This window comes from Perca flavescens, chromosome 18 (genome assembly GCF_004354835.1).
Source record: "Perca flavescens isolate YP-PL-M2 chromosome 18, PFLA_1.0, whole genome shotgun sequence".
NCBI classification, from domain to species: domain Eukaryota; kingdom Metazoa; phylum Chordata; class Actinopteri; order Perciformes; family Percidae; genus Perca; species Perca flavescens.
In genome coordinates, this window is record NC_041348.1 from 4,786,968 (window position 1) to 4,928,695 (window position 141,728).

Genomic DNA, 141,728 nt, shown 5'->3' on the forward strand with positions numbered 1-141,728 from the left:
TTCTCTTTGAGGGATGGTCCATGGAAAGCCATTTTAGTGGCAGAAGAAGTGGCAGCAAAAACTGTCCTGTCCTGTTAGTAGTATCCTGAGGAGTGTCCCGGGACACCCAGACACTGTCCTGTGACTCGACATGACTGTCCCGGGACAATGTACAGGACAATGTCTAACTGTCCCAGGACAGTCATGGAGTCACAGGACAGTGTCTGACCGTCTGGGGACCGTGTCTGACTGTCACTCCTCAGGACACTACTAACAGGACAGGACAGTTTTTGCTGCCACTGCTGCTGCATTCTTTTATATGCAGTTCTTGAGTTCCACAAGTAACAAGTGCATTGTGGCGCATTGGCTCCCCCTAGTGATGTCATTTAGCCGGGGGAAATGTTGAATGGATTGGGTAGAAGGGAAGCCTATGTATTTATATTTTGACTTTCTTGAACCACGTCTTCATTGATTGGACAGTGTTCAGTCTTATTGATTCATGTTACTGAATAGTTGCCATGACCATTAGTTTAAGCATTAACATGTTGGACCATTCATCCAGCTATTTGACTGTTCTTTTCTTTCACTTTACTTTTTTACTGAATTGCACGGTTGCAGTGTTGGATGTTGATTGTCCTAATGCAGGGACTTGTTTGGTTGAGTTTTTAATATACAAAATTGATGGAACTTTAATGCATGAATAGTGTATATCACATATCAATCTTTGGTACTTGGAGATTTAGAGCCCATTTGTTTTGCTCAAAGGATCCAGATTAATCTGCAACCAAAGCTTTTAGGCAAAGGCACTCTGATCTTCCAAATCAAACGCCATAAGCCCTTCCACACTCTCGGACATGGCGGTGTTGGGAGATTTGTATTCGTTATTATTACAGTACTCCTTCAGTAGGACGGATAACAACTGAAATCGAAAGAGACAAGCTGATTCTTGTTGCTTGGGACACATTGCAGAACAGCCTGTGTGGCAGCACTCGAGCATGTGATGAAACCGTCAAGGCCATGCAGCTTATCTTTTGTGGGTTTATTGGTTATGCAAGTCAGAAGCCTAGTTCTGTATTGTTTTGGCAAGAATCAGCTTGTGTTCAAAGAAAACTTTTGCGACACAAAATAGTGGGGATAATAAATCATGCCGATGCTGCTGTCTACGAATGTTGCGTGACTCAACAGAAGGTTATGCATACTTTGTGATAGTGATGTTTCTCACAGTCCCCAGTTTTCCTTGCTTTCATCCTGTCTGTGTAGGGGAAGGTGATGGTGAAACAACTGAGGCAACACTTTCCTCATCATCCCTTCAAAAGTGTTTCTTTGAACCAAAACATGTACTTGAGCAATGCATTTGACATTCATTCATTTCAAGACATTAAAGAGTTACACCGATCAGATGAAGAATTCATGTTACAGCTTGGCATTCACAAGCACCCACATATCTGTCCTAGATATGGGACTCATTTGTCAGTTTACTAAGTAATGTAAAAAACCACACACATGCAAGGCTAATTCACCCGTGCATGTGTGTGTGACAGAGAGAAAGACCCTTCTTTGGCCATTTGTAACTCATTTTGTATTTTGATATGCATTTTATACTGCATCATGAGTCCATGCGTCTTCCATACATTAAAAAAAGACCTATTAAAAATGATATGATCTATATAATATGTGTGTGTGATTAAATTGAGTCTACCATACATTTGCTATTCTGAATGACATTTTTCAGCCTATGTGAATGTATCCTAATAAGGCCACAGCAGCAACAAATTTACAGTGGAGGAAATAGTCAAGCGGACAGTTTTGATAGACACCTTCATTAGCTGCAGTGTAAAAGAATCTTATGACAAGTTGAAAGGAAGAGCTCATATCTAATGACCCACTGTTTACTGCTTACACTGTTTACTGGCTATATTAACCCATATGCACAACCGCTCCCTCCCTTCTTCCCCCAGCATGGACTGAGGTCTGACTTAATAGTTGAACAATGGCTGTAACCCTATTACTTCAAACCTCTAACATTGACTGTTGATCCACTGTCTATCCTACTGTCTACTTTATTCCCTTATAATGCCCGTATTTAATGCTCAATGCTTATAATGCTCATATTTAATGCTGTATTTTTTTTTAAACTTTATCCATGCACTGCTATAGTTTTTATATTACTGTTTTTTATATTAATGTCTACATTATTCTCTTATATTGTCCATATTTAATGCTGGTCTCTAGACTTTATCCTTGCACTATTGGACCTATTTGCACTACCACCATGACACACACTCTCATAGAGCACCTTACCATGCATGCTGAATCACAGGGTCAGTCCCTGCCCTGTCACTGCAAGCGTCTCATGCTTCTACATCCCTTAGTACAGTCATGTGGATTTTTTAAATTTATTTTTAAATTTAATTTAGTATTTTTTATTTTATTGTCCATGCTATTCATGTGGATTTGCTTTCTATCATCCTGTTTGTGATGTATGTGTATGTACCGGGATCATGAATTTCCCCTTGGGGATCAATAAAGTATCTATCTATCTATTGATCGATTGATCGGATCGTGGTGTTAAGAAGCTTTAATCTGCTACTGGTAAATGAAAATAAGATCTGGACAGGGAGTTGTCTAGTCAATATACTGATCTGCTAGCTATCAGGATAGGCCAAGCTTCCATGTACTGTATCAAGACCTTGGTGGCATAAATGTTTTTCTGTCAGCATGGGCTTTGGAGGATTGGGAATTTAATTGTGTCATTATTATCTTACACATTCAGTAGGCTATTGTATGGTTATTTAGAGACAGGCCTACAACTGTTTCTTTTCATGACTTTAATATATCTATGAACAATACTATTGTTATGTTTTGTATATCATCTTTGAATGCAGCATTATCGGAACAGAGTAGATTGTAAGAAAAAAGAAGAAGTGAAATGTAATGTGTGCATTTTCTTGTAAGAGACATGGACGAGGGTAACGTTAAAACAAGACAGTTCCGGGTCAAGGTTACAATCAGGGGGGGGAAAAAAACGTTCAGTTTTTTTACGGCATGCGCGTGGTGTTGAGCTAAGCTAGTTGAGGTTAGCTATTGACTAACCGTCACTAACGTCGGTTTGCTGTTTTTGAGTTTGTTGAAATTGTGTCTCATCGGTGACAACAGTGTACATTAGAACAACACCACTAGAACTTCCCCAGCATTGGCTAGCTGACGTTACGGTTGAATGTGAAAAGTTTAGGCGGTTGGGATAACGTCAGCCCCGCCTAGGCTGTGTGTATATTAACGCGGTAAACCTGTGCTACTGCCATTGCCGGGAGTGTAAGAAAAATCGGCAAGATATACTGAAATAAAACGGGTGAGTTTTTTTTTGTGCCAACTCCTATCGAGTTAACGCTATTTGGAGCTAAATGACTCGTCGTGCTAATCAAAGTTAGTTAGTACTCCTTCACTGTATCGAATGACGGACTTGAAAGAGTCCTTGCTAGCTAGCATAGTTAAGCCCTTGCAACTCAACCCATCTACCTATTACCGATTCAAAGATTGCGGTGCTGAAGTAGCTAGCTAGCTATTCTAATGGAAGATGTCAACGTTAGTTAGCTGTCGTCTAGCTAGCTAAAAGTAACGTCAGCCCACTTACGTTAACCTTGAACAAAACCCATACCCTTGTTGTGACAGTGTTCATTTAGTTAACTGTGTTTTGAATTGTTGCTGTATTGTTCTGGGTTTTTTTTTACCGTCGATTAACTTTAAAAGTTCAAACCAAAATTTGTAGTTGTGCTAGCTGTGTGACTTTTCACTTATTGTAAGGCTTTGTCGTAGCTAAATTGGTGTCATCTATCGCTAGCTATTTAACACTTGTGTTGACTTAGGGTCAAATTGACCCGTTTTAGATTTTTGTTTTATATCAAAAAATATGGGACATAGAAATAAGCGCTGAAAATGTGTAGAAGAAAATTTTTATAATTTAAAACGTTGGAAAAAGCAAAAACAAACTGTGAAGAAATGCGTCAAAAACGTCGGAAAAAAAGGTTGAGGGGAAGACAACACAAGGGTTAACGTATAACGTAGTTAACACTAACATTACCTCTGGCTGGTCTTTAGAGACACCAGACCACATTGATGTCAACATCACACCCCACCGCCTATTCAATTAGCGTAGTTAAGGCTTGGTCTATCAAGTCTCTAATATTCCTCCAACTAACGTTAATGTTACTTGTTTTCAACAAATGAAAAGGTCAAAGTGCAACTTATTTTTTATTTTTTTTGAAAATCGCTAATTTTCTCTCTATATATAAAACATATGGTCCTTTTCTAATTTAGCCAAAGGATATCCTCCGGAGATATATATATATATATATATTTTTTTTTTTTTTTTTCATGAGAGTCTCAACTATATAATAAGATTTTAGAAGTGTATGTTAATGTTAAGCTTTTCAGAATACACATTTTAACCTATGTTCTTTTTGGGGAACAGTGTGACTTGCTTCTTCAGGGCTCCAGACTGCGACCAAATGGTCGCATTTTGCGGCCAAAATTTGAGAGTGTGCGACTGGATGTAAAATTCAGTCGCACACTCTCAAATTTTGGCCATGTGCGACCAACAAATTTGCCCCTGTTTTTTACACGTTAAATGTTGAAATGTAGGTACCTTAGCGCGTAAGCGCAAGCTCCTCTCTGAAAATTGACAGAGCGGTGCTCCTACACAAACACACACACTCGCACACACACGCAGAGGTGCGATCGGCGCAAACTACGTCGGCTGTTTTGTTGAAGTCCCAGTGAGTGATGCCGATTTAAAGTGGTTTCAAGTATGGTTACAGTTTTTAAAAACTTCACGCAGACAGCGTTTGCTGCTATATGATATTAAAAACAGTCACGGTGCTGTTGACGTTACACTTCCTCTGAGACAAGCAGCAGGCTCAACAGTGTGCAACTGTGCCCTGGTGACTAACAGGCTGTGGTTGTAAGGCAAGGCAACTTTATTTCTACAGCACCTTTCAGCAACAAGGCAACTCAAAGTGCTTTACATGAAACATTAAAGAGCAATTGAAAACGGTCATGATGAAAATACAACAGGCTAAACAAGTTACAGTGAGTAAGAAATGAATAATTATTCAATTTAATAGGTTGTAGGGATGGGTTTTGGAGGAGAGAGGGAAGGGTTTTATTTGTTTAATTTCTTTAGAGTGTAACATTCTAATAAAATAACATAATGTTCTAAGTACATAGGATAAATAGGTTTGGAATTATTTTTACAACTGAAATAATTGTTTTGTAATTACAGAGGGAAAGTACCGAAAAAATTTACCATAATTTCAGGTATCTGTACCAATATTGGTTCAGATGCGAAAGGTACCCAACCCTAAGGGTAGTAGCCTAAACAATGCATGTTTAATTTTAAGGTGAATTCATTCTAGTTGTAGACCAGAGTTGGTATATTTTTTAAATATTTTGTCTACTGTCATGACTGCAATGGGGCCTTCTATGTTGCATCTTCAAAAGTGACACTGAATTTGAAACAGCACATTGTAATTTCTGCATCTATTATCAACGTATTTATTAGTAATACAGTGGAAATTAGTAGAAATGTGAATATTTGGTTAGCATGTTGATTTAAGGTGTGTGCCCCTAAATTTTCTGGTTGCACCCCTAAAATTTTCAGTAGGGGGCCACTGTGCTCCTAATGAAAAAAGTTAGTTTGGAGCCCTGTTCTTCTCATTTCAACCATTTCACACTCCAGGAAACAGCACTGACTGAGAGGGGCAGAAAAGATGTTAAATTATTAAGCAAGAGTCAGACATAGATTATTTGTCATGTAGGCCAATATTGGTTCCTCATGGCCGTTACCGATTATTATTTAATGAAACCGATATTTTGAGCCGATATGCATTTACAGTGAAAATGAAAATCTTTAAAGGTCCCATATGGTGAAAATGGGTTTTTATGGGATTCTGTGTGTCATATAGGCTCGGGGGTGTAAAGTAAAAGCTGTGAAAATGTGAAATCGCTCACTGCCCCCACAGAATTAGACCGCCTCCCAGCTAAACGGGCCAGTTAGAATTTCATGTATTTGCTACGTAGAAACCGGGTAACCAATGGGTGTCGTGTTCCAAAATCGACTTAGACCCGCCCCCTTTTCTAACGTTCGCTTCGTGCTGCTGAGAAGAATCCGAGAAGATGCGGGAGTCATGTCTTCCCAGAAAACTGGCCATGAGAAATTCATCATTCCAGGGTGGGAGTATCAAATACATCACTGCACTGCCTTCCAAAAGAAAAAGATGTCGCTGACAGGTGGATGGATTTTATTTTTGGAGACTTGCCTCTACCTGTGCAGAGTCAGGCTTTTCAGCTAGCTACTGTATGTAGCTACTGTATGAAGCTAGCTACTGAACTGCACATTTCTCACCGCAGTTTGTACTGAATCAGGGGCTATATGATGTCGTTTCAAAACTGTTGATGAAAGGATCCATTCCCACTATTCAGGACCCTCTCCCAAGCATTGAAACGGTGAGTAAAAAACAATTCCATAACGTAGATTACTAACGAAGTTGATCATTTCGTTTTTCCTAATGGTTGGTTAGCTGGCTGGTTAGCTAGCTGGCTGTGGCACCGCTAGCAAACATACGGTTTATCCCTGTGTGTGTGGGGGGGTGGGGGGGTGGTGACTGTGCACATTATAACTATATAACCTAGTTGGCTACTGAACTAACTAAAGTTAGTACTGTAGCTAAGTTAACTGTATAGTAACGTTTGCTACAGCAAACAACAGTGATGTCGCCTACTGTTATAGTTTGTAATATTGTTAATCTCGGGTCAAGAGGAAACTAGAGAAAGTCTGTGACTGATTGTCTGAGTGCATCACATCGTCTTTTAGCAAGATGGCGGAGCGCGTATCGGTGCTCACCGTATCGGTGTTGGTGCTCTAGCTGGGTTCAAGTCTTTTTTGCTCCACCCTGCTGAGACAGGACGCGCCGCGGCTCGCCATTTGCAGCGTGTGATATACAGTATTTTCTTGGCGGGGGAATCTGGCAAGAAAGTACACTAATAATGTTATAAACTATATAAATAAATGATTACCTTATTGATATACATGACCGATTCTGTGCAATGCTTCCCCTGCTTGCCAACCCTTTTGATTTTTCTTTCTCTCTCCCTTCTGTCTTCTTTGACAGACAGATGAGGTTACACAGTATATATTGCAATATGTTATAAGCTCTACATGTGATTAACCTAGGTAGTTACTTATTATTTATTATATTCACATATGTTTTTTTCTTGTGTTCTATTGCTGCTGGTCTCTGAGTTACCACACTTTTTGTTGTATGACTACAATGAAAAATGAAATGTCTTATGACTTGCAATACTATCACACTGTCTCCTTCCCATTTCCTAACATATCTGAATTTATTCTTAGGGAGCCATTACACCTGTTTCCCAGGCCAGTACCTCTGCCTGACTGACCCCCTTCCTAAAAGATCTGTTGGAACCCAACTATCCAAGGACACTACTAAGACTTTCGTCAGAAGCAGAGGTTTGTGAAATTGAATTTTTGTAAATGTTAGTTTACCTGTTGTTGTATTTTATTTACAATTGTATTTATAAGCTGATAAGTCGAAAGTTATCATTTGAATGATTACTGGCAATAGTTATTCCCAAATTATATATCTATGGACCTTACAGTATATTCCCATTGCAGTTGAAAGAGGGGGAAAAAAAAGAGGAAACAAATATGGGAACCTTATCAGTGAGACAGTACATAATGTGGGCAGACATAACATTGATCTTAGAGACTGTATACATATATATTGTCCTATGCACTACATGATATGTATTTATGGATCATGATAGTATTTTATGTTTGTTATTACTGCTATTTCAAATGAGCCACAGTCTACATATTATCTGACCAGATTATTTAAAAAACTACAAAAATAAGTTTTGATATGTGCCATTTCCTCAGGTAGCTTAGCACAGTGTGTAGACTTCTCTTTCTTTGTACAATGTATTGGAGTAATAAAATACACACCCATTACATAATTTGCATTGTTGTTGTTGCAGACTCTATCTCTCAGCATTCCACTTCAATGAGAATACCAACCGGCCACAGTCAACAAGTGCTCTGGGAGATCCTGCCTTTAAACTTGCCTTCCCTAAAGCGAAGAAAGGGGGATACAGCCTCAAATGAGGGAAAATTTAGCTGACATTCTGTAAGTAAATTATCACAACAACATGCAACATTAATTCAATTTTATTTTATTGATAGTGTCAAATCATAACAGAAGCTTTCTCAGGGCACTTCATGTAGAGCAGGTACAATCACACACATCTGCCAGAGCCGCATATTTTACAACAGAAGAGCAAACTATAATTCTACATAAATATGAAGAACACAGACACTATTTTACAGGCAAAACACAATACAGTTGCTGCTTCCTAAAACAGGAGGACAGCTGGCAAAAAAAAAAGCAGACGCTGTAAACACGCAAATCACAACGCTTAATATCACTTCTCAATCAGTCAGGACCAAGATCTGACCATAATTACACTGTGCTTTCCATAAACTGCTTTAGACTATTATTTTAGTTGCAACCCCAACAGTGGTAAGATATCGTGAGAGCAAATAAATTATATAACATAATTCAAACCGCAACGCGCGGCTCAAGAAGCCGACAAATAGCCCTGTACGTAATTACCTCCGCTGAAAATCTATATCTTTCATAACAAGTGATCCACAGTCGTGATACACAAAACCCTGGGTTGAACCTGAAGTTACTTCATTAATGCCAAATCTTGCGTCGTATTGCTATTGTTTTTATTAGTCATATTTATATTATCTAGTGATGCACCGATGTGAAAATTGTGGCCGATACCGATAACCGATATTAATATTGCTGTTATGGCCGATACCGATATTTACCGATGTCGATATCTCTGTATAGAACACATTTTTTATGATAAACAAATAAGGAACTATTTTTTAAAAGGCATTTTTTTTACTTTTGTGATTTATTTTCAGAAATCACTGATATTAAGCACCTTTACCTGTGTGCAAAATATGACTGTCATCAGATTTTCAGAAGAAAAAATAACTATTTATATAAAAATACATTTTTAAAAGGATACAAGTGTGTCCTGAATTCACACTATGAATAAGCCAACCCTGAGTATTCACAATAAACATCTAACTCACTTGAGACCAAGTCACTGTATTCTGTGAACATTGTTCAACAGTTCAAAACTTTAAAGTACAGTAGTAGGCCTTAAATGGCCAAAGCCAAAAGTATTGAAAGAGGTAAAATGTGAAAATGGAGCCAGAACAAACTGGACTGAACAGACACAGGCTTTTGCAGTCTGAACTGGAAGTACAGTAACTGCCAAGTACTTTAGGGTTAGGCCTAACCCTCAAAATTATAGAAATTGGTGCCTTCTAGGCTGAGATAAGCCAGAAAATGTGTTTTTTGCTCATATGGATGAAAGACATCAAATCCCAGAATGCACTTGCTTCGCTGCTTAGACTCTACTCCCAAGCCACATCCACCTACAGACCCACAGTGAGGCAGCATTCAACTCAACCCAAATGTGTTTTATTGTCATTTCAACCATATACACGAAACAACATTTCACCGTGGCTGTAATGGTTACACATTTAAAATATATAAAAACGACATCCGAAACAGGTGTTTACAGTCAACCAAGCGCTAATGCTAGTATGCATTAGCTGAACTTTACGTGCGTGTGCAATAGCTAAATGTAGCAGATTATAAACACAGTTGTAAATTTGCGTGAAATGTAGAATGGTCGGCATTTACTAGTCACAAACTTCCCCAGCAGTTAGCATTTAGTTGGATACAAGCAGCTAATTAAAGCCAGTGTTAATACAGCCCATCTCCACTCTTACCCGGCAACATGTTTCCACAACAAGAAAAACACAGTAGTCTCTGAAGTCGCGATGGGAGTTTCGTTTAAGTTGGATGTACTCCAGTTTGTTGTCTAATGAGCAGACACTTGCAACCAGGATTGATGGAACAGGTGGCTGGCTAGCGTTAGTTTTCCACCTAGCTAGGTTAGCTATACTCCAGCCCCCGTTTGCGTTTCACCGCTGAAAATGTCCCCCCATGATCGCGACTGCTGCCCACTTCGGCCGCCGCCGCTGCCCACTTCGGCCGCCGCCGCTGCCCACTTCAGCCGCCGCCGCTGCCCGCTGGTCAAACTAACCTGTACGGCGGGCCGCAGCAACCGAACAGCAACCTCTTATTCCCGAACATTCATCTCTCCCCCGCCCACCGAGAGCCGGTGGTCTACTAAAGTTTCCAGTGTCCCACTTCGCCGCAGATTCCGTCTGCAAAAACCAACATCCCCGCCCACACTTTTTCTTCTTCTTCTGATTTCAGCAGTATAGACGCTGTTAAGCGTATTACTGCCCTCCACAGGTCAGATTTAAATCTAAATTCTCATCTAAGCCTACACACGTCAAATACACAGGAATGATTCACATCGGCCCTATTCATCGGCCCTGTTTTGACATCAGAACGATACCGATGTGTAAAAAAATGACCATATCGGCCGATATTATATCGGCGGCCGATATATCGTGCACCACTAATATTATCTCTTCCTTTCTTGTTGATGAAAGTTTCTCTCTGCAAAATAATTAATTCATATATTACACTTAAAATGATTTTACATTTTACATTTATTTCTGTAAAAATACAGAGTTCAGGTCAGGATCACTCGTTCATCACGTACTGGCGATAACTTCTACTGTCTACATTAGCTACTGATGCCCAGTGTATTGTAAAGCCTAGAGCGCCCTCTGCTGACATGCTGAGCTTAGCAGGAACAACCTCACCCATTCAAACACGTGTACTCAAATGACCCTGTGACGAGAAAGAGATACAGAGAAGTAATAAAATAGTTTATTTATGTTTTGAGTCCTTGGGTTCTAATCAGTTCAATTATTAAAACGGGGGCTATTATTTGTCTGTCTTGTACAACACACCGGGTCACACATACATTTAGTAAATTGCTATTAAACATTACATGTTAATAAATAAATAAATTAAAACATAATTATTTCATTCCACAGGCAATTTGTTGTTCCTGACCCAGCACCTTTTACTGAAGAGCTGCAGAAGATCACCATTCCAGAGGATCTTAGTGCTGAGCCAGTCAGAGCTCAGGCTGTTGGAACTGTTATCAGACTATTTTTACTACAGTTCATATCCCTACTGAACAGTAGGTTCTGTCCGAGGTTTCACTATCACACCAAATGCTTGCTCTTGGGGGAATTGTTGGGTCTCTTTAAATAAAACTGAATTGAACATTTGTATGCTTCTGTTGCCAATTGTTTCTCTGCTGTGGCCCTCACACGTCTTGGTGTTGTAAAACAGGAATTCAACTTCGGGCAGCATCTACTCACAATGTCCACATGTGCACCTGTAGTAACATGAAACATCAACTGAAGCATGAAACAGGAAAAGTACATCAATTGGTTTAATTCAATGAAAACAATTTGAATGCATTTGTAAACAAAAATTCACTATAATACTTGATCTGGGTGTTTTCAAATATTTAGTACTGACTGGAGAATGTATATGAACATTATGTTTGAACATTACATATGAACGACATTGCGAAGACCGAGGTAAGAACATTAATATCTGTAGTAATTTACTTCATATTTGTAAATTCTGGTACATTTTATGAAACTACAAATAAGGTCGTACTATATCGTCTACCGGCAGTCCCAGGGGACCTTCATGCTGCTGACACCGCTGCCTTTTCCAGGCAACGGGTGCACAGAGAGCCGGGGATAACAGTAGGTGGGCGTGTCAGGTAACGTTATGTGCTGTGCACCGGACCATAAACACAGACACCTCACCGACAGTATGATAATAACATGAAAAACCATCATTCACTCTAAGTGGTTTCTGTGACTTTCAAAGGTTTAAAAACCCAAAAGACCAAAATACACAGCCACCATACAACATTAGCCTTAACCCCGAATAGCCACATCACTGAAGACACACTTGTCTTAACGATAGCTGACTATGTCTAAAGCGTTACATACTAAAATAAAAACCCAATCAATTTACCACTCTGAAACGTCCTGCTGACCTTTTCTAAAAGAAAATAATTGGTCCTCTTCGCCTGAATCCTCTGAACTTGAGTATTCAGACTCTAACTGGTAAGGTCTTGCAGATTCCGCTGCCATGTTTATAGTAGGATTCTGATTCCAGGCCGCATTCTATGTTTATCTGTGCTTAGCCAACCAGAGTGTTCTGCTCTTTAGTTGTGGGCTGAACATTCCATCCAGCAGGGAATCCAAGCATGTGTGGGAGGGGAGAAAAAGGGCTCTCAGAAAAGTTTGGGAAAATCAACCAAACTCTTTTTTTGGGGTAACGCTATTAAATTAGTGTTTAATAGACACATGTACACACAGGTACAAATATAAGTTTACGTGTCACCATATGGGACCTTTAAGTCAAAATTAAGATTTTGAAATGTTACAAACTCCAACACAAAACTTTTAAGATACACAGTAAAAGATGGTCAGTGTTGTGGGCGGGACTAGGCCTGTAACAATTCAAAATTTTGTTGGACAATTAATTGTCTAAAAACAAATTGTGATTAACAAAATCATTATCTTTTAGTGAAATAATACATTTTTATTTATTACTTTTTCAAACAAATTAAAGTTTAAATGAATGCATCTTTTGTTATAGATCATGGTTATGTGACCCAGATACGCAGGTTCACAGCCTACGAAGTAAACCATCCCTCTTTATTATCATAAAACATTCTTTTTGCTTATATGAAAAAAAAAATTGAAAATGGAACATTTATTCCCGTCAATAAAAAACAAAGCATTAATCATAAACAAAGAACAGAGCGTGCACTTATTTAATTACAATTTGGCACATCTAAACAAAATCAACAATTGCCATCATCATACCCCTTGGGAAAGTTAGCAAAACAAGTTCTGTACAGATTAGAAAAATAAAAGCACAAATCCCCATGGAACTACGATAGTATAATGTTAGTGAATGACGGCCATTTCCGCTACAGCGCCATTTATGGTAACACCACTAATTAAACAAAGCACCATAGTACATTAACCCTCGTGTTGAAAAATTTAACAATTTAAAACACTGGAACTGCGGAGCATTCTCTGGTAGGAATACATAGTATCATAGGCTAGCTAACGTTACTGTTAGGTGATGCTACACCGGTATTGCAAACGCATTTGATGGATCCAAACAATAGTGTGACCAATCTCATAAAAAAATGCTTTAATTGCGATTATACAAAATAACCGTGATTATGTTTTAAAAAAAAAAAAAAAAAAAAAGACCCAGTGTTGAGTGAAACCGAAGCAGAGGGACAGACACAGAGCTGTAGCGGAGTAGCACACTTTTTAATTAACTTTTTTTTTTTTTTTAAGAGAATTTTTGGGGGGCATTTTAGGCCTTTATTATAAGAGAGAGAGAGCGCAATACCTAATATATTACATTTCTTAAAAGTGAATTTATTCCTATAATTTACTTTTTGTGGAAAAGATTAAGATTGCTGCAGTGTGTTGGCTTCTGGCTGAACTTTGTTTTATACTATTGCATGTCTTCATCATTGCTTCTCAGTATTTAATTGCATGCAATTAACCAATGTGTGTGTCAATGAGTTTCTGTTTTTTTAAATGTGCTTTGGGCCTGTTTTCAGATTTCCCACTGCATCTGCTCTCAGCAAGATCTGGGAAGGCTCTGTCATCGTCCGTGAACCTCAAAATACAACAGACACAGTGAGTATTTTGTGAATTTGCATTGGCCAACAATTTTAGTTTTTGCATCTTATGAGCTTAATTCTCATCGAGTTACAGTAAGGGAGTCGCGGAAACACGTACGATTATGACAATGTCACACAGCTCTGTTACACTTATGTTACGTTGATCAGCTGTTTCTGAAGAGCGAGAGAAAATGGTGCACAACAATCGGCTTTTCTTCCGAATGGATAATCAACTAATCTGTTCTTTTAGATCAAATTGTGGTCACCACCACGTATTTCCTTGTCTTTGTTTTTGTCTTTGGTTGTTGTGTTTGGTGTAGTTTCATCGTTCGTACAACTCTGTGATTTACTTTTGTCGGGTGCCCTTCGTGAAATGGATGTTAAGGTAGACACACTGTACAGAGTTTTCGTTTTAATTACATTTTGAACTGATGCCAAACTTTGGACACTTTGTCGTTTTCTCCATCCTGTCTCTCCTCTTAGCCCCTCACTATTTACACTCTTTCTTCATTTTGTAATGTGCAGCGTCAGTCGTCATGGCATGTGTCGTCAGCCATATGTGAGCAATACGTTGGTAACATTGATTATACGAAGCTTCGAGGAAAATGAAGGGCTCATTGATCTCTCCCTGATCCGATTTTATACCACACCCCCCATAACTCACTAAATGATTAATGAACCCATTTTAGGAAAAGTAATCGACTGAGAGATAAAGGGGTTTATAATAACAGTTGCATGCATTTAAAATTTCTAGTACTAAAATAGCTATCGTGAGAAGAGCTGAACAATAAATTGATTAAACAATAGTCAATTCTTAATAATTGTTATAGCAAAAATATTAAACCTTTCTTTCTGACACTTATCAAATGTGTTGCTTTTTTTCCTATGTGATGGTAAACTAAATATCTTTTAGAATGTTGCTTAGATAAAACAATGAATTGTCATAATTTTGTATTCATGAAATTGTAGTTTTATTGATCAAATGATTTTATTGTGGGGAAATTAGCAGATTAATAAGGAAAATGGTTTGCATCCCTAATTGTTAGTTTGTTTTTTAAAATGCAGTTGAACAATAATTCTAGTAGTGAGTGGCTATGTTGTGTTCAATGTGCGTGTTTTATTTTTATGTATGTGTGTGTGTATGTTTTCCAGATAACATTCAGTGCTCAAACGTCTGTGTTGATGAGAGGTGACAAATCATGGGAAGCTGGAATTCATGAAACTGCCAAAATGTCTTCAGTCCAAGGACTCCCTACACATGGGTCAGATGTAACAATTCTCATAACCAGGTTTCACTTGCATCCCCATTGTGCGCTTGTGGAGTTTTGGGGAACATTTTGCCAGGAGAGGACCTCAGATTATGAGTGCCTTGCCAAAGACATTCAATTGCCTGGAAACACATTTCAAGAGTTTGAAGGAAATCCTGGTGATCAGTGCTTGGTTCAGATTGATGGTACTTGGTACAGGTCACGCATAGTCTCAACAAATGGCTCGAAATACAGTGTGTTCCTTATCGACAAAGGAAAGACATGTAGCACCACAACAAGTAAGCTTGCCTGGGGCAAGAAGAAGCACTTCCACCTGCCACCCGAAGTGGAATTTTGTGTGCTAGCTAATGTGTTGCCAGTCTCGCCTGAGAACAGATGGTCTCCTATGGCTCTCGAATTTCTGAAATCTCTCTCCGGGAAGTCTGTGAAGGCACATGTGCAAGATGTACTGGTGGCGCACAGAACAATTCTCCTGCACATCCCTTGCATATCTAAACAAATGTATGAGATGGGAATTGCCAAGAAGCTGTCTCCAGATGTGTTTCATGACTTTGTTCTTAGGTCGCTGCATTCCAACAGTGGGGCTGAAGTGGCTCTAGAGACTTGGATCTCTGCTGGAGCAGGTGAGCGACTTCACAAGAAAGAGGTCTTCATGTACCCTGAGCTGCCAACAGGAACTGTGGAGACCGTCATAGTCACAGAAGTGACAAATCCGCAGCGGATCTTTTGTCAGTTGAAGGTCTTTTCGCTGGAGTTGAAGAAACTCTCAGGGCTAATCACACAGTGCTGTGAGGGCAGAATAAACAATTGCATTGTAAGTCCCGAAATGATTGGGTCTCCGTGTGCTGCAAGAGGAAGTGATGGCAGGTGGTACCGCTCTGTTCTACAGCAGGTATTCCCAACCAACAATGTGGTGGAAGTGTTGCACGTTGACTATGGAACAAAAGCACTTGTTCAAGTGGAGAGTGTAAGACCACTGGCTGCAGAGTTCTTCAGGATGCCCGTTGTGACTTACGTCTGTTCCCTCCATGGAATCCTTGACAAAGGGGTTGGATGGACTACCAGTCAGATTGACCATCTCAGGGCCCTTCTCCTGCAAAAGACAGTGATTGCCAAATTTGAATACCAAAGCATCTTTGAGGGCGTTCACTATGTCACTCTTTATGGGGATGAAAACACAAACATTAACCGCTTGTTTGGTTCCAAGGAGAGCTGTTTACTGGAGAGTAAAAAAACACATGGAGATTATGCCATCTGTAACACTGCATACAGCCAACAGCGTTCGGCTCAGCTGGAGAGTGAAAAAACACTTGGAGATTATGCCATCCATCGCACTGCATACAGCCATCAGCATCCAGCTCAGCAAGAAGGAAATCAAAGAAAGGTGCTAACTCCTGGAAAGGATGCAGAGGAAAAAGAAGGGAAAGGCATAGTAGGAAAGTTGCCAGCTGAAGACCTTGCTCTCAGTTCGTCGCATGTGGCAGTTGTTCCGCACGTATCTGACCCATCACAATTTTGGATCCAAACACAGAACTATGCAAATGAGTTGGATCAACTGATGGAGAGCATGTACCATCTATACAAAGATTCAGTTACTACAAATCTGGTGAGAAATCCAACTGTTGGGCTCTACTGTGCTGCCAAGGCAGCCGATGGGGAGTTCTATAGAGCAACTGTGGTTGAAGTTGGTGAGACAAAAGTCAAGATGTTCTTTGTTGATTATGGAAACACTGAAGTGGTTGACAGGAATGACGTCAAGACCCTCTTTGATGAGTTCAAAAAGCTGCCATGTCTTGCACTGAAATGCACCCTGGCTGGTGTCAGGCCGAAAGATGGCAGATGGAGTCAAAGTGCCTGCGAGTTTTTCATCAAAGCAGTTACAGATAAAGAACTAACTGTACACGTGATGGCAAAAGACAACAAAGGCTATGTTGTCCAACTAACAGACCCTCAAGCTCAGGGAGAAAAAGATCTTAGTACACTGATGTGTAGTTCTAGCCTTGCTGAAAGTGCTGAAACACAGATACAACCCATAGCTCAAATGACCACGCAACCTGCTATTCCACCACAACTCCCAGATGCCAGGCTATTAGGTGTACACGGGAACAAAATAATGCCTTTACAAGCCCTAAACACCGTTGGCCCTGCCAGTACTGAACAAATTCCCATATACAAGCAGCACATGTTTCCCATTGGAAGTGTCCTTGATGTCTGTGTGTCCTACGTCAAAAGCCCAAATGACTTCTGGTGCCAACTAGTACAAAATGCAGGGCGCTTGAAATTGCTCATGCAAGACCTACAGGCTCATTATGCAGGCACTGAGTTTCATCCCCTTTTGGAAAACACTTGTGTTGCTCGCCACCCTGCCAATGGTATGTGGTACAGGGCCCTTGTAATTCAGAAACATAAAACGCCTGATGCGGATGTGTTGTTTGTTGACTACGGCCAGACGGAGACAGTCGCCATCTCTGACCTGAGGAGGATCAGCCCACAATTCCTCGCTCTGCATGCCCAGTCTCTTCGTTGCAGTCTCTTAAACCCTGTTGACCCCACGTCTGCCATAAATGAGTGGAATGAAGAAGCAATGGCCAAGTTCCAGAGCTTTGTGGAAACAGCGGCATCCAACTTAGTGAGTTTAAAGTGCACCATATATGCTATCATGTACAGTGAGCAGAAGATTGTTTTCAACATTGTGGATCTAGAAACTCCCTTCGAGAGTATCTGCACCACTATGGCCAATCTATTCAAAAGTGCACCTCCCAAGAAAGCTGCTGGGCCATCTTTCCGTCTGGACACATACTATTTCTCAACACACAACGTCAAAGTTGGAACTGAGGAACCGGTCACAGTGACATGTGTGAACAGTGTTAGTCAGTTCTACTGCCAGCTCGAGAGGAATGCTGATGTGATAAAAGATCTAAATAGCAAAGTGAGAAATCTCTGTCATCAGCTTGAAAATGTAAAGCTCCCTACAGTCTTTGGCACTTTGTGCTTTGCAAAGTACACTGATGGGAAGTGGTACAGGGGACAGATCAAGGCCACAAAGCCAGCGATTCTGGTTCACTTTGTGGATTATGGTGACACCCTTGAGGTGCAAAAATCTGACTTGCTTCCAGTTCCCAGAGAAGCTAATGATATCATGTCTGTGCCTGTGCAAGCAGTTGTGTGTAGTCTCTCGGATGTCCCTGCCCATGTTCCCAGGGAGGCGAACAGCTGGTTTGAGACAAGTTCTACAGAATGTACATTTCGAGCACTAATAGTGGCCCGAGAACCTGATGGGAAACTGCTGGTTGAACTGTATCAGGGAAACACTCAGGTTAATTCAAAGATCAAAAAGTTGTTTGGGATCGAGATGCACACAGAAGACAAGGTTGTCCACCATGGTTGGAGAGCACTTGAGGCTCCAGCAAATCGTACACAACAGACTCCAAAAGTTGTCCCACAGCAAACTAAAGAAATGGAAGATCACACTCACACTATCAAAAGAAACGTCTCCGCCCCAAAAGCAGCACGTCAAATGAGGAATTCCGACATGAATCTGAAGTCAGCCCCAAAGCCTTTACGCAACGCTCCGTTGGAGCTGTACAGACCTCCACACCAAAGGCAGTCATGTAGAGCGACACCAATTAATACAGGAAATGGTTCTGAGCCGACCGGTGCCTTTATCACACCAGGAAAAGAGAGTCTTTTTACAGAAACGAAACCGCTCAAGTCTAAATCACCTGGCACAGAATCCCAGAATGAAAGCAATGCTGAAAAATTCCCTAAACTTGCAGACTTGCCATCAAAATCTATCACATCAGATATGGAAGCAGAGGTTTATGTCTCGCACTGCAACAGCCCTTTGAGTTTTTATGTGCAACTTGTCAGAGAGGAGGATGAAATATTCTCCCTTGTGGAAACTCTAAATGATCCCGAATCCACCCCACAAACAAACGACATCAAAGACTTGCGACCCGGTGACCTTGTTCAAGCGGAGTTTGCAGATGATTCCTCGTGGTATCGAGCAGTTGTCAAAGAGATCCACAACAAAACGATGGTTCTCGTCGAGTTTGTGGATTTCGGAAATACGGCAGAGATGCCAATTTCAAAGATAGGCCGACTCCAAAAAACTTTCTTGCAACTTCCCATGTACAGCACACACTGTATGCTGAGCGAGGCTGCAGGTCTTGGAAAAGAGGAATTCCTTGACTCAGAAGTGGTGTCAGCTTTCAAAGAAGACCTCGGCAATGGGGGAGAAAAGGTGCTCAAATGCCAGTTTATCAGGCAGTCAGGATCTGTGTGGGAAGTCAGTCTTGAAGACTGTGGTGAGACTGTCAAGTGTAAGGCACCTACTAAATGCTCAACTAATGGTTTTGAAACTGCCCCAGAAAAATTTGAACAAGTTGAGGAAAAACCTGGCCAGAACTCTGACACCAGGAATGTGCCAGAGAACTCAGAGAAATTGTTGCATAACCCTTGCTCTGTGTGTTACCACCAACAAGAGTTTTTGGAGGGACAGAAGTTGGACGTCTACATCACAGCTATAAATGATGATCAGACCTTTTGGTGTCAGCCTGCGGACTCTGAAGAGCTTGATAAGATAACTTCAAGTGTCTCAGAAGTGGGAGATGCAGTCGATCACAAACCTATTGACCCAGGCTCGCTCTCTCCCGGCAGGCCATGCGTTGCTCTCTTTTCAGACGACAATTTTTGGTACCGCGCAGAGGTCATCGACAAAGATGGAGATGAGCTGTCTGTTCTCTTTGTAGACTATGGAAACAAGTCCCAAGTAAGCGTTACAAATGTGAGAGAAATGCCCCCTAGCCTGATGGAAAGTCCTCAACAGGCATTTTTGTGCGAGCTTGAAGGCTTTGATGCGTCCCATGGATCCTGGGACAGTGGAGCGGTAGAGGAGTTGTCAGCGCTCACAGCAGACAAAGCTTTACAGCTGACTGTCACCAGAGTAACAAGAGCAGAAGGAAACATCAAATGCCTTGTGCTGATGGAATGTGAGGGCCAGGTTCTAAATGAAGCACTGAAAACCTGGTGGAAGAACTCCACGGAAAACGAACCTGGTGCAGATGGACCAACCACTTTGTACGAAACGCCACGGCAGCGTGACTCAACAGTGGAAGAGACTGCACCACCCGAGGATCACCTCGAGTGTCCCGAAGGCCAAGACATGGATACCACTGATGCTTGCATTCACCCTCAGAGAGACCACAGTGAAGAGCGGAGCACTGCCGAGTTTGCGGACACCCACACAGGTGTTTTGCCATGTGATAGTGGCATAGATGAAGCCATGTTTCCTCCACTTACTAAAAAAGGTGACCAAAGTGTTTTGATCTCGGGCTGTGACAAGAGTGCAGTGGAAACGGAAAGAGGCACCGAAGAGGAGGGCTTTTCACTGATGGACATTATAGGGCCAGATGACTTGAGTTCTCCATTCGATGAGTCTCTGCTTGGGGAGGTTAATACCTACAGCATGGAAAGCAGCTTTGACGTCCTACATTTTTCTGGTAAGCAACACATTAATTCCTCCTTTTACCTTTTTTGTTTATGATTTAAATAATCAGCTAAAAGTAAATAAGTAAATGGATAAATAAGTATGTTAATATGGGAAGTAACCTTGTAAATCAATTGGGTCAACTCACCACTGATGGTCACCTGTTGTCAAGCTGTGGTCAGGGATTGTGTGAAGTTAATAATTTTAAACAAAATTCTTTTTTTTTTCTTTGCCTTTCCAGATCCGACTGAGGAAAGAGATGACAGCGAGGTTACCATAGCAAGGGATAAATATTTTACCAGTACAACAGCGAAAATGGTAAATTGTGTTGACAATGACTTTTGCAAATAGTACGTTGGTGTGAAGGTATACTTGAGTACATATGGGTAAACAGACTTGTGATGCGGCGATGCGTTCTTCCAAAGGTTTCCCGTGAAGCTCTTCGTCGCAGAGAGAGCATTGATCTGCCTGAGACCCATGATAACATTTCTGACGACTTGAATCAGGTACATGCAGTTGTATGTATTGCTACACACAAATGTAGCAATACATAAAAGGACACTTTGCCCAAGAAATAAATAAGCCTACTTCTTTTTTTCTTTTCCGGTGTACGTCGTTTTTGAATTTCTTGGTTTTACTTGTGTGTTTATTCATCTTGCAGAATCAGACTGAATTGGTGCTGCCCTCCTGTGTGCTTACTGCGTTGGGTGAGGCATTCCATATTCTAACCATGCACATTGTAGGCTTAGGCTTTTAAACTATCTGTGTTTTTTAAGGCAAGCTATCACATTAGCATACAACACACTGTAGCTTTAGGTAATTAAAAAGAAAAGCCATAAAATTGGAGTGAATCTTTTCTTTAAAGGCAATAGGTAAAAAAGTAGTTAAATAAGTAGTCACACTCAACAAAGGGTATGGTATTGAAGGTGAAAATACATTTAAATGGCTAAAATAAGTGTGTGTTATACCTTGTGTTCTTAAATTACTGTATTTTGTGATTATCTTCATAGATGCTCCTACAGAGCAGGAAATTGACAGTGGAGATGATGTCCCAAAGGAAGAGCTGCCATGTGTTACCACACATGCTGAGGTAATGTTATGGAAATACAGTATTTTGCATGGTGGTTCTTCCTTTTACTTTTTGTTCTTCTTGTGCAGAGTAAATAACCATAGTCTGTAAAGATGACTAGTTAGAGTACCAGTGTACTGTATGACCGTTTTACAAGACTTGAATCCAAATAATTCTAAAATCAAACTGCAAAAATTTTTTAAATAAATTCTGACATATTGACAAATGTCTTTATGGCTGCTCAGGGTGACGGGGTTGAAGAGGTCCCATGTTCTGTTGAAGTAGTAGTCCCGTGTTCTGTTGAAGAAGAGGTCCCGTGTGCTGTTCAAGAAGCGGTTACCTGTTCTATTGAAATAGTAGTCCCGTGTTCTGTTGAAGAAGAGGTCCTGTGTTCTCTTGAAGAAGAGGTCCCGTGTGCAGTTGAAGATGTGATCCTGTGTGCAGTTGAAGTAGATATCTCGTGTGATGTTGAAGAAGCGGTGACCTGTTCTGTTGAAGCAGTGACTTCTTCTGTTGAAGGAGAGGTCCTGTGTACAGTTGAAGGAAAGGTCTTGTGTACAGTTGAAGAAGCGGTGACCTGTGATGTTGAAGAAGTGGTGACCTGTGCTGTTGAAGAAGCGGTGACCTGTGATGTTGAAGAAGCGGTGACCTGTGCTGTTGAAGAAGCGGTGACCTGTGCTGTTGAAGAAGCGGTGACCTGTGATGTTGAAGAAGCGGTGACCTGTGATGTTGAAGAAGCGGTGACCTGTGCTGTTGAAGAAGCGGTGACCTGGGCTGTTGAAGAAGAGGTGCCGTGCTCTGTTGAAGAACAGGTGCCGTGCTCTGTTGAAGAGGCCTGTTTGACAGACATCTGCACAGGTATCAGATTTCAGTGGCTTCTGAATGAACAGCATAACAATGTGCCAGGCATGCAATGTGGTAACCATTTATAGTAGTTGGCAGTGGATGCAGCATCATTTCTTTGCATGCGCTATGTTATCACTGATTTGGCCTCTCCACCCCCCCCCCACCCCTTTGCACTGCAGATCCAAATGAGCCAAGTGGTGATGACAAAGTCACCCGTGCCAGATATCTCGGCAGTACAACAGTAAAGGAAATGGTAATTGGCTTCAAAACGTCATCTGCATTGCATTCATACTGGCTTTCAGGCTTTGTGGTGTAGTTGCAGCAACCAACTGTACCAAAACACAAAAGTGGACTGCTATTTAATGTGACTACAAAGGACTTTTTAACCAGTTATGAAACAAGCTAAATTTAAAACTCAGGCACTGTACTAATCAGTTGTACCTAATGTGAAAACGCCCTATGAATCTAATCACAGGGGAAACCACAAATGATCATATAAAAGACAGCATTCACGTAACTGTGGCCACCATGAACATTAAAGGCTGGTTGATTAAACAGCCCAAAAAACAATGTGTGGGAGAATACCAGTTTCATCTTCTGGTTTTCCACTTCTTCAATTACGGGAAGGCTGGGCCACTTAATGCGTAAAATCTGGTAGTATTGCGTTGCATTCATTGTAACTTGAGAAAAAAGACGCAGAAAAGGACTGGAATGAATTTGTGTATGAAAACTCCATTTTAGTTAAAGAAGAGAGACTGAGTACGACATGATTCTGTTGCACTGACAGAGGTGGTGCTGTGGAAATATACAGTACATAATACTGAATTTATCAAGACAAAAGAAAGCATGTGAACTGGGAAATAAAAGCCTCTGATACTGTTAATTCGATTGTCTGAAATTGTGTTTCTTTACATAAAAAAAAATGCAATTTCTTAAATTGTAGGTCCAGAACGAATCGTCGCCGCTTCCTTGTAGGGTGCTTCTTCATGAACCAATAATTGGTGAGTCATTTCTAACACAACATGCATAACACACCATAAAGATGGTCAATAACAACTACTGCAGGCTTTGGTTACAAGGTTAATATGCCAAAATATTACAATTTGTTACAATTTGAAATTATTATAAAAGTGAGGGTGTCTTATCCATTTACCACTGGACATTTACACAGACCAGGGATGGAAATGGTGTGGCAGTGGTGGGTAAATTTGCCCAACCTACAAGCCACGGTGGCGGGTAAATAGAAGTTTCACTCGGACACTTTTAGAGGAGACACACCGTCATTGATTAGCTCACCACGAGACCAGCTCGACAATTTCTGTTCGTTGTGTAGTCAGCACGCGTCAGATGTCAGACAGGATACCCTAAAGTTGCAGACCTCAAGCTCGCGGCTGCCCGTGATGTGGCCATGTCGCGGGGTTCGGCAGGAGGCAGCTATTCAGCCGCCTCCTGACTGAACCTGGCGTGAGGCTCAAACATGACAAGCCATGGCTGATTCTCCAATGTTTGTAGTCATCTAAAGTGCGCTGCTCCTTTACTGGTCAACCTGAGGTAGATGCTATAATGTAGTCACCGAACAAGTCTCAACCCAGCGTGAGCAAGGTCGGCGGGGCCAGGCCAGATCCAGAATTGCTCAATCGCGGCGAAAGGGTAGATGTGCTTCCAGCCCATTTCAGACTTTTATTTTACTTTTTATGTGGATAAACCATGTGAAAAAAATATTGATCACAACAGAGTAGTTTACATACTTTAAAATGTGTCTTGAGTGGGACTTTAAGTTGTAATGCCACTGCCCAATGGCAAACTTTCCTGCGCATTAACAGTGTTTGTTTTTTTCAATCCTCCGTGTCCTCCTTGGCTTTTAGCAACTGCGTGGAGGAGGGGGTGGGCGGCGCACGGTCATGGAAGGCTTGTATCATGTGGACGCGCCGACAATTTTGTTGTCATTACTTAGTATTCCTCATGGGGAATCTCACTATAGCTTTAAGACTTTAGCTTATGAAATAAACATGCTTGAGTATTGTAGAGCTTGTAGTATTTTTCACATGCAGTTACCCACTTGCCGGTTAAAAACAAAAAAAGTGTCTGGTTAAAAAAAGTTAAGTGATTGTTAGAATTTTGGAATCCACCAGCCACAGTGGCAAAAGTTAACTTCCATCCTTGACACAGACCACTGGTTACAAACCATTAGCTCCAAAGCTTCTCATTAGCCTGGTCTATGGAACGGTCCGCGATTGGGCTTCTCTGTCCCGACAGGTCGCAGTTTATCTTGTTGTGTTTTTGCATGAAGTACTGTACAGTGTGATGATGTGCAGTACACATGGAGTCGGTTTGTGATTGTCTTCACAGAAGCTCCCTCAGAGAAAGAAATGGGAGACTTTGCCCTACAGGATGAGGCGATACATAACCAGGTAAGATACAACCCAATTTCTGTCAAATCGAAATAATATTGGGCTATTGGGGTTGGGTACCATTCACTTATTTATTTTTTTCTTCCGGTACGGTACCGGTACATGGAATTTGGTTCAGGTACCTTTTTTCAGTTGTAAAAATAATTCCAAACCTATTTATCCTGTTTACTTAGAACAAGTTGGAGAGGACAGATGAGCTTGGGGTACTGAAATTTGCCAGTGTTTGATTTAAAGTGATTCGGTCCTCGGTAGTACCGACGTAATTTGGTCGGTACCTAAAAAAAATAAAAAAAAATGTAAAAAAAAGTACAGTTTGGTAGGGCTGGGTACCGAACGTCGATACTTTCATGGTAAGCGCAAGCTTATCTGTCCTCTCTGCATATTACACAGAGCGGAGCTCCGACCGACACACACACACACACGGAGAGGTGCGGACGGAGTAAACTGTCTTCAGTTTTGTTGAAGTCACAGAGAGTCACGGTTGATTTCAATTGTGGTTACAGTTTTTTAAAACTTCACGCAGACAGCGTTTGCTGCGATATATTAATGGCGAGCCGAAAGCGTTCGCGGTGCTGTTGACGTTCCACTTCCTCTTAGACAAGCAGCCACAACGGTGGTTTCTCTGCCCTGATGACTGACTGACAGGCTGAGCGTGCAAGGCACTTTTATTAATGTTACTCTGAGTGAGCAGTTTTACCAGAATTTTTTAATTTTGATAACTGTTTTGATTCACAATTAAGGTGGAAAATAAAAGCTTTGTGTTTAATGTATTTTTGTTGATGTTGAAATAGATTTTAAAACATATGGTATGAATCTGTATCAAAACTGAGGTATCGAAATTGGCACTGGATCGAAAGATTGTGAACGATACCCAGCCCTACAGTTCGGTACCCAACCCTATTGCATATCAACCTGAATGCTGTCTGATTTACTTTGAAGATTTCTTTTACTCAGCGGTCTCTGTTATTGGCAATATGTTGTATTCTAGAATAACTCTGAGACTGAAGACGAGGCCTCATCTCTTCATGAAGATAGCTCATCTTGTCACGAGGATGAACTTTTTGGTTTGTTGCTATCGTCTTTAATTGTTTGTCAGATTCCTCTTGGATCCATCTGCGTTCTTTAGAGTATATTTAACCTTTGGCTAACAGTTGATTGACAACATTGCTACAGGATATTTGATTCACCTGCCTCTGTGTTTGCAGCTCTGCCATCTCACACGGAGCCACAAGCCTACACAGTTCCCTGTCCAGATTTGGTAATGGAGATCAACCAACGCAATTCTAAAATGACACGCTAAAACGTCACGTCACTGACAAAGGAATGCTGTCTTTATCGCTTTTCAGAGTCACCTGGTTGAAGAGGTAACCTGTCTTGTCGGAGAGATCTGTCTGACGGACGTCTGCAGAGGTATCTGATCCGATGAACAACAAAATGTGCCAGCAATGCATTGGGATTACATTCATTTCCAAATAAACATTTAATTAATGTCAAAATAAGTCTACTCCCATTGTTTGGTTGTTGTAAAATGTTAACACTGGTTTGCACAAAGACATGCACGTTTGGCAGTACATTTAATTCCATTATTTTTCTGCAGAAACGGACCATCTTCTGCTGGGTTGTAAGCCTCATACTGATTTTGCTTAATTTCAGACTCACGGCATGAAGGCAAAAGGGAGGCGAGCGAGCAGCTGGTGCCTACACCCCCTGATGAAAATGAGGTAACTGTTTGCTTTCAGAGAAAAATATGATGCCTTTCGGTGGTTGAATTACTTTGACTATAAGACCAGAGTTGATGTCCAAATGTGTGTTGATACTTGCCTTATAGACAGAGAGCGTCTGGAGGTAAAAGGTGTGTATGTGTCATGGGTTTTATGTAGCTGTAGACTCACTGACGTTACGTAGTGTAAAATAGGCACTGCAAACTACATTTGTTATTTCAGTAATTGCTTTGCAGCTACCGGTGTTTCCTTTAGGATATTTTTTATTTTATTTTTTTTAGCAGTGGGGGCAGGTCCGAACACCGCCGGTCAGACCGATTGTTAGTTTGGGTGGTGTCATTTTCTTTAGTCTGTGGCCCTAACAGGTGAATTAGGTCTCCAATTCACATGCATTTTAGATGAATGACATGACAGTATATCAGGTTCTTCCTTGCTCCCGTTTGCTCAGCGCTGTTAAATTTGAATGTTTTCTACCTGGGAGTTATTGTAAAAAAAAAAAAAAAAAAAAAAAACATTTGATTGTGTCTGTATGCGCATGACTATGCTGGTTATGTGGGTTATTCAGGTTTTTGGAGTATTCTGGTTATGTGTTGCGCATGTAAACACCAATCGTGGTTTAAGAAACCTGGGTATGGGTTGAGTCCCAGATTCCGTATTAAAATGCTGTTCAATAGGCTAAAACAGTATGAGATTATTTTAGTATGTCCGAAACCTTAGTATGAAAACAATAGAAAGTGAATTGCATACTTATTACCGTGATAAAATGTAGCAGTATACAAACACTGGACACTACACACTGTAAATATCGTGCAATGCGCTAGTAAAGACATTCATAACAAATGGACAGCGGCCAAGGCAGCTCTTAAACTGAGATTTTTGTCCCATGCGGCCGTTGAAATAGTTGCCAACCTTTTCCAGTAATTTCGGCTGTATCTGGCGATGCCTGTAGAGGACAGTTTGGCCCGGGCTACCATGGTTACACATCTCCCACCAGCGAGGAGCCTCTCGGGCAGTGGCGTGATTACAGCTCAGTGTGTCCAAAAAGATGCACACTACTGTTTATTCACACAGACGTAAGTTGAACACTAGTGTACATATTGAGTATGCAGTGCATAGTATATGATTTCAGACACAGCCAAGGGCCTTATCCTGGTTTTTAAGAGACCCGGATATGCTACCTAGAATCAGTGTTGCCAACTCTTTTCCAATGGAAGTAGCTAGCACTAGTTCCAAAAGTCGCCATATGACGTCATACACTTCTTTGCACATTGGAGACGTTGATGCGTATTATTTCCATAAAGCCTTAATGGCTGTGACGGCTGACTGCCTGCGGCCCACAGCGCAAGAGGCGAGGGAGAGAGACCCTGTGCTGTTGGCAGAAGAGCTGCTTTCCCCCTAATGGTCTGAAGTTGCTTTTTAGACATACAGTCTCTAAGAGGGTCTGAAAAGTTGCCAAATCTATCGAGGGAAGTTGCCAAGTTGGCAACACTGCTTAGAATAGCGATAGAAACCAGGATACTGTGGCGTGTTATCCAGGCCTCTGAACATTCTTTGTCAGTACAGAACACGGTGTCTGAGCTGGTGCACACAGATGCCCACAGGAACCTCAAAAACACACTTATTGTCTAAGTTCTGAATTTCTTGATGGTTTTTCAGGATTTCAGCAAAGGTGTGCTTGAGGAAGAAATGTCCCCTTCTGCTGATGACAGTTTTGGTAAGTGATTCTCTTAATTTCTCTTTATCATATCAGTTTAGGTGGACATTTAACTCTTTGGAGGAAAAGTAACAAATTAAGCATTAAGTAGTAGTGGGGATACATTAAAAAGGGACAGTTAACCCCAACCTCAAAAATTCATATTTTTCCTCTTTACCTGTATTGCTATTTATTCATCAATCTAATCTTGTCTTGCTGCGAGTTGCCCAGTGTTGGAGATATCGGCTGTAGAGATGTTGGCCTTCTCTACGATTTTATAATGGAACCAGGTGGCACTTAGCTTGTGGTGCTCAAAGCGCCAAAAAATACAACTTGATACAGCAATGTCTCTTTCCAGAAATCACGACCTGAGGCGCGTGACAGCGCGAGATGTAAACATTAATGGCGTCCAATTTAGGGCCCGCGGGCCAAGTTTGGCCCGTGTTCCCTTTGTTTTGGCCCCCCCATGGCATGACATGCTCATGCTTATTCTCCTCTTATTTTGAAAGTGCTGTAAAATCCTAACTGTAATGACTACGGAACTTTGTTTTGTGCAGCTAAAAAGTACTTCATCTGAGTTTTACAGCAATGTAAAGCACAGTGCTGGTAAACTTCCTTATTAAATAACGCATGCAAATTTTCTCTACGAAAAATTACAAAAGAGGGTATTTCTTCTCTGTTCCGCTCCCCCTCGTGTGCTGTGAGCCGTGCTAACGTCACTTGTTTTGAGTCAGCCAGTCAAGATGGAGAAATCGAGGCAGTGGCCCGCTGATAAAAGAACATTTAGTAAGTCAGCTGGAGCCCTAATGTTGAAAAACGAGGTCAGGGCTCATGTCTCCCACTACTGCAAGTGATAACTGTAAACGTTCTGTAATATTGGAGATAGATGCTGATTAAAGAGCGGTGTTATTTTCTAAAATTTAATTTCAGATTTTTTTATGTTAATTTTCTGTAATATATAATACATTTTCTCATAAAATCATAAAACCTTTTTGGCCCATGGCCTTTAATCCAGATCCATTTTTGGCCCTTCATATGAAAGAATTTGGGCACCCCTGCTATAAACTGATCTCCAGCAGCTAGCCCGAGCCTCTCGTCCATGAGCATGCTTCCTTCTGTGCGCTGATACTATTGGCTGGTGTAGTTTGGTAAGAAAAAACATATATATAGTAGTTCTACATGACTGTTACCAACCAGGTCTGTGGTAACCCAGGTCATGATTTCTGGAAAGAGACCCAAGCTAAGTGCTATGTCGTTCCATTATATTGGAGAGAAGGCAGACATCTCTGCAGCCTATATCGCCAACACTGGGCCACTCTTGACATTTATCGGTCTAGAGTGCTTTGCCCAATCTGTGATTTGTGTTGCATTTGATACCAAATAACTTTTATTTTTTCCCTCCCCCTTATAGAGGCCCAGCTGTCACAGATAACTCACCTCTCTCTGATAATCAATGATGACTCTGCTGATATTGTGCTAGTTGAGCAGCAGCCAGAGGATTAACCACCCTCGGATACCTTCATTTGCCTTTATCGGCAACATTCTATCAACTGCATATGCCTTAAGTTAGGTTCAAGTTAAGTTTTTTTTGTTAGTTTTTTCCTTTGCTGCGTATGTTCTGTAAGTGCTCAATGGCTATTTTGATTTGTTAAGATTGACCAGGCAGTTCATCGTTGTCCTTCGGCCCAGTGGCTCATTTCATTGTTCCTGTTGGAAAAACAACCTTGTGGTTAAAAGTGGCTTTGTACAGTAATGGCTGTAATACCTCCGAGTTTGTCAGTGTCCACGTGCTTAGCCAGTGTTACTTTATCTGTTGTGATAAACTGCCACAGCATTCTTTTGGAAATTATTGAATATTTTGTTTAAAAAGCTATAAATGGCAGATTTGAATGGTTGTCTGGTGAAATGCAGTTTTGTGTGGATACATGCATGCCTTTAAGAAATATTTATGTTTGCACAATAAATATTCTAGATTTATGGACATGAGTCCTGTTTTTTTTCTTCTTCTTTTGGTGCAGCTAAATACTGTGTAAAGTTGCATCTAGGTGTTTATTTTGGTAAGAAATAGCACGATCATTACCAATAACTAGTTTTAGTCAGCTGGTATTTCTACAACAAAAAATCCAATTATGATGGTATTTAATGAACATTCCATTTACACTTGTCAACATTTTAACATGTTAAATGTTGCTTCAATCACAACTTGCATTGTTTGCAGAATTTTGAAAATCCACATTTCCACACTTTGAAACCATCCCAGTGTCTTATGACGAGGATGTGTCAGGTTTGGTTTGAGGTCTGGTACCTGTGGCCCCAATGACCGTAATGTACTCGGTCCTGCTGAAGGAGGTATTATTTTGTCAGATTTCAGTAGTTGGAACAGGACTAGTGTGTTAAGTTGGCTTTGTTTCATTGAAGACTGTTTGAAAAACGCTTACTGTGCTCCACGGCTGCAACTCAAGCGCCTGGCCGCGGCTACGGAAACCAAAACTTGCGCATGTTAAATTTGGAACCCATGATCAGATTTGCAACCAAATCTTCCAAACGATTCCACTGGAAATTTTTGAAACCATTCCAAATAGGAATCTTTTCTTGATGCCTGACCCTACTGCCTGGTGGCTGTTTGGGGGCGAAAAGTGTATGGTTTGTTGAATGTCCCCTGAATGAAGAGATTTGGTACGCAGCAAACTTTTTCAATAGAGCTTAACAGTGTAGTTCTGGATGTAAAAATCCCATTCATTTTTGCCATAAGAATTTTGATTATTAGCCATAATGTCTAAACCATCCAAAGTAGATTTACCATCAGTTACGAGGTTGTGAAATGGTTTATAACCCCTCTAGAAGCCACAAGTCCGTATATCATGTACTACACTACCCACAAGCCTAAGCGTAACAGCAACATCCGGTTGGTGAAACTCGCCGTTAACATGGGAATGTTTACAGTACCTGCAGCGGCTAGTGAACTGCTACCACTGAAGTTGATTGTGTATCTACATCAATTTCTTTTTTTTTTTTTTTTGCCGAATCAAATGTCTTAAGGTCACTATCTTGTAGTTGGTTGGCTTGGGTCCAGGCTTAAAGCCTTTTTATAGAAGCATTTTCTGAAACGTCAATGGAGCAATCGAATGGGGGAAGATCACTCCCGGAACCAGAGCCGGGAGTGCAAATAAGTGGGCGGTCCCCGTGGAACTATTTATGGCTGCAGAAGGTTTCAGCGCACAATGCCGTTTTGCCGACACTGAACAGTTCTTTATCAAGCCCATAGTATTGTAGACGTTAACAATGAGTAAGCAAACCAGGAAGATTAAGCCACTTAATTGTAAATAAATTGGCAAAAAAATTTTTTTGTATACAAACCAGATTTATTGGAATTTCTGTAATGGCAGATATTTCAGACAGTAGGTGTAGAAAAGTAGTGGAGGTCCGACGCTGACCCAGGGCGAGCAGTACTGCGAGTTTACGGCACATTTTGCCATGATGCAACCTTTTAGTGTTTAAGCTTTTAATGATACTGGTTTACTTGTGTAGCCGCTCTCTGTTGAATCAATCAATAATTCATATTTGTATCCTATTCAATCACATTTCATTTTCACTGGTTGGATACGTTTCTCATTATAGGTCTTGTTCCATAATCAAACTGTAATCATTGTGTAGCTCGTCTCTGTCGGAAGGTCACAACAGCCTCGGAGACATACAGTATTTGTCTGAAGTAACATGATGTTCATATACACATAGGTGAAAAATGATGCAGCAATTTCTCAAAGAAATTGCTAGTAAGTAAAGAACAGCGAACAGAAGCGTTCAGCGACATTCAGGCCTCGTGATCTGTCAAGGAAAACAAATCTTTCCTGCTGATGACGTAGAGATGATCTTCTCTAGTTATTGCTACTCCAAAAATGTTATCCTTAGTCCGTTTTTGAAATGCCAAGTAGGCCCGGCTTGACATTTTAGGGAGCGTTGCGCTGACTCCCACGCAGGAGGCAGTCCCGGCTGCATTGTGCAGGGACATGACGCGTTCAGATGGCGGACTGCAGCAAAGTGACGTTAGTTCCCTGAATGAGGTGATCGTCTTGGCCGTCAATCAGAGGGTCCCACTGGTTAAAGTTCATCTCTAGACCTGTAAAGTCAGAGAATTACAAAAAAATTGTGCATTTCTTCTTTAAACCCTCCTGTTGTCCTCGGGTCAAATTTGACCCATTATCAAAAATGTGGGTTTCTTTAGACAAATTGTCCAAAAAAGAAAAATAACATGGATGGTTCGATACTTTCAATTAATTTGGGTATTTTATTAGATTGTATATCAGTTGGAAGAAAAAAATTGATAGGTTGAAAAAAGTGATAAAAATGCTTCAAAAACGTTGGGAAAAAAAAACAACACTTTTTTTAAATCGACAGACATCAGAAAAAGTGACAAATTTGGAGAAAAAAAAAGTGGCAAAAGTCAGAAAAAAATACACCTCGGAAAAAGAGACAAAAAAAACGTGGGGAAAAAAAGCTTAAAAATGTCAACAAAAAAAATGTCACAATAGTGTCAAGACGACCAAAACATTGGTGGGGGGAAGGGGGGGAAAGAAGTTTTAATTTTGACCCAGAACGACAAAAAGCTGCATGGTCGACAGGAAGACAACACGAGGGTTAACGAATGATAACAGCCTTATGATAAACCTGGATGATAACAGAAATGAGTGGCAGCAAATAGGGAGCGCCTTCTCGTTCTTACCAAGATGGCGTTGCAGGAAAGCTAGTGTTGCTTTGTTGCAGAGGTCTATGGCGAGCTCCGGGTCGATCTCTCCCTTCAGCTTCATCAGCTTGCCGATCCAGTTGCCCGTGAGGAAGGTGAAGTCTGGGAAACTCTGGTGGACTGTGCCTCTGATGAATGGAAACATCACCACCAAGTCAGGAAACCTATTATTATTATTACTATCCAAATCAACCCGACCCGACTTCATCTCTGTCAAACTGAAGTTATTGTGCTGGGACCTAAACACCTCAGAACTTCATTATCTAAAGATATAGCTACTCTGGATGGTGTTGTCCTGGCCTCCAGCACTACTGTCAGAAATTTAGGAGTTATTTTTGATCAGGATATATCCTTTAATGCCAATCTAAAACAAACCTCAAGAACAGCCTTTTTTCATCTTTGTAACATTGCCAAAATTAGGAATATCCTGTCTCAAAACGACGCTGAAAAACTAGTCCATGCATTTGTTACTTCTAGGCTGGACTATTGTAACTCCCTACTGTCAGGTTGCTCAAATAAGTCCCTTAAGACTCTCCAGCTGATCCAGAATGCTGCAGCGCGTGTTCTCACAAGAACTAAGAAAAGAGATCATATTTCTCCTGTATTAGCTTCTCTGCACTGGCTTCCTGTTGAATCCAGGATTGAGTTTAAAATCCTTCTATTGACCTACAAAGCTCTAAATGGTCTAGCACCATCATATCTAGAAGAGCTCCTAATACCCTATTGTCCCACTAGAGCACTGCGCTCCCAGAATGCAGAGTTACTGGTGGTACCTAGAGTCTCTAAAAGTAGAATGGGAGCAGGAGCCTTCAGTTATCAGGCTCCTCTCCTATGGAACCAGCTCCCGATCTGGGTTCGGGGGGCAGAAACTGTAATCGCTTTCAAGAATGAACTTAAAACTCTTCTATTTGATAAAGCTTATAGTTAGGGAGAGAGGAGTTGCAGTGTTCACCTAACTGGCCCACCTGCTTCTCTTCATAATTGTTAGATTAATAATACATAACAAAGTAGAGGGAGACAGGCCAGCCAAGCCCGATCCGGCAGGGGGACAGTTCTAAGCCCGAAAAAGCTACCTCTCCTTATGACCTGTCTCTCTCAGTTACGCTGTTATAGTTCTAGACTGCCGGGGGACTTCCTTCCTCTGACACACTGAGCTGCTCTCTCCTCTCCCTTTCTATTTCTATTTTCTATTTTCTATTTACTATTTACTTTTACTATTACTATTTGTGTGTATCCAGTCCCAGAAATGCTTGTTACTAATCCTAGCTTCTGGGGAGTTTACTCCCCGGAGTCCTTATGTTTTTTCCCCCAGCGTATTTCCTTGGAGAACGTTGGCACCAAGATCCTGGTTCCAGCTGTCGCCGTGGTCCTGCTGCACTCCCTGCCGAGCTCAGCGGTGCCCTGCAATGTCATGCTGCTTCCTGCTGAACCCTGCAGCTCCCCGCTACATCCAGTCACTGTTCCACTATTAATGTGACTATTATCGCCACTGTTCATCACACCCCCAACCGGCCCGTCAGACACCGCCTACCAAGAGCCTGGGTCTGTCCGAGGTTTCTTCCCAAGAGGGAGTTTTTCCTCGCCACTGTCGCACTGCTTGCTCTTGAGGGAATTACTGTAATTGTTGGAATTGTTGGGGCTTTGTAAATTATAGAGTGTGGTCTAGACCTACTCTATCTGTAAAGTGTCTCGAGATAACTCTTGTTATGATTTGATACTATAAATAAAATTGAATTGAAATTGAATTGAAATTGAATCTCTGTCCGGTCTACCTGATGGTGATCATTTTCCTCTGGATGACGGCTGAATCCAGCTTCTTCATGCGGCTGATGTTCCCCGCCCACTGAAACTTCTCTGAGTTGATGAAGAAGATGGGCTGTTTGACCCGGGGAAAGATCTCGTCGTCTAGAGGGTTCATCCAGGCGTCCAGCGCTACGCCGCACCTGATTCAAGACAGTTTTTTTTTTTTTTTTTTTGCAAAAATACTGTAAATTTATCATTTGACACTACAGAACACATTTTTTCAATTTTGAGGTTTTGGGGCTTATTTTGCTTCCATAACATGTCTTCTTTCAGACTAGTGGATAAAACTTAACATTTAGGTGTATATTTTACTTCACTTTGTTTATTTGCGCCTGTAGTTTTCTCCCAAATACACCAAAAGTTAGCATTAGATATTATAATTAGGGATTGGACAATGCCTCATTTGCATATTTAAACATTCAAATTTCAGCAAACTTGTAATACAAGAAAATAAATGCCTTAATGTCAGTAATCAACTGGGTAAGTTTCATGGTATCTGTCAGGTAAAACCTATTCACCTGTAATGTCTTCAAAATGTCCGAATTTTACCATCCGTATATTTAAAGGCCGTTTTTGTCAAAATGAGTTTTTCCTCGGACTCTGCGACCAGAACTCTCCGCTTCAGTAGCACATACAACAAAATGTCGCAGTTTCATTCCTTTCTTTATTCTGAAGGTTTTTACAAATATATATCGTTTACTGTATAGACTGATTTATGTAACATTTTATACCTAAAACCTGCCCAACGCGGCTGTTGATTTTCTAAGGAGTGATACAAAGTGATATCCAAAACTCCCACGGTAAAAACCTTTTAACTAATACGGAGACAAAATGAAACAAGAATTTTGAGCCTGGCTTTATCCAATGTTCAGATTTCTGATCTGCAGAGGAGCACATACAGTATTTAACAAGAGAATGTCCAATTTGCATATTTAAACAAACTTTCTGAAAACTTCATGTAAGTAATCAACTTGGGGAAGTTTCATGGTGATATCTGTGAATTAAAATATTTTCCCAGCTGAAGAGTCTCCCCATAAAGCTTTTTGATAATGAACGGCCGTTACATTCAAGCTGTTGCCACCAAAAGCTAATTAAGGCTATCAGCTCCACACGACTCGCTCTGGATTTCTCAGCATGGCTACGTTCAGAAGATTGTGGCGTGCGCTGACTTTCCCGCGCAGAAACTCGAGTGAAGATAATGACCTCTTCTTAAGAGTCCTTTTTTTTTTTTTTTTTTTTTTCCTCCGTGTCCTCCTTGGCTACTGGCAACTGTGTGGAGGAGGGATCACGGAGGGCTTGTATCATGTGGACGCGCCGACAGTCTGGTTGTTATTACTTCCCTCATGGGGGACGGCAGAAACTATGCGCTGTAGCTTTAAGAGAACAATGCTGTATCATATTCCTGCTTCTCTCATCGAGATCTGGATGTACATCATCGTAAATCCACATACTTGAATTTAACCTCTTTGCACAGAGCTTCAATCACGGTTGCTCCGCCGAAGGAATGCCCCATCACCGCTATCCGACACAGATCCATGGAGTTCTGTTGGCCAGGAGAAGAGAGGAAATGGATCAGTGATCGAAAAAAAAAAAATTTGTTTACCTTCAAATGTTAACCTGATCAGTGTCGGGTTCTGCCCACTGGACACAGGTGGGGGATTTTCTATATTTTCCTTGTCACCAAAACCCCACTGCTCAAATGATCAAACTGGCATTAAAAAGTCCTGGGCTGAGTCCAAATGTCTGGGTTTGTTTTGGGTAGTTTAAATTTATAAAAATAAAAACGTGTTTTGTGTGCAGAAATCTTAAATTTGTAAAGTAACTAAATGTGTCAGATGAATGTAGCGGAGTAAAAAAAGTACAATATTTCCCTCTGAAATGTAGCGGAGTAGAAGTAGAAAGTGGCATGAGAAGAAAAGACTTGAAGTACCTCAAATTTCAAAACTCAGAATTGTTTTCTCTTTGCAAACCATATTCTATGTACTGTTTATTAAAGTCATCTTGTTGCAAGAAAACCCCTATCTGCTCTTTTTATGTATTAGAGAAGGAAGTTACTTTGAGATAGATTACAGAAGTGCTGATGGACCACCGTGATAGTGAACATGTCCGAGTACGTATGACTGAAGGAAGCACTACAGTATCTTACTCTAGTAGTACTTCTGTCCCAAACCAATAACAGCGTGACTTTAAAATTACCCCTGGAATTGACTATAATACTTGGATCTAAGTCCAAATATATTAGTATGTACTCAGGATACCTAAAAAGTTACTTAATTGCAGTTCGAAAAATGTACTTGCTTTTTTAACTTCTGGACCATTTCATCATTCAAATGTGTCATGAATGAAAAGGGTTCTTAAGCCTGACACACACCAGCCCGATAATCGTTTGGCGAGGTCAGTGACTCGAGTCTGTTCGGTGTGTCCCGTGCCGTCTGGTTGGTGTGTAACGGTTATTAGTTTGACCTAAAGTCGGCGGTGTTCTACACCTGAAAGAATTCGATTACAATGATTTGAATTGAAGTTGTTCCCATTTGTTTCCCAGGTTTCCTTTGCCCTGTGAATTCCGTGGAGACTTGCAAAGGGCTACGCTAAACAAAATGACCCAACATCAACAGTGATGTGTATCTACTGTGATCTAGAACACATAAATACTCCTGTATTCCCTTTTGTTTCTGACATGCTCCAACCTGTATTATCTCTAGCTTGCTGTCTTATTCAAAATTCTATATTGTCACTGTTTTGTCACTTAATTGTGTGTGCTGCTGCCTTGTTGGATGCTTTTCATTCAAAAAAAAAAAAAATATATATATATATATATATGCGCATACAGTACAGGCCAAAAGTTTGGACACACCTTCTCATTCAATGAGTTTCCTTTTATTTTCATGACTATTTACATTGTAGATTCTCACTGAAGGCATCAAAACTATGAATGAACACATATGGAATTATGTACTTAACAAAAAAAGTGTGAAATAACTGAAAACATGTCTTATATTTTAGATTCTTCAAAGTAGCCACCCTTTACTTTCTTATTAATAAGGGAAAACATTCCACTAATTAACCCTGACAAGGCACACCTGTGAAGGTAAAACCATTTCAGGTGACTACCTCATGAAGCTCATTGAGAGAACACCAAGGGTTTGCAGAGTTATCAAAAAAGCAAAGGGTGGCTACTTTGAAGAATCTAAAATATAAGACATGTTTTCAGTTATTTCACACTTTTTTGTTAATTCCATAATTCCATATGTGTTCATTCACAGTTTTGATGCCTTCAGTGAGAATCTACAACGTAAATAGTCATGAAAATAAAAAGGAAACACATTGAATGAGAAGGTGTGTCCAAACTTTTGGCCTGTACTGTATATATATATATACACACAAAAAAAAACAACCTTGTGTGATCTCTGTGAAGCTAGGCCGAGGTTCATGTACAGGTTACACTACCTCCAACGTCGTCCAGTCAAACTGCGTTTGCAAAACATTTTGCACCGGTGTCCCTGAGTTGATTTCGGTGAGTCTATCCAGAGCCAGAATGCATTCGTCGGCTCTCTTCTTCACCTGGGAATGACACAAGCGAGTCCCACGGGTTAGGAGAGACGAGGCGAAAAGGAAACGCTAAATATTGCCACGTTGTCACATAAATCCAAGCCTTTTAAAAAAACAAAGTCAATTTAATGGAGTGCATTATTTAAAACAAATTAAGGGACAGCATAAGATGTCCACTCAAGTCTCATGTAAACAACATGCATGTCAATCTCTCCTGGTTGAAAGTTGAGGAGAGACCATCAGCAACCTCATCTCTCATGATCTCATGATGTGGCGTACGTATGACACGCCAATTCGTATGCCATCACTGGCGTGTTGTCAAGACGTACTCGCTTTTTAGCGTGTTTTTCAACGCCGTTTGGCCTCCACTGACTTCCATTACCTTCCGACTGCGTGTGAATTGACGCCGTAGCGAGTAGTATGAGAGGGCGAAAATCCGCGTAGGGAGGTTGGTCGGCGTGGAGAATGGGTCAAACACAGGACTTTCACCCTGGAGACCGGGGATCGCATCACGTCACGTTCCCTAAACTCAACCATCGCTTTCTCCTCGCGATAACGCGCCAAGTGGCGTGTATGTTTACGTCAGCTGTATACAGTGTAGACACGCGCGGATAGCTCAAAATGCGTACAGGTAACGCGCCACTCTGCTTAAGAAAGTGGGCGTGTATGTTTACGCGAAGTCATGAGGTCATGTTGCAGCATCTCTGCTGACTTTTGTTAAAAACGTTAATCAATTGAAAATTCCTAATTGTTTGAATAGTCGACTTACATTTAGCTCTAACGCCCATAAATACCCCCACCAGACACGCCACCAGAGGGCTTTTCAAGGTTCCTAGATCTCGGACACAATCAATGCAACGTACAGTACTGTATCGAGGTACGGCTGCGTGGAACTCCCTTAACATCAATAATAAATCAAGCTTTAAAAAACAAGTAAAGCAACATCTAAGGGCCCTACGCCTATAACCATATTTTGTAACTACTTTTGTACTTTTTATGTACAGGAATATTCACATGTATACGAAGATGTAAGATTAAGATATAAGAGTATATGAAGAGGAATATGTAGTTATGTTTGCAAGAAAGAATAATGCTAGTTATACTGCTCTTATTTTCAAATCGTGTGGCTGTTTTGTCTGAAAATGTCTCATCTGTGGTCATGTTTTATGGTTTGTGTGGACCCCAGGAAGAGTAGCTGATGTTCTGCATCAGCTAATGGGGATCCTAATGAAATCAAATCAAATAAAAACGAGGAACATTCAAATGAATTCAAATGATCTCATCAAAGTTCAGAGAATACGCTGACGGAAAACAAGGATGTGGTTTCATGTGAACAATCTGTGTCATGCGGCATATCGGTTACTGGCGGTTACGTGTGATTCCAGCTGAACCCACATTTGTCCAAAAGAGGAATAAAGTCTCCACCTCTATCTGTCATAGTCAGAGACTGCTGACTCATGTTATGTTGAGAAACGGGGCAAATGGAGTTCAGCTCCCGAAGCAACAGCGCACAATCCAAACGTAAATTCCTCTTACCTGTTCGTTTCGGAGGGGGAACTCTCTCTCTCCGTGCTTCAGACCCCTGTAGTACATCCACTCTCTTACCAAGTTGTCTTCCTGAGCCGAGCCAGATGTTTTAGGCACATTCTTCTTGTTTGCCTTCTCTGACTCGGTCTTGTCACGGAAATAATACGTGGCTGAGGCCGACTGGTCTCTGCGTTAAAAAAAAGAAACGCACAATGCTGCAAAATTAGAAAGAAGAAGAAAAAAATAAAGCATTGTCTTATAATATCGTAAACTGTCTGGTTCCCGCATCTCAACTTGCTGTTTTTCTTTGTCAGATTGTGAACTGAAATTGAATTTCTTAATGTTTTAGACTGTTAGTCGAACAACAAAAAAAGCAAATTGGAAAAAAATTTCAATGCAACTAGATGAAAATAACTGATAGTTGCAGCGCTTGAGAGGAATAGAACTTCCTTTATGTTACTAGGTAAATATTTGGGTTTTTAACACAGGCTAACAATGTGGTGAAATTTCCAGAAACACGTTGTTGGTATGATGAGACAAGAAGGAAACTTCAGGTCCCAGGTCAGGGGCTGAGAACATCTACTGGGCCATACTCACTAAAGTCACTACACCGCTCCTGTGTTCAAGTAGGGATTTAAGTCGGTCTTATCTAGCATCTGTGTTTGTGGAGCCTATACTAGTTCTCTCTTTGCCAGACCTTCCACCACAGCACTTCGGAGGAGGGTCTATTATATCAAGGCTACCCAATTTAGGGCCCGCGGGCCAAGTTTGGCCCGTGCTCCCTTTGTTTTGGCCCCCCCATGGCATGACATGCTCATGCTTATTCTCCTCTTATTTTGAAAGTGCTGTAAAATCCTAACTGTAATGACTACGGAACTTTGTTTTGTGCAGCTAAAAAGTACTTCATCTGCGTTTTACAGCAATGTAAAGCACAGTGCTGGTAAACTTCCTTATTAAATAACGCATGTAAGTTTAATCTACGAAAAATTACAAAAGAGAGGATATTTCTTCACTGTCCTGCTCCCCCTCGTGTGCTGTGAGCCGTGCTAACGTCACTGGTTTTGAGTCAGCCAGTCAAGATGGAGAAATCGAGGCAGTGGCCCGCTGATAAAAGAACATTTAGTAAGTCAGCTGGAGCCCTAATGTTGAAAGACTTTGGAAAAACAAGGTCAGGGCTCATGTCAACATTTACTTTTTGGCCCATGGTCTTTCATCCAGATCTATTTTTTGCCCTTCATATGAAAGAATTTGGGCACCTCTGGTCTATATAGTCCACACAGCATTCCGGAATGGGAGGAAAAACGTGCTGTGGTTTATTGGCATTTCTTTAAACCAATCACAATCGTCATAGGCGGTGCTAAGCGCCGGATGGAGCAACGGCGCCGCCGCAAAATAGCCTCGGGAAGGAACTTGTTTTGTTCAAAAGTAGTTTTAGTCGTGCGAGAGAAAACTCAGATTGGACAGATAGTCTACCCTGCAGAGATCTGAGGAGCAGTTAACCATAGTCCTCACAAATCCACCAGAGGTTAGAACGCCAACACAAAGACAAAAAGACATGCATCTGGCGGAATTTCCTGCGGCGCCGGAGCAATCCCGGGAAGTGGAACGTCGCGGATATAGACTACTAGTTCTCCATCTCTCACACAAACGTAAACGCCAACCCCGGCTTGAACTTGTGTTTGTCCTCGTTCACACTCGCTGCCAAAGCGAATGCCCTTTTTCCCCGCTGGAGCTCAATTAACATGACGTTGGAATAGAATTCAAATTCTTTCAGACCGGTTTGTTTAGTCCGTTTCCACAGAACAAACCACGGCAATGTGACGGCGTGAGACCAAAGCACAGCTGGCTGAGCGGCTGGTCTGACCTCTGACCATCCCTGCTGTCTCATGTCACAGCTGTGTGGACTCGGTCACAACACTAGCATGTGCCTTTTTTTCCTGTGGCTTTAGCCTGTAACCAGGGATACCACTTCCACCCACACGAGTGACGGACTAGCTGTGGCCATTATGCTCATCTTCGTAAGGTCCCCTTGTGTCTGCACTGAAAAGAAATGTGATGACCTGGTTCGTACCATTGTCTGCACACCCTTTCCACTCCTACTCCACGGATCAACAGACAGCCGCTCGCAGAAGAGACCTCTGTTATTATTGTCTGACTGGCTAACGGTCAACTGGAATCTCCTCACAGCTTCGGGCAAAAATGTCATCTTAACAGTAAAGCTATATATTTCTCTCACTATGCGTGGTCACAGAGAAGGTCATTATGAAGAACTGGATTGCTTTATATACACGTACGCACAAGGAATGGAACACCGAAGCAACTGAAATGATTAAGTTAGAAAAGATAGGTTTGAAACTGCTAGAGAATGAGATGGAATATGCTGAAACACGGGCACCGGTGGACACATTCTTAAAGTCAGTAGAAGAGGGGAAAAAAAGTGGAAAATTGGGAAACTGCAAACACGATTCTAACAGATTTTTATGATGGGTGACAGGGGTTTGGTTTTGAACTGTAATTTGGTTAAGCGTTTGATTTAATATGATGTACATACTGTACAGGTATGTGATCTATGTTGAAATAATACAAATAGGGCTGGGCAATATGGAGAAAATCAAATATCACAATATTTTTGACCAAATAAGTCAACATTGCGACCATATTGTAGTGTTTTTGACAAATAATCATAAGTAATGTGTATATATAATGTCTATAAGTGGGTAAAAGGCAAATAATAGAACAGCTAGAACAGTCTGGTAAGTTCAGAAAATCACATCACTTTACTGTAATGCAGCCCTTACAACCAGGAAAAGAAGACTGGTGTCCTATTTCGATACACAAAATCTATTACGATATCTAGTTTCATATCACAATATCGATATAATATGGATATATTGCCCAGCTCTAAATAAATAAATAAAAAAGGTTAAAAAAAGAAAATTAGAACTCAAATGTTCTGTGTGCATGTTGTCAGCCTACAGTTGGAGTATATGTCCAACAACCCTCATTTGGGTGCTACAAAAAGCTTCCTGTTTTAATTAAATAAATCCTGACATCAACATGAAGATTCAGCTGAAAGCCAACGGTAATAAATAATAATAAAAGAAATCTTGTACAAATACCTGTGTTCCACGGACGCCACAATGAAGCCCTGCGAGGCCAATTCTGCACATATGGCTGAATACAAAGTCCTAGGAAACACCAAGGAGATACAATTAAATGACAGCTTCATAGTATCTGATAAGTGAGCAGAACATCCAATTCATACAGTTAGTACTGTAGCAGTGTTAGAAGGGATTGTGTATACCTAAAAGCTCCAAGGCCATGGGAGAAGATGACTACGGGACATTTGACATTTGATTTAAACGGAGCATCCAAGGAGGCTGGAATCTTGAAGGACCCTGGAACAAACAAATGACAAAATAAAAGCTTTTAAAAGCACCATGTTTTTTTTTCAAGATTATTTTTTTGGACTTTTTCCGCCTTTATTTTGATAGGACAGCTAGGTGAGAAAGGGGAGAGAGAGTGGGGAAGACATACAGGAAATTGTCACAGGTCGGATTCGAACCCCGGACCGCTGTGTCGAGGCATTAACCTCTCAGTATATGTGCGCCTTCTTTACCACTGAGCCAACCCGGCCACAAAAAACACAATGTTTTTGTACAATTTTAGTCCGTTTACTAGGCGTTATGGAAACTTGAAATGACTGATGACCATTTCCCAAAGCATGCTGTCGTGTTATAGATTCAGGCAACTGCTGGTTCCCATAGATTTCTACAGTTTGAACAGAGTTAGGTCCTTTAGAATTGTAGTGGGCTCCACTTCTGCTTTCATTGTTGTCAAAGTGATTCTTCTACAACTAATCGATTAATCGCGAATATAATCGACCAATTAATCAACGATGAAAAAAATTGTTAGTTAAAGCCTTATTTAAAAAATAAAATGTTAAAGATTATTTTCAGGGCTTTTTCGCCTTTATTTGATAGGACAGCTAGAGGAGAGAGAGGGGGAAAGTCATGCAGGAAATCAACACAGGTCGGATTCGAACCCCGGACCTATGCGTCAAGGCATAAACCTCTCGGTATATGTGCGCCTGCTCTACCCACTGAGCCAACCCGGCTACTTACAGCCTCATTTCTAAGATGATTTAAACAATGTATAGAAATAAGGGGGAAGCCAACGTCTGTTTGGAAGGAGAGGAAACCAAGTACAAAAACACGCAACAACAAAAAACATGCAGTATGGTAGAGAAAAGAGGTGTAAAACACATGTAAAATGTTCTGCACATTATGAATTGGAGTCAAATTACCAAAGAGGTGGTTGAAAATCTTTTCACCGACAGTCCTGTTGATGTTCATGAAGTCCGTGAGACCGTTAAAATACTCCTTGCACGGTACCCAGTCTGGTCGTTGTGCTTTTTCAGTCGTTTGACAAGGATAGTAAAGCCGGAAGAAGCTGCCCTGTTAACCAGACACACAGAAGAGAGAGAAAAAGTTGAATTAGCTGATAATAATAATAATAAAAACTGTCTATTGTCTGTATGTCCTAAATATCCTGTTCACAAAACATGTGCGATTATATGTTTTTGTCTCTTTCTCATGCTGAACTTTGAAACACTTCTGATCATCCCTGAACTGCTGCGAGAGTGACTAATGAATGTTGTAATGGAACTGTTGATCATCTTCTTATTGCTGCTGACTAAACAGTTTTAGAGCGGCTAGATTAACTGTTAGCCTTTGTCCATTTTACATTGTTGTTTTTTAATGTACGGTGGCTTTAAACTGTGCTGAAATTCAGTAGCATTCTTGATAAAGCATATTTCTCATGTTCACAATGAGAACTTTTTTTTTTTTTGGTTCTTTCTTGCTGATATTCTGGGTTATTTCATGGATTGTATAGGAAAGCCTTTTTCGGTTGTTAATTGTGTGAGTAACATAATGTGCAATGGACTGGTTTAAACATGTATCATGTTTTGGTCAATTACACATTCACACAAATTGTCAACCGTTTTTCGTTATAATGTAACCAAAATAAACTATGAATTTAAGTAATTCTATTTAGTTATTATACCCCATTTTAAATGTGTCTCTTCTTTTTCTAATGTCTCACTTTATTTTAGTTAGGGAAAGGCCTCTATTACATACAGTCATTCCCATTCAAAGCATAGAAAATTCATCATTCATCTATCTAAATCAAAAGTTACACATTTACACGTACAGACCAAGTTAAACACATGCTCTGTGGTTAGATGTCTGCTTGTGCTTTAACTAGGGCTGAACGATTTGGGGGAAAAATCGGATATATCAGAAATAATAAAGTTATAATAATAAAAATAATTCCAATAAGAAATATCCGTATTTTCCTGTAAACTGAAATGTCTGATATGCCTCAGTTCAATATCAGCATCTACATATTGCACCTTCTACGATCATGTTAAATAAAGTAAAACAAAAAATAAAATCCACTGAAAATAGGACATTTTAGCAAACGATCTGTGATATGTAACATTATTCCAGCATTTAGCTCATGAAAAAAAACAGTAAATATAATAATAAAAAGAGGAATAAAAAATAAACTAAATGTTACACCAAAACATTCAACTAAATATTGCACATTTGATGAATCGCGCTCTGTCCGATCACGATTTCGATTTGAAAACGATTCATGGTTGAGCCTTAGCTTTTACCTGTGCAGTGTGGTCCATCATGAAGTCGGTGCAGCCCACAGCATTAGGGCCCTTGGCTGGAGGGATCCCAAGATGATTACTGCAGGAGTTCCCCATGGCGAAGAAACCGAGCGTGTACCTCCTCAGGTCTGTCAAATATAATATATATATACGCTTGTTCGATCAAATGAAACAATCATCCTTGACAGGAAGCAGTGGCAATAACCTATCAATGTGCACAGTCATGACAGGGATAACATGACCTGGCAAAAAAAAAAAAAAAAAAAAACAGCCAATCAGACTATTTTTGTACAGCTAAATGCTGAATAGAGCTCCAATTTCAACACATCAATTGATTGAACAGTATCAAAATGCTATTTTCACCTTCCCTCCCACATTATAAGTGAGTTTTACTTTTGTTAATGTATGAGAAATTATAGTGTATTGTTGTCAACTAACAAGTATGCTGTTATCTTCAGTTCTTTTGAATGATTATTGAGTGTTAACTCCATGTTTGATTAGAACACATCCCAGATTTTCGGTATTACGTGTCATATAACTTGTTCACATGCTGGGTCTAGTTAATGGCGTAAGGTTAACAGAGTAGTGATTAGGCTAGAAACTTGAACATTACGGACTCCGGGCGTTTATAATCGCATCTGATGTGCCGAAGTTCGCTTCTTTAACACCATACGTAAACAGCTTGTTTTCAACTAGCTAGCTATAGCTGTTAAATAATTGTGTATTTACGCTATAAAAATGTGGCGTTTCAGCCCCTACCTGCCCTTGCCCAAGTACTCTTGACGAAGGTTAATAACTGTACAAATCCTCCATGAGACAACATCGACCTCAGTTCAAAAGCGGAATATTCTGTTAAACCGACGTTAGTTGTTTTCCACAAAAACCCAATGTAACTATTTCACAAAAGATGAGACCTACCGGAGATACGGAAGTTGTTAGGTACCAATGTTACTACATCAGTTTCGCAACATTACCACGTAACATAATTTGAATTTCTTAGATAAATACACCGGTATGTGTCACTTGGGAGTGGTTTGAGTTAGGTGTGTAGGTGACAGTGTTGGTGTGCCGAACCGCTATTAGCATGGGAAGGGCTAAACCAGAGTAGTCAATAGAAATTGTTTGGTCACTTCGCTGCACCACAACTGGCTGTCTACAAACAACTTCCTACGTAAACTTAATACAGGTTTATTTAACCTATATACCAAATAGTAAAGGACTGGCTACCAAGCTCATATTATCAGTATAGTCACAGTATTGGCGTTGTTATTACTGTCGTCCAAAGTCCCTCATAAAACTGGGTTCACTTTGTCTACATATGGCTCTAGTTAGGGCCAAGGAATGTGATTGATAGCCATGCACTCTATGGGCACGTGCATTTGTTGACAACAATTGTCGACGCTTTGGCAAATATTTTTGTGAGGCACAGTGCTCCTTTCAGGGCAGTTAGAAGCAAACCAAAACGTCACTATTTGGCGCATTTGGCCTACCTGCATCAGCTGTGCTGTTGTTTAAGAAACACTCCGCCACTGTAGAGGGCAGTAGTGGTCAACAGTCATAGAAACAAAGCCAGCGGAGTCGCGAAAAACATTAGAGCAGGATGCAGTTTTAGCGGAGTCGACTAAATATAACTTATTTATCAGGGTTAAACATGAAATTGGTGAGTTAACAGACTGTCAGCATAATTACTGTAACCAAGTCAACCCCGGCTGACGATAACAATACGTTACTAAATCGTTTCAGGATACCTCGGATAACGTTACTCTGTTAGCTTAGCAGCTAATAGCCCGGTCTGGTCCTGTCTCATCCACTGTTGTTAATTAGGCAGCTAACAGATATGCCATGCTATTTGAACTATTGAATGTGTGTGCAGTGCCCAGTGATAGCATTTTGTTCTTGCAATGAGACAACGTTACAGCTGCGTGCGTGACCTACAAACTACAGACTCTGCCTGTTCAATGTGATGCCCTGTTTATCCAGCTTCTGCTCTGTATCTGTCATGTATTGTGTTGTAGTCACAATAATGTTGTTTCCACGTGTGTCTCTCATTTCTTTCCTCCCTTATCTCAGTATTGTCTGTCTGGTCATCCCACATTGCCTTGCAATGTCCTCAAGTTTAAATCCACCACTATCATGTTGGACTGTGGGCTGGACACCACCTCTGTCCTCAACTTCCTGCCCCTTCCTCTCGTGCACAGGTAAGTCACTGGCATCAGCGGTAGAGGCTCCATGTATTTATTTATTCATTCATTCATTCATTCATTCATTCATTTATGGGTGGTGGATTTGTTCTAAATCATGATGATATTTTTTCTTCTTTTGTTCATTTTCCCAGCCCGAGACTCTCCAAGTTACCTAGTTGGGTCTCTAAGGATGGAACAATAAACTTGGAGAAGGTATAAGAAGCTGTTTCTGTTGCATTTGATTCTCAGTATTTCACCTGTATCTGAACTTCAACTTGTGCTTGATTGTTACTTTGCGTGATAACTTAAAATTGTTTCTGTTTATTAGGTGTATATGCATTAAGATTGGTCTGTGATGAAGGGCTACAAAAGTAAACAAACCACTTCTTTCCATCTTTCCAGGAGCTGAAGGAGTGTGCAGGAAGAGTGTTTGTGGATTCACAGCCAGAGTTCTGTCTCCCTGAGGTAGTAAACTCAGCTGCCACACATACAATATATCCTCTTACTTAAGACATCAAATGGAATGCTTCAAATGAATGATTATGCTGCAGGAAATTATAATGCTAACATGTCAAGGACAGGGAACCAAGAGATTAGCCTGCCCATTTTAGTTGTGTTCATCAGTAGGTTTCATTTTGACTGTATGACTACACCAATGTACCAGCTCAAACTTTCCATTCACCTTTCCTGACTGTGCTATTGCCACAGTTGTTGTTATTAAGCTATTTTCCCATTTATATTAACTACAGAGAGAACTGCTGGATCTGTCTACCATTGATGTCATCCTGATCTCCAACTACCACTGTATGATGGCCCTACCATACATCACTGAACACACAGGCTTCACTGGGACAGTGTATGCTACAGAACCCACCCTGCAGATTGGCAGGTAAGGGGATACAAGGAACTTCAACTTCCTCATATTGTTTTCATTTAAATTCATAGGAAATATGCATGTTATTTTAAAAGTCTTTTTCATTTTTATCGTGGTTTTGTAAAAAAAAAATAGATAGCCATAGGTCTTAAAGGTCCAGTGTGTAACGTGTTTAGTTGTTCATTATCAAAATCTGTGTTGCCCGTTCACAAACGTGTCCTTTTTCATGAATATTTACCACCACCATCAATTCCAAGTATTCCTTTTGGCTTGAAATTTTACATTTGCGTTTGCATGAACTGGGGTAGACGCTCCATATTCATGCGCCATCTTGAAATACGTTAGCCAGTAAGGGACATACGGGACATACTGCTCCGCCTTTCGCGTTTCCGCTGTCACATTATAAACTCCCAGGTGCTGCTAATGCTACTAATGGATATCGTAGCTTCCCGGCCCCGGCAAGTTTGAAGAAGGAAACATGGAGGACCACAAGTATTCAAAATCCAAATTTCAGAAACAGGAGTCTTCTTCTTCGCCTAGAAAAAGAAAGGATATTGAAAATAGCAAGAGAATGGCGTCATCAGAAAAAAGCGTGAAGGCTACCGTAGATGTAATACGTACTTTGAACTACACACAATTTAATTTTGTTTTTATTTACATTTTTTTTATTATTTTGAAAGATTATGTGTCATGGCATGGCTTCTGTTGTATTGGAAACCAAAAAACATTGGCTGTGGTTTCTGATGCTGATTCTAGCTGTTATTCTCCTCAGACTGTTGATGGAGGAACTGGTAAAGTTCATGGAGAGAGTTCCCAAAGCTCAGTCTGCCACCTGCTGGAAAAATAAGGAAATACAAAGGTAGGACAACCGTTGAAAAACAAAACTGAGAACATACATAAAGAATAGTATCTGTGGGTAGTCATTTATTAATATTTATTTCAAAATGTATGTTTTTTGAAATACATTTCAATTTCCTATTATAAAATATATTTTTTTATTTTAAAATCAAACACTTTGATGTACTAAACACCATCTCGTACAGGCTTTTACCTGTAATTTGTCTGTTTTTCCTGTCTCTCTATTCATCTTTTCCTGCTTTGGTTTTAATTAGTTACATTTCAACAGATTCATTTAACATATCGTTTGTATGTCATGTGATGATATTAGGATGCTCCCTGGGCCGCTGAAGGATGCAGTAGATGTGTGGACGTGGAAACGAAGCTACAGCATGCAGGAGGTCAACTCGGCCCTCAGCAAAGTGCAGCTTGTGGGTTACTCGCAGAAAGTGGTAAGAACCTCTTTTCTCTTACAATGACTGCACAGTGTAGATATAATACATAGATACATTCCTCTTATTTTTTTATCAACACTACAGGGGAAAGATAGGGGTGAGAAAAAAGGGGGGTGACAATTTTTAGAATCTATTTTTTTTTTCTTTCTCTAGAATCACAATTTTACCAATGATTCTCCTAAATATTTTCTGTTATATACCGCCGACAGCGACTACATTATATCTGTTTCCAGCTAAACAGACCGAGAGCATAAAATGCAGAAAATCCATGTTATGTACTTCTTTACAAATTAAATAAATGTCTGACTGACATGTGGTGTGCAGTCTCTTTAGAAAACAATTAGTTTTTAGAAGTACCTCATGATATATTTTCTTTAGAAGTGTATTTATTTAACTCTTGCTTTTGTTAAAGAAGGACCGCAAGAAAAATTGCAACTCTCAATACCATCAATTCTAGAATCGCGAAAATCGCAATCCAAATCGAATCAGCACTCATGTATCGTGAAAGAATTGAATCAGGACAAAACCATGTTGTCCCAGCCATTAGAAAATATTGTGGTTTATATTTTAATAGAGTGTTTATGTTTTGTCTCATGCAGGATCCTTTCTCACGCTGTGAGTGCAGGATTATTATTCTGCTTCTACATTCTACTAAAATACCTGTGTCTGTCCTTTCTGTTTTTCTGTGTTCTCTTACTTCTTTTTGTCTCAAGGAGCTGTTTGGAGCTGTACAGGTCTCCCCGCTAAGCTCTGGTTATTCATTAGGTAGCTCCAACTGGGTCATCCAGTCTCATCATGAGAAAGTCGCCTATGTGTCGGGTTCGTCCCTCCTCACCACACATCCGCAGGTAGGTCTAAAACAGGCCGGACGCTAGATTAAATTACACACAGGGTCTGATGCTAATATTTCACTTGACGTGTGTGTGTGTGTGTGTGTGTGTGTGTGTGTGTGTGTGTGTGTGTGTGTGTGTGTGTGTGTGTGTGTGTGTGTGTGTGTGTGTGTGTGTGTGTGTGTGTGTGTTGTGTGTGTGTGTGTGTGTGTGTGTGGGGGGGGGGTTATTGGTTTACACATGTACAAATACTACATATTAATATACACATAATCAATTAAAGATGTGATGGAGAGATGCAAAAAAAAAATCCTGCACTGTAATAAACTCACTGGGACCTCTTTCACAGGGCTGGTGATATTATAAAATATTTCTTCTTCTCTTCTCCCAGCCGATGGACCAAAGCTCCCTTAAGAACAGCGATGTTCTGATTCTGACAGGACTCACCCAGATGCCGACAGCCAACCCAGACGGCATGCTGGGAGAATTCTGCAGCAACCTTGGTAGGTCCAAAATGTACCGGATGATGTTAACTGTAAACTGTGTTAAAGTTTGAAGATGTTTAAATATTTTCATGTTGTTTAAATAAGTACATGTGTATATAAAGTAAATCGCATTGTCTCTGCTGATTCTGAGTGTTCTAATGTATTTCTTATTATTAATCTGTGCCTGTAGCCATGACGATTCGAGCAGGAGGCAATGTACTAGTGCCGTGCTACTCGTCCGGGGTGATATATGACCTGCTGGAGTGTCTGTACCAGTTCATCGAGAGCGCCAACCTGGGGACCACGCCCTTCTACTTCATCTCGCCGGTCGCCAACAGCTCGCTGGAGTTCTCTCAGATCTTCGCTGAGTGGTGAGGAGCTGTTGGTTAAAAATGAAATAGAAATAGGATAGGCATCTGCCATTGTACTGTTCCTAGAAAGGAAACGGTCAATGAAAGAAAAGAAAATGATATGGTGATGGATTATGATAAAACAAGAGCTTAATTTTTTTGCCTGTGATTTATTATTCATTGAAAACAGTTCAGATGCGTGGCAAGGATAGCTCAGTCGGTAGAGTGGGCGCACATATATACAGAGGTTTATGCTTCGACGCAGAAGGTCTGGGGTTCGATTCCGACCTGGGACGATTTCCTGCATGTCTTCCCCCTTTCTCTCCACCTTTCAATGCTTCCGTATCATTAAAGGCAGAAATGCCCAAAAAATTATCTTAAAAACAAACAAAACTGATGCAACAGCCTATATAAGGGTTGATTAGTGTCAAACATTTACTGTTGTTGGTGCCGACTTATTATACTTTTCTGCCAAAATGGTGCATTGCGGAAAATGGACATTTCTGTGAAATTGTTGGGTTGTCATTTGATTTTAATGTTAGTTGATAGCATGTTAATACAGTCAAAAACCAATTGTAAATTAGAAGGGCACTCAGAGAGCGCTGACATCTGCCAAGGCATGGCCTATCTCACAATGTTAATGCAGTGAAACCTTTCCGATTTATAACGACAAGCCATGAGTGCAGCACAAATGCCCTATCTCGCAATGTTAACGAAAGTGAAAAATAGTTTGTTTATCCGCCCCGTGACTCTGATCTGCCCAAAAATTCTTCCTTGTCCAATTCTACACCCTTCGAACAAGTAGGGCTGTTTCGATTATGGAAAAGATCATAATCACAATTATTTCGGTCAATATTTAAATCAAAATTTTTTAACATGATTACTCACTGACTTTCAGAATGATGTTGTATTTATTGAACTTAAAAAACAGTGAAACCGTTAAACAAATCAACAGTGAAAACCCCTTGAACTGTGACATTTCCCTTCATACTTTTCCCTTTTCAACCTTTTGAATTCCCCTTCAGAACACAAGACAAAATTAGAGATTACTTGCAAAATGTAATGTGCAAAATAATAACTTTTCTCGGTTACATTGTTTTTGTGATCGTGAGGAGCTGAAATCGAAAGTGCAATCCAAATGTAATTAATTGCACAGCCCTAATACCAAGTATCATAACAATCAGGCCAGTAGTTTTTCCGTAATCCTGCTGACAGACAGACCAACAAACCGAACCGATAACATAACCTCCTTGGCGGAGGTAACAATACTGCTGATTGGCCAAGGCTGTTGAGAGTTGTTGTCACATGATAACCATACTTGTTCACAGCCACCTTCTGATTGTTCCCCAGGATCATTCTGGGATGTTCTGATTTAGATTAACGATTTGTTTCCCTTTTTTTAGGCTTTGCCACAACAAGCAATCAAAGGTTTATCTTCCAGAGCCTCCATTCCCTCATGCCGAGGTGAGTCCTGCTGCTGTGTCTCGTACCAGTGAAGAACAGCATAACTACTGATTGAAATACTGATTTTCTGCTAGCAAAAGCATCGAGATTACCATGCAATCATAATTCCCATAATTATATTAAAGTTCAGTGTCCAGTAATAAATGTCAAAATCCTTATGTTTTCATTTACACGTTATTATTAATCAGCGCTTTGCATCAGAATACAATGGTAGAATAGGGCACCGTTTATCAGAATAGTCATTAAATAAAAAACATTTTGTAACCACTTGAAATATTTGTTGTCCTAAAACAAACAGTGGGCAATAAACAACGCTTTATTTTTGGGCGCTGTCAGCGAATAGAGCAGCAGAAGATGGCGATTTGTTAGGAAAGCCATCCTCAGTGAATCCTTGTGTATGTATGTAATCTAGGGCTGCACAATATATATCTTTTTTTTTTTTTTTATCGCGAAAGGCAGCCACATATCGCGGAAGACACTCAGAGATTTTTTGTGTTTGTTGAAATAACACATCAGTAGAAATTGCACTTTAAAATGTAACTGTCATTTTTTATTTAGTGGTGCCTTTTATATTCAATTACATTTTGAATTTGTTCAATAAAATAATGTTGGAAATTATTTTCTTTCATTTGTTTTAAATTCAGCAAGCAACTTGTTGTATTTGAGCAGAATACTGAAAGCAGCAGAAATGCAGAACTGAGTACCCACTTTAATATCGGTTTATTTATTGCAAGTAATATCGTTATTCGCAGTATTCAACAACGTTATTGCATATCGCATATTTTCCTCATATCGTGCAGCCCTAGTGTACTCTTCAAAATGGCCATGATCACAGTCAAAGTGGTGGCAAAGCAGCTTAATTCATGCGCTGTTAGATGCTGTCTTTGGCTTGAGCTGGTGAGAGAACATGCACACAGAAAACGATAATGTAGACTTCATTCTTACAACTCCCGTGTTGCTGTTGTTGTTTTCAGTTGATCCAAACCAACAAGCTGAAGCACTACCCCAGTATCCACGGAGACTTCAGCAGTGAGTTCCGTCAGCCGTGCGTGGTGTTCACCGGTCACCCCTCTCTGCGCTTCGGCGACGTGGTTCACTTCATGGAGCTGTGGGGCAAATCTGGCCTCAACACCATCATCTTTACTGGTAACTACAGCCGAATTACAAGCACTCCCGTATCATACCTTAGACATGAAGGGAAAGATGTTGGCCCGTAAATATAAAGTAAAAGCTTCTACAAGCCTCTGTGACTTTTCTTTCCTACCACCAGAGCCAGACTTTTCTTACCTGGATGCTTTGGCTCCCTACCAGCCGCTGGCCATGAAGTGTGTTTACTGTCCCATTGACACGCGGCTCAACTTCCACCAAGTCTCAAAGCTGCTCAAGGAAGTCCAGGTGCGGTCAACACTTTTTGTGTGTGATGTTACCAACCCATTCACAAATGTACTGTTGGCACTTTTTCCTCTTCCAATTACTGCCAGTTGTAAGAGAAATATAATAATAATAATAATAGTTTAGAAAGTGCTTTGAGAGAAGCGCATACAAATCAATACACATACACATATACACACACATTATTGCAATAGTGAAAAGAGAAGAAGGGACACCTTTTTAAGGACAGTAAAAATGACAATGAGGAAAAATATAAATAAATTAACAGATGATAGAGTAAAAAGTAGGGATGCACCGAATCCAGATTTTTGGGGTTCGGCCGAATACCGAATCCACTGGTTAAGATTGTGCCGAAACCGAATACCAAATCCTATTCCCATCCTCAACCAATCCTCAAAACGCATTAATGAAGTAAACATCATCCACAGCAGTGTATTTTTGTCCTTTGCTGTCCTTCCTTTGCCGTACCTGAAGTTGCTGCTGTCTGTAGATTCTTTCATGCACAACTCATATTCTTTCGGATGTTTCATACGCAAATGTTTTAACAGCAGCGATGTTGTGTATTGTATAGGATCCTTGCCACCACGAGACAAATCAGCACTGCAAATTGAACATGTAGCTGGACTTGAATCCTCTTCTTGTGACTGAAAGTACTGCCAAACAACACATTTTCTGCTCACGAGTTCCATTTTCGCTTTATCACAGCCTACTGCATTGAACGCTCCACCTACGTAAACACCTTCCCGTAATCAACGGTGGCATCATTACGTCGACCAGCGTAGCCCGCGTAGTGCAAGCGTAGGGTTCGGTGGAAAAAAATGTGAAGGTTCGGCAGAAACTGAACCCCCTCAAAAAGCCCAATACGCGGCCAAGGGCCGAATCCTGGATTCGGTGCATCCTTGATAAAAAGCCTTATCTCCTCGGGCAGGTCGTTCCAAAGCCGAGGTGACCTGGTGGAGATCACCTCTGGTTTGGAGTCTCTACTCTGGAACGGTTTGAAAGGCCCTGGCCTGGGATCTAAAGCTGCAAACAGGCTCATTTGTGGTCAGCATTTCGGTGATATAGTTGGGGGCTAGACCCTGACAAGCTTTAAAATTGATCAGTAAAATCCTGAAATTAATTTTAAAACTGGCACGGAGCCAAGTAAATTTCAGCTTGGATTAGAGTGATGTCATGTCGTCTGTTCAAACCGGTGGTCAGACAGGCTGCTGAGTTCTAAACCAGCTGGAGGCGGAGAGTGATTTCTGGTTGGTGCCAGTTAGAAGAGAGTTGCAGTAAACTCAGTCTATATAAACGACGTTCGACTTCCGGGATTGTTTAGGTGCTGCCGGATATTTCGGTGTATGTCTCTCTTTTTAGGCCAGATGTCTGGTACCGTCCGCTTTCTTTGTGTTGGCATTCTAAACTCCGGTTGATTTATGAGGACTATGGTTAACTGCTCCTCAGATCTCTGCAATCTGGCCAATCTGAGTTTTCTGTTGCATGACTGAAACAACTTTTGAAAGTACACATGTTCCACCAAAACAAGTTCCTTCCCGAGGCCATTTAGCAGAAGGAGGGTTCTGATATAGACAAAAACAGGACTGAACAACTTTATTGATGTGTGGGAAAAATGTGAAGTCTGAATCAAATAAACAGTAAATGAATTGCACATGCATTAACAGGGAGTTTGTAGAGGTAAAGGTGAGGTTAAGATCTGGCAAATAGAGTGACATAATGACTGGAAAAATATCCTGATTGTCTAGCTACGAAAGGGCCGCCTCAGGGGTTTTCTTTACACAGAACACTGGTAAAAGAGAACTGTTCAACAAGCAAATAACCAGTCAGAGTCAGAAGTCCTGGGGGTAGAATGGGAGAATGGAAACAATTTGACAAGCAAACAAGTGAGGCCCAAACAAGATAAGAGAACAATATTTGATCAGCACTCAGGGCAGAGCAGGGGGGAAAACACAACAGTCCTGGAAGGCTGCACAGGCAAATAGATGGTTTAATTGCAAGGGATTCAGTTTACCCTATTATTCTTGTAGGATGTAATCTTATCAAAACTCCTCATGTAGTCAACCAAACTAAAGTGGGACTTTAGTTAATATATGGTTGCTATAAATTAGAGCCAGACCGATAAAGGATTTTTAAGGCCGATATCGATACAAATATTTGGTGATTTAAAAATTGGATATTCGGATATATCGGCCAATATGTATTTAAAAAAAACAACGCTTAACAAAACAAACCAATTTTCCTAACATTATTTGTAGTTATTTATGAGTCCTCACTAAAATAATATGATAATGCAGTTTAAAAATAAACTTGTTTGTTTTATTGTCATTACAGAACAGAGGAACATCAAAATATGTTAAAGTTCTGATAATTAAAATGTATAAAAATACAAACTTAAGATATGAAACTTAAAGTCCTTTGAACAAAAACCCAATAACAACAAAAAAATGAAAGTGTCAACAGGCACGTTGTAGAGCGCCCTCTGGTGGACAAACTATGCAACGCCAACACTCGTAACATGGTTGAAGGGGGTTTTGTCCATTTTTATTTTATTTCTTTAAATATTCGTTTATCGGCCATTATAAATGGTGATACCGATAGTTTGGAAAATGCCTAATATCGGCCGATAATATCGGCCCGCCGATATATCGGTCTGGCTCTACTATAAATAGACCCCATTCAGTTTGTCAGATAATTAGTAATCCTCACTTTAACTTTGAAAATTAAGCAGAAAATAGACCTTTTTAATTGGAGTTAAATATTTGTCTCAAAATCTTAGTTATGTACACAGCGTCTGGTTGTGTCTCCGAAGGAAGCAGCAGCCGAGTGGAACTGGCCATTTGGATGTTTTTACCCGTGCAAAAGTCCAGCTAAGCTAACGTCTAAGGCTGCAGCTAATGCTCATTTTCATTGTCGATTTTAAATCTGAAAATGTCAACAGTGTTTTCCAAAGCCCAGGAAGACGTCCTCAAATGTGTTTTGTCCACAACTGAAAGATATTCAGTTTACTGTCACAGGAGTGAACAAGCTAAAAAAGTATTAGTAAGAAGCTGGAATCAGAGAATTTAGATCAGACAACTAACGGATTCATCTAATGTCAGAGCAGTAGCCTCCATATGCCCAAACAAACAGAAACCTCATCAGGCTAAAAGACTCCCCCATCTCTTAGTTAATATGATGCAGGCTTTCCATTTCGTCTCCAAAACAATGATGACAGTTGAAACCACACGTGTCCGGGCAGAGGTCATGCGACCATAGAGCTTCACGAGCCGCATCAGCTGAACGTGTAGTTTTTGTTCCTCACAGGACTTATGGCTCAGCAGTTTCTGGACTATGCAGACCGATTGGATGATAAAAACCTAATAACAGATTTTCCTCCATACATTGACGATGAGTCCCTTATAGTCATATTAATATGCTCATGGTGCAAAGTGACTCAGTCCCTTTTTCCTCTATTGCCATTGACTAGCAACAGTTTTGAGAAGTTTAAGTCCCTATGCAGCCTTAATTTAAACCCTCCTTTAGTCCTGTCTATCTCCAATAAAGAAGGCTCAGTCCAGAACATGGCACAACAAGTCACGTGTGTAAGTGGGCATTCACACAGCTTGCGTCGGCTGTCGGACGGTGTGGCAGAAACGCACGTCTTTCCATTCATTTTGAATGGGGGTAGTGTGTATAGGCCGCGGTGGGGTGTGGAGGGGTTTGCCGCAGGGAGGACACGCGAGAAGTTGAGGCCAACTTAACTTTTGGAGAAACGCAACTTGATGTCACGCTGCGGTGGCCAATCGTGGAACCGCCGATCAGACTTGTGTTTTTGAGGCGTTCCGTACAGGAAACGGGAAACCTCAATGCCTCTATTGCTACTAGAAGAAAGTTTTAAAACACGAAACGAAAGCAGTATGTGTAAAAGCTGAGTCGATCTGTCTCGCTCGTCTCTTTTCTTTCTCTTTTTCTCTGGGAAATGAAGCTGCCTTCAAGTGCGGTCGGGAACGACGAGCTCTGTAAACGATCCGACAGAAAACAGTAGTTGTGAAATGCGCTACATTGGGCGGTTAAAGAACACAACAGGATGTCAAACGAATCGCTGTTTCCCCGTCTGAAAGCAGCCTAAAAGCTACTCCCCTCAGATGTCTGTTTCAGCCATGTGTAGCTGATCTTTGTCTCCTGTCTGTCCCTGCTGCAGCCCCTCCATGTGGTGTGTCCGGAGCAGTACACCCAGCCTCCCCTGACCCAGTCTCACCGCTCTGATCTGATGCTGGAGCTGCAGCCCCCTCCCATGCCCTACAGACGCTGCTCTGTTCTCAACTTGCCCTTCAGGCGCCGCTATGAGCGGGTCTACATACTGCCTGAGGTGAGTCTCGTCAGAGCAGTAACTCATGAGGATATGAATATGTTCTTCTTCAACTTGACTGGTTAAAAAGGACCTACTAGATTCAGTTGACAGTGTTGAATAAATCAGTACTTTTGGAAACAGACAGTAATAAGTGCATATTTTAAATTCTCTCGTGTTGGTAGGAGATTATGACATGGTGTATGCAAACCTGTCCAGAATTAAAGATTGAAATCTATTATGTAAATATATATATTCACTCCTGTCAGAGCACATGTGGCCAATTTTTAAGCCTAAAAGTCTAGGTCTTCCTTTTTTTAGCTGGCCAACTCCCTGGTGCCCTCTGAGATTAAACCTGGCGTTTCCATGGCAACTGTGTCTGCAGTGCTGCACTCCAAGGACAACAAACACACACTACAGGTGAGTCTTGTGGAAATGTGCCACAAAACATGTATACGACACAATTGCTTAATTTAAGCACTTTTTGTTGTTTTTTTCCCTCTCCTGTGTTGCCAGTCGGTGCCCAAACCCCCTCCAGTGCCTCCCAGCAAGAAGAGGAAACGGGTAATGGAGGAGCCTCCAGTAGTGCTGGCCCCGAAACCCCTGCTGAGTGGAGCTGTGCCTCTGGAAGCTTTCCTGGCCACATTGCAAAAGGTGTGAAACCTGCTGACATCCGTAGGAACCTCAACGCTGTTTTTATAACAGCAGTTACATTTTGTTCTACTTTGCCCTAGGGGTGGGAATCACCAGAGGATATTATAACAATACTTATGTCACAAGACGATATTATTATAATTTTAAACATGTTGCGATATTTTGGGATATATTTCAATTTATTTTACATTTTTTCTAAATTCAAATTATGTTCCCGTAGAAAATCTTAGTCAATATGTGCTTTATCTAAAAAGATAAATTTCTCACTAGAAACAACTGCACCATCTAGCGGACTGAAAAAGCAATTGATTTTTATTATTCTAGTACCAAAAAGTGGAATTATTTTTTAAAAGGTTGATACTTTGGGCCCTATCTTGCACCCGGTGCAGCGCAAAGTGTCTTTGCTAGTTTAAGACCGACGCAGTTGTCAATTTCCCGTCCAGCGCCCACGTCGTTTAAATAGCAAATGCACCTGCGCTCATCTTTGCGCCCATGGGCATGCTGGTCTTAGTGAGGTGTGTTCAGGTGCATTCTGGGCGTATTGCTATCTTGAGGTAGCGGGAAGTGATTGCGCCATTGACCAACAAAAACCTGGTCTAAAGTCAACAACGCAGCATTTCATTGTTATTTTAACAGCACATTAGTAAAATGCGCCTAGGCTCGTGCACACTATGCTCGTTACACACACACGCGCAGCAGAACACAAACATGCAAAAGATTACAAATAAAAATATTACGGTGCAAATTCTCCATCATAATAGCAACGCGCCAAGGTACAAACTAACTTGCTTTTAAAGGGAATGGGAGATGGCCCTCTGATTGGTTTATTGCACGTTACGCCTAAAACACACCTATGAATTAATGAAGACACTTAAGTACAACCCTTTTAAACCATTAGCTTCACGCCGTGCGCTTAGATTGTTAAAATAGGTCCCTTTGCGTCCATTTATCGATACATTATTGCCACGGAAAATATCACAATAGTCTGCTGTATCGATTTATTTCCCCCCACCTTGACTTTGCCTCCTTGTCATTGCTCCCTCATTCGCTGTGGCTTTAGTATTCCCAAAGGGAGATGATTGCAGCCTTAAATCTCATTCCATCTGACATCACATTCTCCTCATGCATAACATTGTTGGGATTAGTAGTTTTTTTTTTAAGAGCAGAGGCAGGGGATTTTACCACAGCAGACATACAAAAATGAAAGACCATACATTTTTTATTTATTTATTTTTAAGTATCCATAATGATACAAATATTAACTTCACACAGGCCTTTTTGTGTCCATTGCTGAATGGCATGCAGAAAAACTATTAAAACTTGGTTGCGCATCAGAAAAGGGTTTATTGCCCACAATAAGTTACACTTACGTGGAATCAGAAAAGGGTTTATTGCCAAAATAAGTTTTGTGCATTTATCTGCCCTCCCCCCTGCAGCACGGTATTACGGAGGTGAAAGTGGAGGAGACTGCGGACGGACACATTCTGCACCTGCAGGCAGAGGACACACTGATTCAGCTGGAGGAGGACGGGACACACATCGTCTGTGACAACAACGAGCCGCTGCGTACCACGCTGCGAGACCTGGTGCTGCGCTTCCTGCAGAAACTCTGACCTGAATCCTTCATCGTTTGTTTGTTTTTTAAACAGGATTTCTGCCTCATTGGACTGTGGCGAGCAGAAAAAAGATGATGGTGAGGAGGAGGACACGACGAAGAGCCGTGAGCTGGACTGTCCCCACTTCATTAACTGCAGTTCCAGTAGTTTAACTGTAAAGTCTATTTTGTAAAATAGTATTTTGTATTAAAAAGGTTTCTCAAACATGTTTTGAGATCATCTCAATGGGCTTTTCATCTCTGCATTTTCTGCATTCAGGGAAACGGTAATATGGTGAAACATACATGAAAACACAAAGATCATCAGCTGGTGTTTTCCAAAGGAGGAAGTAAGAAAAGAAATTCGGAGAAATGTCAAAACCATGTACTGTAAATTCCTCCGGGCTATATCTGCTAAATGGCATTTGCATTCACATTATGCAACTTCATTCTATAAAAAAAAAGTGAAATGGCCATTTGCAATCACTTCTTAAATGTAATCCAGCTCTCATTTCAGTTTGATCAACCCATCAGCTGAAGATGTTGCAAGTTTCCAGAATTGATGTTTTACCCACAAGCTCTGAATTTAAAAAGGTAGGAACAGCCAGGTGCTTTAAATTTGGAACAAAATGTTCCCAGCTGTGTCTGAACAACATGTTTTAAAGATGTCCTTTCTTACAATGAAGGACCTCTATAAAACAGCCATAATAGGCCTTTTTATTATTATTTTAACAAAGGACAGTTTGACATGTCGCAGTACAAAAAGCACAGGTTTAAATAATAGAATGAGTGCTGGCTGAATTCCACTTAGGCACTTCAGTGTTAAGGTCCTGGTATTCACTTACTGGGACACTTGAGTAGAATGAAGCCATTGTTAGTAACACCTGTGCTTGCCAAGTCCAAATGTCTGCTGTGAAAAGCAGCTTGTTGGTCGAGGTTTTAACATTGGTAACAGTGTGGCGTAATCAATGGGTGCTGCTTAAGACCTAAAGCTAGAATTATCCTTCACCTCAGTGGTCCATATTTCTTTTTTTTTAAGATTCTTTTTTTGGGGCTTTTCCCTTTTTATTATAGTGACAGCGGATAGACATGAAAGGGGGGAGAGAGATGGGAGATGACACGCAGCAAAGGGCCACAGGTCGGATTTGAACCCGGGCCGCTGCAGGACTCAGCCAACATGGGGCGAACACTCTTACTGGGTGAGCTAGAAGCCACCCCAGTGGTCCATATTTCTATAGCTTGGTCATGCACGTTACATTATCAGTTAGAAGATGCATTGTACTCCTATTTCATACTGATCTCATGAAGTGTACCATTCATATACCATTATTGCCATGTTATCAAGATGCATACTCTCTTTTTAGCGTGTTAATCAACACCGTTTGGCCTCCATTGACTTACATTACCTTGCTATTGTGTGTGAATCTACACCGGAGCGAGTATTATGAAAGGGCAAAAAAGACAGCACTTTCACCCAGGAGACCGGGGATCGTGTCCCACGTGTCACGTTTCGTTCGTGTCCCGCACCATATTTCCTAAACTCAACAGTCACGTTCTTTTCCTAAACCCAACCCATTCTTTTTTTCCTAAACCCAACCCTGTTCTTCTTTTCCTAAACCCAACCTGTCCGCTGTATATGGCCCTCAAAATGCGTACAGATAACACGCCACTTGGCTTAAGAAAGTGGCCGTGTATGTTTACGCGAAGTCATGATGTCATGTTGCATATTTAAAAAGGTCAAACAATTCATCAGTAACAACATAAAGTATAAAACAATAAAGAGGAACATTCACATGTCTTATGCTAATTAACCAAATATTCTAGGATGTAGGACAGTTGGTCAGCTAAAACAAGACAATTGAAGATGGCACCTTGGGTCTGGTCATGGCGTTTTATAGAGTAAGCCAAATAATTGACTGGTCGACAATGAAAACAGGTATTTGCCAACATGCTTAATGGTGGATGGATACTGAACAACATGATCGGTCGTATTAGTTGTACAAACTGAGTCTGAAACTTGAGACAGGTGTCAGCCAAATTAAAGTGGACACTGTTTAGCACCCTTAACTGGATGTTTAAGAGTGAGAAAACTAAGGCGCTGGCTTGGGCAGATTGAGTTTAACTCAACAGCTGACCACTAACTCAACATCAAATGTGCCAAAAAGATCAGCTTTGGGGAAAAAAAAGCACACAAACGTAACTGCCGTCTGCTTTACTCTGACAGTGCTCCTTTGGTCCCAATCATAATTTGTGTGGTAACTAAAACTGCATGTTGATGGTAAAACACACACAAATAACTCCAGATGTCCAGCTTATTTGTGTCACAAAATATTTAATTGGTGCAGGGTTTACATGCAGCTAAAATACATTTAATATGCTTTCAATGTACAATATCTTACAGTGGACTACATGCCCATTGCTTTGATATTACAACTGTGTGCAGCAGGACGAACATTAGGATTGATAAAGGTCAGGGGTTCTCAGTGAGACAAAAAAAAAAAAAAAAAGTCCCCACCCTTCCAAAACAAAAAAAACCCTGTTTTTCTTTGATACATTAACAAATACCCCAGACTTGGACAGATGCAACACACTTCATATTTATATATACACCTGCTTCTTTTAGTCCAAATGTGCTGTATATTAGTCTTCAGGAAAAAGAGAAAAGGTATCATGGTAGGTTTGTTGCATTTCAGTGTAGACATTAAAACAGAGGGGACACATTTTGGTTTGCAAACAAAAAAGGGAATAATGGTGTCGGGTCCATCAGTTATATTGACAGTGCACGCGTGTGTTACTGAGTACTGAGGTGTGGTCCATAAATCAAACAGATGTCATTCGTACAGATGTTTTTTTTTATTGACCTAAACATTTACATTATAACGAACCCACATCAGCTTTATTAATCCGTGATGTATCAACAGTGTTTTTCCTTCTAGCATAGTGTAGCTACAGGCAGTGCATTTGGAAGCTTTCTAGTATGATGGCATCTTTCCCTGGTGGGACCCAAGCAGCATGAACTTAGTCTTGGTGCACCCTGAGGCTCATTTGGTCTTACGCAGACTGTGGCTTGGGGGGGCGGAGGTGGACAGTAGAGGTAGCAGGGCTTTTAGAGGGCAAGATGATAAGGTTTGACACCACTCTTGTGTAAACTGATTTAAAACTCAGGGAGGGAACCTGACAGCCTCCCTCTGGCAGTAGAAGTCCAACCTCGATGTGAAATGATGTCTCCGACAGTTAGACGTTCAACACTGTATTCGTCACGAAAAGCCTGCGATTCCAAAAACCATGCTGCCATTGATTTTTGTTTGAAAGATTTTATTATAGGATAGTGTACAGAAATTGGTGAATCGTGATATGATAAAGTATTCAAAAACGTAGGAAGTACAGGAGGAAAGATCAATTGTTTTCCTCCATGTGTTAAGTGAGGGAAATATTAAAGCTGCCGCAATGAACCCACAGAGAATTATCACAGTTTTCCAGCGCACATATAGAGCTTTATATAGTATCTTTCAGCTCATCGTTTGAGTCTCCTCGCCCCAAACTTAACTTTTGGTTCATTTTTGTCGTCAGCAAAAAAAAATAAAAAATAAAAGATGTGTGATGGGGGTTAGCTTAAACTGATTTTGGATTCATGGGAAGACATGGTCCACCCTTTATTTCTTCCTCACCTGTCAGGTACGTTATTTGTGTTAAGAAGAGAATAAGCAGTGAAGCAGGAGCTCTGTATCGGAGCTCTCTCTAGGTATGACGGAAACATTATGTAGTAAAGCCATAACGTCCATGACTTAAGATACAGCACTGCCACCAAAAACTTGCTTGGATTTGTTATTTTCATCTGCACTCTGGCTGTGCTTTATTGGCCAGAAGGGGAAGTCATTTTTACCCATGGCTGCCTAGAGAGTTGATTTATAATGTGATCATCTGAGTTTGGGGGGGATAAAACCTGATGAATGTCTCTTCTGTCCGGTCAGCTGTTTGCAGTTCATCCTCTCCCTCTACTTGGACTCTTTCTCAGCCTCCAGCAGTGCAGAGCTGATGCCCAGCTTCTTTAACTCCTCCACCAGATCTCCGTTCTGGTGCATCTGGAGCAGGATGTCGCAGCCCCCCACAAACTCGCCGCTGAAGTACACCTGAGGGATCGTGGGCCAGTTGGAGAAGGTCTTGACTCCTGTGGAAGGCAGATGACGTTGGTGTCAGTCAGAACTAAACTAAAGCCAATATTATGTAAGGTGTGTGGCTAAGAGAGTTATGGGAGAAGTGCTAACATATGATAATTTACTGGAAGTGCATTTCAGTTAAAAAAAAAAAAAAAAAAAAAAAAAAAAAAAAACAGTTACATATTGTGTTAACCCCCAGGGATGTTTGGGTTTGATTGCTTTTCGTGACAGAAACTCAAACTTCAGCAATGGCAAATCTAAAGAAAAAGACACAGCAGCCTCAACTCTGTTTAGCCTAATCATAAGTGAGCTTGAAATGCAAGAAGACTTGCATAGACAAAAAGATACTACGGCTGCACGACATGAGGAAAATAGGCAATATGCGATAACACTGAATATTGCCATAACAATATTACTTGCAATAAATTAACAGATTTTAAAGTTTACTCAGTTCGGCATTTCTGCGGCTTTCAGTAGTCTGCTAAAATACAACAAATTGCTTCTTGAATTTAAAACAAACGAAATAATTATCAACATTCTTTTATCCAACAAATTGAACATTGAATTTAATATATAAAAACATACCAAAATACAACAAAAAAAAAAAAGCAGCAGTTTTCTACGGATATTAACACAAAGCCTTTTGTGGTTTAATGTGCCAGTTTATATTGCGATCACGATTTAAAAAAAAAAAAAAAAAAAAAAAAAACTATATATTGTACAGCCCTAAAAGATACTGCCACAATAAAATGTGTACGTGTTTATACAGATCAGGATTAGACTGGACACATACTATTTGGTAGCCTGTGTATTAATATACTAGTTGCAATTGATCCATCCATCCATGGATGGAGTTTTGATTGAGAATAGCAATAAATAAAATATTCAACGAGCATAAATGGAAATGATAATGTTTGATGGATAGTGCCGACAGCGTGTGTTTTGCCTATTAAGAGTTTGTCCAGTAGGATTTAAAAGTGTGCAGAGCTACTTCAAAAGTGAAATGTTTAGAACCAAATGTTTACAATAAACTTAGTTTTATTTATTTATTTATTTTCACACACACACACACACACACACACACACACACACACACACACACACACACACACACACACACACACACACACACACACACACACACACACACACACACACACACACACACACACACACACACACACCCCTTGAGGACAATATGGCAACCAGTTATGTCAAAAATAAAACCTAATATTAACACTAACACAATCGATCCAGCCAACTTAATAGAAGCAATACACAGTTTGTATCTGGTTTCACTTGGTAGTGACCTGCTCCAAATACGTTACACAACCAAAGTAGTTAATTTAGGCTAATTAGGTGGCTCCAGGGTTAGTACTAGGAATAATGTGTAAACACCCCCAAGTCAAGAATGTTCCTGTTCCTCCAGTTGTATATATGCGTGTGTATATGTATGTATGTATGTATGTATGTATGTATGTATGTATGTATGTATGTATATATATATATATATATATATATATATATATATATATATATATATATATATATAAATAAATAATCACTATTGGGGATAGTATTCTTACAGACTCATCTCATTCTCAGTTTCAACTATTCTATATCTAATGAAGTAAAATCTCGGTATTGAGGTTTTTTTATGTGCTGCAATAGGCTATAATGCCCTGCACCAATTTGAACCCCACATCAACTGGATTCTGGGTGATTTATAGGTCATTGCTTAGCAATGTATTGCTGTTGCATCATAAGCAACAATTGAGAAAATCCCATTTAAAAAGGGCAGGGCTGATGTTTAGATAGATAGATAGATTGATTGATTGATTTCCTTGTTCCTTACCATATGTACTGTCATTGTTCTAAAACACAGAAGGGTTCCGGTTATGGCTGGATTAGCTGTAAAAGACAGCCATGTCCATATTGATGGTATAGTGTTTGGACCACACCCGTTGGTCCTGCTGCAGAGCACTGATAAAACTGAACACTTGGAAATCTCAAAAAAAAAATAGTTGACAAAAAGGCTGACAGGTATGGTGAAAAACACGAACCGTTTTTCAGTGAACTGAGATCAACCATCTGCTCGCATCAATTAACAAGCACGTTGCAAATTGCCCACCGCTTCCACTGTCAATTACAAAGAAGTTTAGTTAAAAGTTACAAGTTACGACGACAACTTGTTGCGGGTCGTGTCAGGTTATCTCAGTTTACTGACCTTCTCGGAGCTCGGAGTCCTCCAATACGTTGTACGCAGCGTAGTCGTCCACCCCGTGCATCCGGAGGATCTGAACCACGGCATTGCTGAAGCCACACATGGGCTGAGCCGGCGTCCCCTTCATGAACACCACCACTTTGTCCTTCTTGACCATCTGACCAAGGTCTTTCTGGAGGCCCGCTGACGCGCACAGGAACCGGGCCGAGGCCGACCACACGCGTCCGTCGGCCTGCCTGGGCGGATAGACCGCCGCCCCCGACCGCAGACACCTCGCAGTGGATCTAATTAGACTGTTCATGATCTTTGGTCAATTATATCTTTATACGAGGAGGTAAAAAATGTCGTTGCAAGTGCTTAACCTGCTTCTGGACGAGCCGGAGTAAAAACCAAGTCTGTCGGTCGTCAACACACTTAAAACTCTCCCGAAAAGGGGCGGGACGTGACCGTTGATTGGACAGATGCGCCCAAACAAATTCTGCCATTGACAGAGCCACACGTCAATTACATTAGTTACACAAGGAATGCTAATTGTTGTCGTGTCGATTTAATAAAAATATAGTAAGACCCACAAAACCACTATCATATACCTAATCTAATTTGTAACAAAAAAAAAATATATATTAAAAACATACCGGGTATGAGTAAAATATTTATTTCCAGGTTAGGTTACGAAAGCCCACTAGAACTTCCGGGGCAACTTGTGCAAAGAAGAAGAAGAAGAAGAAGAAGAAGAAGAAGAACAGTAACAGTGGTTTGAAAGATGGCGGCGCACACACAGAAGAATAACAAGCCGGGGAAACCTGGAGGAAAAGAGGCACAGCCTCTGATAATCGCCAAAACTCCGGCGGAGGAACAGCGTCTGAAGTTGGAGAGGTTAATGCGGAACCCGGATAAGCCTGCTCCCATCCCGGACCGGCCGAAAGAATGGAACCCGCGGGCTCCGCCTGAGTTCGTCCGAGACGTGATGGGCTCCAGCGCCGGTGCGGGCAGCGGGGAGTTCCACGTTTACCGGCACCTCCGACGCAGAGAGTACCAGAGGCAGGACTTTCTGGACAAGATAGCGGATAAGCTGGACGAGGACGACCATTATCTGGAAAAGGTGGAGCAGAACAAAAAGGCAGCGGATGAAAGAACGGCGAAGCGCAGGAAGAAGCGGGAGAAGTTGAAGCAGAAAAAGGAGATGGCCAAGAAGGCAAAGCTGGAGTCCAAAAACAAGAAAGGGGACGGCGACGCCGAGAAGAGCACAGACAGCAGTGAAGAAGACGAAGAAGAAGGGGAAAGAGAGGCAGACGATGATGCCGAGGCTCCTAGCTTCATCATGGGGAGGAAGTAAATCCAGCAGGCTGACTGCCAGGACGGGGCACTGGTTTGAATGCTCCTTGGTAGCGACATTGGGGATAATCGATCATGAAGACATGGGGGAGATGGAGGCCAGAATCACAACAGCCTCGGAAAGAAGCAAAAACATTTAAAACCCAGTTTAAGAGCACTGTACAAGAGTGTGTGCTTCCTGTTTTACTTCCAGGAAAAACCTGGATGGACTGCCTAGTTTAATAGGCAGAAAGCCCCTCGGAGTGTATGATTTTAATCACACAATGGTAGTCGGTGTCCCACTTGGAAAAGAGACTGTTGAGACAAAGTTGATTTTTATTTTTTTTTCTCATTATGTTTTCCATGATTTCACTAAAATGCTATCTTAGTAGGCTAGTTCTCATGTTTCAGCTAGCAGGTATATTATCTTCAGGGGCTTCTGGAGCATGCCAAAAATGTATATCTATATCCAAGTTTTCAGAATTTTGATTGGATTGTTGAATCCCATAATGGTATTTTAATAAAAGATGATGTTTGAAAAGCAGGTGATTGTGTGCGTGTACATAGTCTATATCCTCGACGTCCCACTTTTGGGATTGCTCCCGTTGTCGCACGGAATTCCGCTGGATGCGTGTATTTTCTTCGATGTCCGTTTCCTTCTGCGTCCTTCCGCTTTCTTTGTGTTGGAATTCGGACTATGGTTAACTGCTCCTCAGATCTCTGCAGGGTAAATCCAGACAGCTAGCTAGACCATCTGTCCAATCTGAGTTTTCTCTCGCACGACTAAAACTATTGAACGTACACATGTTCCACCAAAACCAGTTCCTTCCCGAGACTATTTTACAGCGGCTCTGTCCGGTGCTTAGTGCCGCCCGTGACGATTGTGATTGGTTTAAAGAAATGCCAATAAACCAGAGCACGTTTTTCTCCCATCCCGGAATGCTGCGTGGACTAGCCAGACCCTCCTGCGCGGCGCTGTGGAGGAAGGTCTGGCAAAAGCAAGATTAATGTGTGCATAACTGCGCTCTATATTTTGTTTGTTTGTCTTTGCAGCCTTGTGAAGCTGCTCCTTGCAAGGACCATTGCTCGTGGGCACAACAAGGTTGCAGAAAGCAACTCAAAGAATGAAAAGGCGTGACTTCTGGAGGCTCGGGAGTTTCACGTGCGATGTTCCTTGGACAGAGTCCTGCTTTCCACGGCGGTGACGGTCTCGCTCTGTAGCCGTCACCTTTTCTTGAAGCAGGTAGAGCAAAAGCTGACAGCCAGATGTTGTTTGAAGCAGGGGAAGTTCTTCCTGTCAAGCACTGTCAACTGTCACAATAAAATAAAAATAAAAAAATGTAAGGAACACACTGCTTTAACAACTTTGATTCATTATGTTATTAATTAACTTAAAAATATTATTTATATTGTAAAAAAAAAAATTGGCTTCAGTTTGATCCCACCCCCTGCATTTATTTATTTTTATTCCCTCACCAACTTGGTTCAAATTAACTTTTTCATCCATCAGCCAAATGGCTAGGGAATGTTCCAATTTTAACATCCACATCCATTGTTTTTTGGGCTGGTGGGCGAAGCTAATCTACCAGCCAATTTTATATTTTACCAGCATGTGGATGGTGGTGGTGCTTATTTTGAACCAGTCACACAAACTCTCATAATTCTATATTCATAAACTCCATTAAAAAAGAAAACCGATATATTAAACACCTTTATTGAAATTGAAGCTCTGAGACCTCTGGTCCAGTTATTTGCTCTTAGTCTTAGTTCTTGTGCCGTTATCTGCATTGATTTTGCTTTGTGATTCTCTTTAACGCGCATTTATCTTCACATTTCTGCTCTGTTGAAATCCGTTCAGCTTGTGCTATTATGATTTTATAAACGACACGGCTGAAAAAAAGAAAGTAATTCTGCCCAGGGATGGAAGATTTCACTCATTAAACATGCATTGGCGTTCTCTGTCGAGGTCAAATGAAGGAATACAACAGAACTGTAGCAAAATGTAGGTCACTGCAAAAAGCAGGGGCTGCATTTCACAGCTTGTTTTATACACATTTCATTGTATCATATTAAGATCCAAAATGATAATTTAGGTTCTGTGTGTTCTTTAATAAGTTTAATTTTGATAAAGTGAGCCCATTATACGTCGTGCATTTTTCAAAATAAAAACTGACAATACAAGCAGGTTTTAAAGCAAATAAAAGCACATTCGTGTTAAGTTTGACCTGTTCTGCACAGAAATATGAATGCTCATCAAGTGGTCCTCTTAAGCCTCACTAGATTACACAATATGTATCACAATTGAGAAATAAATTCATATTCACTAATGCATTGTTTAGTATTGAAATGCATCATTTTATAAAAACCTACTGACGGGCGATAATGAGAAAAGATGTTTTAATTTCCCAATGTTCAGGAGTCATTGCCATTATTAGGGCGCCCTGTTGGCCAAGGGGTTAAGTCACATAAAAAAAAAAATACAGCCCTCATTCATTTGACTGCTGGTGGTGGTGGGGTGGGGGGGGAGGCATCCAAAGCAGGGGGCCCCGGACCAAAAGTTGAACCAGACACATCTTTTGCTGAAACGTGGCGTCATTCATCAAGGCGCTGCGTTAGCCAGTAGCAAACACGCACGTGTTCTTGGCGGATCACTTAGTAATCACGATGCAAAATGTATGTTTACCTTGTGATTGTTGAGACAAAAGATGAAAAAAATAGTTGCCGCCATGTCCATGATAACTGTTGAGGAAAAACTCGGGGGCAGCACAATTCATTTCACATACAGTATGTGAAGAAGACCCAGGAGACAGTGATGAAGTACACAGGAGCATTTAATGAACACTCAATTGAGGAGAGAATTAAGCAGGCAGTACAGTTGAACTAGCCTGACAAGCCAGATGTTGGGTCTGGGAACTCACCATTGATGGAGCTCGATCCGAGGGGCGGGATAAACGGTTGTCTCTCTCTCTCTCTCTCTCTCTCTCTCTCTCTCTCTCTCTCTCTGGAAAGTATGCTGAAGTGTGGCTGGCCCACTGACCTCCAAAAGGAGACGGTCCTGACACAGAACATTCCCTTCTTCTTCATCGTGCAGCCATCTGTTTAGACTCTGTGAATCTGTAGAGAGACAAACATGATTATACATGAACAGGTTTTCATTATTAGAGACTGGCCGGATATTCTCCTCCCCTGACCTGTGACCTATGATTGACCTGATGTTGTCTAAGCTTTCGCTTTGTCTCATCATACCAAAAATAAAGTTTTGATATATATTAAACCACCCAACAAAACACAGGCCTACAAGTAACGCTAAAATGATTAGCCGATTAAACACTTGACAAACTTTGATTGACAGAACTGTTTGGATCTTTTCCAGTTTCTAAAATGTGAGGATTTTTCTGCATTGACTACTTTTACTTTTAATACTTTAAGTGCATTTTCCCTGATGATACTTAAGTACTTTTACTTAAGTAACATTTTCAATGCAGGACGGCACGGCTTCAGATGGTCCAAAATGCAGCGGCTAGGCTGCTCACGAATACAAAAAAGCGTGAACACATTACACCTGTCCTAGCCTCCTTACACTGGCTTCCAGTCCAGTCTAGGATACAATTTCAAATACTGTTGATGGTTTTTAGAGCTCTTCACGCCCTGGCCCCCATCTACATAGCTGATATTATTCATCTTCACGTAGCCCCCAGGTCCCTCAGATCCTCCAGCCAAGGCCTCCTCCATGTCCCACGGTCCCGGCTTAAGCAAAAAGGTGACTGAGCCTTTTCTGTGCTGGCCCTCAGCTGTGGAGCCGACTGCCACCTGACATCAGAAGCGCCCCTTCAATTGTGATATTCAAAGCCAGGCTTTTGATGTACTTTTTAGCCTAAATCACTAATTAGTACGTGTTTTATTTTTCTTATTTTATATTATTACCCTGTGGCTAATGCGCTATGTACAGCACTTTGGTCAGCGCGAGCTGTTTCTAAATGTGCTATAGAAATAAACTTTATTTACTTACTTACTTACTTACTTACTTACTTACTTACTTACTAGGACTTTTACTTGGAACAGAGTAGATAGTATATCACATTGTGGTAGTAGTACTTTTACTTATTTTATTTTTATTTTACCTTTATTTATTCAGGGGAGGTTCACTGAGAGGCAGCCTCTATTTTGCAGGAACACCCTGATCACATTCACACAGTTCCACCTTCATACCTGGAAGCTGCCCGGTACAACCACAGTCTGATCTGCTGGCCACTGAGCAGCTCCACTGGAGCGGTTGAGGTTAAGGGCCTTGCTCGAGGGCACCTCAGTGGAGCTCGCTTCTCTAACCTTTAGGCCACCACTGCCCAAACTTAAGTAAAAGGATCTGAATACTTCTTCCACCGCTGACCCTGTCTTTCTCTCCCCTCATTTCATAAGATGGTGACTTCAGCTGTTGGTGATGAGGCCTGGATGCAAGTCTAAAGTCTCAAGTTTAGAGTCTCAGTTCCATATTTAACTGAAAACCATAATAATAATAAAAAAGCCCACTTACCTCTGCTCTCAGACCATCTCTATAGAGTCCACACACAAAGCCAGCCTTTTCATTCCTTGAGTCTGAGCTGAACATGCTTATTTAAATTACTTAATATAATGCCAATTAACAAACTTGTCCTGAGGTATGTCCCATGTCCCTTATTTGATAGCGCCTCGACTCCTCTGTCCTCGGCTGAACCGGAAGTTGTTCTGTCCCTCCTCTCAAAGCTCTTATTTCTGTACTGAGGGCCGAGGAGCGAGCTTCGAGGAGGGAACACCTCGGAGATATAGCTGATATCAGCCTTCCCTGAAGCTGTGCAGATCTCTCCCGTGACTCCTCGGTGGGAGGGACTAAGACGCGAGGAAGGGAGGCAAGTGGAGGACTCGAGGAGGCAATTTAAGCAACAGGAGATGCAGCTCTGGTTGTCGTCCCCTGCCTCTCCCTCCCACTCCCCTTGCTCTCTGTCTATTGTCGGTATCCACTGTTCCAAGCAGGTAATCTGACCTTTGACCTGCTTATAGGCCTATACTAAAAAAAAGTGATTGGTTAGTGATCAGTTAAGCAAGTAGTGTTTACTCGTGTGAGGAAAGTATGTGACCTGGTGAAAAAGTGTAGCATTTTGATTTGTTGTGTTTGGGAAAGGACAGCAAGTCACTTCCTGTCAGATTTTGGTGTCTTAGGTAGAGAAGCGTGTGTAGTGTGTTTTATGCAATTTGAAAACTTCTTCTTGGAGATTTGGTGTGTAGTCTACGTGTAGGCAGCAAGCAGCTGTTTACCAGGGGGAGGGACACCGCTGCGGAAGGATATCGGTGAGAAGCTACACTATTGTCATTCACATAGGCTTATTTTGGAGACGATGGGGATCAGAGGGAGGGTCTCCCACGCCCAGGCCAAGAAGAAGTGGGACAACCTAAAAACGAAGCGGGAGATATTTACTTTGGTGGTATTAATGTATGGACATAATTGTTATGCACATCTTAATGTAACTCGTGATTTTTGAAGTAAGCCTTGGATGTAAACCTGACAGACTTGGGCCTGCTGACAGTAAGTTTAGTTGTAGTGATGTGTACTATAGTAGTAGTAATACATCATCACAACAACCTTTTGATCTTCACTGTTTAGGAATGCAAGTGTCCTGCCACAGGTCAGGGGACAGAGGATGGGACGGCGCCGGCAGCAACTTGGCCCCGGTTTGCCCTCATGGACGAGGCATTAGGGCAGTCTGCGGCAGTCCCGCCCCCCTGCCTTATTGCCTCGATCCAAGAGGACAAACCAAGGCCAAGCACTGCACAAGAGGTAGAGGAAGGGATTGATGAGGAGGAGGAGGAGGAGGAGGAGGAGAAGGGAGAGAGTGGATCCATTCCTCCAACTCATCAAGGAGGACATCAAATATCAGAGAGAGGCAGATGAGAGGAGGGAAGCAGAGGCCGAGGTCAAAATTTTTTAGTTTTTTTACTGTTTGAAAAAAAAATTAAGTAAATTAAATGTAACTGGTTTTGTCTTTGCCCCTTTTTTAATTATTCAATATAAACTGTCTATGTCCATTTAAAAAAAAATAACTTATTGTTCTTTAGACTGCAGTAGAAAAAACTTGGTAAGTCAGAAATAACTAGCATGTGAAGCCTAGAACAATGTACTGAACAATATCTTCACCCTTGAAAACATTCATCTCATCTTGGTTACAAAAATGTATTTATTTAAACATTTATATATTGACAACTGTATACATGAAGCAAAACATTAATTCAAACAACATTCTCATATCTACAACTATATACAACAACTTAAACATTTACAACTATATACAACAACTTAAACATTTGCAACTACTGTATATTCAACAACTTAAACATTTACAACTATATTCAACAACTTAAACATTTACAACTATATACAACAACTTAAACATTTACAACTATATTCAACAACTTAAACATTTACAACTATATACAACAACTTAAACATTTACAACTATATTCAACAACTTAAACATTTACAACTATATACAACAACTTAAACATTTACAACTATATACAACAACTTAAACATTTACAACTATATACAACAAGACCGACAACAGAACAACAACAAGTGGCCATCAGCTACAGCTGCCGGTGCTGCTGCTGCTTCAAGAAAGTTTAGGTTAGACCAGTGGTCCAATCTGTCCTGTAAGATGATAATTGTATCTAATGCAAACAGTTGCAGTATATTTAATATTGTATCAAGAAGTATGTACTTAATGTATTAGTTATGTACTTTATTATGGAACTGACCATAATAAAGTACATTAAGTTAATTTAATTTACCTTATTGACTGTGTATGGGTGTTTACCAGTGGTGTTGTTAAATGACTTTTCATATGTTGGTTACAGTGTCACAGTAGTTTAAGGATAATTGCTAGCTGGCAACTTTGAAGTATGTTATTTGTCTTAATAGTCATAGAAACCAAAAATCTCTTTTATGTAATAAAATAATAATTCACCTGGGAAAAATAGTTATGGTCCAGAGGTGTCCTATGCAGTGCAGACACCTCGTTTGGTGTGATAAGGGCCAGGTGGAAATACCCCGGTGGAGGGTAAGTCCCCCTAGTGTAGCTGGGGCTGTTCTTCAGGATGCGTGCATCATGCACGCAGAGGTGTCAAGTATCTAAGTACAAATACTTAGTTACCTTACTTAAGTAGACATTTTGGGTATCTATACTTTACTGGAGTAATTATTTTACAGGAGACTTTTAACTTCTACTCCTTACATTTTCACGCAATTATCTGTACTTAGATTTTAAAAATAGCCTTGTTACTCCTATTTCAGTTCGGCTTGTTTTCATTCATTGGGGCAGTTGTAGCCTAAAGGTTAAAGAAGCGAGGTTGTGACCAGGAGGTCATTGGTTCAATCCCCAGACTGACTGGATAAAAAACTGGGAGGATGCTACACCTTTTTCACCAGGTAACACATTCCTCACACGAGTAAACACTAATTGCTTAACTGATCACTAACCAGTTGTTGATGTTTTTAACGTGCTAGTAAGGATTGTGAATTTTATTGCTAGTCCAGTCATTTCATTGCCCAGTAATTCAGAGCCCATTTTCCAGTTCTTGGTGTGATAAAATCTCCAGCATGTGATCAAGATACCAGCCTATCCTGTCTGACCATTGTCCAATGGAGCTGGAGAAACAGAAACATTGACCCTGACATGATTTGAACTTCCAACCTTCTGATCTGGAGTCAGACACGCTACCGTTGCACCACAGAGTCTGAAATCCTGTTTACCAAACTGGTGACAAGTCCAACACTGTCAAAAGAAACTTTATTTTTCATGTACGGCCCATGGGTGCAGCACCTGTACTCTCTGTTGTAGAGCTGTCTCTTCAAAATCCTTCCTAAAAAGCCCAGTCTGCTCTCATTGGTCAGTGTTTCCAGGTCTCTGCAGCATTGACATCTGAGGCTTTCAAACCAAAAACTAAACAACCAGATAAGTTCCAGCAGGAATGTGATCTGAAATTGGGGAGAAATGAACATTATGTGTGTCTACCACCAGTCTAGACGTTGTACTGCCCTCTACTGTTTAATATGGCCTCTGTCTTCCTGCACTAACTCCAGATGGGTCACCAAAGAAGCTTTATAAAGCCCTGAAGGTAAGTTATGGTTAACGTGTCTCCAACAAATCCACCAGTTAACCATCATGTTAAAGATTCAGTAGCCTACTATATAAATATGGCAGGGAAGATAAATTAGGTATTTTCTCCATATCTCTTAGGAAGTTGTGCCAGATTGTGCTCTATTTTCTGCCATGTGTGACATCAAGTGGTAGAACTACAGAGAAACACCAGAAAGCAAAGTAGAGAACCACTATGGCATGATGCACACAAGCTGCGCATAACAGCAAGCACAGCCAGCAAAGTGCCTCAGCGTGAGACAACTGACCCAGATAAGGTTCTTGCTGAACATCTGTATCCAAGGTTCCAGGGGAGTCGGGCCACAAGGTACGGGAAGGAAAGTGAGGGACTTGCAAAGGAGCATATTAAAGAGAGGGGCTGCAGAGTGATTGACAAAGGGTTGGTGGTGTGTGCAGGAGACCTTGCCTCCCTTCCTCGCCCGCGCTCGTCGAAGCCGTGGTGGCGAGGTCAGGCACGGCGAGGTCAGGCGCTGGCGTCAGGCGAGCCCGAGAGGACCAGCGAGAAGACAATGGGTGCCCAGCAAGAGAAAGAGGTGTCAGCTCTGTCCAAAGAAAAAGGACAGCAAGACACACACCGTGTACGGTGGCTGCCAGAGATACATCTGCGGGAGCTGCACGCGGCCCTACTGCGCGGACTGCGTGAGACACTAGCCTCTTGGCTCACGCGGCGGTTTGAGCTTCGCCAACTTTACGCTGCAACAAAGGTCTCGGGGACCCGAGGGACAGAGGCCGCCACGAGGCAAGTAGCGAGAGACAAAAATGCCATTGAATAGGCGAGGGTCCCGGACACCCCAAGGGCCAGGTAGTTGCCGCGGTACTTGACGTGGCAAAGCATTCAAATAGTAAGCTTGGGTCCCGGGGACCCGAAGGACGAGGCGAGCGTGTGACATGGAATAACATAGAATAAGCAAGGGTCCCGGGGACCCGAAGGACGAGGCCGCGAGGCTAATACAAAAAGTGAATAAACTAAACAAGTTCCTGAAGGACAACATAAGGGTTAAACGGCGAAGTTCACCTTGTTCACCTGTTTGGAGCTGACTGGTGAATGTGTCGCGCGTAGTATAGGCCTTGCTGGATACACCGTGACTCTGTTTGTGGATCACCTGATTGCTGTGGATGACTTTTTTTCATGTCATTGGATTACGGCAAAATACGGATCTTTTTTCTTAACGTGTCTTAACGTTTTATGGTGTGATTGCGCTTGGTTTCTGGGTTTGGAGAGGCATCTCAACAGACTGTAGGTCCAACACTGATTGTTCACTGTTACATTTTAGTTGAATTTAAGTGTCGGGAAATTCCGCCACCGTCTGTCTATTGTGCTCTAACACAGCCGTGCCGCGATTGGATTTCATAAGGGCGAATTGTTAAATTGTTAGAATGTAATTTCAAATCTGCTTTAAAATATAAACATATGTTTATTTAGCATGTTTGTTTTGTCCATATGTGCTTGTGCTGTGTTCCCAGGTCTCAGCTGCTACAATGAGTTTTTTTTTTTTTGCCCCCCACTGGCTCAAATGTCAAACTCCGCCTATGGTCCCATGGCATGAAAATTTCACTTTATGAAGTTTTTTAACATTAATATGAGTTCCCCCAGCCTGCCTATGGTCCCCCAGTGGCTAGAATTGGTGATAGGTGTAAACCGAGCCCTGGGTATCCTGCTATGCCTTTGAGAAAATGAAAGCTCAGATGGGCCGATCTGGAATCTTCTCCTTATGATGTCATAAGGAGAAAGGTTACCTCCCCTTTCTCTGCTTTGCCCGACCAGAGAATTTGGCCCACCCATGAGAAAGAGAGAGACATCATGGCTTGCAAATGAGCGAAGTTTGTCAAGGCCACACCCCCACCCTCCACCAAGCCCCCCCTCTCTCCTCCTCACTAGCATTTAAAGCTACAGACACAGAAATGGCACATCCTAAGGAAAGCTCATTGTGGGACTGGCTCTAGTGGCTGTAATTCTGCACCAAGGCTGAATTTCGGGAAAGAGACTTCAGATACAGTATTAGGGGACCACTAAGGTCTATATAAAAGAGACTTCAGATACAGTATTAGGGGACCACTAAGGTCTATATAAAAGAGACTTCAGATACAGTATTAGGGGACCACTGAGGCCTATATAAAAGCATCCAAAAAGCAGCATGTCATGGGACCTTTAATGACAGGCCTCTGCAGGGAAACCATACCACGTGTAACCTTACTCAGCGATCCCAGCTGATGCCTTCATTTTAACGATTATGTGACTAACTCCACATAGTTTTATGAATCGCAGCCTGCCAATAGGATTCAGTTTGAGTTGTCTCAGGGGACTGGAAGCTAGAGTTGATCAACAGCTCAGAGCGTGTTCAGGCAAGACGCACTGCAACGCTCTGCCTTTTTCTTCACCCTTGTACTGTAAGGAAACCTCAGAGCATGTCTAATTGCTACTAGCGCCTGACATTTTGACAATTGTTCTGCCATCATATCTCCACAATGGATCATAAGTAGACGTGTGTGACAAGTGACGTTGAAGGAGAATGCAGGACAAGGCCAACAGGGATTCACAAAAGAAATCAGTGGGAGAGATCAGGGATCAACGTGTGCAGCAGCTTCAAGGTACTGTGACAAGAAATACTGTCTTATGCTGATGGTGAAACAATATTATTTTAAATCCATGTATATACAAGAAAAACTTTACTTTTCTTCCTTAACCGAATTTCCCCATAATCATTCTCCAGGTAGTTGTATTTGGCATTGTGGCATCGGATTGCTCAATCGTGCACACTTTCTTTTTCACTTGATGATTTGCTTCTAAAATACTCCAGTGTCACACGTAAAATATCAAATGTCTTCATATTCTGCAGTCTTTTGGGGTTAACACATTTGCACCATTTCCCACGTTCTGTCAGACACAAAATGTCCCATGTGCTACACAGCTGAAGTCGGCTTTCAAATATTGTAAGAATGTGTTCAATTGGAAAACTGCAGTGTTTTCAGTGTCAAGTCCCTGCCTTCTCTTCCCCAGATGAAAGGAAAGCAGTGCAGAGGAGAACCTTCACCAGGTGGATGAATGTGTTTCTGCAGAGGGTAAGGGAACAAATGGATACAGCTTTACTGTGACATTATACTTCACCTCATAAATACAGTCACCGAGAAGGTTTATGATGTGTTGTTTCCAGCGTGATCCTCCAATTGAAGTGCACGACCTGTTTACAGACATCCAGGATGGCAGAATACTGATGGCTCTGCTGGAGGAGCTGTCTGGGTGCAAGCTAGTAAGTGTCAAGTCTCGCTTTGCCTATCTCCACTGTGGAAATATGTCTGACTACACCACACATAGGAAAGGAGAAAAATCACTCTGGGTTGTGTGTATTTCTTTAAACCACATGTGTCAAACTCAAGGCCCGCGGGCCAAATCCGGCCGCTCGCAGATTTTGATCCGGCCCGGATTTATTTTGCTGTCTTTTGTAGGGCTTTATGTTGACAACAATGTGACAGAAGTTGAAAAAAGTGACAAAAGTGTAAAAAAGAAAAGAAAATGAAACAAAAATGTTGAAAAATAAAATACAAAAATGCGACATGCAGTAAAATATATCAAAAATCTTTTACTTTTTCAATGCATGGCAATAAACTAAACATGTCTGCTACTTGTGATGTGATTCTCATTTTCCAGTGTGGTCCTTAATGAAGTAGAGTTTGACAACCCTGCTTTAAACCAATCACAATCGTCTTGGGCGGCGCTAAGCTCCGAAAGCAGCAACAGTGGCTCTGCAAATTATTCTCGGAAAGGAACTTGTTTTGGTGGAACATTTGCACCCTGTTCACACAATACAGTAACGTGAGCTGTTTAAATTACCTGGATACATGGTTAAACATAATTTGCTCTTACTGCTTGTATATCGTCGTGTGTACTTCGTCCACAGCAATCCCACCAATCAGTCCCAAGCCGTCCCAGTTAGAGAGGAAGTGCCGTTTACATATTCTTTGTAAATCTTTAAATCAATCCCCAAAATAACAAAGCTGGTCCGCCTTGTTGCACAATCAAAATTTTCTTAAAAACTTGCCATTTTCAGCCTGTAGCCTGCTAGCTCAAAGTTTCTTCTTTTTTTCCCAAGGGGGTAAGCGAGCATCCGGAAAGCGTACCTCCTATGGGGAGATTCTGAGGCTAACAAGCCATCATCCCCCGTTAGCATTCCATTGACTGCCATTCATTTTGGCGTCACTTTGACAGCGAATAACTAAGCGTTTAAAGACTCTATTTGTCCGTTGTTTATTTTTAAAGAAACACGACAATGTATAAAAGGCTCCATTACCTTGTACCTCACATTATGGCTCCGTAGCAGACTTACAAATTAGTACAGGAGAAGCTTGCAGGCAGTTTGGACTTGCATTAGCTGTTTCATTTTAATTACTAATGTTAACTAGCATTTTAGTTAGCAATAATTAGCCTGTGCCTATGTTATCTCCTTACATATACCTATGCATGCCGTCTCTGTAAGATTGGGAATGATTGAGATTTCTCTTGGCACAGCTACCAGAAAACTTCACACTTTCAGACAAGTTGCTCACGTCACATCTACGTCTTCAAGCTCAGTTGGAGGCTGCGAAGTAACACTCAGCCAGCTGACAGCATTGACTTCAGTGGTCTCTGTCGCTGTGTCCATTTATTTCACTGTCTGTGTTTTCCACAAAGTGCACAGGGGGTTTGAGAATGGACACCCACGCACACACACACACACACACACACCGCGAGAGCGGAAGGTGAGGGATGTCAGGCAGTTATCCTGGAAATGTACTTCTGTTGATCCAGACTAGTAAGAGTCCAGCTAGACAGGGGAAATATTTGAAGAATACCTAATAACTTGCCTTTTGGTCCATTTTAGCTATGCTAATTAGCTTTTTACCATATTTGTGAGCATGAAGGATACATAAAAAATTCAAAATACTCAAAAAACATTTCTTTTTTAATAGCTTTACAGGTTTAGGTCGTCGCCTCACCGCATTTTCAGACTGAACAACATTTCCCAAGCCCTGGCATTCCTGGATGATAGACATGTGAGTGTGTTTGCTTGTAAGTCACCACAAAGGGATATTGCTTTTAACGTGTATTACATTTACATTTGAATCCGTAAAAACTAGATTTCAGTCGATGTGTCCTCCCTGTTGTCTTTTAGGTGAAGCTGCTTGGCATCGATGCCTCTGCTATTGCTGATGGGATCCCCTCTGTTGTTCTTAACCTTGTCTGGAACATGATCTTGCATTTCCAGGCAGGTTTTTTTTTTTTCCTTATCATCTATCACTCTAATTTCTTATTCTTCTTCTTCTTCAATTCACTCCTTGCCCGGCTGTTTGTCTTTGTCTCTGACCTTACATACACTCCTCTCTTTTACTCTAATACAGGTAAAGGAGGTGACAGGAGGCCTCCAGAAGCATTTGTCTTCTAGCCTCTCTTCCTTATCAATGAGCAGTTACCCCTCCTCCAGCAACCTCTCACCCCAGCCAAATGACATTGGCAGCTACTACTGCAAAACCATGCCAAGCAAAGGCAGGAAGGCTGCCAGAGAGCCAAAGTACCATGGGAAAGCAATCAAGACCCTACTGCAATGGGTCCAAAGATGCACATCAAAGTGAGTTTGAAAAAAGATCCAACCTTTCAGTGGTTCCCAACATTTTTGTTCTGAGGTACCCCCTCAGCCCTGTTAGATGAACTTGCGTACCCCTTCATCAATTCCCAATGTGTTCCAAATGTATAACACTATTGATAATATAAAAGTGGATGTTGTATTTTTTTCATACAACTGACCTGTCATGTTTTAGGTTGGTTTGGTCAGCTGTCGTACTACTACTTGGGAGTGAAGCTGAATGTTTCAACGTTTTCTACTTTTAGCAAACTATTTGGACTGTTTAGTCAGTAGCTTTAGGTAACTATTTCAGCTGCTTATGCATAACTTTTAGCTGTTTATTTCTACCGTTCATTCATTATTTTTAGCAAACTATTTGGACGATTTAGTCAGTACTGCTTATGCATAAATTCTAGCTATTTGTTTGACCATTTATGTATTTATTACTTTTAGCTACCTGTTTAAATTTCCTGTGTTCAGGTGTTACAGCTGATATAGTCTTTTAATCAAATCAGGGGGTACAAGTATCCCTGGTTGGGAATCACTGGCTTACAAAGTCATTTTTTGTCAATGAAACCTCCCATACCTAAGCATGTGTGAGCTGGCTGAGTTGAAGTTCTTCTATTATGCAATTTTAAACTGCAGGTTTGGTGTGGAGGTGCATGACTTTGGGAAGAGCTGGAGGAGTGGGTTGGCATTCCTAGCCATGATTAAGTCCATAAACCCAGCCTTGGTTGATCTGAAGGAAAGTCTGTCCAGAGAGCCAAGAGAAAACATTCAGCTGGCCTTCCTGATAGCTCATCACAGTTTGGATATTCCACCTCTGCTGGAGCCTGAAGGTAAAAGCTTACTGAATATAAAGGGCCTCACATTGATCAAGTTTTATCCACAAAGACAAATATCTGCTGCACCTTCACCTGAACAGTACTACCAGTACCACTGTTCTAACAATAAGTTGGCACTAGAAGCCCACCACAGTGTTACAGTATGATACCACCTATCACAGACCATTTAAGAAGTTGATCCAACTAGAAAGGAGCAGCAAAAGTCATTGCTATGTGAAGTGAAGTGCCAATTTTGTATCTTCATTATCCCACAGAGGCTCAAACTGGCCCTCCGACCATGAGTCTACCCTGCTACTCTCTAATGTGCTTCTTCTTTCCACAGATGTGTCAGGCACTTCACCAGATGAGCAGTCCATCATCACCTATGTGTCTGTGTTCCTGTGGCATTGTTCAGGCACAGATGAGGTTAGTAAGGCTTTGACTAGTTTGGCATCTTTGCTGCTGAGAGTTAGATGAGAAAATGAAAACCACTCTCATGTCAGTCCGTTAAATATGAAACTATTTCTAGTCAGCCGTTAGCTTAGCTTAGCTTAAAGACATGGGGAAACAGCTAGCCTGTCTCTCTCCAAAAGCAAAGAAAATCTGCCTTCCAGTCCTATTAGTCTCTAATTAACATGTTATATCTCACTTCTTTAATCGATACAAAAACTGAAGTGTAAAAACAATGATTTGTGTTTTACCGGAGGTTATTCTCAGGACGCAAATTTGCGTTTTCTAGGATGGCGAAGGAATGTCCCACCTTACTCAGCCTCTGGTTAACTTACCCCAGTATTCTTACCCTAACGCTAACCAATCTTACTCATCATGTCTAAACCTAATCAATCCAACCATGAAGGCAACAAGTACTAGCCAATCAGAGGCATTGTAGGACGGGACATTCCTTCACCATAGGAAATGCAAAATTTGCGTGCATGACTATTTGTTTGCTGGTTGCAGTGAGGATGGAAGTTTTCTTAGTGTGGATTAAAAAAAATTAGATATATCATGTCTTTTAGTGAACCTTTGGACAGAGCCAGGCTAGCCGTTTACTCTGTTTTCCAGTCTTTATGCTAAGCATAGCTAACTGGCTGCTGGCTGAAGCTTAATATCTAGTGCACAGGCATGAGAAAGGTAGCAATCTTCTCATCTATCTCTCGGGGGTTGGTCTCTTCCTTTAAGACCAAAGACAAATGCATTCACAAACACTATGAACCAAAAAGACACTTCTTTGTGGGTATTATTTCAGTGATATCATGTAACTATCACTAATGAGCCCTATATTACAGGATCATACAACAAATATTGAAGATCCTGAGATCCCAAACTTTGGATCACCTGAGTCAGTCAGCTTTGAAGGGACCCTCGCTGAAGACCCAGAAGCACAAGTTTTGCTCCAAGGATTGCAGAAGAGCAGCGAGCAGCTACTGTGGAAAAGCTGGGCTAGAAGATCCTCAGGGAGCCACTGTGCCACCTCGCTTCACACAAGTGAAGCCACGTCACCATTCATCAAAAAGCAAAGCAGGTGTCGAAGCATTTTACAACCCCCCAATCCGCTGGACGCAGGCGTAGTCGGTCAAGAGATCCGATCATTGATGGAGAAAGCGTCTGTGGACCAGGGCTACAGCAAGCCAAGGGCGGATGAAAGCTTTTCTTTGAGCTCTGAAGAAGGAATCTACAGCTTGTTGGCGCTGGACTCAGATGAGGAGGATGCCTACAGCTACATCCTGGATCTGAATAACGAGGTTTTTCAACCATATAATCAGCTGATAAGACCAATGGTTGAAGAGGAAATGGAGGAAGAAATGTTCCTGAATGGACAGAAGACTGAATATTCAAAACATCTTGAAGTATGTGAGACGCTAAACGGCACTGGATGTAAACATCAAGAAGGCTCACCTGCACAAAATGTTGAATCGGAAATCAGGGCTCAGTCAGTGATTCATAGCATGTCTGATTGGGACAAAAATGAAAGTAGTTCCAGAGAGATGGCAAACAGTATGGCTGTGTTTAGCATGAAGCCAGGGAAAGACAGCAGCGACAACAGAGAGGAAAGTGAAGGTGAGAGAGTTGTTAGAGGACAGTGTAATGATGATAGTGATTGTTGTGAAGAAGAGCGGAGGAAGGAGAAGACAGGAAATGCTCGATTAGTGAAGCATGGATGTGATAAAAGAGAGGCTCTTGTAGATGAAACCAAGAACACAAAGCTTTTTGAAGTGGCTAATTGGAAGACAGAGTCTGAGGAGGAGTCTGTAAGAGGGCTTTTTGAAAAGAGAGTGGTAGACAAAGAAGAAGTAGAAGTAAATGAAAAAGTATTAACTGATGAGGCTGTATATAAAGTCAGAGACGCCGGTGCCAGTTGCATTAACACAAAGGAAGAAAATGACGGGAAAGACAATGACCCCAAATTGGAAGATGAAGACAAGGTAGAATACAGCGATGCAGTCACAAATTCAGTGGATTTTGAGGAAGTCCGAACAGTAGAGGAGAAATACAGGAAACATAAGATTAAGAAAGATAAACTCACTGACAAGGTGGCAACAAGGATAGACCATCCTGGTAAAACTGCCCCAAAAAATGACACTAATGGAGCTGTTAACGTCCGTGGTGGTGAAAGCTGGACTCCTGCCTGTAGTGCAAGTTCTCAGTCATTCAGGTAGGTCTGGCATTTATGATTTATGAGCACAAGCACAATTGTCCATCCGCTAAGCACTTAATTTCGGTAACAACGTTTTTAGGCTTATCAATTTAGCATGGCAAGCTTCTCATTTCTAGCTGACGACAGTAGATTTTGTTGGCTGAAATGACGACTGCTGCTAGCAGACTTTATCAGCTGTAGCTATCTAGCGTAACATAATGCCAACACCAAAACTATGTGTTTAAAGTTGGCTTTTTGATGATCTCAGCAGAAGAACCCCTTAAAATGGTCTTAAATATGCGCATGATGGCTACATATCTGATATAATGCTAAAAGACTGAAGCTAAAACTACATGTCCCAGGCAAAAAGGCAGCAACCTAAGTTAACGAAAGGAAAAGGACGCCTGGGTAGCTCACCTGGTAGAGCGCATGCCCAGATATAGAGGTTTACAATCTCCCCTTTCATGACTTCAGCAGTCCTATAAAATAAAGGCCTAAAATGCCCTAAAAAGACAAAGAAATAAAGTAGCAGCATTGTATTACAACGTAGAGCTAGCTATTATTATAGTACAGGATTATAACTAAGATTTATGGTTTAATGCTCATATCGTCAAACAGCAGGCTTCCTTTTGACAACAGTAATCTCATACTTATCCCAAAACCAAATAAAGAGCAGGACAGAGTTAGCCTAAGCTCTGATACACTAGCATCTTAGCTCACACAGGGCGGATGCTAACAGCTACTTTTGTAATGTAACCTGTAACCTCACAAAATAATGTAGTTAACTAGTTAATAACATTTCCCTTGCCTCGAGAAAAACGATTATTTTGAACTTTAGATTTTGCAAGTAAACTCTTATTTTGTGTTCTGAATGATCAAAAAAAGTTCAAAAGGGAAAAGTATTCACACTCACAGTTCAAGGTGTTTTCACTGTTTGTTTTTTTAACTTCAATAAATGCAACATCTTTCCAAAAGTCAATGAGTAATCATGATTTCAATATTGAACAAAATAATCAAGCAGCGATAACTGTGGGCAGGATGCTAGTTAGCAGAACATGCTACCGTTTGCAGCTAACACTAGGTCAGATAAACACACTGTTTGATCCATTTAGTACACCTTAGCTCACTTAGTACAAAAAAGACACCACCCTGAAAACTCTACGTATATTGAATATCGCTCTTACGACAGTGCCAGGCACACCGCTTTAACAATTGCTGGTCAATTAATTTACAAAGACTATACAAATAATTACATTTATTTTTGTGTCTTATCTGTGTGCTTTAATTTAATTTCTATTCCTTCATAATAAACGTAATGACATATGAACGCAAAGTGCCTTATTTTAGTCTGAATCTAACACTCCTGTGTTTTATCTCCTGTCCAACAGAGAGGGAGGATTCATTCTTCAGTCTTCAGCAGCCTCTTGTGACACTACCCCATTAGAGCTGGAAATGCTCTTGGTCCTGTGGCTCCTTCTCTACAGCTGCTTCATCCTACCTCAAATCAACTTCTGAGTCCCCCTGCAGTGCACTCTTCTTATCAAGACGTGCTCATTAGCCCAGTTTCCAGTAACGAGCCAAACAAGGACACTTAAGGCTTTTTTAAAGGCTCTTTATCTGTGTCACAAAATTTCCCGCAAGGCAACATTTAATGATTATGTTTGCTTTTTGCTGCCAGCTGAAAAAATGTGTCATTTGGGCAATAGTTTTAGATAAAACACATAATAGTGTTATCCACATTATTATTACGTATATAATATACATATATACATATTACATGCTACTAGCTCTGTTAATTTGATTTACTTTTCTGCCAGAAATACTCCTTTCGATTTCAATTGACTTCATCGACCACATGGTGGCATCCCAGCATCACAGCAGCGACTATCTCACATTACAGACTGTCTTTACAGCATTCTGCCGACTGCTGAGAATCCCGTGTGACCTGCTGTTTAATTAGAAGCTGTATTGACACGGTGAGATTAGGCTGATAATATTTAATGAGCACTTTGACGTTTTGCGGACTCTGTATCACTGCATGATAATAAAAGCTAATCGACAATGCAGCCTTTTTTCATGACATTTGTGTGACTATGAGGTACAAATAATAATAATAATTTGTATATTATTGTTCATTTGTCTTCTTGTTCTTTCCACAAGATTGAATCAGTCATGTAAATACTGTATTTCAAGGCGCCGTAGAAATTAGATTAGATTAGATTCAACTTTATTGTGATTGTGCAGAGTACAAGTACAAAGACAACAAAATGCAGTTTGCGTCCAACCAGAAGTGCAAAAAGAATAAATATGGCTATATAATATGAACAATGTATGAACAACATGTACAGATATGTGCAATGTAGCAGCAGGAACATAATAATAGTAGTAAAAAAAGTAATATAGATAAATGCATTGTATTATTGTAAGAAAAACAGAATAAAATATGGATATTCAGTATGAACCATATAGACAGATATTTACAGCGTGTTAACAGTACCATTGTAGTGCAGAAACAGTAACATTATAAGAGTAGTGAGAATAAGTATGTGCAGGATGAATAGAATGTAAAGCAGTATAATATGGCTATGTATAAGTGTAATTACAGTATGTGCATTTGTAAATAAATAAATAAATAGGACACTATAGGTGGGATAGGGGGGTTTGGGGGCTTAGTTGGTCACTGGGATGTAGAGCTAGAGTTCAGTAGGGTGACAGTCGCAGGAAAGAAGCTTCCTCTGAACCTGCTGGTTCGGGTAACGCCTTCCGGAGGGGACATATTAGGCACATGTACAGTGTCTTTTTTGGAATACCAGTGTGTGTGCGGTAAAACTAGAGCAACATTCAAGTATGCATCTGTTGCATAAGTGTTCAAAATCCATGTTGACAAGAATGTGTATTAAAGGGGGGAATGAGTATGCCCTGTCCTCACTGTCCGCCCACACCCACCCACATGCACGCACACACACACACACACACACACACACACACACACACACACACACACACACACACACATTCACTGCTGCTGAAATTCTAAGAAGCTAAAAAAACATGCCGCCATTGTTTGCTTGGAGTTCAACCCACGGGTCAAAAGCTCAGCCCTGGAGATCGATATACTTTCAACACCACTGCCACCCCCGCACAAAGTCACAGTAACAACACTTCCCCAAAACCGGAGTTTGGCCGGTCTTATGAGAGAGACTAAGCCGCGGTGTCTCTGAATCAGGCCAAGCCTGGATGGCGAGAGAAGAAACAATGATGTATAGTTTTGGAACAGAAGCTGAGACTGGGGCCACACCAGGGGTGGAAATCAAAGGGGCAGATACTAAAAACAGAACTGATGTAGATAATGGGGCAGAAGGTAGGAATATAACTGGGGATGGCTTTCATCCTTGGGTACAGTTTAGTTTATTAGGATTAGCTACAGCAGGGCTGCAGCCATTCTTCCTGGGGTCCGACACAGTTAAGAGTGTGTAACAGCCTACATATTGATGTAAAAAAAAAACTCACTAGACTATGACAGTTTTTCTTCTAGACCTCAACACACTGGACTCTGCACCTTCAACATCAGCTTTGACACGTTGATTAAACCCTTGGAGACGACAAAACAATTATGTTTATTTCAAAAGGTAGCTTCTTGTGGTATAGGTGATGAATGTTGCCGTTTTTTTACAAAAAGTATCCCTGTACATTAAGGGTATAAACCATCAGTCAGATGTACACTATTACTTTGCAAAAAGAAAAAGTTACACCTTCAAAAAGTCAGTACACTTCCAAAATGTGCTCATTGGCCCAATCCCAAAGTGAGCCTTGAGGACTAAGGACTAAAGACTCACAGACTTAATTGATCTCAGGTGCTAAGTGAGTGAGTGTGTGAGGCCACATGGGCTCAAATAGGTATAAATGGGATTGGGACAGCACTTCACACGAGATCACATGTTACCTTGGCGACGTTTAATAAAAAAGATGTCGCTGACACTTGCCGGTTTGGGAATTTTCATTTTAAGTTTGTTGCTTTCCACACGGCCAAGGCACAGGAGACGGCTGCGTGATTCCACATTATTTCAAGCTCTTGTTTTACAAGCTGAAAAACAGGTTGGTCTGTTCCGTGGCCGTGTGTCATGCTGTTGTTTACCTTTGTAATTTCCGGATTTCCATACGGTCTCCGCGGTAAACGTCACAACGCTTTGAACTGTGGGTAATTCCCTTTGGTGAAGTCTGCATCGATGCAGACTCACGGAAAGGGCTCGGTAAGTGTGTACTCAAACCCTCACGCCCTTTGAAATTCGACATTGGGACAACCCTAAGCCCTTACGAATTTCGCGAGAACGCGCACCAAAGTCTGTGAGTCTGTGAGTCCGGACTTTGGGATTGGGCCATTGTGTCAAAGCAGTACCACCCACTACACAGCATTTTGAGCACCTGCTTCTGAAAGTCCTGTGTTTTATTCACCCATCCAGTCACCATAGCTGCCAACACTCGTTTTTCCCAGGTTTCTCCCGTTTTTTTAGGCCTATCTCCCGGACCCCTCCCGGTTAGTTATTTCTCCCGGGAAACTCACGTAATTTGCATGGCCCAAACTCCTTTATAAATAATCGGACCAATATGTTTGTCTAATGTTGACCAGTTGCCAGATCTTGTATGACACGCATCCTGTTCACACACCATATACAATGTTCAACCCGTTTGTCACCTCAACCTGGCAACCTATAACCCAGTTGCGCAGTTGATCTCTGTGCAAGCTTCGCGTAAAAAAAGTTCAGACCCGAAAGCGAGCTGATAAAAATGGCAGGTGAAGGCGGTGCTCCCGCAAAGAAATCGAAATGTAGCTGTAAATTTCAGCAGTGTTGGGCGCAACAATTCGCATGCATCTTACCTAGTCATGTCGACAACCTCCACGCTTTTTGTAAGGCGTGTCGCATTGATTTTAATGTAGCGCATGGTGGGAAAAATGACATTACCCTTACCCTTCTCACATCGCGCAGAAGAGGCACATAAGGGCAGTGTAAAAAGATAGTTACAGAAAATTGCATGAGCATGAAGAACAGCACTCTTTGCTCTCTGCTATCCTGCAAAATAAACCACACCAGTTTGGTTTCAAAGTACACTCCGTCCGAGAGGGCACTGAGAACAGCTAAATCTGCCACACACTAAATCTGCATACACACTTCAATAAAAAAGTGAGCGCATATTCATGTCTACAAAACATACTGATGTTTACCAACGAGAGACAGTTATTAATTAAATGTGTTAAATGTGTTTGTTAAAAACTGCAGTGCAGTGTTTCTGTGATATTTTGTTGTAATAAAATTACAAATAAAAAATAGAATTAAATATGAATACATTAAGTTATGTTTTAATTTATATTGCAATGTAAATAATACACTTATAACTTACAGTACACATAACAGTACACTTAAGAACCCCCCTCCCCCAAAATCTCTTGGATTTTGAAAACCAAATGTTGGCAGGTATGCCAGTCACCCAACCTCCTACCTGCTATGGTGTAAAATAAAGCCCTGTTCATTCTTATGAGAGTTGCTCAGTGCTACATGAAGCCAGAAAAGTTCAACTGCCGCGTAGAAAATAACCCGGATGATGGGCGCTGCTTCCTCTCTACGGGGCCCACAGAGCAGGCGCGCTAGAGTTCTCCGCCGGCCAAACTGGCAACTTCAGGTTTCGTGCTCTGCTAACTTGAATAGGTATTAAATGATTTATTCGTGTGGCTCTTCTAGACTTTCCAAATGTCACAGGACCGAATGGATCAATAGCTGATAGTGAAACGAGTCATTTTGTGGGGGTTGTGAGTGTGACGCTCAAAAAAATGTATCCACTGATTTACAGACTTCTCTTTCGCCATATAATTCTATGGTTGAAAAAAATCTTTTTGGGCCTCAAGTGACGGACACGGAAGGTGTAATTCCACTGTTTGGCTGCTATGTCAAATTTGAAAGCCCATCCTATTCAAAAACCAGTGCACTTTCTGGGGGTCTGCTACCTACACATACTTTGGCCCCCTTTTATACTCCATCACAATATAAAATACGTTGTAATAACATGCAAAATGACTTAAGAAATTGCCTTGTTATTCAAATGCCTTTTGGCGAGACCAGTATTAATTTGTGTATGGAAGGGTTTAGTGGTGAAGCATGTGGTGGTATATATAAGGGTTTGAGTGTGTCCATGTACAGTATATGCCCTCTATAAAGGGTGTTTGCTTATCCCTGAGTGTACAGTGTATTGATCCATGTCATGGCACTGGTCCCCTGCAGTCACTTGCTTTCTGTTGTTGACTATAGTGATGAATGATGCTGAGTAGATTCTAAATCAGCAATAATTACTGCTCTCCACACATCAGTGAGCGAACGCCTGCAGTACGGGTCCCACTAGTTGTAACAAGACAACTTAGAGCAAATCCATTAAAACATTGACTGTTGTTTTCACAGGCGGGCAGAAATCTGTTTGCCTCAGTTTCCAACTAAGCAAATTCAACAGTTTAGAAAGCCTCCTGAGGTACTCTGGGGTATCATCAATATTCTCAGACTCAGCTGAAGTCTCAAGAATATTGCAGAAGACGCCAAAACTCATCAAAGGTTAAGAGACCAACCAAAATATCCTATTTTTCTTTTGTCTAGGGATTATCATGAAACTACCAGGCATAAGCGCTTGGTTGAGACCTTTTTACACATTAGAAACTCACTTTCATTGAATAAACATGCTAAACTATACTTTTTCCCTCATTTCTCTCTATCTCTATGAGGCAGTGCTGGAGGTGGAAGAGACCAAGTCAGAAGATGGGGGAGAGACCTGGCATCATGCCCCAGAGAGTTACCTTTAAAAGTACAATTCATGCTCATAATGTATGACGATCTCACGGGGCTCATGCTCATCGGGACAATTATCGATCCTACAGAAGTCTAGACTAATACACTCTCCATTGTTGTGCTTTTATTCTTTTGCTATTGCTTTAATACTGCATTCACTTACATTAGATAATTTGTATTTTTCCCAATAGTATGGCATATCATTCTCAGGACTGAAATGCATCTCCAGCAATTTCACCAAAGTTGCTGAGTGTGTTTTGTTTCACCTCCAATTTTTCCAAACATTACCGGATGATTTACAGTTTATTTCTCAGTTTTCACAAAATGATGACAATCCATCCAAATGGCAGTAATTTACCCCTGTTACTGAATCTCTGCTATTGCAAAAAAAAAAAAAAAAATTATTAAAACCCTATTCTTTTATTAAAAAAGCATTTTCTCTTTTGTCATTTTTTTCACACTGCAATCAATTTCCTCCTTGAACACCTCTTTATCTTCTTACGCAAATAGCAGAAATTGCTTTGCAACTAGGCCTATTCGCCAACACAAAAAGAAAAATCTTGCAAAAATAGTGTTACATTTACACACTGCAGTAGATTTTAATAGCTGCAGGACATTAGCTCACTTTTAGGTCGGGCATCAGGCAGACTGGTGGAGATGATATTGAGCTAAGATGATGAATAGAGGATAGTTTGATGAATACGACAACAGATCTATCACAAGTAACAGAAATGTCAGCCTATTTATCAAGAAGGGTCCCACTGACACCTTGGAAAACCCATGTTTTTGAGCCAATAGCAACAACCAGTCCTCCAAACCATTTGATGATGTACTGTAGGTGGTATATTTCTACCCTCTAATACAGCGGTCTTCAAGGTTTTTTAGGCCAAGGACCCCTTGAAAGAGAGAAGGAGCAGGGACCCCCTACTACGTATTGAGCTGCATATTGAGCTGGGCCTACAATAGTGTGTAGCTAAAGCCTTTAAACATAGCTTTTTACGGTGCATACATAATCATAACAAGTTATCTTAAGACACTTTACAAATAGAGTAGGTCTAGACAACACTATAATTTACAAAGACCCAACAATTCCATCAATTCCCCCAAGAGCAAGCATTTAGTGCAACAGTGGCGAGGAAAAACTTCCTATAAGGGAGAAACCTCGGACAGACCCAGGCTCTTGGTAGGCGGTGTCTGACGGTGCCGGTTGGGGGTGTGATGAACAGTGGCAATAATAGTCACAATAAAGATAATGGAATGACTAGAAATAGTAGTTGCAGTAGTTCATGGCGTAGCAGGGCACTGCAGGGTGTTACAGGGCATAGCAGGGCGGAGCAGGGCACGGCAGGGCATAGCAGCACATAGCAGGGTGTAGCAGGACATAGCAGGGCACTGCAGGGCATAGCAGCACGTAGCAGGGCGTAGCAGGACATAGCAGGGTGTAGCAGGACATAGCAGGGCACTGCAGGGCATAGCAGGACATAGCAGGGTGTAGCAGGGCACTGCAGAGCGTAGCAGGGTGTAGCAGGGCATAGCAGGGCGCGGAGCAGGACCACGTACACGTATGTTAATGTTAAACGTACATGTAGCACATTGAATCCTTGAAGCTGAACTGTATCTGTGGAAGGCCCCTTTCCAAATATTATTGGACTGAATGGATCAAATTCTGATACGAGTTATTTCGCAAGGGTTGTGACGCAAAAAAAAAAAATGCATCCACCGATTTACAGACGTCTCTTTCTCCATATAAGTCTATTGAAAAAAGTCTAATATCTAGCTGTATATTATAAAGTTAGTAAAAAAGTGTTTGTACTGCACTTAGACATTCACCATGTTAGGTGTTATTATTGTCACAGTCTTGCCACAGCTCTGTGGCTAGAGGCCTTGTTGTTGTTGTTAACGTAACTTTATTTAAGATATGTGACAGTATTTGTTTCTAGGTTGGGGTTTTCTGTTTGTGTGTACCTCGTGTGTCTCTTCAGCCCTGCCCTGTATGTCTTCCCGTGTCAGCCAGTCTTGTTGTAATCAGTCTTTGTTGTTTTGGTACTACTGTGGTAGTCTAAATCGACGACGTTTCATTTAGTTTAGAATAGTTCCGGTGCCGGCGGAGATTTCGCCGGATGTCCCTCACCACCACGCTTTCTTTGTGTTGTCATTCTAAACTCCTGGGACATTCAAGAAACACCCTCCAAGCTAGTGCCGACTATCAAAATATATATATTTTTTGGAGTAAAATTCACTACACACACTCCACAGACATTTTAATTCCAGAGCTCATGTCCCTGCAAGCCCATGTTCCACCTAAACAAGTTCCTTCCCAAGGCTATTTTGCAGCGGCACCATTGCTCCGTCCGTCGGTAAAATATCTAAATAGACAAAGACCTTTCGAAGACGATTGTGATTGGTTTAAAGACCAATAAACCGGAGCACGTTTTTCTCCTATCCAGCATTGTTTTGTGGACTAGCCAGACCCTCCTCTGCAGCGCTGTCAAGGAAGGTCTGGCAATTCCCGTTTTATTTTGTAGTCTCTCTGTTTCTCCTGTATCATGTCTTGTTTGACTTCCTGCCTTGGGTTTTTCCCGCCTCTGTGATTGCCTGTCCTACCCTGATGTGTTTCACCTGTTCACCAGCCCTCATGTCACCTGTCCCTCGTTACTACCCTGGGTGCCTTGTGTATTTAGTCCTCACTCCCTGCGTCGTGGCTTCCAACTGGTTTTAGCGTTTCAAGTTTTAATTTTCCCAGTGTGTATTGGATTTCGTGTTTGATTTTTCAGTTTACCAGTTTCCAGATAGACCTGCCTGACTCAGGACACGTTTTGTTGTAAGCCCTTTTTTACTTAAATAGATCTTCCAACTCTTCCTGCTACCTTTTCCTCTACCTTCCAAACATTGGGTCCAAGCCTGCTGTTTCCAAGTCGTAACAATGGACCTTTTTCACAGCAGACATTTTGACTTGTCATAGTAGGAAAAACACAGATGAAATTGATGACCTTACCGATGGCTCAGTTCCATCAAGTGTCCCAGAAAGCTATTTCAGTGAGTCAGCATGCACAATACCAGGGCCTCTCCTAAGTGGAATGCACCCATCATTAATGGTTTTGAATACCCCTGTGCTTTTCCTACTATGACATGTCAAAATGTCTACTGTGAAAAAGGTCCATTGTTACGACTTGGAAACAGCAGGCTTGGACCCAATGTTTGGAAGTAATTATATTACTGTGTTTTGTAGTTTGACATGAAGCAGAATAAAATTGTCAAGAAATACTAGCATACAATAGAGTGCATGTCTGGACTGTTGGAGGAAACCCACAGGCACGGGGGGAGAGCATGCAAACTTTGCACAGAAAGGCCTCAGCCGGCTGACCCAGTAATCTTGATGAATGGCTATTTGATTTAGAATACCAGTTCATGCTATTTTATGGGAAAATGGCTTACCAATTATTTATTTTCATAACAGAATTCAATTGAAATTCAGCATGACTTCAGTCTGAAAGGAGTTTCCCTTCATACAGTGATTTCTGGTGTTTTTCATTTGATTTTCTTAAAGTATGATTTATGGGGCACCCAGGTAGCTCAGTTGGTAGAGCAGGCGCCCATATATAGAGGTTTACTCCTCGACGCAGTGGGCCAGAGTTAGACTCCGACCTGCGGCCCTTTGCTGCATGTCATTCCCCTCTCTCTCTCTCCCCTTTCATTTCTTCAGCTGTCCTGTCAATAAAGGCCTAAAAATGCCCCAAAAAATAATCTTAAAAAAAAAAGTATGATTTATGTTTTATAGAACAGCCTGTTTTTGGCTGCCATTGATTCATTAGCCATGTAGTGCTGAGTGAGTTGTTTTGCATTCAGGAAAATAGTCTGGCCAGATATCTCTTAGCCCAGGACAGAATAGAGGCTGGTCTTGGTTAATGTTTGACTTAACTGTCAGTTGACTCTCCCAGCTTCTGTGTATATATTGGGGAAGATTCGGGATTCGTCTGCAGCAAAGAGGACATTAAAGGTAAGCATACACACTTTATTGAAACATGCAGATTTCTTTTAAAACTTGAAACTTTAGATGCATTAGACTTGCATTCATTGGTAAAAATCAGGTTTGAAAGAAACTTAATACGTGACATAATAATGTGGTAATTGGGAAGTGTAGAGCTGGTTAGAGGCTAAACCATATCAGTGTGTTCTGGTTTTAAAAAAAAAATTGTGTTTTTTTTTTAGTTTATTTCTGTTTTGTTAATTGTTAATTGTTAACTGTAGTTAAGTATGAGGACACTGAGACTGATAGATATAGATCACATAAATAGACAAAGACCTTCAATACTTAAACAAAAAATAAACAAGTTGTTATAAATGTAAAACCGTGTCTAGGGCACTTGCATGCATAGACAGCACAGGAGGTAGAATATCTATCGATCTCTATCAAAGTCTTCACTCAGCCATAAAGTTATCATGGACTAAGGAAAGGGTTTCCATATCAACGTAGACATAAACTTGTCATCTGGCCAACTAACAGAATACCTTAACTACTCTAATTTAATAAAATACATGTCCCTAACCCATTGCGCAAGCGTTGGGGGATTTCAGTCTTTCCATCTGATCAAAATTTGTTGCCTGGCTATCGATCAGTACGCTTACATGCACACCAATATTCCACTATTATTCTGAATATGACAATATTCTGACTTTGATACAGGTCATGTAAATGGCATGTTCCGGTTGGATATAACTGGAATATTATGTGCATGCAAACATACTTAGTGTGGCAAATGACAGTGTGTCCTGTTAATTCAAAGCCATCTGTCTTTCAGATTTAAAAAACAAACAAAAAAAAAAAAAAAAAACTATTGTGGTTGAGCCCAACTTACCACCTCCTGATTTTCCCTGGACAGGCTGTAAAGATGCATGGGATCTTTGCTAGATGTGCGCTCTCAGCCCTGCTGCTGGCTTCAGCCTGGGCAGACCACCACCACCACCACGGCTCTGAACACAGCCACGAGGGAGAGCTGAGCTGCCACAAACTGTCCTCTCCTAATGCTGACTTTGCCTTTGCCCTCTACAAACACCTGAGTACCAACGCTGCTGCCGGAAAAAACGTATTCTTCTCGCCGCTGGGCATCTCCACCGCCCTGTCCATGCTGTCTACAGGGGCCAGTGGTGAGACCCACCGCCAGCTTTTCTCCAGCTTGGGCTACAGTGCTCAAACCCAGGCACAGGTCAACGACGCGTACGAGCATCTCTTCCACATGATGGGACACAGCCAGGAGAGCCAACAGCTGGATGTCGGTAACGGCGTGGCCGTGCGCTCCGGCTTCAGTCCTCTGGAGAAGTTCCTGAAGGATGTCAAGCACTACTACTCCGCCGACGTCTTCAACGTCGACTTCACCAAACCTGCCGAGGCTGCGGCTCAGATAAACACCTTCATTGCCAGTAAAACCCAGGACAAGATCAAAGATATGGTGAAGGACCTGGACAGTGAGATGGCCATGGTGCTGATCAACTATGTCTACTTCAGAGGTAGGATACATGCGCATACAGAGACATTCTGAAAGAACAGAGCATTCACGCAGTTAGCCGGCTGCTTTGAACACACAGAGACACAGCATCTATACAGGTTTAGCCGCACATGTCCTTGTGTAGTTTAAGGAAGGATGCTACCAGGGCTGCAACTATAACTATTATTTTCTCAAGTGATTAGTTGTTGGGTTGACTAAATGTCAAATTGGTGCCAAGTGTTTTGCAAAGTCGAAGGTGTCGTCTTCAAATGTCTTTTGTCCACAACTTAAAGATATTCAGTTCACTGTTAGAGCAGTGAAGAAACCAGAAAACGTTCAAATTTAAGAAGCTGGAATCAGAATTTTTACTTGTTCTTTGATAAATGACTCAAACCGATCAATCAATTATCAAAATAGTTGGTGACTAATTTAATAGTTGACAACTAATGGATTAATTGACTAATCTTTGCAGCTCCTAGATGCCAGGAATATGTTAAACAAACCAGTCTGAAAGATAATAAAAGAATGCAAGATAATGCATACTGCCGCATTATGCGAACCCACGATCATTTGAGTTGACATACTGAAAACTACACAACCCCCTCCCCATTGCCTCGTACAGGACAATGGGAGAAACCCTTCGATGGGAACCAGACGCACAAGGCAGACTTCAATGTGGACGAAGCCACCAAGGTCCAAGTGGATATGATGAAGAGGAATGGCCGCTACGAATACTACCAGGACACCGACAACCACACCACGGTCGTCATGCTGCCCTACAAGGGCAACACGTCCATGATGATCGTCCTGCCCGATGAAGGCAAGATGAACGAGGTGGAGGGCTACATCAACAAGGATTACATCAAGCACTGGCATGACTCGCTCTTCAGGAGGTAAGAGAGGAATTTGATTTACTTTTCAGTCCTTTTCATCATGGTTGTGAAGAGTGTTGTAGCTGCAGTAACGGTGTGCTCATTTGCGGGATTGTACAGAATGTGTTTGTGTTTTTTGGGGGCTTTTATGCTGAATAAAAGATGTACAGTACCAGTCCAAGGTTTGGACACACTTTTGGGGACGTGTGTCCTAACCTGGGAAAAGTGTGTCCAAATCTTGGACTGGTACTGGATTTGATTTGCTCATGGTGTCCATATTAAGTACAAGCTATAAGTCTACCGTATATTCCAGTGATTGTGACCCTGGTGATGTTCTGTGTTTATCAGCTCTGTGGATCTGTTCCTGCCAAAGTTTTCCATCTCTGCTGAAGCCTCCCTGGACAGCCCACTCAAAGAACTGGGCATAACCAACGCTTTTGCAGATAACGCAGATTTCTCTGGCGTGTCCGACGAGATCAAGCTCAAAGTCTCAAAGGTAGGATCAGCAAACAGTGTGCTACAAGTTTGTAATGGAAATGGCAGTTACTCATGGGGAAATTTAACAGAGGGCAGTTATAGCCTAAAGGTTAGAAGTGTGCTTGTGACCGGGCGGTCAATCCCAGCACCTTCCAGTTGTGATGGGTATTTGTTTTTCTTTTTTTTATCTTTTATTTTAGGACTCTACCCTAAAGATCATAAGTACATGTCTTTTGCACACTTACAAAAAAATCAATGCATTATTTTGGAAAAATGCCAGCACACTAATGTTTAACTTTTCCTTTAGAAAAAATAGCACATTAAAAAAGGGAAGCAAGACTAAGGATTGTTTAATTTGTTTGTGAAAGGTATGGAGCTAGCCAATAAAGAGGTGGATTGAGTATGGACTAATTTAAACCTCGTAATGTCAGTTCAATCTATAAAACGCTGAAATAACCTTAAGGCTACAGGTGAATAGGGAATTTTTTTTAACTAGCAGATATCACCATGAAACTCTGCCAGTTGATTACATACATTAAGATGAGAAAAAAATGTATTACAAGTTTTCTGTAATTTAATGTTTAAATATGCAAATTAGGCATTATCTAATGAAAAATGCGCTAATTTGCATATATTTTAAAAAACGAAATCTGAGTATTGGATAAAGCCAGGTTCAAAATTATTTTTTCATTGTGTTCACATATTAGATGGGGAAAAAATTACTGAGGGATTTATGGATATCTACTTTTATTATCCTGTAAATCAGAATATACTGTCAATACCCTTAAATGATTTTCGCCATGTTTTTTGGAATAAAATGTTATAAAATCAGGCTACGAATAATATATTTACAAATCCCTCTAATTGTCTTCATAATATAACTAGGTACAAGACTGGAAAGTTTGGTGTATAAAGGTACTACTGAAGTGGAGATTTCGTTCTTGGAGTATGAGAGAAAAGTCTTTTTGAGAAAACGGGCTTTAAAGATTTCTATAGCAAAATTCCACTAATTTCTATTGAAAGCCATGAATTACAGACACGTATACCTTCAGGTCCAAAAAGATCCATGTATCACACTGTTTAACATCCACAACTCATTATTGCTTCATCCATCACTGATCAGAACATCCAAAACAACACATCAACATGGCCTTCAACTGAAGACCATTACATCACAAACTTCAAACTGACAGGACACAACCATTACACAGTCTAGTTCCCCCAGGTTAGTTTACAGTCTACATATCCATTCCAATACCATATGTAGGGCCCTCCTCGATCTCCTGCTGATGTTTTTTCACTTTTTTGGCAGTGCTTACACTTTTAAGACTCCACTTTGCACTGGTGTAATGGACACTATTGGCTTTTGATATCCTAACCATGTTGTCATCCTTCATTGCATTAACAGTCTGTGCTCTGAAGTCACAATTTCTCCATCACAGCCAGCATGGCAGAGGCACCCTCATTGAATGTAGAAATAGCCTTCATGGCTGCAGTTTTTGGACACTGGGCCCATATGACCAAGTTGAGGCATGCTTTGGCATTCTGAGTGCCTCCATGCTGCACTGTCACTGGACATCCGGTGATATACAGGGATGAGCTTCTTATGAATCATTCAAAAGACCAATATTTAGAACACTGGAGAAAGTAATCAAAGTAAACTAACTAAATTGTTATTAAACACATTTTCACATTGTGAATCACGTTGTCAGGAATTGTCATCAGCCAATGAGATTGCGCATTTAGCGCTAAATCCCCCCTTTTACTTTCACAATTGGTTGCTGATGAAAAGGAAATTACCATATTTGGATCCGACAGCATTGTAGAGGAGAGAGACAGCTTTCAAACGGTATATGTGCAGACAGCGATCGCGGACCAGCGGGATTATTTAGAACGCCAACTTTTGTTGAATTTAGGAGAAATCTACCGACGCTAACAGACAAAGTGTAGTAAAATAAACACCTAAATGTGTATTTTTTACTTTTTTTCAACACGTCTGAAAGAACACATGTGAACACAAATAGCCGAAAATCTCAAAATTGACCAGTGAAAAAAAAACATGTTTTTGCCTACCGTGTCTCGCCTTAAATTGAATCGGTTAGGCAGAAATTTATTTAAATTTTTGTATGTATGTATACTTGTTTCCATCACCTGTAGCTCAGTGCAGATTTGACCAGTCACAGTATACTTGTGTGCATTGGGAACTGTACACATGTTTGTGTGGGGGGAAAAAAAAATTACATTTTCACAAAAACATATTAGAGTAGATGCTGCGAAGACCCTTTGCTAACTACAATTTTCCCAGACCTGCACTCTAATCCGACTATTGCTTCCTCCCCAGGTGTCCCACCAGGCCGTGCTGAGCGTGGACGAAACGGGAACAGAGGCAGCAGCCGTCAGCACCATCGAGGTCATGCCCATGAGCATGCCTGAAACGATAAAGCTCGACAGACCCTTTATGGTCTTCATCCTGGAGCACTCGACCAGGAGCATCGTCTTCATGGGAAAGATCAGCAACCCCACAGCCGAGTAAAGCTGCTGGGGAAGAGAGGAGTGTTACATGGGTTACTTTTTCACACTGTAGTTTTTTTTTGTTTTTAGCCAAAGGACATTAGCTCCTTTTTTACCTTAGCATTTGCAAGCCCTGTAATGATGTCACAGTGATATTAAGAGCCTAGGGAGGAGGAGAAATTGATAAATGGTGGACAGTTTGATGAACAAGACGACAGATCTATCATGGAGTAACAGAAATGTCAGCCCATTAATCTGCTTTGCAGTCTGTCAACATGACACATTTATTACCATCGGTCATCTGAATCTGGCTTGGTGTACAAATACCGAAATACATATTTGTATATTGTATCCAGCTGATTGTATGTGATGCAGATAACTAAAAACATTAGATAAATCCCTTTATTTTTTTTTTAAGCGTCTGCTTATGCTCTTTGGGCTAATGCTGTTTCAACATGGTGAAGTGAAATAAAGAATGTTTTAATCTGAGCTTCATAGATCTAATTATTTTACCAAATGGCTGTATATAATGAACTCATGTTGAATTATTCGGAGAAGAAATTTTTTGTTATTTATTTTTTTAAAGATAGAAATGTTTCTTTAAATGTCCCTCAAACTGATTTTTATTTATTTTTTGTATCTGTATGATTATTTAATGCAAGTGTGGTCAATATCCTTGATGTACCACTTCTGGAATTGCTCCGGTGCTGCAGGAAATTCTGCCAGATATTTTCACAAATGTCAGTCTCCTTCCTCTTTCTTTGTGTTGGAATTTTAATTGCCGGTGGATTTGAGGGCTATGGTTAACTGGTCCTCCCTTAAGATCTCTGCAGGGTAGATCCAGACAGCTAGCTAGACGATCAGTTCTCTCTCGCACGGCTATTTTTACAGTGGCTCCTTGCGGAGCTTTGTGCTGCCCATGGCAATTGTGATTGGTTTAAAGGATCTGTGGACTGGCCAGACCTTCCTCCACACCGCTGCGTGTGGATGGTCTGGCAAAGCGAGACTAATGAAGTGTAACCCACATTTTTTTTAGGCCCCTACTGCACCAGCGGTTCTTTACCCATGTTGTGTTTACTGGCTTGGGTTGCATCAGAAAAGAGAGCCTTGCCAAAAATCTCTTGACACTGGACAGATGAAGAGGCTGGTCCTCGTTAATTTTTAATAGAACTCTCAGCTGACTCTCTTGGATATGGAATGGTGAAGCATCTGCTAAGCAGCTGCTGCAAAGAGGACACTAAAAGTAAGCATGGCTCTAAAAAAAAAATGTGGATGTCAATATTCTAAGAATTCAGTGATATGTAATCACCCTCCACTGTGTCACACAGGACAGTGGGCGACCCCATTCTTCCCTTTACAGGTAAACACCACCATAGATCCATAGGCTGTATTTAAAAAAAAAAAAAAAAAAAAAAGTGCAAGTAGCCACTGTGACGCCGCCCATTGGTTTGTGGACTATAGTCTTTGCACCTGAGGCCTGTACTACGAAGCAAGATCAACTTGTCCTGGATCTCTTTCAATAATCCGGCTTCACCTAACCTAACAACCGTGGTCCCGCATAACCTGTACTACGACGCTGGTTATCAACTAGTTCAGTCAACTCAGGGTTTCCCAATCCAGCGGCGCGCTTTCACATAAGAGGCGATGTTCGTGCACCACGACCAGTCACAAACCTCTAGAACCACATGTTATTTCTCCATAAATATGAAGAACACAGACACGGTTTTACAGGGAAAACGCAATACAGTGGCTGCTTCTTAAAACAGGAAGGAAAGCTGGCAAAAAAAATGAATAGCCGACGCTGTAGATGTTTAAATCATAACGCTTATTAATATTACTTCCTCATCAGTCAGGACCAAGATCTGACCATAATTACACTTGTGCTTTCCATAAACTGTCGATGCTTTAGCCTATTATTTCAGTTGCAACCCTGGCAGTGGTAAGTGATCGTTAGAGCAAATGAAAAATATAAAAACATCATTCAAACCGATGTGCGCATTGGCGACACATGGCTCAAGAAGCCGATACAGTATTTAGGCCTAATTCCCTCCCATTAAAATATATAGGCTATATTTCATAAAAATACCCATGTTAACGGGGTTGTTGGTCTCTCAATGTTTAACTTTTATGAGCGCACCCCTCTCTCTCTCTCTCTCTCTCTCTCTGCACTGAACTCCGACCTATTGATTGGTCAGTAGGCGGTGCTTTTACACCGGTTGATCTCTGATCTCCAACTTAACCTGCTCCCGACCAGGTTAGGTGTTCAGCATGAGTTACCACAGCAATTGAACCCGATAACAACTGATCCACCTTTATAGTACAGAAAATCCTGGGTTGAGACTTAAGTTAGCTCGTTAACGCCAAATCCTGCTTCGTAGTACAGGCCTCTGAAGATTTATATGAGCTGGCTCCTTAGTCTTGAAAAGACAACCCAACAATTCTGCCTTCTCTTTCCTATCCCGGCATTTAAAAGGGTCAAGAAACGTATTGAGTAAAACACCTCAGTCACGTGTAAAGCGTAGCCAGAGGGTAATAAACAATAAGAAGGCGGATTTCTTGAAATCTTAACGCGTGCATATTTATTTACAGTGAGGCCATAAACACGTATAAATGAGACAAAGTTTAAAATAGACACATTTTAGGCTAATAATTGAAAACTTGGAGCAAAATAAAATCAACTAATACCAAATATAACAAAGCACGTGCTTCTGACAGCACGGCTTACACAATTGAAAGACACTTTACAAGTTAACTAACACCCCCAATGACCCCTCAAATGCGTTAAACAAACACACACAAGAAAAGCCCCCATCGGTTGGTTTGGTCCAATGATTTCAGTGATGACATCATCCACACCATAAACACACAGGAAATGCTGGGCGGCTCCTCCCCAAACTTTTCTGAATGTTGGACCAAACCACGGAACAAACAAAAGGTGAGTGTGAAGAAACAAAAAATTCAAACTATTAAAACCTGCAACTGCAACTAAATCAAATTTATTGTTTAATATAATGTGTTGTTCTGCTGACAATAGTATACTGTGTGTATTTGTACCACACAACAATGACTTAAGAATGATTTTGTTTATCTACACAGTTTAAAACAAGTTTTTTAAAAAAATTTTGCACCCTTCTCCCCGATTTGTAATAACTTTTGACAATTTGTAGTACTTCCAAATGCCCAGTCCGACAGATTGGTACAGCCAACAACACGGAAATAATTGACCATTTCAAGCAACAATAAGGAAACGTTGCGGGTGTCACTACCCAAAGTGAGGAGAGTGCAGATTTGAGTAGCGCATGCTCAGATTTAAACTGTTTACGGCATAACGTTTCATACCCGATGTTAGCCGAGTCAGACCGGGTCTGGTCGAGTGCAAATGTGAGTTGCGCATGCTCAGATTTAAACTGTTTACGGCATAACGTGTCTTACTGAAATTTGTGAAATCTGTAAAATAATAAACTTTCTCTTTAAATACAATAACAGAAGATGGAAATCATTTCTAAAATGTTTTAGCTATCTATGATTGTTTGGTTGCTAACGTTAGCTCAAAACGCTATTCAAGTGACAGCCAATGTTATGTTTGATTGCTAACTTGTAGCTAGCAGTCATTTCAAAAACGTTTTAGCTATCTGTGATTGTTAAATTGCTAACGTTAGCTAAAAATGCCATTAGCATCTAGTAGGCTACTTGATTGCTAACGTTAGCTCAAACAGCCGTTGGCATCTTGTAGGCTACTCGTTGCAAAGTGACGCATGCGCAACTCAAATCTGCACTCTACTCACTTTGGGTAGTGACAGAGTTCAATTGCGTTGTTTTTGTTCAGTACCCCCAAAATGGCTGACTTCCTTATTGATGACGTGCCGTGAAAACGCTCTACTGTTTTAAAGCCTCAGGTTTGGTAGTTTGACCGTCGCCATCTGGTTTTTTTGGAGCCAAAAGTGACCATATTTGGACGACAGGGTGGAGCTGGGGAGGAGCGCTAAGCTTAATGCTAAGTTACCAGCTAGCACTAGCTAGCTAGCTTGGTTTGCAAAGTGAATACGTAATTCACAGTAGCTGTGATATTAATTGGGATGCTAATTTTGGCTAGTGAAAAAAATATGCTTAAAACAAAACGTATTTACAAACTTAAGAGCATCATGTCGTATTAAAGAAGACTTGGAAGAATCGATTGAGACTATAAACTGACGGGGTCCAATGGGTCGGTTAGGACAGAAGACAAACATTTCTCTTATTTTAAGGTGATTTATTATAGATGGAATAATAATATAACTTGTAGACAAGGATTCTTTCAGTTTGAGAAGCCACAGTCAGCGGGTGCGGTTACTCTGTCGCCCCTCACCACAAAAGAATACTGAATACTGGTTACATGAGATTATATAGAAATGTGCAAGCTATTATGATTGGCTAATACTAAGATGGGAGGCAACCGTGGTTTAGACTTCCTTCTTGGTGCACGGGCTGGTCCCAGCCTCTTGGCACACGGTGTTCCATCCAATGGGAGATGTCGACTCCCTGGAGGATTCCTTCTCTCTCTTCCTCCCGGGTATTTTTCCATCCCACTCAAGAGGAATTTAATCTACTTCCAACCAGTCTACTACCCCCTCTCCTTCTAATATCAATGCTCCGTGTGTGAAGGACATGCATATGTGTCTGTGTTATCTTGCCAGGAACAGCCATTCTTTTAAGATGACTGTTATCTACAGTATTGGTAAATATTCCTAACAGTACATTATCGTCCTCAGCTCTGAGTGCATCATCAGACCAAGGCTCTCAATCCCCTTGTGAACTGTATATCTTAACCTAATCAACTATTCCCCAGGAAACATTCTTGCGCTGGTAGTTTGACCCCCTGACCAATGAAGTCAAGATCCCGTACATACATGCAATTATATTTAATGAGAGTCATTATAACTAATTCATTATTAGATTATTACACATGTTACAGACAGACATTAGAAATGATTGTCTGAGGCCTTGGCGTAGCCTTATTTTGCTGAAACAAGCACTTAGCATGTTCATTTTTTTATTTACTCAAAAAACGTCTTAGGAAATGTTTACTGAGGTAGTAAATCAAGTGAGAAGTAGGGTCATTTTTATAGTTGTATAGTTTTCCTTGACACTGACTGCCTCCTCCTGATTCCTATTCCAGCAGGCTCTGCTGGAGCAGATTTAACAGAAATAACATTAGTCTGTTCATCTATTTGTAGTCTTTCACTAATCCGCTATTTACCATCAGTCATCTGAATCTGTCCAGGTGTCTGATGTTCTAAATACATCATTATTTATCGTGTCCTATTGTAAATGACACTATGTTAATAGAAGACGTTGGTGCAAAGCATCTGCTGACTCATTTCAATCTGGAGAGACAAGTGTATACAGAAAAAAAGATTATCATTATCACTACAGATGATGTATAATGATTAAATCTCAACAGAAACTCTTGTAATTGAGGAGCGAGTGCTTAGGCAGTAGCCAGATAAGTCTGTGATCTTGTGATCAGCGAGCAAGTCAGAGATGTACTGAGGAGCTAAACCGTTAAGTGCTTTGTAGCTTTAAGCAGGATTTTGAAAGTGAATCTGTATTGTACCATAAGTTTGGTAATGAAGTAATATCTTCAATGAATGTCATTCCCATGCAAAAACAAAACATACATGCATGTTTTTAAATTAAATGTATTCGTACGGTTTTAAATCTACAGAAAGAAAAATCTTCTCTGATGCAAGAACTACAAGATTTATTGGAGTAGAAGGGTGAGTTTTAATTAACTCTACAGCGACGATTATGCTGAGGCCAAAACCTGCGAGGGCAGACTGATCTCTGATTTGCATCTATGCAGTTGTGGCAGATATGGAGGAAAACAGTTTGAGTAAGTGCACACATTTCATTGAAATTATTGCATATGTGCTGGTTTTTAAAGATGTGCACCTTGTAGCCAGAGGGAAATAGGTAATTTTTTTTATAGGATGTGGCCCGTGCTCTTGGGGAAAAATGGAACCAGAGGGCAAAGAGATGCCGAATGACCCATATCGCCGCAGGTATGGCATGGCCGCCCACTTGCATGAACAACAGTTCAGTGTCTAAGACAGACTGGTTCAAGCGGATGTTTGATTGTGAGATGTAGAGTGCTGCTTTACTGGAGAAACTTTGTGGTACTGGTAAAATATGTTTTTCCCATACCTTAGGTTTAGGTCCCGATCAACAACAGATGAGTCCAATTCTCAGGGAAAACTGTGCATATCGCATCATGGAAAATACCAAAAGCAACTACAAATTTGCCAATAGCCATGTGTCTAGTTAATCTGGGAATGGCAGATTTAATGTCCGTTCCCTGCAAGATTTTTGCCCTTAAGCGAGAAGATATGTTTGTTCCAGAGAGAACGTACAGCCTACCTAGCATACGAGCAGAGGCCAATTAATGCTGTGTTATAGTAGCACATGCTGTGGAAATGGATGGATGATGTGCTGGAGCCGAAGTATGACACAGCGGGATTAAGGATGCAGTAAGTGATGGCGTGGTGGATAGGTGGTGAAGTTTGGACTTTCTGAAGAGACTGGAGACGAGTATCCATAGTAGGGATGTACCGATGGCACTTCTTTTCAGACCAAGTACATGTGCAAATAATTACATTTGGATATTTGCCAAAAGCAATATGAGTACTTAATAATACAATTACAGTTTTAACAATTTGAGACATGCTTTTTTTGCACCTGAATGCATCATGACTTTACAAGGTGTACCTGAATGCACCATGAAGTCCCATCAGTGCCCACATGCTTCAACGTTTGTGGTTTGTTTACAGGGAAGGCAAAATGTTGCCACACCGGTGACATAATTTGCACGTCCCCGACTGGGACTCCCCGTGTTTTAAACCTTTGAGTAAAAAACAGCCTTACTTTAAACCTTTTAAAATGTGTAACCGTGTTTAAGCAAGCTATTGGCCAACAACAGGTTCACGTTACCTGATGCCAGTATAAGTACATGAGCACAGTATTAGACCCGATACCTGATATCTGTGCACCCCTAATCTGTGTGGTATTATGACTTTGTTGGGTTATATAATCGTATGTGGAAAGTGTGGTCTCATGACTACATTACTAAAAGGTCTTATCTTATTTCCTGTTATTCAGTCAGAATCTTTGATCTATAACTTATTTACAGTGAATCCTGTTATCAGTCAATGCATTCGTTGTCTGGGAAAACAGAGAGGTCAATGGCCTTATGTGTGGGATGAGATAAGCGTCCATCCTCTGCGTATGAAACAAATGAATGCCTGAGAGAGTTTTAGTGGTTTTGTGCAGAAAATACTCAGGTCTTTTGATTGAATAAAGATCTTATATTATAACATCTCTGTCTCCCTGAAACATTCCTTGATTAGTAGAATCAGAAACTACAGACATCCACCAAAATAGCCTGAATGGTGTTGATGCAGAGTTGTAAGGGCATTTGGTTGATGAGCAGAGCTGGCAGAGGACACCTTACACTTGGTTTGAGGAGCTGAGCAATGTGTTTTTCTTTGCGCGGTTACAGCTAGGAGCGGTTGTAGGGCTGGTTGCAGGGCTGGTTGCAGGGGCTTCCTCCCGGGCTGAACATTAAACATATTACCTTGTTAGCCAAGACGCATAGCTCCAGGCCCGGAGCCAGATTAATGCCTTGAGCATAGAACATCTCCAGGATCTTGGAACCTGTATCAACTTCCACGGAATGGTTTAACATAAAGGGAAATTAAATCGTGAACTGGCATTCTATATATTATTTTAATGCCAATTCGGTAGACATTGTCCAACCCTGGTATCCAGCAAACTTTTGGATATCTTGTATCTATCTTGTATAATTTATTTTTGTGATTATTTGATGATTAATGTAAGATTGTGTGTATGCAACCTTTACAGTAAAAGTCTCACCGTTGGTACTTTACCCATTCTGTGTGGCTATGTCGTAATGAAGTAAAGAGAGCTTGGCCAGACATTTTCCGGCACAGGACCGAAAAGGCTGGACCTTGTTAATTTTTAAAAGATGTGTCGACTGACCCTCTTCGATCTCCTGAATACAAAGATGAACTTTCTGCCTAACTGCACCAGAGGAGATCAATGGTAAGCATGGACCCCTAATGACATATGCTTAATTTTTTATATAAATTATGAGGACTTGGACTTATGTTTTTGACTTATGTCTTATTTGGAATTTTTGAAGTTTAGAAAAGAACTTTTTCTGATGTGGAGACAAAGTGTTACAATAGAAGTGTAAAACTGTTAAGATTAGATAATCACTGTGTCCTGTTTAAAAGGTATTGCGCATAGCTTCTGTCGACTTTATCCTTTTCATTTATCATGTATGTATGTATGTATGTAATATTTCTTTTAATGTAACTTCAAACTTTAGATGTATTAAACTTAAATTTGTTGGTAAATTTGTAAGTAAAACTTTAAGGATGTAACATAATAATGTAATAATTGGGAAGTGTAGAGCTGTTATAAGCTAAATCATATCTGTGTGTCCTGTTTGAATTCAAAGAAATTGGTCTACTTCTTTCCATTAAGAAATCATTTCAAAAGGTGTGTACATTATCTATTTCTCTATCACCTATTGTGGTAGAGCCCAACATAATTCCTCTGATTTTCCCTGGTCAGGCTGTAAAGATGCGTGGGATCTTTGCTAGTTGTGCACTCTCAGCCCTGCTGCTGGCTGCAGCCTGGGCAGACCACCACCACCACCACGGCTCTGAACACAGCCACGAGGGAGAGCTGAGCTGCCACAAACTGTCCTCTCCCAATGCTGACTTTGCCTTTGCCCTCTATAAAAGTCTGAATAACAAAACTGCTGCTGGACAAAACATCTTCTTCTCACCGTTGGGCATCTCCACCGCCCTGTCCATGCTGTCTACAGGGGCCAGTGGTGAGACCCACCGCCAGCTGTTCTCCAGCTTGGGCTACAGCACCTTTAGCCAGACCCAGGTCAATGAAGCGTACGAGCATCTTTTCAGCATGCATGGAAACAGCCAGGAGAGCCAGCAGCTGGATGTCGGTAACGGCGTGGCCGTGCGTTCCGGCTTCAGTCCTGTGGAGAAGTTCCTGAAGGATGTCGAGCACTACTACTCCGCCGATGTCTTCAACATCGACTTCACCAAATCCGCCGAGGCTGCAGCTGAAATCAACACATTCATTGCTAATAAAACAAAGGATAAGATCAAAGATATGGTGAAGGACCTGGACCCTGATATTGCCATGGTGTTGATCAACTATGTCTACTTTAAAGGTAAGAACCAAGTTAAGGTCCATGTCTTATAGTTTCAAAAGGCAAAGACAGATATGAAAGTATGGAGACTGTTCTCTCCCAAAAGAACGCTCCCATAGGTCATTTCTTCAAGCAGCAAATATGACCTTTATTTACGTTTTTATAGCGACGGTGCCCACTAGTAGTAATGATGATGGCAGCAAAGCAGGAAGTAAGGTGACAAGGGATAAGAGCACCAAAGGAGAAAGGTTGGGGTGGTTGATGGTTTAAACAAACACAGGACTTTAACCCAAAAGAGCGGGCTTCAACCCAAAATTAATCTGCAAGTTTCACTTTTTTTACTCTATGAATGTCATGTTCTGTGTCACATGCGTACGCAAGCCTGTTTTAAGGCTATAGTGCACGACTATTTTATATTAATGAACGTCCGTTACATTCAAGCCATTGCCAAATGAGTTGATACAAAGATAATTAAGCCTATCAGCTCCACAAAACTCTCTCTGTAGTTCTCAGTATGACTATGTTAAAGGTCCCATGGCATGAAAATTTCACTTTATGAGGTTTTTTAACGTTTAATGAGTTCCCCCAGCCTGCCTATGGTCCCCCAGTGGCTAGAAATGGCAATAGGTGTAAACCGAGCCCTGGGTATCCTGCTCTGCCTTTGAGAAAATGAAAGTTCAGATGAGCCGTTTTGGAATCTGCTTGTTATGAGGTCATAACAAGCAAGGTTACCTCCCCTTTCTCTGCTTTGCCCGCCAGAGAATTTGGTCAACCCATGAGAGACATCATGGCTTTCAAACGAGAAAAGTGGCAGTTGGTCAAGGCCACACCCCCACCCTCCACCTTGCCCCTCCCGCTCTCCTCCTCAATAGCTTCAGACACAGAAATGGCACATACTAAGGAAAGCTCATTTTGGGACTGGCTCTGGGGGCTGTAATTCTGCACCAAAGCTAAATTTCGGGAAAGAGACTTCAGATACAGTATTAGGGGACCACTAAGGTCTATATAAAAGCATCCAAAGACCACCATGTCATGGGACCTTTAAGAAAATGTTATAGTCCGGCGACTTTCACGTGCAGCAGCTTGAGTATTGGTTTTTACGTCACCGCTGAGAAAAGACAACAGCAGCGTTCAATTTCGGAGACAAAGAGAACCTAAAAATCACAAGCTAGTTAACTCTTCCGAAGAGTCCTTGTTTTTCTAATCCTTCGTGTCCTCATTGATTTGTAAGGTGGAGGAAGGGTGGGGGTGGTGTGCAATCACCGAAGGCTTGCGTCAAGTGGATGTATAGACAGTGTTGTTGTCATTACTTAGGATTCCTCATGAAGGCGACAGAAACTACCCACTATAGCTTTAACCGAAACTGTCTTTTTCTAAACTCGACTAAGTAGTTTCGGTGCATAAACATAACCTACCTGGGACCGTTTCACAAAGACGTGTTCAAAACCATGACCGTTGAGGTTCAAAACTGCGACCGTTGCGTTCTCTGGTTTGGATTTGAGGACAGAAAACTCTCCTGTGGGTACTATTAGAGGTTGGGAACAAACAACCCGTATGGTTAGGTTTCTGGTTTGGAGGACTTGTTGGAGGGAATGATGATTGTAGAGCATTTTTCGACATACATTACTGTCCTCTTCCCCTGTCCACTGCCTCATACAGGACAGTGGAAAACACCGTTCAATCGGGACATGACACGCAAGATGGATTTCGATGTGGACAAGACCACCAAAGTTCAGGTGGACATGATGATCAGGAAGGATGTCTACGACACCTACTGGGACGTCGACAACCACACCACGGTCGTCATACTGCCCTACAAGGGCAACACCTCCATGATGATCGTCCTGCCCGATGAAGGCAAGATGAAGGAGGTGGAGGGCTTCATCAACAAGGATTACATCAAGCACTGTCGAGACTCCGTCTCAATGAAGTAAGAGGAATCCCCATCCTCTAGTGATTGAGAAAGTGTTGACATTTGATTTACTTAAAACAGCAAGTAATGTGTAATAGGGCTGCACAATATATTGTTTTTTTTAAATCGTTATTGCGATATCAACATGTGCAATAGACACCGCGCAATAGGCTGCGACATATTGCGAAAGGCAGTGAGATTTTTGGAGTTAGTTGAAAGAGTATCAGCAGTGGTGGAAGAAGTATATGGATCCTTTACTTAAGTAAAAGTACTAATACCATATTGTGAAATTACTCTGTCACAAGCAAAAGTCCTGCATTGGCAATGTTACTCAAGTATGTAAGGATCATCAGGAAAACGTACTCAAAAGTAAAAGTACTCTATGCAGAAGGACTTAAGTAAATGTAATGTACTTAGTAGAAAACTACACTTTAAAGTGTAACTATAGTTATTTTTTTAAAAGGTCCAGTGTGTAACGTGTTAAGTTGTTAATTGTCAAATCTGTGTTGCCTGTTCACAAACGTGTCCTTTTTCATGAATATTTACCACCACCATCAATTTCAAGTATTGCTTTTGGCTTAAAATTTTACATTTGCGTTTGCATGAACTGGGGTAGACGCTCCATATTCATGCACCATCTTGAAATACGTTAGCCAGTTAGCATGATAACATGATAAACTCACAGATGCTACTAATGCTGCTAATGGGTATCGTAGCTTCCCGGCCCTGGCAAGTTTGAAGAAGGAAACATGGAGGACCACACGTATTCAAAATCCAAATCCAGAGTCTTTTTCTTCGCCCAGAAAAAGGATATTGAAAATTCAATTCAATTTTATTTATAGTATCAAATCATAACAGAGTTATCTCAAGACACTTTACAGATAGAGTGGGTCTAGACCATACTATAATTTACAAAGCCCCAACAATTACAGTAATTCCCTCAAGAGCAAGCATTAGCAGTAGCTATTGCGACAGTGGCGAGGAAAAACCTCAGGCGGTGTCTGACGGGGCCGGTTGGGGGTGTGATGAACAGTGGCGATAATAGTAACATTAAAGATAGTGGAACAGTGACTTTGAAGGTAGTCGTTGTAGTTCATGCCACAGCAGGACGTTGCGGGATGAAACGTGGCGCTGCAGAGCATGGGTGGATGCGGCGGACGCAGCAGAACGCGGCTGGACATTGCAGGGAATCGCAGAGCATTGCTCTGCGAAGAAGAAACCGAAGGACTCCGGGGAGTAAACTCCCCAGAGCTAGGTTAGTAACAAGCCGTTCTGGGACAGGATGCATACAAAAGGAAACAAATGAAAACATTGATGAGAGGCTGTACTCGCCTGCCTCCCTCTACTCTCACTATATTATTGATTATATCATCAATAAATCTGATGACTACGAAGAGAAACAGGTGGGCCGGGTTAGGCGGACGCCGCAACTCCTCACTTCTTAACTATAAGCTTTACCAAAGAGGAGAGTTTTCGGTTTATTCTTAAATGAGGTGACGGTGTCTGCCCCCCAAACCCAGACTGGGAGCTGGTTCCACAGGAAAGGAGCCTGGTAGCTGAAGGCTCTGGCTCCCATTCTACTTTTAGAGACTCTAGGAACCACCAGTAACTCTGCATTCCGGGAGCGCAGTGCTCTAGTGGGACAATAAGGTACTAAGAGCTGTTCTAGATAGGATGGTGCTTGACCATTTAGGGCTTTGTAGGTCAGGAGAAGGACTTTAAAGTCAATCCTGAATTTTACAGGAAGCCAATGCAGAGTAGCTAGAAATATGATCTCTTTTCTTAGTTCTCGTCAGAACACGTGCTGCAGCATTCTGGATCAGCTAGAGAGTCTTAAGGGACTTATTTGAGCAACCTGACAGTAGGGAGTTACAATAGTCCAGACTGGAAGTAATGAATGCATGGACTAGTTTTTCAGCATCGTTTTGAGACAGGATATTCCTAATTTTAGCAATGTTACGAAGATGAAAAAAGGCTGTTCTTGATGTTTGTTTTAGATGGGCGTTAAAGGATATATCCTGATCAAAAATAACTCCTAGATTTCTGACAGTAGTGCTGGAGGCCAGGACAACACCATCCAGAGTAGCTATATCTTTAGATAATGAAGTTCGGAGGTGTTTAGGGCCCAGCACAATAACTTCAGTTTTGTTACAGTTTAACATCAGAAAATTATAGGTCATCCAGGATTTTAATTAATTTTAATACATGCTTGAAGTTTAGCTAATTGACTGGTTTTGTCTGGTTTGACTGATAAGTATAATTGGGTGTCGTCCGCATAGCAGTGATAGTTAATTGAGTGTTTCCTAATGATTATATCAAGAGGAAGCATATATAAGGAGAATTTTTTTATTTTTTTTTAACCTTTATTTATCCAGGTAAGTTGATTGAGAACAAATTCTCATTTGCAACAACGACCTGTAGTCCTAGTATGCATGTCTTTATGGTGGGAAGAAACCGGAGCACCGGGAGGAAACCCACGCAAACACGGGGAGAACATACAAACTCCACACAGAAAGGCCCAGAACGACCTGGACTCAAACCCAGAACCTTCTTGCTGTGAGGCAGAAGTGCTAACCACCGTGCTGCCTAAAATTGGTTCAAGCACTGAGCCTTGTGGAACGCCATATTTAACTTTCGCGTACTTAGGCTTTATCATTAACATTAACAAAATGAGATCGATCAGAGAAATAAGACTTAAACCAGCTTAGTGCAATTCCTTTAATTCCGACTAAGTGTTCCAATCTCTGTAACAGGATTGTATGGTCAATGGTGTCAAAAGCAGCACTTAGATCTAATAAAACAAGTATGGAGACAAGTCCTTTGTCTGCCGCAGTTAGAACGTTGTTAGTAATTTTCACAAGTGCCGTCTCTGTGCTATTATTCTTTCTAAATCCTGATTGAAAGTCTTCAAATAAACTGTTGCTATGGAGAAAATCACATAACTGATTAGCAACTACCTTCTCAAGGATCTTGGAGAGAAAGGGAAGGTTAGATATAGGTCTATAGTTTGCTAAGACCTCAGGATCGAGGGTGGGTTTTTTCAGAAGAGGTTTTATCACAGCTACTTTAAATGACTGCGGTACATGACCTGTTAATAGAGACATATTGATAATATCTAGTAGAGAGGTGTTAACCACGGGTAATGCTTCTTTGAGTAGCCTCGTTGGGATGGGGTCTAAGAGACAGGTAGATGGCTTAGCTAATACCTTTACCATTAATTGTTGGAGGTCTATAGGATAAAAGCAGTCTAAGTATATGTCAGGTCTAGTCGTTCTTTCTAGCAGTCCTGCGTTGAAAGGTGAACCATTAGAAGTTGAGGGCAAAAGGTGATGAATTTTATCTCTAATTGTTATAATTTTAGCATTAAAGAAGCTCATGAAGTCATCACTACTCAGAGCTAGAGGAATAGATGGCTCAGTAGAGCTGTGACTATCTGTCGGCCTGGCTACAGTGCTAAAAAGAAACCTTGGGTTGTTCTTGTTTTCTTCTATTAATGATGAGTAATAGTCTGATCTGGCATGTCTGAGGGCCGTCCTATAGGTTTTCAGACTGTCTTGCCAGTCCAAACGAGACTCTTCCAGTTTGGTGGAGCGCCATTTACTTTTAAGTTTTCGCGGGTTTTGCTTTAATTTACGAGTTTAGGAGTTATACCAAGGTGCTAGTTTCCTTTGCTTCATCTTCTTCTTTTTGAGTGGAGCAACAGAGTCTAAAGTAGTCCGTAGGCAGGCCGTAACACCATCTACACAATTGTCGATTTGAGAGGGACTAAAGTTTATATGGCCTCATGCACACTCTGACTGAAGCCAATAGAATCTAGTAGTGAGTTGAAAGCAGTACTAAGGGTATTGCTGTCAATGTCCACATGGATATTAAAATCACCTACAATTATTACTTTGTCTGATTTAAGGACTACACATGATAAAAACTCTGAGAATTCAGATAAAAATTCAGAATACGGACCTGGAGCTCGGTAGACAACAACAAATATAATTTCCGTGTTGGATGTTGAAGATTAAGAACAAGGCTTTCAAAAGAGTTATAATTTAGTTTGGGTTTAGGGTTAATTAACAGGCTTGAATCAAATATGGCTGCAACTCCCCCTCCTCGGCCTGAGCCTCTAGGAATTTGAGTATTAATATGACTGGGAGGAGTGGCTTCATTTAGACTAACATATTCTTTATGCCAGGTTTCAGTAAGACAGAATAGATCAATTTGATTATCAGATATCAATTCATTTACTAGTACTGCTTTAGAAGACAGAGATCTGATATTTAGTAATCCACATCTAATTTTCCTATCCTTTTCTATCATAGCAGTGGTAGTTTTAATTCCAATTAGGTTGTTAAGTATTGCCCCTCTCTTGGTTACCTTTTGATTGAACTGATCTGAGTCGAGGAACAGACACGTCTCATTTTTTGGGACAGGCTGTGGCTGACGTGAACTGGATGCTAAATTGACCATGTTTGCAGTCAACTTCTTATTACTTAGGGGATTCACCACTTTGTATGGTCTGTTGTTGATTATAATTGGAATAGTACTAGTACTACATGTTACTGGAATAGTACTAGTACTACATGTTAGTGGAATAATACTAGTACTACATGTTACCCTGCAGAAAACATTTTCAGATTCATCCACTTGTATAGTGCTATCAGGATCAATACCTGGGGGGCATGAATCCGTGATATTTTCAACAGAATGTCAATACTTGCCTTTCAGGGTCGAAAAAAGCGTGAAGGCTGCGTGACGCGAGAGAGTTCATTGCGATATATGATCTCAACGCTAGATGGGAGAAATTCCTACACATTCAACATTTTAATGGTGCCTTTTAAAAATTATTTTCTGAATTTTAGCAGAGTGCTAAAAGCAGCAGATGTGCAGACCTGGGTACACTTTAATAATATATATTTATCGCAAGTAATATCGTTATCACTATATCCAACAACGTTATCGCATGTTGTTTATTTTTTCTCTTATTGTGCAGCCCTAATGTGTAACTTAACTAGACCAGAAGTGATATAACTGTATATTCCAGCCATTGTGACACTGGTGATGTTCTGTGTTTCTTAGATATGTGTTTCTGTACCTGCCAAAGTTTTCAATCTCTGCTGATGCTCCCCTGGAAAAAACACTCAAAGAAATGGGCATAACCGACGCTTTTGAGAACAAGGCTGATTTCTCTGGCATGTCTGACGAGGTCCCGCTCAAACTCTCAAAGGTAGGAGCTTCTTAGGTACATTATTCATTCAAGTTCTAATGAACATGGGAATATACAGTAGCTACCTCACTGCATGAGCAGCGGTTCAGCAAAAACTGCAGAATAGAGACATTTACCGAGAGGAGGATCCTGATAAAGACCCCTAAGCTTCAACATTTGTCCTAGACTTGCGCGGTATTAGCACCATTCTAGGTAAAAGAATAATAATGGAGCCAATGGGGGGAATATTCAGCAAAAAAACTGAGACTAAAGTCATATATCACGAGAGAAAAAACTTGGATATTCTCTGACATTATAGGGTCATAAATTTGGGAGAAAGAAAATCTGAAATCCTCTGAGATTAAAGTCACAAATTTACAAGAAAAGAAACTGAAAACTCTTTTTGTCAAGGAATTACATTGCTTCATTTTGCAAAGGGTTGCTCAACCTCCTCACACCACAGACGCCGTCTCTTGCTGTGTATTACGCCTGCAGTGGACGACCTAAGCAAGTTAATTTGCAATCAGATTTAGCAATAAGGAAATACTTGCCCAAATTTTCACCCTGAATCACTATATGATCATAAGCATCCACACTTTGAAGAGACATTGGGCCTCATTCACCAAATGTTCTTGAGAACAAATGTGTTCTTAAACCCAACTTATGCAGGTTTCACAAATATTCTGGCGTTCAACAATGTTTTCTTATTTGGGATTTGTTCTTGGGTAAGAACAGATTCTATGCACACTCAAGAGAACTCTTACGCTTACTCTTACTATATTTCTCTCCAATTTGTAACAAATTATTTTCATTATTTTACACATAATTATACGTTTGTTTTAATAAATACACACTACTGCTCATTTGTAAAGCTCTTTGAATTGCCATTGTGTATGAATTGTGCAAGGTCTAGATAAATAAACTTGCCTTGCTTTGCCTTCAATTCACATCAATTGTGTTAACGGGGAACCCTGCCATCCAATAATAAGTGATTTGATCACGGTATTTATATGGAAAGAGTATCATCTATGTTTTGAAAAAATGTTTTGCTTCAGATTTCAGATCAAACCATTTCTTTTCTAGTTCATGGGTTCTGCGACCTTCTCCAGATGCAGCGTTCACTGCATGAGTAACTGCATTCCATGCATCGGTTTTATTTTCTGCTTAGCAGGGACGGACTGGGGCTAAAAAACAGCCCTGGACTTTCTCTCAAATAGGCCCATCATCCGGTCATTTGCCCTTAGCCGTGTGCGACAGACACTAGCCAGGATGTCCTGATACTATGCCACAATACTGTATCAGACAAGGTATTCATAGCAAGTAACCTCTCAAATGATGATGGGGTTGTGTTTATTAATGAAGCCTCAGTCTTCAAATAAAAACTAAAAATGTACAATGCCATTACATCTGCATTGAAATTAAAATACAAAAAATGAAATGTCACTGGCTACAGAAACCCCAAATTACACAAACCTGTAAATAGTACAGAGTATTAGTGAAAACACTTTCAGAGATAAAGTAGGCTACTTGCTGTACCTGAACATGGGGATTAGATATATTGTAGGCCTATACCAAAACTACACTGAGTGTTAGTTATTATATACTATAACTATTCAAATATAAATGTATATAACGTGTTACTTTGTGTTAAAGATTAGCATTAAATAACCTATTTAATATTTTCTCAATGTCATATTACACTTTTGATTCATATTAAGGCTGTGAAATGATGAAAATGACTAGGCCCTATCAATGTTGTCTGTGAAGCTTTCACAAACAACCACCAGGCCTTTGCCAGTTCCACAATAGTAAACACAAATATGAAAGACAAGGAAAAACTGCACTCTGATGGAAGACAGACAGAAAGTGCAAGCTAGGATTTTTATGGTTAAACTTTTGGTTACATTTGGTGAATTATTTAGCCCCCTTCCCTGTTGGTTATCACGTTTAGAGTGTAATGCATGCCTGATGTTTTCCCGTTTTAATTTAATACCATAGTCTTCATCCTAGCAGCAAAAGTGAGCTCACTGCAACCTCTCATATACAACCAAGTGAAATCGCGGTCAACCCGTGATTCATTTCTAACGCGTTTAATCTTTCAAATTAACCTAACAGAAATTATTAAATACGTTAAGTTTGACAGCACTAAATGGCACGATTGTTTTCATAATCATGATGCACATGCTCATGTTGAGCTGACAACATGCAATTCGCTAAGATAGGGATAAAGGCAGCCTATACTGTTTCCTGCTCCTGGCAGTAAGGCTGATGTGAAATTAACTCACGTCTAATGATCATACAGTATATAAGCTAATGATGTAGGCCGACTCTTGTTCTTCAGTTTTATTTTTACACGTAGCATATAAGTGATTGTATTAGTGCGCCCTGCTGTTGGCTGTTAATATCACTTTAATAGACTTTTTTTTTTTTTTTTTTTTTTTTTTTTTTTGTGCACGGCCGTTCTGGACTTTTCCAGAACGCACAGATTGTCAGTCTGTCCCTACTGCTTAGTATGCACTGCTGACGCTACTAAATATGTCTCGTTTTTCGTTAACTTCTTGCAGCAGTACCTCCACTTCAGAATTACTAAAGTTTTTCTTTCTTTTGGAGTCGAGGCCTCCACCGTCTTTTCCACGTCTTTTGGACATTTCTCTAAGTGTGCACACAACATGGCCCTGCCATCTCATGCCCTTTTATGGGAATTAAAGGGTTTAACTATGCTAATAGGAGCAACAGGGACGAGCTTTCAATTTACAAAGACAGTGGGATTTGTCACTGTAAGAACACACTTGCGAACAATTCTGCTGGTTAAGAACACGTCATGAATCAGACTTTTCTTAGGGGACTTTCTTAGGAACATATTTAAGAGAAAATTTAGGAAGATATTGGTGAATGAGGCACAATGCCATGAATTGTGCTCTTACAGTTCAGGCTTTTTATGCTAGTTTTTGCTACAATAGCTTGTAGGCGCATAAGAAGATATATTTTTTTTAAACATGGTAATACAACTTGTGTGCTCTGGTGGGTATGAAGGCCTTTCCTTGACACTGCTGACTCATTCCAGCCATCTGAAGGCAGCAGGTAGATCGTCTGGTTACATTGGCCCTCATTTATCATTCTTGCGTAGAAACGGGCGTATATGTTGGCGTAAGATTATGCTTACACTCCTCTCACCGCCTGATTTATGAAGCTGTGCGTACCTTTTGAAATCCAAGTGTACGCAATACCTGCCCTTGATAAATGCCGCGGCTGAAAACGATCGTCATTGGTATATCACGCCCCAATATATTCTGGGTTTTGAGGCCTCGCCCCTACAATTCACGACATGGCGAGACGTAATCCGGCTGAGAAGCGGCACTTTTCAGAGGTGGAGATTGAAACCCTGATATCTCCGGTTCATTTGCATTAAAGCGTGTACTATTTGGCAGCCTGAAAACTGGTATTAAAGGCTGTAGAAAGAATGCGGCATGGAAGGAGATCACTGATGCGGTCAACAGTGTTGCTGTGGTAAATCGGACTCCAGCTGAAGTTTAGCCTATTTAATTTATACATCGACACATTTTTCTATAGTCCTAATAGTAATATAGGCTTATATTGCAATTTCTTAGGCCTACATATGTAGGTGTACTTATATTTAAATAAACGCATGCAGTGTCTTTTTATTTTACTCGTGTTTTTTTTCATGAGTCTGAACGAGGCAACAGCTGAGGGAGAGCGCTTGTCCTCCGCCCCCCCGTGCTGGACCCTGTCTCCTGACAGCAGAGGGGCTGGAAAAACAAGCCAAAATAACTCGGTCAATGGCAGAAATAAATCATTCACTTGAAAGAGAAACAAAAACCTGAAGAATAAATAAATATGTTGTGCATCGTCATGTTTCCTGTATTGAATATCATTGCCAAACATAACACTATAGGCTACCTTTTAAAGGCGAGGAATAATATCCTGTCTCCTTGGTATAGCCCCCAGTTGGGGCTGTTCTGGACACTGCTCTCCGGGCATCGGGTCATCTGGCTCCATCGCTATATTTATGGCACTGTGTTTTCCTGCGAGATGTTGTACAGAACCCCCCCCAGGCTAAAACAATGTTGCATACTGGCGCATAGAGGTCTTCTTTTAGTTTTTCATTGCATTTTGTGTTGTTAGGAATTGTTTTTCTGCGCATTTCTGCACTAACTCAAAACGTGCGTACATGTACACCACCTCCTGAGCTGGCGTAGGATTTGAGCGTGCCGTACACCAACGTGCATATTGATAAATCTCAAAGTCACCATGGTTTTGGGTGTACGCCAGGTGTACGCTGGAAATTTGGTGTACGCACTTTTGATAAATGGGGGCCCATTGTGTGCAGTGTTGCAGTACTCGATCGGGATCGGTCTTGGTCTTAAGACCGCTTTTTGAAGATCTCGGTCTTGGAATCAACCTCATTTTCAGTCTCGTCTCGGTGTCAAATATAGAAGACTCAGGATTTCATTTCAAGACCACAACTGCAGGGATATCACTTAATTACCTGTGCATTGTCTAATTTGCAAAAAGCGGTTACAAAATCTAATTTCAGACATTTATCTGTTATTTTATCATATAATTACCCCTACTTGGTGAACCTAACGACTTTGGTAAACTATTTTCAAACAGCGAAACAATTTGTACAGCACATCATAAGTTAAGGTTTGTTTTATGAGAGATTTGAGGAAATTTCAAAAAGCCAATATCAACATTTCAGTTTAGCGCCAACTTATCTCTATAAAAAAAACAATTGTGACTTTCATTTCTGAGAATTTCTGAGGTTTTTTTTATAGCAAATTTATGACTTTAATCTCGGAAAGTTTTTTTCTCTAAATATTATTATGTATTTTTTTTTTTACAATGTCCCTAATTCACCGGCGTGGTTTTAAACTAGACTCTGACTGCCTTCTTTTTCCTCCACAGGCGTCCCACAAGGCTCTGCTGAGTGTCGCCGAGATGGGAACAGAGGCAGCATCCTCCACCATTCTTGAGATGGTTCCCTTCAGTATGACACAGTCCGTGAGAATTAACAGACCCTTCTTGGTCTTCATCCTGGAGAACGTCACAGAGAGCATCCTCTTCATGGGCAAGATCAACAACCCCACAGCCATGTAAAGAAGCAAGGCAAATAAGAACCATGAACCATGATCACAGGTTGCAGCAGCCATAATGTGAGAAGCTGCTCGAATGTTTCTAAATCGAAGCATGTACACCTTATGTCTTTTACTTTGAAAAGATAATAAAGGACGACACTGAAAATGGAAAATAAAGATTTCTTTCTTCTATTCATTGTGCAACATGATATCAAATACACAATACATGGATACAAAAAATTATGAAATGTGATTAAATAATCTTAGAGTTCCCTACCAGCAGTTAGCCGACTGATGCCATGACTTTATTTGGTTTGTTTAAGGTTTATAAAAGGATCCCCATTAGCGGATGCTGTAGCAGTCAGCTACTCTTCCAGGGGTCCACACTAGACACGCAATACATACCCATTACATCAAAGACATTACATTACCATAATATACTGTATGTAAAATCACATCAATATGCAATCCACTTATCCACGCAGAGGTAGAGGGTAAAGCTTGGGCATTCTGAAGTGAGTGAAGACGAGCATCAATAGCCTGAATGGTGTTGATGTAAGGGCATCTGGTTGGTGAGCAAAGCTGGCAGAGGCAAACATACACTTGGCTTGAAGAGCTAAGTGATAGGTTTGCAGCCAGGAGCTGTTGTAGGGCTGGTTGCAGGGGGCTTCCTCCCCGGCTGGACATTAACAAATCACCTCTTTGTTGTTCCTTTTTTAGAGATTATTTTTGGGGCATTTATTATACAGGACAGCTGAAGATGTGAAGGGGTCAGAGAGGGGGGGATGACCTGCAGAAAAGGAATTGAACCTGTGGCAGCTGTATCAAGGACTGAGCCTTAGTACATGGGGCACATGCTCAACCAGGTGAGCTATCCAGGCGCCCCACACAGATCACCTCGTTAGCCAAGACTCGTATAGCTGCGAGAGCAACCAGGCCTGGAGCCGGATTAATGCCATGAGCATAGAACATCTCCAGGATCTCGGAACCTGCAACCATCGAGCAAAAGGAAGTCTCATCGTGAAAAACTGGCACTCTAGAAATTATTTTAATCTTTCAACTTTCAATCTACTCTCAAAATGAATCCTGTTGACTAGTGGCTATATGATTTACAATACCGATTAAAGCGGTTTTCTGAAAACAAGTTCCCATTTCATCAATCATACCGACTAGTAGCTATTATCACAGCACAGGTAGTTCTAAAGTGAGGATTTGCCATTATGTCGAGGGAAATACATTTTCATGACCTCATGTAACCTTGACTAACATGCCACATTGTATACTGAGTGCCTGTGGTTGACAATGTCCAAGGAAAGATGTCCCAGGTGCCCCACTTAAATCCATGATGGCTCACAGTTTGGCATTATATTAAGTTGATTTGACAAATCAACACAAACAACTGTAAAACAAAATACTTAAGGGATGATGGTTTATTATTCCTGAGTTGTGTCCTTGTGTCGTCGAATGTGATGTTTCAGTCTGGACCAGTATTGTGGTAGTTACTCCAAAATATTGATTACACGTTACTACTTTACAAAATAACTCACTGCTGAAAGTAATTAGTTAGGCTACTAGTTACATTACTTTTGGATTAGTAGCTTGCAAAAGTGTTCCTGTCTGATGGCGGCCATCCGCTCTTCGGTACCTGTATCTTGCCCAGTATCTATGTTTCGGAAAGACAGCAAACATTTCCTCCACTATGTATGCTAGCACAAGCCAACTTATCTCTGCTTTGTTTACCTGCTGCTGAAAATCAAGTCTTGGCTGCTTGGCTTGTGTTGGCAACATGCTCTTTTCATCAGCGTTAGCAGGTTGCCTTTGCAGATGCTTGGACAGATTGGAGGTTGTGTTTGTGGCGCTGGAGAGATGTTTGTGCCCTGGGCACAAGTTACATTTTACAATCAAGTGTTTGTCCTTTCGCGCAACTCATTTGAAGTAATGGGCATACCTCAACCGCTCATAAGACGTCTTCTCCTAAGCGGTGGCTCTGCCATTTTTGTTTTGTGTTGCTTAAACTCGCACGAAAAGGGACATTTGATTTGTTTCTCTCCTCCCGTTATGCAGATAGTTGAAGAAACATTAACGCAAGTAACACAATCTTTTTTTTTTTATTAGTAACTGTAAATGATTACTGAAGTTATCAACAGTAATGCGTTACGTTACTGCGTTACAGACAAATGTAATCTGATTACAGTAACGCTTTACATTGCTATGGAGACACGGTCATATGGCAATTTGATAGACATTGTCCAACCCTGGTATTCAGCGGACTTTTGTATGTGATAGTTAATAAACAGTGGTGCATGTAATGCACTGCTGACACAAACTTGTGTGTTATTGAGCACCTGTATCAAAATAATTCAACATGAAGCGGAAAAAGACTTGTCATGAACATCTGGGCTTTGATATGTTATTTAACTCATTACTTTAAATGAATACTATCAAGATCCATCCTACTGACTAGTGGCTATATGAATCACCAATTAATGCTATTATTTAAAATAAGTTACCATTTCTTTTTCCAGAAGGGATTTAAAGTGGCAATGACTGGAATGAGTTGCTTCATACTTCAACCAAAGGCTCCTAAATCCTGCTTGTATCATTTTTGTCATTATTTGATGATTTAATGTAAGCTTGTGTTGTTGAAATAAAATATAGGTCCACGACCCAAGGCCAGATTTATAGGCGCGGACCTTATCGCCAGCTGCACTTTGTCAACTTCTCTTCAAAGTATGAAAAAGTCCCAAAACGAGGTCTCAGAAAATCCACGCAGCGTCAGAGTCCAATGTGAAAAAGAGAGTTTAATGTGCTTCGAAAAGAATTCTACACACAAGAACTTGCATGTTGAACGCCTACGCTTAAGGCGTTGGCTTGGTGCCCGCCGTGACTTTTGCGGCTATACAGCGGTGAGCCATCCGTAGCTGTTGTGGTTGTATAGCGACAACTGAGGACTGCACGGGGAAGGGGAAGGAGGAGAGTCTATGTGTAGCAGTGAGGAAGGCAGCCGCGGGAAGCACTAGGAGAGAGAAAGTCTATGACTCCCACCAGGCAGACACATTGACATCTCCTCTCTGTATCACATTGATACACGTTGTATATGTCCCCATAATTCAATTAAAAACCAGATTTATCATGTTTTGCCACAACAGTGTGTAAAGTCTCACCAATGGTACCTTACCCTGTTATTTGTATTTTGAGTTGTGTTGTGAAGGGAAGATAGCTTGGCCAGAAATCTTTTAGCACAGGACATCTGTTAATTTTTAATAGAATGTGTCAGCTGATCTGATCTGATCTCCTGAATATAGAGATGAACTTTCTGCCAAACTGCACCAGAGGAGATTAATGGTAAGCATGGACCCCCATTGTAATATGCTGAATGTTTTATGACTTATGAAGACTTGGACTTGGAATTAGTTTTTTGTATTTGTGAAGTTTAGAAATGAACTTTTTTTGATGTGGAGACAAACGTGTTACAATAGAAGTGTAATGCTGTTAAGATTAGATCATAAGTGAGTCCTGTTTAAAAGGTATTGAAACTTTGGCTACTGTCAACTTTATCCTTTTCATTCATGTATGTATGTATTTATGTAATATTTCTTTTAATATAACTTGAAACTTGATGTTTCAGACTTACATTCATTAGTAAAAAAATCTGGTTTGAAAGTAAAACTTTGAAGATGTGACATAATAATGTAAATATTGGGAAGTGTAGAGCTGTTTAGAGGCTAAATCTTTCTGTGTGTCCTGTTTAATTCAAAGCCAGTGGCTACTGTCACTTGTCTTTCCATTTCAAAAAGTTTAGCAAATTATCTAATTCTTCTATCACCTATTGTGGTAGAGCCCAACGTAATTCCTCTGATTTTGCCTGGTCAGGCTGTAAAGATGCGTGGGATCTTTGCTAGTTGTGCACTCTCAGCCCTGCTGCTGGCTTCAGTCTGGGCAGACCACCACCACCACCACCACCACGGCTCTGAACACAGCCACGAGGGAGAGCTGAGCTGCCACAAACTGTCCTCTCCCAATGCTGACTTTGCCTTTGCCCTCTACAAAAGCCTGAATAACAAAACTAGTGCTGGACAAAACATCTTCTTCTCACCGCTGGGCATCTCCACCGCCCTGTCCATGCTGTCTACAGGGGCCAGTGGTGAGACCCACCGCCAGCTGTTCTCCAGCTTGGGCTACAGCACCTTTACCCAGACCCAGGTCAATGAAGCGTACGAGCATCTTTTCAGCATGCATGGAAACAGCCAGGAGAGCCAGCAGCTGGATGTCGGTAACGGCGTGGCCGTGCGTTCCGGCTTCAGTCCTCTGGAGAAGTTCCTGAAGGATGTCGAGCACTACTACTCCGCCGATGTCTTCAATGTCGACCTTACTAAACCTGCCGAGGCTGCAGCTGAAATCAACACGTTCATTGCTAATAAAACAAAGGATAAGATCAAAGATATGGTGAAGGACCTGGACCCTGATATGGCCATTGTGCTTATTAACTATGTCTACTTTAAAGGTAAGAAGCTATTTCAAGTCCATGCCTCATAGTTTACCGACAGGCATAGACACAAACTCACCACATGTTAAATAAAGCAGTTTTAACAATGAAGTATAGACTCCTCCCCTGAAAAACGCTCCCATGGGTTGTTTGTTCAAGTAGCAATTACGACCTACATTTATGTTTCTGGTGACGGCGCCCACTAGTAATAATTATGATGGGCGCAAAGCAGGAAGTTCCCAAATTTCGGAGGGAGAAAAGTTGAGGTCACCCAAAAGAGCGGGATTTAAACCCGTCATAAAACTAATCTGCACGTTTTTTTTTCACTTTACGAACGTCAAATTCAGTGTCAATACGTAACCTGTAATTAAGTAACGGCTGATTTTAACCCAAACCACAATCGTTTTCTAAACTTAACCAAGTAGACTACTTAAAGTTTTTGGGTCTACATTTAATTTCTTGCACTCTAGCTATGTTAATTTTATACACTTATTGACTGGCTCATTTCTTACTCTTATTTTTACCTTCAATCTGACTGTGAGCAACTGCTGCCGAACAATTTTCCCGACGGGATCAATATCATATTCTGTTTCTGACAAACATAACCAAACTGTGACCGTTTCACAAACGCTCCAGTCGGTCGTATTAGAGGGTAGGAACAAACCTACAGTTGTAACCTATACAGTTGTAAGGACTTGTTGGAAGTATGATTGAAGAGCATTATTCAACATTTAAAAACAAATGACTGATAATTTGCACTGATTACTATCCTCTTCCCCTGTCCACTGCCTCATACAGGACAGTGGAAAACACCGTTCAATCGGGACATGACACGCAAGATGGACTTCAATGTGGACAAGACCACCAAAGTTAAGGTGGACATGATGATCAGGATGGGTGACTACGACACCTACTGGGACGTCGACAACCACACCACGGTCGTCATACTGCCCTACAAGGGCAACACCTCCATGATGATCGTCCTGCCCGATGAAGGCAAGATGAAGGAGGTGGAGGGCTTCATCAACAAGGATTACATCAAGCACTGTCGAGACTCCGTCTCAATGGAGTAAGAGGAATCTCTATTTTTGAATCTCTATCCTCTAGGGCCAGTTGTTCAAAACATTTAATCTGGATCAAAATGATCTGGATTTGGAAATCCCATTTTTTTGCTATTCAGGATCAGGTAATCCGTCTAACTTTTATGCTGGTTTTTCAAAGCAACATTGGACTGGGTCACACTGATCCAGATACACAGTTTTCAAGATTACCAAATCTGGATTACCAGTGCTCTAAATGGGACAACATATCACAATGTGGGCTACCAGCTATGTAAAGTACAGGTAGAAGAGCCAACATGGGGTCACTGTAAGTGTTTCTTATTTTGAGACAAAACACAAAAATAACATAACCATCCACTTCCATTCATAATTTCTTTCATGACCCCTCATCTGAGTTACAACAAATATACATTAACAAATACATTGTGGATATTTTGAAAACGTCTTTAAAAAAAAGGCTAAATGTCCAATAGTTAAAATAAAGAATGTTCAGGGTTCTTCTTCATCTGAGGAGGAGAGACCAGCATTTCCAAGCCCTGCTTTTAGGAGGCGGATCTGAAGTTTGGCTTTGGTTTGCTGCAGTTTGGTCAGCTTGATTTGTTCCTCTGCCAGGACGATCTGTGCTTCTGCTCTTTCAGTTTCTCATTTAGACATGGGGACAAGATCATTTTTATTTTACTATACTGAATAGCTTAATTGGTAGCCTATGTCTACTTCATCCACTTTATCACTGTTACAACAGTTGCACAAGTAAAGTGCAAAATATAAATAAAAGTATATACACTACATGATACAAATGTATTATTTGACCAATTTTAAAGTTTTACCACATTTTCTTCCTGGAATCCACCTTGAAATCCTACCCCCTGTTGGGATCAGGATAATCCTGTTTTTTTGGATGAAAGTTATCCAAATCCTACTGACAAGTTTTGAACAACACAAACTGAAGGTTTGATCCAGATTAAAACTAGGATTGGATTCCGTGATCTAATCTGATTTCAGATTCCTTCTTTCCCTTTTGAACAACCCATTTTCAAGATTTGATCCAATCCGATAACCAAAATCAGTTTACCTTTGAACAACTGGCCCCTAGTGATTGGGAAAATGTTGAATGGATGACATTTGATTTACTTGAAACAACAAGTAATGTGTAATTACATTTTTTTTTTTTTTTTTTAAATCATTGTGATATTAACTTGTGTAATAAATAAATACATATTTCTTTTGAGTTAATTGAGAGTATCAAGTAGAAAACTTTAAACTTTAGAAAACCCTTTAAAGTTTAACTGTCATTCTTTTGTAATGGTGCCTTTTATGTTCAATTTGTTCAATAAAATGTTGGAAATAATTTTTTTATTTTTTTTTTTAATTCAACAATGAATTTGCTGTATTTTAGCAGAATACTAAAAGCAGCAGATGTGCAGAACTGAGTACACTTTAATAATATATATTTATCGTAAGTAATATCGTTCTCAACGTTATCGCATGTTGTTTATTTTCCTCATCTCGTGCAGCCCTAATGTGTAACTTAACTAGACCAGAAGTGATATAACTGTATATTCCAGCCATTGTGACACTGGTGATGTTCTGTGTTTCTTAGATATGTGTTTCTGTACCTGCCAAAGTTTTCAATCTCTGCTGATGCTCCCCTGGAAAACACACTCAAAGAAATGGGCATAACCGACGCTTTTGAGAACAAGGCTGATTTCTCTGGCATGTCTGACGAGGTCCCGCTCAAAGTCTCAAAGGTAGGAGAGGCAAACATTTCTTCTTAGGTGCATTATTCATTTAAGTTCTTGTGAACATGGGAATATATCTACCTCACTGCATGAGCAGCGGTTCAGGAACATCTGCAGAATAGAGACGTTTACCCCCAGAGGATGCTGATAATGACCCTATAAGCTTCTGCATTTGTTGTAGACCTGCGCGGTATTAGGGCCATTGTAGGTAAAAGTAATAACAGTGGGAAATATTTCACGAGACAAATTTCAAAGAATTTCGGAGTTGTTTTTTTCCACCGCACATGTATGACTTCATAATCTCAGAAAATAACCACGTTTTTTTTTTTTGCTAGTAAATTTACTACTTGACACATTCTTTCTTGGAATATTACCAGGGCTCCGTAATACATATATGTTTTACCTACAATGGCCCTAATACACCGGCGTAGTTTTAAACTAGACTCTGACTGCCTTCTTTTTCCTCCACAGGCGTCCCACAAGGCTCTGCTTAGTGTCGCCGAGATGGGAACAGAGGCAGCATCCTCCACCATTTTTGAGGTAGTATTCATCAGTATGCCCTGGCCCGTGAAAGTTGACAGACCCTTCTTGGTCTTCATCCTGGAGAATGTCACCGGGAGCATCCTCTTCATGGGCAAGATCAACAACCCCACAGCCGTGTAAAGAAGCAAGGCAAATAAGAACCATGAACCATGATCACAGGTTGCACAGGTTACACCTTATAAATTTTACTTTGAAAAGATAATAAAGGAGGACACTGAAAATGGAAAAAAAAGATTGCGTTTTTCTAGTCATTGTGCAAGATGACATCAAATACACAATAAATAGATACAAAATATTTAAATATGATTTCAATAATCTCATCCTTCCCTACCAGTGTTACCGGACTGATGCCATGCCTTTATTTGGCCATTAACCCATCAAAATCCAGATTTCCCCTTAAAGGAAAATTATCATAGTCTGCATAACACAGACTAAAATAACAACATAAAACAGAGATCTTTAGTGTCTAGATCTGAAATGTTACATATATGTCACATTGGGCGTTTGTAGTATTTTTTTTTTCCTCATTTTGATAATACATCAGCTCGACAGTCTTTTTGCTTAGTTTCACAGATTTGTCCTTTAATTATCAATTAGTTGTGGCCCATTTCTAAGATAATCAGTCATTTTTCATTATAAACCCAGCTATGTAGATCAGCTGGGGGAGAAAACCCGGTATCATCGAGCCGCTTAACAGTTAATGTTTTTGGAGCTGATGATACAGCGAAGAGAGGATGTGTAACCAGATGGCCGTCAGCCTCACAGGACTCCTCGCCCTTTAACCTGTCAACAGTTGCTGCAGGAGTGTTTACACAATCCGTACACATACACTTTGTCTCCCCCGACAGCAGCCACACACAGTGACTTCTGCGAAGGACATGAGCAAGAAGTGTCTGAATCAGAAAGCTGAGTGGGCAGCTCTTTAAAACCAGGCTGTCCTCATGAACCATTCGTACATACAGCTACGAAAAGTATTACACTGTAGTCTGTGTATTTATTGCTGCATGCACCACAGTAACTGCTGCTGTATAAGAGCCTGAAGAGCCCTGCATAGGGAGGAGGGTCTGGGTGGATGGGTGGGTCATAAAACTAAGGGCTTTCAAGCCGGGGAGCGGAGTTCATGTGCAGGGGGAAATGCAAGGCTTTCACCTAGGAAACACGTGTTGTGTCCCGGGAGTACCACTTAAAGGTGCCATAGGTAGGATTATGAAGATCCAGGACTTAGCCCTAAAAGACAACAACTTCTAACTTCACGCTGTGCGCTTAGATCGTTAACAACTTCAGTTACTTCTATCAGTCAGATACTGCTTTCTATTCATTTTGTGCTGCTGAAAATCAATTAGCAGATGGACACTTGAGACATTACATTTTGGATATTGTAATATGACATAAGTGTTGTCTTTTTCTGGTTTTAAGGGCTGCATTACAGTAAAGTGATGTCATTTTCTGAACTACCAGACTGTTCTAGCTGTTCTATTATTTGCCTTTACCCACCTAGTCATTGTATCCACATTATTGGTAATTATTTATCAAAACTCTCATTGTGTTAATATTTTGTTAAAGCACCAATAGTCAATCCTACAATACCGTTGCAATATCGACATTGATGTAATGGGTGAAAAATGTTGTGATATTAGATTTTTATCCATATCGCCCAACTCTATTCTCTAGTTCGAAGCCAAATACTCTGAATTACTCTGAACTAATCAAAGCAAATCTTTTTTTTACATAGTATTGCCCCCCCCACATGCTCTGGAAAACATCACAAACTCAACATCATTTCTGCACCTACGCACAGAGATGTGTTCATTAGTGTCGAGCTCTGCGACTCTCCGTCTTCCACTGGTGACAGTCTCTCAGATCTCCCTGCTTTGGTTATTATTCCTGTTCGAAGAAGATCAAATGCGTGGTATGCATACAAATCAAGACATGATGTGACACATTGTGAAGTAGGCATCTTTAATGCATGCACCGTCGTCGAGTTGTGGGTGTGCGAGTCCTAACGCCACTTATTTTAGTCTGCCGCTCTCGCCGCTCGTCCTGTCGGCTGAGGCGCGTCTCACTGCGGCTACGCTGGCAGACAGACGAGAGCAGGGAAAAGATACATAAACAAGGAAGTGATGAGATGACCGGCTGTTCTCAGGTTCTTGTCATCACACATTGCATATTCCAGTGTTCAACACATGCATGACATGTCAGCTTCAAAAATTCTGTTTGTTCACATACCAGCTGTCGTAAGGTGTGATCGCATGGTGCTTCTTTCTGAATAATAGTGTAAATGTTTCCTTTGTTTATTTGGTTGTGGTTGGTTGTTTGTGGAGCATGGAAGTGTCTTTGCTAGTTTAAGACCGACGCAGTTGTCAATTTCCCGTCCGGCGCCCACGTTGTTTAAATAGCAAATGCACCTGCGTCCATGGGCGTGCTGGTCTTACAGTGAGGTGTGTTCAGGGGAATTCTGGGCGTATTGCTATCTTGAGGGCAGCGTAAAGTCATGCAAAAGATAAAAAATTTAAATATTTCAATGTGAAATAGTATTATATGATCTGCTCGCGTGCATAATATACATATAAATATATATACGATATATACAATATACGCGCCTGGCTTTTAAAGGGAATGGGAGGTGAACCTCTGATTGGTTTATTGCATGTTACGCCCAAAACACACCTATGATTAATGAAGACACTAACCCTTAAGAACCATGCGCCTGGCGCACAGACTCTTTTTTCTGTTTTTAAAAGTGGATTCGTACACGCCCTAAACGCACCTGCGCCAGGCGCTTCATGCCGTGCGCTTGGATCGTTAAAATAGGGCCCTTAGTCTCGCATTGCCAGACCAATCTCCGCAGCGCTGTGGAGTAAGGTCTGGGTTGTTTACATTTCTTTAAACCAATCACAATTGTCTTGGGCGGCGCTAAGCTCCGGACGCAGCGACGGTGGCTCTGCAAAATAGTCTCGGGAAGGAACTTCTTTGGTGGAACATTTGCACCCAACAAAAGAGCACATATTAAATGAAGTTAACTGTTCCCACAATACAGTAACGTGAGCTATAAAAATTAGCTGGATGCATGGTTAAACTTCATTCGATCTTACCAGCGTCGCCATATGTAATCTTTCCCACCAATCGGTCCCAAAACGTCCCAGTGAGACGGTGAATGCCGTAAACATGTTCTTTGTAAATCTTTACAATCATTCAGCGAAAGAACCAAGCAGGCCTGCCTTGTTGCACGATCCAAATTTAGTAGCCTGCAAGCTTGAAGTTTGAACAAGTTTGAAATGGGCAACGCTCGGGAGAGGGAATATTGAGCTTCCATTCCTCAGGTGGTCAGAAACCTCAAACTACAAATAAACGTGGCTCTGCATCTACTGAAAGTGTAAATAAGCGACTGCTCGCTAACACGTTCGCCATATCAAATAAAAAAGTGGTGATTTGTCAATGTTGTGTTTACAGCTCGTTTGCGCTGGCCCCAAGTGGCCAAGAAATTAATTAATGCAGGTTTTAGATTTATGAACTTTTGCTGTATGTATGTTTTTTGTAGTATGTAAATAGGAGCATCATTTCAGAGTATTTTGCATTTTGACGTGCGTTGATTCAACTGAAGTAAACCAGGCTGGTGTGAAAACGCCTTTTTTTCCATTTTTAAATTTCTTTTTTTGCATTCCTCTTGTTATTATGCACGGCAGTGACCTAGATGACGGTGTGTACTGCTCTAGACCCCGAACAATTTATCGTCTTTTTTTTCCCTCTTTGACTTAAGTTAGGATTATTTACATTATTTTATGCTCATTTTATTACAAACATTTTACATATGTTATTTTGTCATTAATATGAATATGTTATCAGTGTATTTTTCTTGCATAGTTTAAGTTGTATGCCCTCTGAGTGGGGTGGGGATTATCAAAGCTGTGATATGAAAAATTCTGAAATAAACTTAGTTCAACTTTCTAAGCATGAGTAGTTGCTGGCAGTCAGATGTCAAAATAACCCTTAAACTGAGCCTGTTGCGTGATCATTTTGTAGATTGACTTTATGCCCACACGGTATTCTCTCAAACAGCATTTCATTCGGAGGAGGACCAGGCGTGGATTACAAATGTCTCTGTGCAGCTTTCTGGTGCAACTTTTAGTTATTCTGACCTGCACAAACGTAGAAACCACAAGGTGTAAATAAACTGAGAGAAATCAGATTGAGATGGACAAAGATGGCATAACTTAAAACACAAGTGAAAATATATGCTGTTAGGGCATTTCTCTGATGACAACCCCCCAGCACCATTCTTTAGACGTTCTTTAGAAACAGTGAAAACAGTCAATTTGTGATGATTTAATTACATTTTATAAGAAATCTGAGGACCATAGAGTATTCTGCTAGCTAGTGCAATGTTCCCCCCTTGCTACTGTCACAGTGGTGAAGAAACCACAGTCCGATGTGGGCAGCTTAGCAACTGCACTGAAACACATACAGAGATGCAGTCTGGCTGCCACAAACATATATCTCTGAGTGTTATCTTTATGGTTCTCTTCATTTCTTGCTGAACTTCACAATTATAGATTTACAAACATAAGGCCGTGAATATTTTCAATAGGTTTTCATTCATTCTCCGTCATCATGTCGAAATTCTCCTGGGAGGACAAAGTATGGTTTCACAGCCAACACTTGAGATGGGATTTTTATGTTCAATAAATCACCAAATCAGTTTGAAATGAGCTAAGATGAGATCAACATTGTTGAGCAAGCAAAAAGAAAGCACAACAACAGATTCATAGATCAGTTACCGTAGGAAACTAGAATACTATATGCATTCTGAACATCTATGGTATACAAAGCAAAGCATTGAAAAACAACAATAAAAGGGGATACAATAGGCTATATACCTAAAGAATAGTTACTGCAAAGTGCACTGAGTACACAATATATCACAAATAGGCAAGGGCTTGTTTGCTGTCTTACCAGTGTGTGTTCTCTTCTCTCTGGTTCCCTACATGTTAGCTCAGGCTGTTGTCATGAGCAATATAGCTACGAAAAGTAATCAATGTCCTTCCTTTCTTTTTTTTTAGCGAGCTATCTAAAGTTAGCAACTGAAGAAAACCCATTTCTGCTGCCTGTACTCTCGGTACAGTAGGTAATCTGAATCCATCACAGAAATGGCAGACTCTGCCACTAACAATAAAAACCACTACACATATAAAGAGATGATGTGACAATGAATGTAACAATGAAAGCATTGAATGATTTTCACATTCATCTGCAACCAGTTTGGTAACCAGTCATGGTTCAACATGCAGTTTACACACGTGGGAACTTTTAGATCAAAGATATTTGTATATTCACAGATTCTGCATTTTTCAATGAGTAACGAGGAGTAGAATGAATGAATGAATTTTTTTATTAATATGCCCAGCCCATTACCTAGGACAGGGATCTTCAACAGGGGGAAAGTTTTTTCAAAAATTGTAAAAGTCTTAACTGGCCTATAGCCAAGTTAGTCACTAAGGCCATCCACAGATGTGTGCTACATGTATGTTTAACATTAAAACATGATTTATAAAATCATACCAACAATTATTAATCTGAATAGCTTAATATTAAATGCAAAAAAGGTATGTATAAAGGATTTAGGCTGCCCTACACGTTATTGTAGCTATTGTAGTTAATATGCAACTTTCTTTTATAAAATATATGTAGTAGGTCCCTGCTCCATCTTTTTTTCCGTTAAGGGGTCCTTGGCTTAAAAAACGTTGAAGACCCCTGACGTAGGACAAAGGACTAGATGCCAAAGTAACAACATGCCCTAAACAAATGAACCTTCTAGTCTTTTTTGCCAAGCTTTAGAAACAAAAAAGTCGCCAACTTGTAAATATTAAAAGTAGAGGTTTTTGGTGGAACAACCATATCAGACATAAATTATTATTCACAATCACAGCACAGTATTTTAATAGGCTTTCAAACATTTAAACACAAGCAGATAAGCACTCACCCAAGCATCTGTTAGATAGTGTGAAAAAAAGGCTATAGCTTTCTCTTTACTTAGCAGGACACACACACACACACACACACACACACACACACACACACACACACTTACACACTCACACACACACACACACTTACACCAGTAGGTGGCACTGTTGTGTCACGGGAACAGCGCGGAGGTCCTTGCACCTTGCCATTGTTCACTTAGTGTTCTACTCATTTGAGTTTGTAATTTAGACCAAAACAAAAAGCACAGCCGCTCCTCCATTCATTGCTCTACTTTACACATCAAAGTCAAATGAGTTGAATGCTGGGAAGGTCATGCAAAAGGCTCTTTTGTCCTATCATCTGTGTGTTAGCTGTGCCACAGTCTCAGCCAGGGAAAACACATTAAAAGGGGAATCTACCCAAAAAGAGAGCAGCTTCTTTTTCTTCAATCAACTTGGACAGTGTAAACAGGCACTAAAAAAGCAAAGAGCCAAAGCTTTAATGTCTCTCTGTGGAGGAAAAAAAAACCATGGGCTTCTATCACAGATAAACACCTTATTTATTTTTTGCAATAACAGTGAGATAGGGTTGTTTATTTACACAAAGATCCAAGATCCAAGATCATAGCGGAATTAGCTTAAAATTCCGAGGCACCCCGAGGAGAAGGGACTAAAATGTTTCTTCACACAGGCTTATAATCAGCCATGAAGACAGTGACATATTAAAAGGTAACTTCCAGTTGTTTTTTTTCAACCTGGACCCTATTTTCCTATGGTTTTGTGTCTAAGTGACTGATGGGAACAACAATTTTTTAAACTGGTCCCGTATTATGCAAGGTCGCTGCAGTCGGCAGCAGTGAAACAAGCTACGATGTAAGTCATTGGGCAATTGCGCACCTTCAATTTACATCTACAAGACAGTGTTTTTGCCACTGACATGCTCTGATTATTATTCTAAGTGTCTGACACCATTACGGAAAGGATCCCTACAGACAGAGACCTTTTTGTGATAGAGTAAGATCCTTTTTGAAAACATAAAAACACCCCCAGGATAGCCACTTGGGTGGCAGTAGCTCAGTCCGTAGGGAGTTGGTTTGGGAACTGGAGGGTTGCCGGTTCGGGTCCCATACAGACCAGAGTGTGGGCTGGTAGCTGGAGAGGTGCCAGTTAACCTCCAGGGCACTGCCAAGGTTCCCCTGAGCAAGGCACCAAACCCCCAACTGCTCAGGGCGCTCATCCATGTGCAGCCCCTTCACTCTGACGTCTTTCCATAAGTGTGTATATCATGTATCCCGCAATGCTGTGTGGACTCCCCAGACCCTCCTCCCCAGCGCTGTGGAGGAAGGTGGTGAGACAAAGCGAGACTACACAAATGTCAATGATAAACTCCACTGAGTACTATACCAACAGACATACTGAAAGTCTGGTTATAACCTTGTTAAATGTGCATCAAAGCCGACACGGAAGAAGAGGCAGGAGCTAGGTTGACAGAAGGAGGCTGCTCCCGCATCAAAGACAAACAATAAGGAAACTGATAATGTGTATTAATTATGTCTGCCGTGCCCCAGAGCGTAGAAATGTAAAGCGAGAAATCTTAACACCTTTCATGTTGAAGCCACAAGAAAGTGAACAAAATGATGTTTGCATGCACATTTTGTTGCGATTTTTTATTACAGTAACTCATGCTGACAGTCCAAAGCATATCACTCACTAACTGCGCTGACCTGTGCATCTGTGCACCACGCACAAACACGCACTCTACTGTTCCTGCGTGTGAAGCCATCCTGAGCGGCGATGGCTGCCGTCTCGATGCGTTTGAACGTGTTGTTCGACGCCGTGACCCTAGAATCTGAGAGCGTCGTCGCTGTTGACGAAAAGGATTAGACGTAGCACGTTTCAACAGAGAGCCCGCTGTGTTGAGGGATTGACTGCCTCTGTGTCTCAGTTGTACTGTATCAAACCAGGTCACTGCGTTTCATTATTATTCCCCTGTCGTATCGCATCAACCCTGCACAATCATACCGCTCTCCCTGGGTTCTTGATACGTGTTGATACATGTGGTGACTGTTTTTTTTTTTTACACCTGCAGCTCTAAGGTGTGCGGCTGATCCATCACATCTAATGCTTGGTGAAATTGCTTAAGGTCTGTTTGAGACATAAGCACACACGCACACGCACACACACACACACACACACACACACACACACACACACACACACACACACACACACACACACACACACACACACACACAACCACTCATGAACTGAGGCAATTGTTAAAGATTTATAGGATCATAGTCAGGATAAACAGGAGTACATTTCCAGGATAATTGCCTGACATCCGGATGTCCCTCGCCTTCCGCTTTCTATGTCTTGCCGTTGGCTTTGGGAATCAACAACAAACTTTGAGCTAGCAAGCTACACACTGAAAAAGGAAATTTGGATTGTGTAACAAGGCAGGTCTGCTTGGATCTTTCGGGAAATGCTTGTGAAGATTTACAAAGAATATCCATTAATACCTGACAATTGACACCTCATCGGGCATTAACCCTTACGTATAGGACAATGTTGATGAGATATGCGGTTTGGGTGTGTTAGTTTAAGCTGATATTACTTCTTCTACTCAGAAAATCGAGCGGCGATAATTACCTCTTCTGAACAGACCATCATGTTTTTATAATCCTCCGTGTCCTCCTTGGTTACAAGCGTTGGTGCGCGAAAACAGAAGGCTTGTATCATGTGGATATGATGGACAGTTTTGTTGTCATTACTTAGAATTCCTCACGGGGGCGATGGAAACTACTCACTGTAGCTTTAAAGAAATGTAAACAACCCAGAGCGGTTTATTTCTCCTATGTTGGAATGTGTGTGTGGACTAGCCAGACCTTATTCCACAGCGCTGTGGAGATAGGTCTGGCAATGCGAGACTGACAGAATCTAGAAGATTGACACTGACACATAAGCAGCCCATATAAACCTTCCCTGCCGGGAGCGTTGTCGTGTGCGTCGATGTGACTGTTGAGCACAGACTTTCCTGTTGAATTATTTGGTAAGAGCACACTTTAAAGAACATCATCAAGTAGTAATGGAAACAGCAGCACATTAGGAACATTGAACACTGATTAAAATCCTGTTAAAAACACACAAAACAGCAGGACTCAACAGTGGCGAAAGATCAGAGTGTTGAGGAGTGGGAACAAATCAGGAGCTAACTTCTAATTAACAAGTCAACAAGTACTTCCTCTAATTCGAGATCTATAAAGTAAATAATGATAACGTTACTTGAGCAAAGAAACAGGGTAAATGAGCCTGTGTCTAATGATTAGTTCCTAGATATCTTTGAATTTGCACACTGGCCAATTTCATATTTGTGTCTCATTATGCATTATCTTTATTCGCTTGTTATGCAAATATTAGTAGATAAAAGTGATGGTATTTCCATACTACGTATTATTTCTGCACCATTAGTAAGTCCATCTTCCCATGATTAATACATGTAACACAAGCAAAAAGCCTTTAATCATCATTTCAGAGCATGTTTACGTAACATTCATTCATATCCATATGCCATTTTAGCTAACACAGTCTTCATAGATGCTAGCCAATTTACTGTGAAGTGATATGTGTTGTGGTATTGGATTATCCTCTAATTTATGATAGTTTAAGATCAATAATGGCAAGTTATGTGCCTATTACTTAGAAATGTTTATGTTAGAATCTTCATCATTCACAGATGCTGTGTCTAACACTATGCATAGCTACTACTATCACATATGGATGTGAATATTAATGTGCTCCTAATGTGGTGATTTTTTTTTTTTAATAAATCTGTTATCTCTGTTGTGAATTGATTACCAAACTTTTACATAAATTCATGAATTAATAGTGCAATTTGGAGCAAAAAGGTTTGGAAGGATGATGATTGAGGGAACATAAAAATGGTAATTAATGGTAAGGTAATCACAAAGCAGTGAAGCTCTCCTAGCAACGACACAGTGTGATGAACCATTTTGCAGGGGGATACCAGAAAATAGTATCTTCTATGTATGTAACAAGTCATGATTAATAATTGCTTCTGTGTCATTTCACACCATAATTAGAATTAAATGCAAGCAAGGTGTAAGTATGCAGACAGACTAATGAGATCTAATGTATGTTAATGAACCAGTGTCATCAGAGACAGTGTATAGCAGCCTGTTTTTAAAGTGATGGTTCGGAGTAATTCACCCTAGGGTCCTTTGCACCATGACCTTGAGCCAAACACCCCCCAGAAGCTTTTTTCACCTGGGTCGATCATTGGGAGAGTTAGCGTAGAGTAGCGTTATCAGCTGAATAGCTTAGCGCAGGGGCTAATGGATCCGAAGTGTCTCTTAACATTACCCCACTAATAATGCCC

At 40.9% G+C, this 141,728-nt stretch overlaps 9 protein-coding genes and 2 non-coding genes across 21 annotated transcripts; 8 read left to right on the forward strand and 3 right to left on the reverse strand.

Annotated features, from left to right (window-relative positions):
- The first annotated feature begins 2,962 nt into the window (after window positions 1-2,962).
- On the forward strand, window positions 2,963-30,229 carry tdrd6a (tudor domain containing 6a). Of its 3 annotated transcripts, none has more exons than XM_028604573.1 (17): window positions 2,965-3,328; window positions 13,690-13,768; window positions 14,905-20,521; window positions 20,750-20,826; window positions 20,934-21,014; window positions 21,170-21,215; window positions 21,519-21,598; window positions 21,823-22,435; window positions 22,603-22,676; window positions 23,367-23,424; window positions 24,776-24,834; window positions 25,823-25,898; window positions 26,040-26,092; window positions 26,181-26,244; window positions 26,488-26,555; window positions 28,212-28,269; window positions 29,660-30,229. In XM_028604573.1, exons 3-17 carry the CDS (start codon window positions 14,935-14,937, stop codon window positions 29,749-29,751), a joined length of 7,086 nt encoding a protein of 2,361 aa, XP_028460374.1. In that variant the 5' UTR covers window positions 2,965-3,328; window positions 13,690-13,768; window positions 14,905-14,934; the 3' UTR covers window positions 29,752-30,229. The 3 variants fall into 3 exon arrangements, with proteins under 3 accessions (XP_028460375.1, XP_028460374.1, XP_028460373.1); XM_028604572.1 differs by having other exon boundaries at window positions 2,966-3,328; window positions 24,773-24,834; XM_028604574.1 differs by lacking the exons at window positions 21,823-22,435; window positions 22,603-22,676 and having other exon boundaries at window positions 2,963-3,328; window positions 24,773-24,834.
- Window positions 30,230-31,593: 1,364 nt separating this feature from the next.
- pla2g7 (phospholipase A2, group VII (platelet-activating factor acetylhydrolase, plasma)) lies at window positions 31,594-46,652 on the reverse strand. 2 transcript variants are annotated; one of them, XM_028605496.1, is made up of 11 exons: window positions 46,470-46,652; window positions 45,552-45,679; window positions 44,175-44,325; window positions 43,173-43,266; window positions 42,988-43,056; window positions 39,878-40,055; window positions 38,240-38,353; window positions 36,244-36,335; window positions 34,762-34,932; window positions 32,969-33,117; window positions 31,594-32,365 (listed from the first exon to the last, which is right to left on the reverse strand). In XM_028605496.1, exons 2-11 carry the CDS (start codon window positions 45,645-45,647, stop codon window positions 32,265-32,267), a joined length of 1,215 nt encoding a protein of 404 aa, XP_028461297.1. In that variant the 5' UTR covers window positions 45,648-45,679; window positions 46,470-46,652; the 3' UTR covers window positions 31,594-32,264. The 2 variants fall into 2 exon arrangements, with proteins under 2 accessions (XP_028461297.1, XP_028461296.1); XM_028605495.1 differs by lacking the exon at window positions 46,470-46,652 and adding an exon at window positions 46,311-46,462.
- Window positions 45,876-61,590, forward strand: ints9 (integrator complex subunit 9). 3 transcript variants are annotated; one of them, XR_003694883.1, is made up of 19 exons: window positions 45,876-45,933; window positions 47,622-47,749; window positions 47,887-47,947; window positions 48,137-48,199; window positions 48,484-48,623; window positions 49,381-49,467; window positions 49,777-49,897; window positions 50,614-50,748; window positions 51,122-51,233; window positions 51,406-51,586; window positions 52,969-53,029; window positions 54,004-54,175; window positions 54,300-54,424; window positions 58,602-58,769; window positions 59,070-59,168; window positions 59,265-59,402; window positions 60,839-61,172; window positions 61,277-61,346; window positions 61,514-61,590. XR_003694883.1 is itself a non-coding variant. In XM_028605493.1 (17 exons), exons 1-17 carry the CDS (start codon window positions 47,203-47,205, stop codon window positions 61,013-61,015), a joined length of 1,977 nt encoding a protein of 658 aa, XP_028461294.1. In that variant the 5' UTR covers window positions 46,745-47,202; the 3' UTR covers window positions 61,016-61,246. The 3 variants fall into 3 exon arrangements, 1 of the variants encoding a protein (XP_028461294.1); XR_003694882.1 differs by lacking the exon at window positions 45,876-45,933 and adding an exon at window positions 46,745-47,211; XM_028605493.1 differs by lacking the exons at window positions 45,876-45,933; window positions 61,277-61,346; window positions 61,514-61,590 and adding an exon at window positions 46,745-47,211 and having other exon boundaries at window positions 60,839-61,246.
- Window positions 61,591-63,302: 1,712 nt separating this feature from the next.
- Window positions 63,303-67,830, reverse strand: glrx5 (glutaredoxin 5 homolog (S. cerevisiae)). Its single transcript, XM_028605636.1, has 2 exons — window positions 67,381-67,830; window positions 63,303-65,164 (listed from the first exon to the last, which is right to left on the reverse strand). The coding sequence occupies exons 1-2, from the start codon at window positions 67,676-67,678 to the stop codon at window positions 64,992-64,994; spliced, it is 471 nt and encodes a 156-aa protein (XP_028461437.1). The 5' UTR covers window positions 67,679-67,830; the 3' UTR covers window positions 63,303-64,991.
- Window positions 67,831-68,075: 245 nt separating this feature from the next.
- prkrip1 (PRKR interacting protein 1) lies at window positions 68,076-69,235 on the forward strand. Its single transcript, XM_028605635.1, has one exon. It carries the CDS (start codon window positions 68,141-68,143, stop codon window positions 68,711-68,713), a length of 573 nt encoding a protein of 190 aa, XP_028461436.1. The 5' UTR covers window positions 68,076-68,140; the 3' UTR covers window positions 68,714-69,235.
- A 500-nt stretch (window positions 69,236-69,735) lies between these two features.
- Window positions 69,736-70,013, forward strand: LOC114573798 (small Cajal body-specific RNA 13). Its single transcript, XR_003694976.1, has one exon.
- Window positions 70,014-76,035: 6,022 nt separating this feature from the next.
- clmnb (calmin b) lies at window positions 76,036-87,992 on the forward strand. 2 transcript variants are annotated; one of them, XM_028605639.1, is made up of 11 exons: window positions 76,036-76,147; window positions 79,359-79,466; window positions 79,876-79,937; window positions 80,030-80,125; window positions 81,822-81,905; window positions 82,025-82,117; window positions 82,251-82,477; window positions 83,117-83,310; window positions 83,639-83,721; window positions 84,582-85,948; window positions 87,319-87,992. In XM_028605639.1, exons 2-11 carry the CDS (start codon window positions 79,388-79,390, stop codon window positions 87,443-87,445), a joined length of 2,412 nt encoding a protein of 803 aa, XP_028461440.1. In that variant the 5' UTR covers window positions 76,036-76,147; window positions 79,359-79,387; the 3' UTR covers window positions 87,446-87,992. The 2 variants fall into 2 exon arrangements, with proteins under 2 accessions (XP_028461440.1, XP_028461439.1); XM_028605638.1 differs by lacking the exon at window positions 76,036-76,147 and adding an exon at window positions 76,418-76,836.
- Window positions 76,385-76,456, reverse strand: trnaw-cca (transfer RNA tryptophan (anticodon CCA)). The gene has a single exon. It is a non-coding gene; the product is annotated as a tRNA-Trp (tRNA).
- Window positions 87,993-95,415: 7,423 nt separating the features above from the next.
- Window positions 95,416-102,586, forward strand: LOC114573097 (alpha-1-antitrypsin homolog). 3 transcript variants are annotated; one of them, XM_028605029.1, is made up of 6 exons: window positions 95,416-95,575; window positions 96,680-96,751; window positions 97,635-98,259; window positions 98,860-99,130; window positions 99,458-99,605; window positions 101,928-102,586. In XM_028605029.1, the coding sequence occupies exons 3-6, from the start codon at window positions 97,644-97,646 to the stop codon at window positions 102,117-102,119; spliced, it is 1,227 nt and encodes a 408-aa protein (XP_028460830.1). In that variant the 5' UTR covers window positions 95,416-95,575; window positions 96,680-96,751; window positions 97,635-97,643; the 3' UTR covers window positions 102,120-102,586. The 3 variants fall into 3 exon arrangements, with proteins under 3 accessions (XP_028460830.1, XP_028460829.1, XP_028460831.1); XM_028605028.1 differs by having other exon boundaries at window positions 96,693-96,751; XM_028605030.1 differs by lacking the exon at window positions 96,680-96,751.
- A 2,370-nt stretch (window positions 102,587-104,956) lies between these two features.
- On the forward strand, window positions 104,957-123,677 carry LOC114573386 (alpha-1-antitrypsin homolog). 3 transcript variants are annotated; one of them, XM_028605565.1, is made up of 9 exons: window positions 104,957-105,032; window positions 107,802-107,853; window positions 107,940-107,969; window positions 108,066-108,138; window positions 109,994-110,194; window positions 110,732-111,356; window positions 112,995-113,265; window positions 118,318-118,465; window positions 123,371-123,677. In XM_028605565.1, the coding sequence occupies exons 5-9, from the start codon at window positions 110,192-110,194 to the stop codon at window positions 123,560-123,562; spliced, it is 1,239 nt and encodes a 412-aa protein (XP_028461366.1). In that variant the 5' UTR covers window positions 104,957-105,032; window positions 107,802-107,853; window positions 107,940-107,969; window positions 108,066-108,138; window positions 109,994-110,191; the 3' UTR covers window positions 123,563-123,677. The 3 variants fall into 3 exon arrangements, with proteins under 3 accessions (XP_028461366.1, XP_028461364.1, XP_028461365.1); XM_028605563.1 differs by lacking the exon at window positions 108,066-108,138 and having other exon boundaries at window positions 107,802-107,969; XM_028605564.1 differs by lacking the exon at window positions 108,066-108,138 and having other exon boundaries at window positions 107,802-107,969; window positions 110,049-110,194.
- Window positions 123,678-127,416: 3,739 nt separating this feature from the next.
- On the forward strand, window positions 127,417-131,489 carry LOC114573575 (alpha-1-antitrypsin homolog). Its single transcript, XM_028605849.1, has 4 exons — window positions 127,417-128,044; window positions 128,825-129,095; window positions 130,688-130,835; window positions 131,298-131,489. Exons 1-4 carry the CDS (start codon window positions 127,423-127,425, stop codon window positions 131,487-131,489), a joined length of 1,233 nt encoding a protein of 410 aa, XP_028461650.1. The 5' UTR covers window positions 127,417-127,422.
- Window positions 131,490-141,728: the final 10,239 nt, after the last annotated feature.

What these genes read in the sequence shown, in the direction of transcription:
- tdrd6a (XM_028604572.1), top strand. Translation starts at nt 14,935, where the DNA reads ATGAGAGGTGACAAATCATGGGAAGCTGGAATTCATGAAACTGCCAAA. An exon ending in TCTGACGGACGTCTGCAGAG is followed by an intron (nt 26,245 to 26,487) that starts GTATCTGATCCG and finishes GCTTAATTTCAG; the next exon opens with ACTCACGGCATGAAGGCAAA. An exon ending in CACCCCCTGATGAAAATGAG is followed by an intron (nt 26,556 to 28,211) that starts GTAACTGTTTGC and finishes ATGGTTTTTCAG; the next exon opens with GATTTCAGCAAAGGTGTGCT.
- pla2g7 (XM_028605495.1), bottom strand. Translation starts at nt 46,374, where the DNA reads ATGTTGTCTCATGGAGGATTTGTACAGTTATTAACCTTCGTCAAGAGT. An exon ending in TTGACTGGACGACGTTGGAG is followed by an intron (nt 36,336 to 38,239) that starts GTAGTGTAACCT and finishes CCTGGCCAACAG; the next exon opens with AACTCCATGGATCTGTGTCG. An exon ending in TTTCCTGCAACGCCATCTTG is followed by an intron (nt 32,366 to 32,968) that starts GTAAGAACGAGA and finishes CTGACTTTACAG; the next exon opens with GTCTAGAGATGAACTTTAAC.
- ints9 (XM_028605493.1), top strand. An exon ending in GAACAATAAACTTGGAGAAG is followed by an intron (nt 47,948 to 48,136) that starts GTATAAGAAGCT and finishes CCATCTTTCCAG; the next exon opens with GAGCTGAAGGAGTGTGCAGG. An exon ending in CCCACCCTGCAGATTGGCAG is followed by an intron (nt 48,624 to 49,380) that starts GTAAGGGGATAC and finishes TATTCTCCTCAG; the next exon opens with ACTGTTGATGGAGGAACTGG.
- glrx5 (XM_028605636.1), bottom strand. Translation starts at nt 67,678, where the DNA reads ATGAACAGTCTAATTAGATCCACTGCGAGGTGTCTGCGGTCGGGGGCG. An exon ending in GGACTCCGAGCTCCGAGAAG is followed by an intron (nt 65,165 to 67,380) that starts GTCAGTAAACTG and finishes TGCCTTCCACAG; the next exon opens with GAGTCAAGACCTTCTCCAAC.
- prkrip1 (XM_028605635.1), top strand. Translation starts at nt 68,141, where the DNA reads ATGGCGGCGCACACACAGAAGAATAACAAGCCGGGGAAACCTGGAGGA.
- clmnb (XM_028605639.1), top strand. Translation starts at nt 79,388, where the DNA reads ATGCAGGACAAGGCCAACAGGGATTCACAAAAGAAATCAGTGGGAGAG. An exon ending in TGAATGTGTTTCTGCAGAGG is followed by an intron (nt 79,938 to 80,029) that starts GTAAGGGAACAA and finishes TGTTGTTTCCAG; the next exon opens with CGTGATCCTCCAATTGAAGT. An exon ending in AGCTGTCTGGGTGCAAGCTA is followed by an intron (nt 80,126 to 81,821) that starts GTAAGTGTCAAG and finishes CTTTTTTAATAG; the next exon opens with CTTTACAGGTTTAGGTCGTC.
- LOC114573097 (XM_028605029.1), top strand. Translation starts at nt 97,644, where the DNA reads ATGCATGGGATCTTTGCTAGATGTGCGCTCTCAGCCCTGCTGCTGGCT. An exon ending in CAACTATGTCTACTTCAGAG is followed by an intron (nt 98,260 to 98,859) that starts GTAGGATACATG and finishes TGCCTCGTACAG; the next exon opens with GACAATGGGAGAAACCCTTC. An exon ending in TCAAGCTCAAAGTCTCAAAG is followed by an intron (nt 99,606 to 101,927) that starts GTAGGATCAGCA and finishes CTTCCTCCCCAG; the next exon opens with GTGTCCCACCAGGCCGTGCT.
- LOC114573386 (XM_028605563.1), top strand. An exon ending in CAACTATGTCTACTTTAAAG is followed by an intron (nt 111,357 to 112,994) that starts GTAAGAACCAAG and finishes TGCCTCATACAG; the next exon opens with GACAGTGGAAAACACCGTTC. An exon ending in TCCCGCTCAAACTCTCAAAG is followed by an intron (nt 118,466 to 123,370) that starts GTAGGAGCTTCT and finishes TTTCCTCCACAG; the next exon opens with GCGTCCCACAAGGCTCTGCT.
- LOC114573575 (XM_028605849.1), top strand. Translation starts at nt 127,423, where the DNA reads ATGCGTGGGATCTTTGCTAGTTGTGCACTCTCAGCCCTGCTGCTGGCT. An exon ending in CGAGACTCCGTCTCAATGGA is followed by an intron (nt 129,096 to 130,687) that starts GTAAGAGGAATC and finishes TGTGTTTCTTAG; the next exon opens with ATATGTGTTTCTGTACCTGC. An exon ending in TCCCGCTCAAAGTCTCAAAG is followed by an intron (nt 130,836 to 131,297) that starts GTAGGAGAGGCA and finishes TTTCCTCCACAG; the next exon opens with GCGTCCCACAAGGCTCTGCT.